At 39.2% G+C, this 144,179-nt stretch overlaps 1 protein-coding gene across 4 annotated transcripts; it reads right to left on the reverse strand.

The window, feature by feature from the left end:
* Positions 1-23,517: 23,517 nt before the first annotated feature.
* On the reverse strand, positions 23,518-104,319 carry STK33 (serine/threonine kinase 33). Of its 4 annotated transcripts, XM_059931065.1 has the most exons (12): positions 104,087-104,319; positions 102,903-103,016; positions 99,022-99,135; positions 96,241-96,345; positions 92,248-92,386; positions 89,901-89,989; positions 87,935-88,019; positions 76,926-77,001; positions 72,742-72,854; positions 72,202-72,287; positions 45,223-45,417; positions 23,518-24,328 (listed from the first exon to the last, which is right to left on the reverse strand). In XM_059931065.1, exons 1-12 carry the CDS (start codon positions 104,309-104,311, stop codon positions 24,119-24,121), a joined length of 1,551 nt encoding a protein of 516 aa, XP_059787048.1. In that variant the 5' UTR covers positions 104,312-104,319; the 3' UTR covers positions 23,518-24,118. The 4 variants fall into 4 exon arrangements, with proteins under 4 accessions (XP_059787048.1, XP_059787049.1, XP_059787050.1 ...); XM_059931066.1 differs by lacking the exon at positions 99,022-99,135; XM_059931067.1 differs by lacking the exon at positions 45,223-45,417.
* Positions 104,320-144,179: the final 39,860 nt, after the last annotated feature.

Raw genomic sequence — 144,179 nt, forward strand, 5'->3', positions numbered from 1 at the left:
TCCCTTCCTTCCTCCTCCCTCCCTTCCCCCCTCCCTCTGGGGAGAGGGTGAGGAGGAAGGGTGGCAGGGTCAAACCACTGGCCATCTGGACAGAGTGAGGGCAGGGAGGGTTCTGGGTGTGCTTGGGCTCCAAGGTGGAGGGTGGTGCCCCCCAGCTGGGCAGCACAGCGGACGAAGAACAACACCCACAGCCAGGTAGTGGCGGACAAGGAGTGCCCAGAGGAAGGAGGAACACCAGGAGAGCTGGATCACACGAGTCAAGCAAGGGAAGAGTTTGAAGGAGGAGAAAAAGACCAGTCATGTCAAATACTGTCAAATTCTAGAAGATGGAGACACATAAAACTCCAAGGCATTCACAGAATTTCTCCAATCAAAAAAATTTTAAATTACGACTGTCTTACAGCAAAGTACATAAATATGAAGTGTGCAGCTCGATGAGAGTTTTAGAAATTTATATATGCCTGTAACCACCACCCAGATGGACATATGGAATACAGTTGGCCCTCCGTATCCATGGCTTCTGCATCCGCAGATTCAGGATATTTGTGCATTGACAATATTTGGAAAAAATAATTCCAGAAAGTTTCAAAGAGCAAAATTTGAATTTGCCACATGCTGACAACTATTTATATAACATTTACATTGTATTTGCAACTACTTACATAGCATTTACATTGTATTAGGTATTATAAGTAATCTAGAGACAATTTAAAGTATACGGGAGAATGTACATAGGTTTTATACAAATACTGCACCATTTTATATAAGGGACTTGAGCACCCTTGGATTTTGGTATCCAAGGGAGGGGCCTGGAACAAATCCCCCACGGATACCAAAGGACGACCGTATTTCTAGCACCCCAGTGGCCTTCCTCATGATTCCTCAAAATTAATAACCCGGCATCCCCCTAGGTAAACACTATTCTGGCTTCTATCCCCATACGTTAGTTTTGCCTGCCTTTGCACTTCTTATAAATGGAATCATAAAGTATGTACTTTTCTGCAACTGGCTTCTTTCCTTCAACATTGTATCTGTGAGATTCATCCATGCTGTATGTACCAGCAGTCCTTGCTTTGCACAGCAGGACTGTGAAATGAATATGCAGGCTGAAACCATGCAAAGCAATCTTGATAATCAATGGAGAATATTATGATTGTTCTGTGACTTTTAAAATTTTTAATCAAAACATTAAAAACTCTCTTCCTGTTGGTTATAAATGTATAGGGAAATGAAAAAATAGGAACACTAATATTTAGTACCCTGTCGTTTAAAGCATTAAAAATTAAAGTGTTGTATTTCTTTGTAAAAAAACTTATCAAGAGCCGTTTGAACAGTCCTTGCCTCCTGCTCATGTTATGTAACTTACAATACAGAGCGAGTGTCTTTTCTGTGCCTTGGCAGACTGTCCTGCTGTTTTCTAAGTCTGGATCAGCTTCCGACGTTGTGCCTTTGTGCTTTCAGTGTGGTGAAATATCTCTGAAAGTTCCTTTAATTCGAAGTTTTGTGTGAGCTTCACTTTCTCTGGGCCGTCTTCATCCTTTCAGTCACCATCAGGTTCAAACAGTGGCTATGTCAGCATTCTCATGATCAGCTATTTCTTCTGTAGCTCCACTTAACATCTGATTCAAATTTCAATTCCATCATTATCGATTTTCATTTCTTTGTTGCACTTTCATCTTTGTGACTAATTCCTTCTTTCACTTAACGAGTTTTGTAAAGTGTTGCGTGTATTTATAACTTGGAGACGAGGAGGCAACACAATGGCACACTTTGCTGTCTGTTCGTGAAATAAACAGCAGATGCCCAGTGGCTAGTCACCCACAGACTCCCAAAGAAGTGACATGGTTGGTCACAGATCGTGATGTGCATCTGCTATTTACGTAGTGATTTGCAGACTGAAGACCAGGTAGGGAAGTTTGTATTCTATGCAGTTACAGTTAATATACCATGGTAACTAAAATTTGAACTGTGTTATTGGGAAACTGGTATTATCTAACTAAACTGTGGTAACTGAAATTTGTGCATATTGGAACCGTATAAAATGAAGCCTGCTTGTATAAATAGTTGGTTCTTTTTCACTGCCGTGTACTACTCCATTGTATGACTATGTCCCAATTTATTTGTTCCTCTCTCTGTTGATGGACACTTGGGTTGTTTCCAGTTTGCCTCTATTATGAATAAAGCTGCTATGAATATCCTTGCACCTGTCTCTGTCAACATATGAACTCATTTTGGTTGGTTAAAGATTTTTCTACCCAATTATTACATGTGTCCCCAGGCAAGTCCCCATCCCCACAGAGCTGGGGCATCTGAGCAACGTCTGTAAAGAAAGAGGAATCACAGGGTCATAACTGCACTGAAATGGAAGGTCCTTTCCCTCTTCCAGACCCATTTTACAGATAGGAAGATAGACTCTAGATCCAGAGGGACTTGCTTGAGGTCACACAGAGTCAGATCTCTGGGGCCCCTTTCAACCTGCCCTCCAGGAGGCCTGCCTGCCCTGCCGAGGGCTGCCCTTGAGGTCAGCCCTCCCAGCTGTGGAGCTAGAGTTTGCCTTATTCTAGGGCTAGTGGGACTCTCTCTCTCTCTCTCTCAATGGGAAAATACCTTCACCCCATTCGCATGGGGCTGAGGTCAAACCAGGTGTATGGGGCCGGGAGGCCCAAAACGGGAACCTTCCCTTCTCCTGATACCCCAGAAGCTCTCAGTAAAAGCTCAGCCGGCCTGGCTGCCCCATTTAATTTTCATAATTAGCTGACAGCTCATTAGCAGCTCATTAGAAGCCCTGAATACAGTGACAGTAACAAATTCGGTGCGACCAAGCAGTCTGGGGGTGTCCCCAGGGGAGTGACCCAGGCTGGGCTTCAGAGTGGGGGGCTACTGGGAATGAGCTCAGCTTCTGTGCCCACGTCTGAATCCTCAGAGTCTGAATCCTCGTCCTTGGATACCATTAAAGTGTCCCCTCCCCCAACCACCTGCCCACTGACACTTTCCAGCCCTGCCCCCAGCTTCAGGACCCGTAGCTACCCTCCCCTGTGCTCCTCTCCTGGGAGGACCACATAGGAGAAGGCAGTCTGGCTCCAAGATAGGAAGGGAGACCCCAAAGCCTCGAGGGGCCCCAGAGAGCCCAGACTCTCTGCCCAACACTGGGCACCAGGCCAAGCCTGGGAGTCCTGAGTGCCCCCCGTCCACTCACTGAGTCCTGAGGCGCATGCTCTCTAAACCCTTCTCCACTCGTCCCTCCAGCTCCGGTAGCAGCTCTGTCTGTCTGTCTGTCTCAGTCTATCTCCATTCATTCAACATTCACTAGGCACCTATGATTTGCCTGTTCTGGGCTAAGTCTGAAGTAGCTACAAAGCTAGGTTACGTCAAGTCCCTAAGTAAAGGACTCATGACACCGCGGGAAGGAGAAGAGTAAACAGACATTACAATCCTGCGAGGTAAAGGCTGGATAAAGGCTGGAGTGAAAACTGCAGACGCATCAGAAGAGGGGACTCCAGGACCCCAGGGGTTGGACCTGTCAGGGGAGGCTTCCTGGAGGAGGCAGCATCTGAAGGAGGAGCAGGAGTTTGCTGCTTGTTCTTCAGACCACCGCCTCTGTGCCTTCATCCTTCTCGCTGCAGCCCAGGCCTCCCCTCCTTACAGCTGAGCCCCTCCACCGCAGGGTCTCGGACCCACTGAAGGCTCCAGGGGCAGAGGCCAGAGACTGGGGATGGAGCCAGCCCCATGGGAGACAGCTAGAGCCTGGAGGGGGCAAGGGGAGACAGAGTGACTTTTCCTACGGAGGGCATGGGAGAAAGAGAGAAGAGGAAACGGGGCGGGAGGGGGTGGGAGGGGACGGGAGGGGGGAGGAAAGTCAGAGGGGAAGGGCCCAGGCGGTCCCAGGCTCCTACAGCCCTGTGACCTTGGGCAAGTCGCTTCTCTCCCCTGGATTTCAGTTCTGTCTCCCCACTGCACTCCAAGGCAACCTTGCAAGGTAGGGCCTCACCATGGCCTGGGTGAGGAGCAGGGCTGCCTGGTGTGGCCACCAAAGGTCAGGGCTCTGCACGGCCGGCCTGGCTCCTAGTCCTGAGTCCCCAACTCCACCTCGGGGTGGCCATACGTCTGCCACTGGGATCAATGGGAAGCCATTATCATCGCCACATTTTAATGACACCAATTAATTCCCCATCTGTGGGTCCCCTGCAGCCTTCAGTGCTGAAGGTTAAAGGGAGGGGCACTGGCTCAGGGTGGCTCTTCCCCAGGATGACAGTTACAGGCTGGTCTGTGTGGCATGTGTGTAGAAGCATGTGTGTTCATTATCTTTGCATTGCCTGTGTATAAAGGCAATGTTCATCCTTTACTGGTTTACATGTGTACACGTGTGCACTCTGTATGTGTGCATTGTATGTATACAAAATGTTTATGTGTACAAAGTGTAAATCTTTATATATGTCAAAGTACTTTATGTTGTTATGTGTACAAAGTATGTGCATATAAATTATGCCTCTATATTATGTTTGTACATAATGTAAGGTTTATCTGTGTGCATTGTGTGTGTGTGAAGTTCCTGTGTGTGAGTCCTATGTTGGTGAACACCAAGAACACAAAGGATTTGCACCTCTGTATCCACTCGGATTGTGTGTAAGGGTACATTCTGTGTCTGCCTGCATCACTGTACACGTGCCTGTGAATGTGTGCTTGTACATCCGTGTGCTGACTGTGAGGAGCCCTGGCCAGCAGATCCCCCCTCTGCTGCATGGGCGTGGGGTAGGGGGCAGAGGCTCCTCTCTGCTTCTTTGGGGACTGGGGTTCTGCCCTTGAGCCCAGGGTTCTCAAGGGTAGATCTTCTTGCACTCTGACATGGACCTGATGCTGCCTGAGCTTCGTCTGTGTTTTGAAGGATGAATAGGAGTTCACCAAGCAAATGGAGTAGTAGAGGAGGGAAGGGGGTTCCAGGCTAAATGTTCTAAGTGTGTTACACACACATTCATATAATCGTCACAGCACCCCTATGGAGTGAGCACTATCATTATTTCCATTTTACAGATGTGGAAAATGAGGCAAAGAGATGTTTAGTAGCTTGCCCCAAGACACATAGCTTAAAAGTGGGACAATCAGGATTCGCACAGACACACACTCACACCCACATTGGCACATATACACAATGCACATGTAGACAAGACAATGGACACACACTCATGATCACACACACATGCTGGGCACACACTTATGCACCTACACACGTTGCACACGCCCACACCCAGGCTGTGTCCAGTGCCCCCAGTTGTCCAGAGTGACCCAGACCAGAGCTCTAGCTCCGCCCTGGCTTTGCTGGGGTGGGCATCTGGGGGGAGGAAGGCGGCGAGCATGAGATGAAGGAGGACCAGAGGGAGGCACCTGGGGGTTTTCTCTGCCTTGTAACCCTACCCCTGCAGCCCAGGAATGGAGGGCAGGGTCCTCCCCACGTAGCACACCCGAACAAACACGCCTGCTTTGCAGATCTCAGCACGGCCTCACTTTCTCCAGCAGCCACGGGGGAAGAACACTGCCCACCCTGTCCCTGCCCAAGCCTGTGGAAAGGACTCCCTGGGAAATGGGAACCCGCATCCCCCCACCCAAGCCTCACATGTCCCCAGTCCCCTCAAGGGCCAGCAGTCACCTAGGTTCAAAAAGATAAAAACTAAAGCTGCTGCCTGCCTCGTGCACGATGCTTTCTCTGGCCCAAGGAGGCTCCCTGAGGGCCAGGCTGTCCCTAGCCTGTGCCCTCAAGGTCAAGCAGTGCCCCGGCCGCACCCTCACACCCAGAAGGCCCCGGACAGCTTGCCCTGCCTGCCTGTGCCAGAAAGCCAGCTTGCCATCCCTCCCCTGGGCTCTCTCTCTTCTTAATTAACAGGAAGCCATTGTGAATACTAAAGAAGAAATTAGCACCTGTCACTCTTTTCTGGGTGTTTTTTAGATTTCTCAAGCCCTCTTTAATTAACCCCTCCAGTTCCAAAGCCCTGCCTCCCCTTGGGTGGGAGCCTGGCCCCTGCCCTCAAGGACCCCAGGCTAGCTGGTCTTGACTCACTGTTTAACAGCAGCTTCCCATTCATCTCAGGCCCCCAGGGGGGGCCTGAGCCACCCCCAGATGCCGGGCAGTCAGATCAAGACATGAAATATACATGACCTTTCACCTTCCACTCCACATCCGGGAATTTATGGAAAGGAGCTGATCACACAAATGAGCAACATGTAGAAGGAGCTCCATCACAGAGCTGATTGTCACAACCAAAAGTCACAACTGCGACCATGGGTATGGGATGGCTTCTTATGGGGCAAACAGTCCTAGTGGACAGCGACACAATAACAGTGACATAAATCTGTAGTTACTGCCATGGAAACTGTCCTTTATACACTGTTTTGGCAAAGCTGTAGGTTACTAAAGTGCGTTTATAATATGATATTTACATAAAATCTTATTCTTTGAGAGAGAGTGAGAGAAAGGAAGAAGGCTCAAGAGACGGATGTTTTGAAGTTCCCAAAATGTTAACAGATATTATCTCTCAGTGATGAAATCAGGTTTTTTTTTTTTAATTTCCTTTTTTTCCATTTCTTTGTGGTGAAATATATATTTGAATATGTCTATTTCTGTATATATATTCAAATCATAAAGTCCCGCAGAGGTGCACTGATTTGATGGAGGGCGCTGACTGAAAGGCTGCAGACAGGCGGGCACTCGGTGCCCCAGGGGCGGCTGGTGGGATCTTCTAACTGAAGAGGGCCCGGGAGGAGCCTCCAGAGGGCAGGGGAGCTGAGCAAGTCCTGCCAGAAGAAACTTCTTCATTTGCGTGGAAAGCAAGACTATTTGGGACAGAGGGTGGGGTGGGGGATGGGAGGGGCCTGGAGGAGAGGTCTGGAGCTGGCAAACAGGCCCAGCCTCTCTTTTCCTGTCTCTCCTCTCCCGCCCCTCCAGCAGGGGAGAGAGTACGGCTGGCTTGTGTGGGGAGGGAAAGCCCCGGGGCTGGAGCTCGCAGGCCTTGGTTCCCATTCTGTTGACCTCAGTTTCTTAATTGGAAAATTCTGAACTCTCAGAGCGTGGAGACTCCTTAGAGGCTGGCCTAGCAAGGCCCCAGGACTTGGGGAGAAGCAGATGGCCCCCTGGACAGCTGAGGGTTCGGGTCAAGCCTGGTCCGCCTTGCTCTGGAGGCCTCAAGGATCATTTAGGCCTGAGAGGCTGGAGCTTTAACCCCAGGGCCAAGCCCGAGGAATGCCATGGGCAGACTTGCAGACCAAGCACTCAATCCTGTGTGTCTGTTTTCTTCAATGAGGACTCAGAGCCCCGGGTGGGGGACCCCAAGCAGAGGCAGGTGTCTGTTATCTCTGAATTTCTGACTCGGGGCCCTTCAGCTTTAGGAACAGAATAGCCCACGGGCTCCAGCTGCAGCTGTGGCCAGTGAAGGCAGGAGGAGGCCAGCCCAGGCCACCTGCCCCTCCCACAGGCCAGGTCTGAGTTTGGAGCTGGCTTGGGGATGCCTGGAGCAGAGTTAAGGGTCGGGAGGGGAGAAAAAACAGCCTATTCAGGCCCAAGGCATGAAAAGCTGAGCGTTTAGACAACTCTCCTCAGTGCTTTCCCCAAGCGAGGCCTTAAGGGAGAAGCACAGGGCAACACCAGGCCAAAATTCTCCATTCTTGAGGCCAAAGTACCACATCCAGACCTTCAAGATGGGACCTCACAGGGGCAAATGCAACATCCTGAATTTCTGGTCAAAAAATTAACTGCTGGAGGCACATGAAAAGATCCTCAACATCGCTAATCATCAGGGAAATGCAAATCAAAGCCACAATGAGATATATCACCTCACACCGGTCAGAATGGCTATCATCAAAAAGAACACAAATAAAAAATGTTGGCGAGGATGTGGAGAAAAGGGAAACCCAGTACACTGTTGGTAGACATGTAAACTGGTGCAGCCACTGTGGAAAACAGTATGGAAGTTCCTCAAAAAACTAAAAATAGAACTAGCATATGACCCAGCAATTCCACTCCTGGGTATTAAAAAAAAAACAAAAACTAAACACTAATTCCAAAAGATACGTGCACCCCAATGTTCATAGCAGCATTATTTATAATTCCCAAGATATAGAAGAAACCTAAGCATCCATGAACAGATGAATGAATAAAGAAGATATATATACACACACAATGGAATACTCCTCAGCCACAAAAAAGAATGACATTTTGCCATTTGCAGCAACATGGATGGACTTGGAGGGCATTATGCTAAGTGAAATAAGTCAGACAGAGAAAGACAAATACTGTATGATATCACATATGTGGAATCTAAAATATACAACAAACTAATGAATAACTAAAAGGAAGCAGACTCACAGATATAGAGGACAAACTAGTGGTTACCAGTGGGGAGAGGGAAGGAGGGAGGGATAAAATAGGGGGAGGGGATTAAGAGGTACAAACTATTAGGTATAAAATAAGCTACAAGGATATATTGCACAACATGGGGAATGTAGCTGATATTTTATAATAACTATAAATGAAGTATAACCTTTAAAAATTGTGAATCACTATATTGTATACCTGTAACTCATAATACTGTGGAGCAACTATACTTCAATAAAAAAAATGAACTGCTGGAGTTGAAGACGGAGGAGACCAGGCAGCTCACGTGAAAAACGGGGCTGGAGAAAGACCCTAGAAGCCCCGGGCAAGTGTGCCGTGACCACAGGCATCCAGTGCCAGAGTGCGCCCAGCCACGAGTGGCCGGGAGGTTTGCTTCGGTCCCACTGTTCAGCCATGGCTTCAATGATGGGCTCAGTTTCAAGGACCATATTTTCAGAGGCTTTGACACCCTGGGTGGTCCAGAGTGGGATGAACAGGAGAGCGATGGGTCTGGAGACCATGAACTGGGATGAGGAGAGGAGACAGTGAGAGAAGCAGTGGGGCAGCTTGTTGTGAAACAAAGCCTGGGGCATGGCTGATGCTGTCAGATCTCTTTTGGGCTGACAGGGGCAGAGGATGGACCACGGGGGAGTGTAGTGGGTTGAACTGTGTCCCCTGCACCCCTGAAATTCATGTCCACCTGGAACCTCAGAATGTGACCACATTTGGAAATAGGGAGGTCTTTGCGATGTAATTAGTGAAGGCTCTCTAGATTAAACCATAGCCCTAAATCCTATAAGAAGAGGAGAGGACACACAGAGCCTCAGGGAGGAGGCCAAGTGAAGAGGGAGGCAGAGATGGGAGTGATGCTGTCACAAGCCAAGGAGCACCAGGAGCCACCAAAAGCTGGAGGGAGCAAGGAAGCATCCTCCTCTAGAGACAGCGTGGCCCTACCAACACCTTGATTTGGACTCCTGGCCTCCTGAACTGTGAGAATTCTGTCATTTTAAGCTACCGACTTTGTGGTCATTTGCTTCGGCTGCCCTAGGAAACTGATACAAGGAGAAAGGATGGGAGGAAGATTTTAGCGTAATAAGAAGTCTTTTCTGCCCTGCAAACAGGTTCATCTGTACCATTTTTCTAGGTTCCACATATATGTGTTAATATACGATATTTGTTTTTCTCTTTCTGACTTACTTCACTCTGTATGACAGTCTCTAGAAATAGAGACACAGATGTAGAGAACAAATGTACGGACACCAGGGGTGGGAAAGTGGCAGGGGAGGTGGTGGTGGTGGGATGAATCGGGAGATTGGGATTGACATGTATACACCAATATGTATAAAATAGATAACTAATAAGAACCTGCCGTATAAAAAAAATAAATTAAATTAAATTAAAAAAAAAGTCTTTTCTAACAGCTGGAATCACACATAAGAGCAGATTGTCCTGTAAGGTAATGAGCTCCCTGTTGCCGTAAGGGCTCAGGCCATTGTAGGGGTGGAGGAGCCCACTCTGGAAAGGGGAGGGCTTCTGGTGACCCACATAGGTTATTTAGATCAAGATCTGGTATTTCTGACCTGGGCTGATGCCTGGCCTGAGAAGAAGTGGGTGGGAGCTGGGCGGGGGAAGCTTGCCCCATACTTTGCATTCTCACCACGCCTGGGCTCCAACACGAGCAGCAGACACCACAGTCTGTCAGGAAGACCCTTGCCACCTTGCCTCACAGTTAGAAACTAGTAGAAATGCAGGCAATCGGAAGAGGGTTCTGGAGACAGTGTGCCTTTGGTGCCAGGCATTGGGGTTTGAGGCCTGCACCTCACGCAGCCTGGTCGCTGGCAGCCCCACAGGCCTGGGCGAAGGTCAGCCGGCCTTGCGCCCACGGTCTGCACGACTCAGACAGGCGCCATCTCCCCCACTGCCCCAAGCTGCACCCAGGGTCACCCACTGCAGCCTCTTACGATGGCCTCTCACAGCCAAGAGCGCATCTTCACTTTTAAAACCTTCCTCTGGAAAAGACGCACCAAGATCACATCTAACTGAGCTTGCTCTGGTAACTGCAGAGAGCGTGCAGCCCAAGCGGCCAGAGAGGCGGAGACCGTGCTGGCCCAGCCTGGGTGCCAGCCCCTCCACGCGCTCTGGGACCCTCTCACTGGCCAGTCACTCTGGGAAGCCCTGCACGGCCCTCGGGAAGATGAGGGCCGGCATGGAGGCAGCCAGGAGGGCTCATCAGGAGCCTGAAGGTCAGCGGGAAAGATGGCCCCAGAGCAGGGGGTTTGCACAACAAGTGCTTCTGACAGCGGCTGAGTCCGTGTGCCACCCCCCCGCCAAGAGCCCCGTAGGCAGCCCCAAGTCTGAGGGCCTCCACTGACCTTGACTGGGCCCTCGGCTTAGATGACTGGGTTCCATGCCGCGTGGTCTCTCATCCTCCAGGAGGCTGATCTGGGCTCGTTCTGATGGGAAGGCAGGGGAGCAAGAGTGTGAATGGAAGCACATGAGGCCTCAGGAAGCTTCAGCTCAGAAATGACATGAGTCACTTCCAGCCACATGCGACTGGCTGAAGCACGTCACAGGCCAGCCCGGGCTCAGGGGCGGGGAGATAGACGGTAAAGCCACGCTGCGAGGGTGCGGCTACTCATGGAGAGCCCAGCCACACATGGATGCTGAGAAAGCTTCCCAGGTGATGTTGGTAAGACATCCCTACTGCTACCCTACTGGGAACCCCGGGGATAAAGGCACAGGGATGGAGGAGGGGCAGTGCCTGGCAGAGGATGGCAGTGACAGTGTGAGGGCCGGGCTGAGGCCAGGCATGGTTGGGAAGAATATGAGGCAAGAAAGGTAGGGAACGGGCAGGGGGTGGGCTTGCCACGGGGAGCCTAGAATGGTCTCAGGTACGATGGCTCAAAGCATCACCAGGTCACACTGGCTCCACTGCCACTGGGACAGACCCTCTTCGCAGGTGGCTTATCCCAGCGGCAGAGGCCCAGGCAGCAGGAAGTGGGGCCTGGAGCCCAGGGAAAAGCACAACTGTCCTGAGCTGAAAGAGCTCAAGCTGCTTCCCTCCTAGGTACACCCTGGGACTCCTACCTTCCAGCAGTGGTTGTCAAGAGGGGCTGTGACTGCAGCCTCGGGAGTCTTGCCACCAGTCCAAGCGTGCAGGCCCTTTCCTGGCTCTTAGCCACGAATCACATACATTCCCGTCCTCCCTGTCTTCCTTCATCCCGGGCTTCTTTACCAATGCGAAGCGATGTAAGTCTTCGAGGTTGCTAATGCTAATACTTATGTGTGCCTCCTGGCTCTCACCTGAGCTCCCAGCTGCCTCACATTTCAGTTACATGGCCTGTGGGAGGGATTCCAGAGCCCTCTCCAAGTTCCCGTGCCTCTCTCTGCCTCTGGGCTCCCACCATCTCTCACTCTGCTCTTGGATCTACCTGAGCCCACCTCAGGGGCACTCAGAGCACAGAGCCCAGCCCGTCTGGCTCCATCCCCACCCCTTGCACTCAGGCACTTTGCAAGTTGGGAGGAGGGGGAGATCAATAGAGGCAGGGGATTGAATTCGTCTGCTTGGGCTCCCATAATGAAGCAACACAGACCATGTAACCCAAACAACAGAAATCTATTTTCTCGCAGTTCTGGAGGCTGGGAAGTCCAAGATCAAGGCCCAGCAGGGTTGGTTTCCAGTGAGGGCCCTCTTCCTGGCTTGCAGACTGTGCCTTCTCACTGTGGCCTCATACAGCAGGGAGAGAGAGGGATTTCTCCTATGTCTCCTCTTATAAGGACCTTCATCCCATTGGATCAGGGCCCCACCCATATGACCTCATTTAACCTAATTACCTCCCTCCAGACCCCACCTCCAAATACATTCGCATTAGGGATTGGGGCTTCAATATATGAATTGGGAGGGGGGATACAATTCAGTCCATAACAGGGATGTTGACGCAGAGAGGTCACGTTACAAATGGAGGGTTTTGACCATCTCGTGCTCCTCTCACTTCCTCTCCCAGAGCGATGGGCGCGCCTCCCTGACCCCATATCTACCTCAACACTTCCCCCTGATTCAGGCCTGTCGGTCTCTCATCTTCTAGTCAAGGAGCCACCAAGCAGTGTTTTGCAAACAAGTGGAGGACTTTCAGTGAATAACATCTTCCCCATCAGGTAGCCTAAATGAAATTTCTTAGTGTGTTTCCAGAGTCTTTGGAAGATCCTGATGCCCAGCCCCCCTGAGAGTCCGCTGCACCTGAATGCACTTGCAGGGTCCGAGCTTTCCTGAGTGGTTGTGGTTTTAATTAGCTACAGGCTACTATTACTTTAGCTTCATCATTATCCATTCAGTTGCTTGTTGGTTAACCCTACAATGTGTAGGGATACATAGTTGCAACAACAGGGTTTCCGGCATAAAACTTCCCACTGCCTAGGGCTGGAGGTGGGCATTCACGTTGGTGCAAACATGGAACATTTCTGTCCTGTTCCTACCTTGGAGGTACATGTTACTCACCACCCCTCCCCACATTGCTGTACAGAAAGAAACTCATTACTGGTAATGAACCCCTAGAATCTGTATTAGTTGAATAACTAGCAGTGCACCATCAAGGTAAGAATAATAGAACTACTGCATGATTTTCAAGTTCACAGAGAATTGTTTTATTATCTGTTTAAGCTTATATTCATTAATAGTAAATATGCAGTTCATACATGCTGCCAGCAGCCAGCTGTCTGCCACTTACTTACTTGAGAATTCTCTTTGCCTAGAAAATGGAAGCAGGTGGGTGAGTCTTGCGGGGAAATTCAGCTTGGAGAACACAGTCCACTGCCTGGGCACTCGGGCCACTGAGATTTCCAGACTTCCATCAGGACACGTGCACCCCCTTGCTTCCTTCCTGAGCCAGCCACCCATAAAAGTGTCCAGAGAGGCCCCAGGGGAATGAGCAGGGTCAGTGCTGTGGTTCCAACCCAGGCATCACTGAGTGATACCCAGCTGGGGCAGGGCTCTTGGGAGCGGGAGTCTCAGCTGAGTCTTGGGCACCTGGGTCCTGGGCAGGAGGGGCAGACAGTGAATGTGAGTCACCTGTGTCTAAGCCTGTCATGTGAGCAGCTCAAACCCGTTCCCCGAGGCAGTGAGGGTCAGAGATCGCACACGAGTGTGTGTGTGTGTGGGGTGTTATGTAAAACCCTTAGCCCGAGCCAGGAGAAGGCAGGAAGTTGAGGCACAGTTGGGTGCGCCTTTCTCCCACCTGGGTGCTTACGTCATCAGCTGGGATCTCTGCAAGTGGACGAGGTCTGGCCTAACGCCTTGTCTGGCAGCCTTTGCTTTTCATCTCTTTTAAATAAGCCACATCATGTCTTCTGGCTGCCACACACTGGCTCCTACAGTCCTTGAAGTTCCCAACACCCTGCCCGGGTAGGAAAGGCCACTCCGTGGCAGAATCTGAAGCTGTTCTCCTAGCGTCTGTTCTCTCCTCCTTGGTGTCCCATATCCCTCGGAAAGTGGTCCATTCATCAAAATCAGTGACCTGACTGTGCTCTTTCGCACCCTGTAAAATCTTCCATTTTCCTTTAAACATGTCAAAGCCAAAGCAAAACCTGGAAGCTAGAAATGGTGTCCTCGTTAACCTAGAATGACCAGTAAACACCCCACAGCTCTGGATTGATGCAGTTGTCCTGTTGCCAAGGTGGGAGTACTGCAGACCCCTCAATCTTCACAAATCCTCTCTAAAAAACATTCAATCTCATTTTAAATCTCTTAACCCCCAAAGGCAGTGATGGGGCCCGTGCATGACTGATAAAGGGTATTCCAAGAAACCCAGGTCAGCTGAGAGTCTCCTGCTGGCCCCGCCCCCTGAGGGTTAGGCTCCTGCTGCAGCCTCGTAGGGAAGGAGGAGGGAAGCTGCTGGCTGAGGAGATGCTGGAGCCTCTGCCTGCTCTGCCCGCCCTGGATCTGGAAGGTTTGTCTCATGGGAGACATCCTGAATATAGAGTCCTGAGAGACCACCCGGCTCCCAGCTCCCACTTCCAACTGGGACACCTGCCTGGCTTCTAATCCAGTGGCCACGGAGCAGCCCGAGCAGCCCTTTCACTGAGGCTTGCTGTACAGAGAGGGGTTGGACCACATCCTACCCTTTTCACCCCAAAGATGCCTTTTATTATTTCTTCTATGGACTCTGTGTTTTGAAAGATTTTGTCACCCAAAAACTTCAGGTATGAGTGTGGCCAGAGCCGTTCATCACAGACAGAGATGCTCTCTCCATGACGTTCCTTGACATTTGAAAATAGCCTGCAAATCCCATTACCTGCTTTGGGGCCCAGATAGGAAGCGGAGCTGTTGTGTGTCAGGATTACCTGGGGCGCCCCGAGGCCTGGGAGCGGGGCCGGGGAAGGCCTGAGAGGTCTCCGAGAGCCCTCCCACCGCGTCCCTCTGTGCACGTGACCCTCCTCCCACAAACTCCGCCCCCTCCCCACCCAGCAGCTCACATCCCACATCCCAGGCACCTCAGCACTCATCACCACCCACATCCACCCACCACACAAGGCTGAGTCCGCAGCAGGGGCTACATGAGGAGGTGCCCGGGCTGCTCGGTCCCACCATGTCTCGGTGGGACACCTGCGATTTGGGCCTGGCTCTCATCACTTCAGACACATAGCATCTTGCTGGGCAGCTGCTGCCACAGCCCCTGGCTCCCCAGGAGCTGCACAGAAGCTGGGGAAGCGGAAGCCCTGGAGATACAAGTGAGGGGCAAGGGCCTCAGAAGTTATGCCCTGGTTTCGAGGGTCACGTCTGAGCCTCTGCTTCAGGCACAGAGCAGCACGTGAACAAAAACACACGTGAGCAGTCCCAGGAATTTTCACGGAGGTCTGGGGAGGCAATCCTCGGACAAAGACTCAGATTCCTGCTGGTACCATGGGGGGACGGCTCAGAGCCATTTAATTTAGGCGCAGATGTTCCTGTGTCCCTGTGGCCAGGGAGGGTTGGGGACATTCGGTTACGCAGACCCAGAGGACGCCTTGTGCTCGTCCTGTCGGGAGGGCCCGGGACAGGTCCCGTCCGAGGCTGCAAGCCTCTCCTGCCCCTCAGTGCCACCCAGTAGTAGGAAGGCACTAATGCATCCTCGGGCAAGCAGCCTTATGATTCAGTTTGCGCCTTCTCCCCTCTCCGTGTAACTCAGTGGGTAAATAGACACTTGAGGAAAATCAGTCTGTCTTCCCGGCTAATCTCAGGGCTCGGAGCCGTGGACTCAACCCAGGCGCACTCTCTGTCGCTCCCTGCTGGCAGCCCGCTGGGAAGGGGCTCTTTCGTGGTCACCGAGAGTCTGCCACAAGGACATCGATAGGAAAATAAAATGCTTCAGGGACACATCGTCATTAAAGCCTGTCCTAGTAAACTCAAACCAGACTGCCCACAAATCCTTGCTAATAGGAACATGACGGGCCCCAGGGATGGGGGCCCCGTGCCCAGAGGACTGGGGGTGGCAGCCACACTTGGAGGCCTGGGTTCATTTTGGATGAGCTAGAATGAAGGGCCAAGACACATGTCATCTGAGGAGGAGTCCAAGAGAAGTGGAGACATTTAGACTAGAGAAGGCTCACAGGGCTGTGGGGATACCTTCAGTTCCTAAGGGGCCGTTACGTGGCAGAAGGAGCAGACTTTAAATAGTTCCCAGGGGGCAACTAAGGAGCAGGTGTCAGTTAATACGAAGACTCTTCTAGCACTTGTGTGTTTCCACGGTGGAATTCATCTGCCTTGAGACATAGGGAACCCGTCCGTCCCAGGGAGCGTGTCCTCTGAGGCTGCAGGTGGGGATCCCTCCCCTGGGGGAGAGTTGGGCAGAAGAAATAGTGCAGATAGTCCATGATTCTGCAAATTTGGGCTTCAGGAAAGTATCTGGTCCATCATTTTCCCATTTACTGCTGATGGGAGCCTATCGAATGATGATTTAGCTATTGAGGGTGTTACCTATCACTATCCAGATTCGCTTAATCAAGCTATAAGGAGGTTTGGCCACATCTCCTAGGGATACTTCTCCAAATGGCATTCATGTTATCCCACTCCATTCTCATCCTTGTTCTTGCCAAGGCACAGTCACTGCCCAGTTCTTGAGTGAGGGACACAGGCTGCTGTGTAACCAAGATGGTGCCTTGATGCCTGGGTTTCCCTTGGGCCCTGGGTTCTTTGACCCCTGCCCAGTGTCCAGGAGCCCTTGTGCAAAACTCACGATTAACTCTGGGTCTCTCTTCACATGCTTTCTCTCCTCTAGGCCACTTTCCTCTCTCTCCATCCACCTTGATCCACTCCAGACTTTAAGTCCATCTCAAGCAGCCATCTTCACTTCAAGGTCTGATGGCATCTCAACTTAGCCCTCTTCGGTCCACTGCCACCCGACTTGGTCTTCCTCAGTGAGTGAAACCACCATCAGTCTGGTTACTGAAGCCAGAAGTCATTCTTGACCCCCTGTCCCCTTTTCTTCACACTTCACATCTACTCATCATTTGATCCCATCAATTCTATCTCCAAAACAGATTTCATATCCACCTACTTCTCTCCATCTTCTCTGCCACCATCTTACTCGTCCTCTAACCAATCTCCCACCTCTTGCTCCACTTGAGTCATTTGTTACAGAGAAGGCACAGAGATCCTTTAATCAGATGCCATTCCCCAGCTGAAAACTTGTTGATGGTTTTCTGCTGTGTTGAGAATAAACAGGTTCCTTCCCGTGGCCCCTGAAGTCCTGCAGCACCTGGCCCCTGCCTCTCCCTCACCCCTGTTGTTCTGGCCTTTGGACCAAGTCCTAGAACCCAACAGGCTCTTTCCCCTTTCCTTCTGCCTAAAGCATTCTTCCCTTTAGCCTTCCAGCATCCTCAGAATTGCTCTCAGATAAGGTTTCTATTCTGTTATTCTCTATTACATTACTCTTTCCTTTATTGCTCTAATCACAATACATAACTATTCTACTATTTGTATAGGTCTCAGTCATCTTTCCCTCCCTCCTCCAAGACTGCAAGCTCCTTAAGGGTAATGACCTTGACAGTCTTTTACATCATTTTCTGTCCAGTGCCTGTCACAGTGCCCGGCACATAGTAGATGGTCAATAAATACTTCTTGGATGAAGGATTGAGTCTCTCAATCCAATTCTACTGAGTTCTTTGTGCAACTCCTGGTCCTTCATGTTGGTGCTGCAGAGTGTGGTGCTGGTCACCCTGGAGGATAAAGGAGACGTGGGCAGTGGTCAGACTGCTCTTCCCCTCCAGGCAAGCAGAGTGTACTGAGGGCAAGACATCCCTGCTGAGATTGAATATGGGGGTGGGGGACCCAACAATGGTTCATGTTCAGGGACTGTATTAAAAAAACAGTCAGCTGAAAGTTGCTATAAAATTCAAGGGGCTGAACGACTAAGTTCTCTACTGATGGGAGGAAAGATGTCAAGCTACAACCAGGTAACTGCTTCTGGAGGGAAAACAACTCTTGTAAAAAATTACCCATTTCAATGGGCTTTGGGATCTTTTCCATTAGCAGCCCTTTCTATCAAAGTTCCAAAACAGCAATGAGGATCCTGTGTAAGAACTCCCTCGCTCCTCCGGGGACCAGCCGCAGGCAGCAGACTCAGAGATGGGCGGTGGCTGGCCGGTGGCACCACCCTTAGCTGCGGGGCTTCATTCCAGAGCAGATGTTTGCCTCATCCTGTACCCCAGAAGGGGTCCGAGCCTTCAGAAACAGTCTGTGCTCCCTGAAGCAGGGAGCTGTCCATATGACGAGGAAAATCATCACTCCACCTCGCATTATCTTAAAGTGGTAAGTGATGGCAAATGCTAGAGATACTGGAGAAGGGCGAGGTGGAGAAATGGTTCAGCAGCTGACTTCTGAACTCCATATTTTCAGCTGCACAGCTACACATACTACCTGATGAAGAAATATGGGAAATCAAAACATTTATAGTGATTCTTAACCCCCACTGCCCTGCGATGGGAATTACAGCACTTGGCTCCTGGTAAGCATCAATCTGTCATGTTTGCACAGACAGGGCGGCTTGCGTGAATTCCTGAGGAGGCAAAGGAGCCCCTTTTCTTTCTTCTGTCAAAAACATATTCAAAGGCTTCTAAAGACTGTTCCTGACAATGACCTGTTAGAGCATTTAGAACTTATTTTTATTATGCAAAGTCCTGCAGAATGCAGCTCTCCCTGGGTGTGGTTGGGTCTTACTCAAATCTATTAGCATGCAAAATAATCCTACTCTGTTCCAAAATCTCAAGGCCCAAACTTCACAAAATTACCTCGACTTTTGCTGGAAGACAGAGTGTTCATGAACCACTTGGCCTTTTGGAACTCTGAGATTGAACTTTACAGCAGTCTCAGGCCTGAACTACAAATGCCTGGAGACACACTTGAGCCTGCTGCCTACGTTCAAATCTTGGTTCTGCTACTTCTTAGCTGTGTGACCTTGGACAAATTTCTCAACCTCTCTGTGCCTTAATTTATTCCTCTTTAGAGATAAAAGAACCAATTTCAGGCTGTTATAAGGATTAAAAGAATACATGTAAAGGGCTCAGGATGGTGTCTGGCATGGGGCAAGTGCTCTGTAGATGTTGCTGCTATTATTACATTATGACCCTGAAGAGGGGCTTTAGTTAAGAGACAGTGATTGCTTCCACTAATACAGCTCAAAGTCCAGCTAACAAGGCGATGCTGATCTCTAGTAAACTCAGTGTGAACCAGTGCCTGGACCAGGAAATACTGGCTGCCACCTCCACACAAGAGCTTCCCCCTCAGGGGCCAGGGAGGGTGTCAGCTGCTCATCTTCCACCTGCCTTGCCCCTGGTCAGACTGGAAATGCTGACTCCTGGGACGGTACAGTTGCCCCGGGGATGGAGACAGCTTTCTGTGCTGATGAGAAGAGTCTCTCCTAAACAACAGGGTGATGTCAGGATCTTGTCTGCAGACCCGGCCGTGGGTGAGAGGGTCAAAGCTGTCTCAGTCCCCGGAGGGCAGGGAGATTTATGTAACCTCTGTATCAATGCCAAGGATATGTCTGGTCTGGAGATGCTGCAGAGTCCACTTAGGAGAAGTTCATACTGGGGGGAGGGGTCCGCACTGCATCTGTGGGTCTGTCCTCTGTGCCAGGCCAGGAACCACTGCATGTTTTGCGGAGAAGGTCCTCTGAGGTCTTCACCCTGAGTCCCTCAAAGATGTCTGGGGTGGCACCAGGCAACCAGGAGGGGAAGGCTCTAAGAGAGCCAGTGGTGACACTGCCATGGCCCTATTAATCTTCCCAGTGTTCCACTGTCCCTTGTGTGTTGCTGCTTGAAGTGAGGCCACTGGGGCAGTGATGGGAATCCCCATGGCTCCGGCTGAGGGCTGCTCCGGATAATTTAGGGAACAGAGAGAGAACAGAGAGAGCTGATTATACCAGCAACTGAGGAAGGCAGCCACAAAAAAGCAAGACAGACACTGCATATGGTCTTCCTTTGAAGAACAAAAGCAAAGAAAATTGGCTCACCAATGAGAATGAAGTGAGAACCATGTACCGAGCAGAAATCACAAGCCTAAGCCTGCTCACTCAGGAAAGTACAGGATCCTGAAGAATAAAACTGAACTATGTGAGACCTCTGAATAGTGAAAATTTTTACTTTAAAATGCTTTGTAAAGTGATGTTAGCACTTGTAGAGAAGAAACAAATGCACAGCCCAGGGAGACGTCTTGTCTTCAGGCTGCCTGTGCTTGCCCTGGAAGCCTCTGCCGAGCCCTGAGTCCACAGCCAGGAGACAGAAAGGGTGGCTCCCGTCCCAGCCTGTAGGTCCTCTTGTCTGTTACAAGTCAAGTGTGGCTTTCTTTTAGGCTCCCAGAGGCCATGGTTGGAATTTAAGACCTAAATTTCAGCCTTCTGCATCCACACAATCTCAGATCCAGCTGGGCAATGCTAGATTTATCTCACTGGGTCTAGGTTCCAACCTCAGGAATATCTCCCTTGCCACCCCCTCGCTCAAGCCCCGGTGACCACCCAAGGGCATCAGTCTGTTTCAGGAAGAACCCATTTACGCTCTGTGCTCTTCACTTTACTGTCATTTGGTAGGAGATTGGCAACCACAGACAAAGCTGCCCCAGGTCAAAACAATGCAGAGCTCACAAGGGTCTGGATCACCTTGGGTGTCAGGAGGAGACAGATGGTACTCACTCAAATGGGGTAGTTGAGAATCTAACAAAGAGGCTACTTGTAAAGGTACGAGAGAGTTTAGGGAAACCCATGAAGGAAGACACAGTCCCCAGGGCAATAGCCCTGGTCTTTGCCCGAAGGGGCGGGGAACACAGCTGTGAGGGAGCGCTGCCGGCAGGAGCTGAGGCCTATAGAAAGAGAATGCAGTGACTTCCCAGTGGCCCAGCACTAGGGGAATCAAGGCCTAGACCTCTCCCCTCCCTGAGTGCCTGTTGGTGTCCCCCACTGACAGAATCCCAGCGAACCCAGAGGCCAAGGGAGCCTGTTGATTCACTCCTGAAAGATCACTTCTCTGAGTGGAGAGGGCAGAGCAGGGCAGAGTGGTTCTGGAGGGGCAGATGGAAAATCTCCAGCCCAGGGTCATTTCCCAGAGGCCACAGCTTCTTGGTCTCCAGCCAAGTGCAGCCATTATGGAACACAACTTCCCTGGCCAATTTCAAAGCTCTGCTTACTGCTGGGAATGCATGTTTGAACAAAGCCTTTATTCTCTATTCCAACAGCAGGGCTGGAATTTAAAAAGCTTCATTTTCAAGACTGGCTGCTTTCAATTTTTCTAACCTGGAACTTACATTTTGGAGTCAAATAGAATTATTTAAACAAAGCATTTCAGTGATAAGCACAAAGTGTTTTGAATTTTTTCTCCTTTCCCCTCCCTACGCCGCATTAACATTCCTACTCAAAATGTCAGGACTATTCTGTGGCCACCTCTTACAACCGGCCTCTCTCAGCTTCCATTTCCCCAGGTCTTTGTTTCTTCAGCCTGTGTCCTCACCCAGGTGTGCTGTTGTCCAGGCCACGAGAGGCCAGTCCTAATGCAGACTGGCCGAGGACAGGGACCTCTCTAACTACCCCAGGAGCACTTTCGTCCTCTGACTCCTGCTTCCGGGTTTGGCAGAACCGGGTGTTGTTATCCAACCAGTCTTCCTTATTAATTATACTTTGTTATCTTTTTGCTCCCCTGACCCCAACCCATTTTCCTGTCTTCTGCGATTTAAGTCCGTCTCTGACATCCTCTTGTTCTCCTCAGCTGAACTTCTCCCCAGCCCCCGGCTGGCATTTATCTTTTATCATATTCCTACTGCCTTGACCTGTCTGTTATTCAAGTCAGAGTGTTGACTGGCATTTGCATTCCTTGGAAATAACACCTGCTCTGCACTGTCCTGGGCAGACTGTGTCCCTGTGTGTCATAACGAAGCCCAGCCCTCCATGCCGTGGTGCACAGGAGGTGTCAGAGTGATTATCAGTGCCTTGGAGTGGGCCTGTCAGTCACTGAAAACACATCTGAAACAGAAGAGTAACTATTTTCACAGCCATGAAAGTAAATGGAGAAAGCAAGGCCACAGATCCCCAGATAGTAAAGAGGTACACAGTTGGAAAACAAAGCTCAGATATGGCCTGGCCCAAGTGTGTTCCATACAAATAAATAACAAATAGAAATAATACGAAAATTCTCTTTAGAAAGAGTGAGCTAAGTCCCGGTCAAAATGGTTCTATGTAAATCAAGTGAAGTGAGCTAAGTCCCGGTCAAAATGATTCTATGTAAATCAAGTGAAGGTCTGGACAGAGGACAGCTAATAGAACGCATTTTCTGGTAGATGGACAGTTGGCCTGGCCTGGTGCTGGGGTGGGAAAAGGTACAGATGTACTAAAAGGTTATAAAATGACTTCACCTTTCACTTAGTGCTTAGTTCTGGACCTCTGCTCAAGTTTACTGAGCAGAATCACTAATTTAAGACTGAAGAGAATGGTACAGATGAACCAGTTTGCAAGGCAGAAATAGACACAGATGTAGAGAACAAACCTATGGACACCAAGGGGGAAAAGTGGGGGCGGAATGAACTGGGAGATTGGGATTGACATATACACACTAATATAAGAGATAACTTATGTAAAAGAGATAACTAATGAGAACCTGCTGTATAGCACAGGGAACTCCACTTCATTATACAGAAGAAACTAACACAACATTGTAAAACAACTATACCCCAATTAAAAAAAAAAAGACTGAAATATGGATAGAAATTTGGATACTATTCAATTTAACAAGAGTTCTCCAATACATGATACAGAAGAAGGTATCACCATGAAAGTAAGAGCATTTTTGAACACAGGGACTATCCCATTTTCGGGCCCAGGGGAAGGACAGAATCCAAGCCACTGTCTCGGTTGGCTTTTCTGCTGGGAGACCAGTCACCTCACCTCTGCCTCTGGAAGCACCTCTGGGAAAGGTAAATCTCCACTCAGCTGAGACTGGCTTCTCTGCGGGTGAAAAGAATACGCTCCTCAAAGATGGCTCACTAATCCCGGAGAGATGGTTTACGGGCTCCTGGCAGGACTGGAAGTAATAGGAAGGAGAAAGACCTTGAAGAAGCTTCAACTCCAGTTTTAAAGTAAAGCTGGCAGATTCCCCCGGGGAAGCACATTGAAGGCACTGAGAAAATACTGGCCAAACTACTCAGCCAGGGGCAACATACATCAGTGTTACCTCTGACCCATTTGGAGGCTCGACGGTGTCTTCCAAATTTATCACTAGAAGCACGTCTACTACCTTCAGCCATTGAGGGGATTTATATGCAACTAGTACCTGCTCAGCTGGCCAGGTGTGGGGCATTTTGGAGGCCTAAGTGACAATCCCACGAGGAGCTGGAATGAAACTAGGTTACTACTTTATAAAGCAAAAGCAGATGCAAATTGCTTCCTCAGAGTTTGTCTGTGAGGCCAAGGGAAGCATCTCTTCACCCAGTGTGACCTAGAATGACAAAACTATTTGTCCAGCTGCAAAGGAGAGACCTATAATACTAAGAGGAATGATGTACCTTCCCCTGTGTCCAGCCTCATGACCATCCCCAAAGATGTGTGCCTACCTTTGCAGCAGCAGGCCAAGCTCAAAATTTGCTTTTTAGGGCTTACAGGACCTGATTATAGTCACCTCTTGTTCACGTAAAAATTAACGTGCATGGGTAACATCTGGTTTTTTATTGATTCAATCGATACATTGGGAATTTAGCAGCATGTTAATGGCAAACAGTTACAAAATCTATTCTTCTACATTTAAAATAAACTGTCTTAAACAATCTACAGCAACCTAAAATCACAAGAACACACGTGAATGGCTGAAGCACTTCTGCTGTTACGCTTATAAACAAGTTTATTAGTAATTTCCTAACAAATCTTCTAGTGCAAAGTGCACATAATCATTTGGAACCTCCATTACCATATCTGGCTCTCAGTTTCCCCTATAAATAATTGTGCCTAAATGTAAGAATTTGAAGTACAACTGGGCAAGTGTGCCCACAGCCTTGCTTTGAGGGCATCCACTCCTCTGAACAACTCTTGAAAACACCTTGAGTTGATTTCAGCTGCACAAGCCATCAAGCCTGTTGCTGGCTGTCGTTTAACCCCACTTTGGAGTTGACTGCTTCAATTTTAAAACAGGTGCAAACACTTGGCAGGGCTCAGAGCAGCTGAAACGCTAAAAGCTCGGCATACTATTGTCCTTTTCCCCTCCTAAACCCTCATTGCACTAGAAAGAGCAGCTCTGTTTCTGTACTGTTCAGCGTTGTTAGAGTTTCTTTTTGGTTCTAGGCAGGGCAATGGATTTAGCAGTGCCTTTGCTTGCTGTTCCTTGGCTTGAAGTCGCGGGGGGTTTCTCTATTTCTCCCTTGAGTTCAACTGAAGGGAGCCTGCTAGATATGTGACTTGAGTAACTCATGTCCAAGTCGTCCATGTTTTCCTTCTTACTGGGCACAGAAGTCTTTTCATAAGCAGTGGACTAGAAATTTAAAAAAAAAAGGCTTGGATTAATTTTGCAGACACAAAGCAATCCACATCAATTCAAAGAAGCAAGGGGCTACAAAGTTGTCTAGGATGTACAAGTTGGAGCTCTCTTCCCATGTGAGATATAAACTAATCACATTGTGAAACTGTTATTGAATGCCAAAGAAAGCTCCTTTAGCACCTTCAAGAAAACTGAATTGTTTAGTGTCTGGGGTAGAGCAAACTACAGGCACAACTTCAAATCCACTGCCCTGAAAACTGAAAGTAAATACCTGGTACCATTCACACAGGCAAGTCCATCTGGACATAGTTGTAATCATTCATCTTTACGGATTTCTAGATGAGCTTTGACATTTGTATGGATTCCCTGACAAGCACATCATGATTATTCTTTCTAACCTGGGTATAAAGTTACTGCATGTGGCCCACTCCTCACATGCTCACCATTCTCTACATTGATTCCAGGGACTCGCTTCTAACCCCAGTCACACCACTTGGGCAGGTCTGAAGACCTTTTGTAGTCTTGATGCCTCACTGTTAAATGAGGAAAATGGTATTTGCACATTTACTACATGGGCTTATTATGAGAATGAACTAAGGTGGTGGCCACGAAAGTACTCTGTGAGCTTTAAAGCACGAAACAAGTAGAAGGAATTTTAACAGGCAATTGTGTTTTCTCAGGTCACTGCACCCCACAGTAGAGGAAACGGTCTCTAATTCTGCTGTTGTGAGGGAAGCAGAGTCCATTTTGACCTTAGACCCATTTTAAAAATGCTCACTTCCCATTAAATGAAGCTGGGCATAGAGTTCTAAAACAGCAGAGAACGTCTCAGGAGACCTGCACAAGCAGGATGGGGGATGAGACACGGAGCTATAGATGCAGCGAGTTCTCATTTACACAGAATGAGCTGGGAAAGGGCTCGTAAGTTTAATACTCTGGTTAACTGAAAGCATACACATGAGTTAATAATCAGGTTAACAATTTTCAAAGAATGTGAAAAGATTACATGTAACACAAAACAAACAAACCTGGTGTGTGTGTGTGTTGTTGTTTTTTGATCACTCTTGTGATACAAGTGACCATGTTTTATACACAGTAGCAGTACATATTTGTCCAATGAATAAATGAACTCCCAGGGCTGCAGCAAAATCTCAGATCATTTATGGATTTTTGGTACCTATATTTCTAGAAAAGAGATGTTTGCTTACTGCAGACAGTCCTTAAATATGTGCCTCTTCAGACTATCATTCTTGTATGACTTTATAACAGTATATGCTAATTCTTGAGCTGGTAATTTTGCACATTGAAAAATTAATTTGTGTAAATTTGGAAATGTAAAAAGGTCCTTTTCTGTATAGATTCATTTTCTCAGGAAAATTTCTGGGTTGATTCTCTGTGTATTCTTTCAAGAAACAGAAAACAAAATGCGTTAGCCTTCAGTAATACAGGTTGTGTCTTCCCCTTGAAAACTCCTTACGTTTAGCAACAGGGTGAGAGTACAACACCCCTGATGTTCCAGTGTCTGGCTAAAGACAAGCTGCTTTGTTTAGTACAGAACTGGTCCCTAGCTTGGACATTTCAATTCATAAAAATTTAAGTCACTTGACAAACAAATCCTTTTAAAAGGTGAATCTGAGTTTAACCTTCTCTCTTTTGACATTTCCACCTCTTGAGTTATCATCTGAGTAGTTGAGGAAATGCTTTTCGTCATGTCCACTACAACAAATAATCTATAGAATAGGAATAGAGACTCAGTCATTTTCTTTTTAACGTGTTCATATTCATATCTGGTTTAACATTTCCATTCTTCTTCACTGTTCCATTTGCTAATTAATGTACTTGAGTCGTTAAAGTAGACTCAGAAGTTGACGTCATTGGGAAGAAATACTCAGAAAGTCTCTATGGGTAGGATTAGTGATATAGATATTGTCTTCTTTTTTTCAAAAACGCTAAAGGCTCTGATTTCTTCCTGGATAAGATATCTTAAGATAATTTGCAGAATCTTCTGGCAAAGTGGAAGGAAAAAGGAAACTAAACTAAACTGTTTGGTTGCTTCAGTGTAGGAACATGATATTTCTCAGTTTCATTCTAGAGCAAGATGAGAAAATGATATTACTCAGCCACATTTATCTATTTTATTTACTTATATGTAATTTTTAAGTGAATCAGTTTTTAAATAGGTAGTACATCCCCATGATTTAATATTCACAGTGTTCAAAATCTCCTCCTTGCCCCCTAGTTAACTCAGCTCTGCCTCCCATCCAGGACAACGAATACTACCAGTTTACAGTGCACATTTCCGAAGAGATTTTATGTAACTTCAAGCAAATATTAGGTGGAACCAAATGGAAGTGGTCATCATTTTTGCAGGTCAAAACAGCCTAATAATGGCAATTTTATATGGTTCAATCTAATCCATATATTGACACACTTTCCTCTCACTTTTTTACACAAATGGTAGCCCACTGTAAACACTCTTTTACACCTTGATTTTTTTAAACTAACAATTATCTTGAACATCATTCCACGTCAATACATAAAAGAGTTCTCATTCTTCTTTCAGCTATGCAGTGTTCTCTTGTTTGAATGTACCATAATTTATGCAGCCAGTTCCTTGATAATGGACATTCAGGTTGTTTCCAATCTTAACTAGTAAAAATAATGCTGCTGTGAATAACCTTGTACTTGTGTCATCGTGTACATGTGTAAATATATCTACAGGATATATATTTTAGAAGTAGAACTTCTGAGTTAAAAGTTGTATGGATTTGTGATTTTGAAAGACATCACCGTGTTGCCTTCTACTGCAGTTGTACCAACTTATACTCTTACCAGCAACATTATGAGTACCTATTTTCTTATTTCTTTTTCAGTTTGGTATTTAATACATATTAAAACTAATATAGTCAACCATTTTTTTGGTTATCATGAATCTATTTTTTTTTAATTGAAGTATAGTTAATTTACAATGTGTTACTTTCATGTGTACAGCAAAGTGATTCAGTTATATATTCTTTTTCAGATTCTTTTCCATTATAGGTTATTACAAGATATGAGTATGGTTCCTTGTGCTATGTAGTAGGTCCTTGTTGTTTACCTATTTTATACATAGTAGCATGTATATGTTAATCCAAAACTCCTAATTTGTCTCTCCCCCTGCTCCGAGTATCCCCTTTGGTAACCCTAAGTTTGTTTTCTATGTCTGTGAGTCTATTTCTGCTTTGTAAATAAGTTCATTTGTATCATTTTTTTAGATTCCACATATAAGTGATATTACATATTTACCTTTCTCTGTCTGACTTACTTCACTTAATATGATAATCTCTAGGTCCATCCATGTTGCTGCAAATGGCATTATTTCATTCTTTTTTTTTTTTTTTTTTTTTTTTTTTCATTTTTTTTTTTTCATTCTTTTTTTACGGCTGAGTAATATTCCATCGTGTGTGTGTGTGTGTGTGTGTGTGTGTGTGTGTGTGTGTGTACCACATCTTCTTTATCCATTCATCTGCTGATGGACATTTAGGTTGCTTCCACGTCTTGGCTATTTTAAATAGTGCTGCTGTGAACATAGGGGTGCATGCATCTCTTCGAATTATGGTTTTCTCTGGATATATGCCCAGCAGTGGGATTGCTGGATCATATGATAGCTCTATTTTTAGTTTTTTAAGGAATCTCCATACTGTTCTCCATAATGGCTGCACCAATTTACATTCCTACAAACAGTGTGGGAGGGCTCCTTTTTATCCACACCCTCTCCAGCATTTATTATTTGTACACTTTTTAATGATGGCCATTATGACTGGTATGAGGCGATATCTCATTGTGGTTTTGATTTGCATTTCTCTAATAATTATTAGTGATACTGAGTATCTTTTCCTGTGTCTTTGGCCATCTATATGTCTTCTTTGGAGAAATGTCTATTTAGGTCTTCTGCCCATTTTTTTTTTTTTTTAGTAAATTTATTTATTTATTTATGTATTTTTGGCTGTGTTGGGTCTTCGTTTCTGTGTGAGGGCTTTCTCTAGTTGTGGTGAGTGGGGGCCACTCTTCATTGCGGTGCGTGGGCCTCTCACTGTCGCAGCCTCTCTTACTGCAGAGCACAAGCTCCAGACGCGCAGGCTCAGTAGTTGTGGCTCACGGGCCCAGTTGCTCCGCGCCATGTGGGATCTTCCCAGACCAGGGCTCGAACCCGTGTCGCCTGCACTGGCAGGCAGATTCTCAACCACTGCACCACCAGGGAAGCCCCTGCCCATTTTTTGATTGGGTTCTTTGGGGTTTTTTTTTGTATTAAGCTGTATGAGCTGTTTGTATATTTTGGAAATTAATCCCTTGTTGGTAGTATTGTTTGCAAATATTTTTAGTCAACCATATTTTAATTGAGCTTCAAAATCAGCCTAAAACTGGCTGCATGGAAACAAATCACAATGTTCTTTCCTTAACTCCCTGGTAACATCAATGCTAGTCTATTTACCTATATGCAAATATTTATTGCAAATGCTTAAAAGCTTCTGTGTATATGTGTGTACCTTGTAAAATATTATGTGTGTATGTACTTTACCATTTCTCTTTGCTAATTTGCAGTTTCGTTAAGTTTAGGATGCCATTATTTAGGAATCAGAATCCTAAGAGCTCTCCTAAAGACTGAGTCTCCCTTCTTAAATGTCCCCTCACTAAAACTGTTCTCTGATGCTAATAAAACATGGATGCAGGCTGGCCCACACGGTGCCCTTCAGGCCGAGTTACAGCTTTCTTCACCAAGAGCAAGCCTCTCATCTCCTTGGAATATAAACAGCCAAGGCAAATTCCAACTTCTAGGCTTTTCTCTAGGATTTTTAAAAGGATTTCCTCTGTAGGTTATAGGTTACCTAAATTTTAAGTTTCTATTTTTCTTCTCTCATAGTTGATGGGATTCTCCAGGGATCTATGCTGTAACTGATGCAATTTTCCAGTTTTGTAAGTAATAGAACAGAGAAATGGAAAGTGAAATTGCCAAGGCTATAGAAGTTACTAAGATCTTCCAGGTCATGAAAGGCGTATAGAAGGTGATGAGCTCCCATAAGACTGTACAAAGGGGGAGAAAGATGAGAGAGGAATTTCAATATTCAGTTCTAGGGGGAAAGAGTCTATCTAAATGATCATTATGAGACTGTTGGTCATAATTATCGGTCCAAAAGAGGATCTAAAAAACACTGTAGACTGTTTTCCAAGAGAGGATCTAAAAATCATTGTAAACTGTTCTCTAAAGATACTGGTGTAATATACCATTTCACAGTGACCAAGAGAACCTGGCTATCATCAGAAAGCATCTTAGAAATCAAAGAAAAAAATTCTTCTATCCTTATTTATCATGAAGAATTCATATCTGAAATACTGCAACCAGTCTGAACAGATATAAAGGGACCAGAGAAGGTTTACAGACAGGCTACTGATGTGCTAATGGGTGGAGGTTCTTTATGAGAGAGTTCTTCAACCTAAAAATATAAAGAATAAGACGATATATATACATATATATTTATATGTATATATATACACACATACACATATATATATATATATAAAATCACAATTTTAAAATGCAGAAGGGGTAAGATTTCAGCACTGTGAAGCTAGACAGCATCTCTGAGTGCTGCAGTCAGGATGGTTACACCAGGGGCTCCCCCAAGCACCATTTCAGTTGTTCCTCATCTTTGACAGACTCTTACCATTTGGGACTGCTGAAGAATAGTCATTCCTACTAGAGGCACAATGATAGAAAAGATGACCTTACAAGGTTCCCTCTGGTTCCATCTTTTTGTAGTTCAGCACCCTGGGCCTGATTTCTCCAGATGATATTATTAATCTTGAAAAGGGGGCTCCATGTGTGCAAGGGGAGATATAGAACCAGAAAAAATGGGCTAAATACACATATTTCATTATTCACTGGCATAACTTTAACTTGATGAACTCATCTGGTGATAACGGATGCAAAACCTGTAAGCTCTAGGCATATCCCTGCAAGTTAATACCAGTGCACAATTACTAGAAACTGTTACCATTTCTCTGAATTTTGAGTAAAATACATGCTATTTAAGTCAAGTGGTTTATCACCATAGCAACCATTTCTAGAGTCACACATTCAAATTATAGGCCTGCACAAGGTCCAAGTGACAGAATATTCGGATGTAAGTTTTCAGCTATAGTTTTACTTGCAATGGTCACCCACTTTCTCTCACATTCCTGTGGTTTTCGGAAGGAAGAGGAAGGGGGAAAAAAAAGCAAAGGGAAGAAGAGAAATTGACTTCCAAACATAGATTTCTTATATAAGCCTACCCACATAAAGAGCAGGGCCTTCTATGGCGTTAATGAAAATAAAATCTAACTTGTAAATTAGAGAAAGATATAAATATCTCTCTTTTCTTTTTAATTAAAGTATAATTTACATACAGTAGAATGTGCAAATCTCAAAAATATAGTTTGATGAGTTTTGATAATGAATAGAGCTATATAACCAACACCCCAATCAAGAAATAGAACAATTCACCAAGAAGTTCCCTCATGCCACATCCCAGTCAACTCCCTCCCATCCTGGGGCTATAAGTGTTCTGACATTTTTCAACATAAATTACTTTTGTTTTTTCTAAAACTTCATATAAACAAAATAACATACAGTATGTACTCTTTTGTGCCTTGTTTCTTTTGCTTAACATGCTTTTTTTTTTTTTTAATTAATTAATTAATTTATTTATTTTTGGCTGTGTTGGGTATTCGTTTCTGTGCGAGGGCTTTCTCTAGTTGTGGCGAGCGGGGGCCACTCTTCATCGCGGTGCGCGGGCCTCTCGCTATCACGGCCTCTCTTGTTGCAGAGCACAGGCTCCAGACGCGCAGGCTCAGTAGTTGTGGCTCACGGGCCTAGTTGCTCTGTGGCATGTGGGATCTTCCCAGACCAGGGCTTGAACCCGTGTCCCCTGCATTGGCAAGCAGATTCTCAACCACTGCGCCACCAGGGAAGCCCAACATGCTTTTTTTAATTGAAATTTTTATTGAGATAGTTATAGATTCTCATAGTATTATACCATTTTTGAGATTCATCTGTGTATTAGTAGTTCATTCCTTTTTATTGTCAAGCAGTATTCCATTGTATGAATATGTCACTATTTGTTTATCCATTCTTCTATTAACGAATATTTGGGCTGTTCCCAGTTTGGGGCTCTTTTTTTATATAAAGCTGCTATAAACATATTCTACTAATCGTTTTTTGAACTTACATTTGGGATTGCTGGGTAAATGGTAAGTAAATGCTTAACTTTATAAGTAACTGCCCAACTGTATTCCAAAAGGACTGCACCATTTTGTATTCCCACCAGCAATGTAGGAAAATTCCAGTTGCTCCAATATTTGCTAAAATTTCGAGTTGTCAGTCCTTTTAAAATTTGGGCATTCTAGAAAGAGTGTAATGATATGTCATTGTAACTTTTCCTGATATCATTTGCATTTTCCTGATAACTAATGATGTTGCCCTTTTTTTTCATATGCTTATTGACTACTTATATATCTTTCTATCTGAAGTGTCTGTTCAAGTCTTACGGCCATTTAAAAAAATGAGTTGTCTTTTTATTATTGAGTTGTAGGAATTGTCTTTATATTCTGGATACAAGTCCTTTGTCAGATATGTTTATTGCAAATGTTTTTTCCCTGTCTGTGGCTTGCCTATTTCTTTTCTTAATATGCTTTAGATGAGCTAATATGTTTACTTTTGCTGAAGTCTATTTTATCCATTTTTAAAGGGCTTTCTGTGTTTTAAGAAATCTTTGACTACTCTCTGATTGGAAGATATTATCCTATGTTTTCTCATAAGAGCTTTATAGTTTAGCTTTTAAACTAATTTCTGTATACAGTGTAAGCTAGGGGGGTCAAAGTTATTATTTTCCCATATAGATGTACTATTATTCTAGCACCATTTATTGAAAAAACTGTCCTTTCTCCATTGAATGGCTTTGAAATATCTGTAAAAAATCAATTGACCTCATAAGTGTAGGTCTCTTTCTAGACTCTCGATTTTGTTTCATTGATCTATTTATCTACTCTTAAACCAATATCACACTGTATTGATTACTGAAGCTACACAGTAAATGTTGAAATCAGATCATATAAGTTCTCCAACTTTGTTCTTTTCATGTTATTTCGGCTGTTCTAAGTCTTACATATTCCCAAATAAATTTTAGAATCAACTTGTCAATTTCTATCAGAAAAGCAAAAGCCCTAGATTTCACTTGGGGTTGCTTTAAAGTTATAAATCAGTTTGGGGAGACATCTTAATAGTATCAAATCTTCCAATCCATGAACATGGTATATCTCTCCATATATGTCAGCCTTCTTCAATTTTACTCAGCAACATGGTGTGGGGGTTGATATATATATTTCACATATATTTTGTTAGATCTATCACTAATATTTTATGTTTTACAATAATATTTTGGCGTGTTTCTCCTTGGGTTTATCCTGTATGGGACTCTCTGTGCTTCCAGGACTTGATTAACTATTTCCTTTCCCATATTAGGGAAGTTTTCAACTATAATCTCTTCAAATATTTTCTCAGTCCCTTTCTTTTTCTCTTCTTCTTCTGGGACCCCTATAATTCGAATGTTGGTGCGTTTAATGTTGTCCCAGAGGTCTCTGAGACTGTCCTCAGTTCTTTTCATTCTTTTTTCTTTATCCTGCTCTGCAGTATTTATTTCCACCATTTTATCTTCCAGGTCACTTATCCTTTCTTCTGCCTCAGTTATTCTGCTATTGATCCCATCTAGAGTATTTTTAATTTCATTTATTGTGTTTTTCATCGTTGCTTGGTTCCTCTTTAGTTCTTCTACGTCCTTGTTAAATGTTTCTTGCATTTTGTCTATTCTATTTCCAAGATTTTGGATCATCCTTACTATCATTATTCTGAATTCTTTTTCAGGTAGACTACCTATTTCCTCTTCATTTGTTAGGTCTGGTGTGTTTTGACCCTGCTCCTTCATCTGCTGTGTGTTTTTCTGTCGTCTCATTTTGCTTATCTTACTTTTTTTGGGGTCTCCTTTTCACAGGCTGCAGGTTCGTAGTTCCCATTGTTTTTGGTATCTGTCCCCAGTGGGTAAGGTTGGTTCAGTGGGTTGTGTAGGCTTCCTGGTGGAGGGGACTATTGCCTGTGTTCTGGTGGATGAGGTTGAATCTTGTCTTTCTGGTGGGCACGTCCACGTCTGGTGGTGTGTTTTGGGGTGTCTGTGGCCTTATGATTTTAGGCAGCCTCCCTGCTACTGGATGGGGCTGTGTTCCTGTCTTCCTGTCTTGCTAGTTGTTTGGCATAGGGTGTCCAGCCCTGTAGCTTGCTGGTCGTTGAGTGAAGCTGGGTCTTGATGTTGAGATGGAGATCTCTGAGAGATTTTTGCCATTTGGTATTACGTGGAGCTGGGAGGTCTCTTGTGGACCAGTGTCCTGAAGTTGGCTCTCCCACCTCAGAGGCACAGCCCTGATGCCTGGCTGGAGCACCAAGAGCCTTTCATCCACACAGCTCAGAATATAAGGGAGAAAAAAATAGAAAGAAAAAAAGAGGATAAAATAAAATAAAATAAAGCTATTATAATAAAAAATAAGAAAAAAAATTATTAAGAGTAAATGTATTCAGAAAAAAAATTTTTTTGATTTTTAAAAATAGTTTTATTAATTTTTTATAGTAAAAAATAAGAAAAAATTTTTAAGAAAAAAATTTATTAAGAAAAAAAATTTTAATTTTTTAAAATAAAAAATATGAAAAAACTTATTAAAAATTTTTTTAATTTCTAAAAATAGAAAATACGGAAAAAATTATTAAGAAAGCATATATTAGGAAAAAAAAAAAAAAAAATGGACGGACCTAACCCTAGGACTGATGGTGAAAGCAAAGCTATACAGACAAAATCTCACCCAGAAGCATACACATATACACTCACAAAAAAAGGAAAAGGGGAAATTAATATATCCTGCTCCTAAAGTCCACCTTTTGAATTTGGGATGATTCGTTGTCTATTCAGGTATTCAACAGATGCAGACACATCAAGTTGTTTGTGGAGCTTTAATCCGCTGCTTCTGAGGCTGCTGGGGGAGATTTCCCTTTCTCTTCTTTGTTCGTACAGCTCCCAGCGTTCAGCTTTGGATTTGGACCCGCCTCTGCATGTACGTCGCCTGAGGGCGTCCGTTCCCCGCCCAGACAGAACGGGGTTAAAGGAGCAGCTGCTTCGGGGGCTCTGGCTCACTCAGGCCGGGTGAGGGAGCGGTACGGAGGAGGCGGGGCGAGCCTGCGGCGTCCGAGGCGTCGTGACATTGCAGCAGCCTGAGGCGCGCTGTGCGTTCTCCCGCGGAAGTTGTCCCTGGATCACGGGACGCTGGCAGTGGCGGGCTGCACGGGCTCCCGGGAGGGGCGGTGTGGAGAGTGACCTGTGCTCACACACATGCTTCCTGGCGGCGGCAGCAGCAGCCTTAGCGTTTCCTACCAGTCTCTGGGGTCCGCGCTGATGGCCGCGGCTCGCGCCCGTCTCTGGGGTCCGCGCTGTTAGCCGCGGCTCGCGCCCGCCTCTGGAGTTCGTCTAGGCGGCGCTCTGAATCCCCTCTCCTTGCACGCCGCGAAACAAAGAGGCAAGAAAAAGTCTCTTGCCTCTTCGGCGGCTGCAGACCTCCTCTCCGGCTCCCTCCCGGCTCGCCGCGGCACGCCAACCCCTTCAGGCTGTGTTCACGCCGCCAACCACAGTCCTCTCCCTGCGATCCGACCGAAGCCCACGCCTCAGCTCCCAGCCCCGCCTGCCCCAGCGGGTGAGCAGACAAGCCTCTCGGGCTGGTGAGCGCTGCTCGGCGCTGAGCCTCTGTGCGGGAATCTCTCCGTTTTTCCCTCTGCGCCCCTGTTGCTGTGGGATCCGCGCTGATAGCCGCGCGGCTCGCACCCGTCTCTGGATTTCGTTTAGGCAGCGCTCTGAATCCCCTCTCCTTGCGCACCGCGAAACAAAGAGGCAAGAAAAAGTCTCTTGCCTCTTCGGCAGCTGCAGACTTTTTCCCGGACTCCCTCCCGGCTAGCACCAAAGCCCGAGCCTCAGCTCCCAGCCCCCGCCCGCCCCGGCGAGTGAGCAGACAAGCCTCTCGGGCTGGTGAGTGCTGGTTGGCGCCAAGCCTCTGTGCGGGAGTCTCTCCGCTTTGCCCTCCGCACCCCTGTGGCTGCGCTCTCCTCCGCGGCTCCGAAGCTTCCCCCCTCTGCCACCCGCAGTCTCTGCCCGCAAAGGGGCTTCCTAGTGCCTGGAAACCTTTCCTCCTTCACGGCTCCCTCCCACTGGCGCAGGTCCCGTCCCTATTCTTTTGTCTCTGTTATTTCTTTTTTCTTTTACCCTACCCAGGTACATGGGGATTTTCTTGCCTTTTGGGAGGTCTGACGTCTTCTGCCAGCGTTCAGTGGGTGTTCTGTAGGAGCAGTTCCACGTGTAGATGTATTTCTACTGTATCTGTGGGAAGGAAGGTGATCTCCGCGTCTTACTCTTCCGCCATCTTGCCCCTACTCCCTACAATAATATTTTAAATGGTTTAAAAAGCTTTGTTTTCCAATTGTTCATTGCTAGTATATAAAAATACAATTAATTGTTTTGTATACAAATCTTGCATCTTGCACTTTAAGTTCAATTTCTGAAGATTCCTGGGGATTTTCTATGTACACAACCATGGCATTTGCAGGTAGCCACAGTTTTATTCTTCCTTTCCAATCTATATAATTTTATTTCTTTTACTTGCCTTGTTGCATTGGCTAAGACCTGTAGTACAATGTTAAAAAGAAGTAGAAAGGACATCCTTGTCTATCTCCTATCTTCAGTGGACAAGTGTTCAATATTTCACCATTAAGAATTATATTAGCTTTAGAGGGGTTTTCTTTTCTTTTCTTTTCTTTTCTTTTGGTAAAAATCCCTTAGTACGTAAAAAAGAAAGTTCCCATCTGTCCCTAATCTGCTGAGGGTTTTTCTCATGCTTGAGTGTTGTATTTTATCAAATGCTTTTTTCACAATTATTGAGATAACTATATGGCTTTTCTCCTTTACTTATTAATATGGTGAATTACATTGATGGATTTTTGGATGTTAATCCAAACTTACATTCCTGGAATATACTATACACTTGATCATAATGTTATGCCTTCCTTATAAATGAATTGGGAAATAGTCTCAAGAGTTTGTGTCATAAGCTTTCTCCTCTTTCCTTCTTAAATATTTGGAAGAACTACCCAGTGAAACCATTTGGGACTGGAGTTTTCTACACCAGCAAGTTCTTAATTACAAATTCAGTTTTTTAAAAATAAGAATAGAACTATTTAAATTTTCTATTTTTGTGTATTTTAAAGGAATTTGACCATTTCATATAAATTTTCCAATGTATTAGCATTAAATCATTCATAATATGTTCTTTTTAAAATTATTTCCTTCCTACTATTTTTGTTAGGAGGGTGCTTAATTTGATGTTCTTTTTCTAGCTTATTGAGATGAAAGCTTAGTTCTTATTATTATTGCTACTGTTTTAAACAGTCAACATTATTTTATATTTATTCACATATTTACTCTTGCCAATGCCCTTCATATTTTCCTACAGTTACTTTCATCTGGGATCATTTTCTTTCACCTTGAAACTTTTCTTTTAGTATTTCTTATAGTAAGATAGGCTGGTAAAAATTCTCTCATATTTTACATACTTGAAAACCTTTTTATTTTTATCTTTGAAGGAAATTATCACCAGATACAGAATTCCAAGTTGGCAGGTTTTTTGTTTTGTATTGTTTTCCATTTAGCAGTTTAACAATATAATTCCTTTGTCTTCTGGCTTCCATTATTTCTGTTGGGATGTCAAAAGTTGCTTCTTTGATGGCAACGTGCCCCCACCCTCTACCCCAGATGCTTTCACAATTCTCTCTCTCTGATCTAAAGAACTAAAGGATGGAATTCAAAGCAACCACAGACACCAAAGAATAGTGAGGGAATTCCTTAAAGGAGATAGCCAGAAAGGGGGAATCCTAAATTCTGCTCAGCTAAAGATAAATGAACCAACCTAAGATTTGAACTGCTGGCTAAGAGGCAATTTTCAGTTTTTATCCAATCAACTAATTGCCTGCTAAAACAGAAAGGTCAACACTTTTTGGAGGAACATAGTCAAATCAAGAGCCGGTACAACACAACATTCCCAATGTCTAGGATACAATCCAAAATTCCTCAAATTCCTCAACAGAAATAACAATCAATAGAGACAGACCCTGAGATGACCCAGATATTGGAATTAGCAAACAAGGATTTTAAAGCAGTTATGATCACTATTATCAATGATGTAAAGTGAAAATTTATTTGATGAATAAAGCAGCTCTCCATAAAGAAAAATAATAAAAAGAACCAAATGAAAATTTTAGAATAAAATATAATATCTGAAATTAAATATTCACCAGATAGGTTTAACAGGAACATGGAGACAACAGAGCAAAGAGTAAAACTGAAGATAGATCAATAGAATGTATCCAATTTAAAGAACAGATTGAAAAAAATCAATACAGCCTCAGGGACTTATTGAACAATATCAAATGGTCTAACATATGAGTAATTAAGAGTCTCAGGAAAAAATAAGGAAAAAGTAATCACAAGATTTCCCAAACTTAGCAAAAGACAGAGATACAGATTCAAGAAGTTCAGCAAATCCCAAGCAAGATAAATGTGAAATACATTCCTAGCAATATGATTGTCAAACTGCTGAAAACCAAAGATAAAGAGAGAATCTCGAAAACATTCAGAGAAAAGTGACACATTACATATACGAAAAGAACACTTCAAATTATCAGTGACTTCTTATCAGAGAATCTGGATTCCAGAAGGCAGAAGAATAACATCTTTAAAGTGTGGACCAAAATTACCTGTCAAACCAGAACTGTGTAAACAGAGAAAACGTCCTTCAAAAATTAAGACAGGGCTTCCCTGGTGGCGCAGTGGTTGAGAATCTGCCTGCCAATGCAGGGGACACAGGTTCGAGCCCTGGTCTGGGAAGATCCCACATGCCGCGGAGCAACTAGACCTGTGAGCCACAACAACTGAGCCTACGCGTCTGGAGCCTGTGCTCTGCAACAAGAGAGGCTGCGACAGTGAGAGGCCCACGCACCGCAATGAAGAGTGGTCCCCACTCGCCGCAACTAGAGAAAGCCCTCACACAGAAACGAAGACCCAACATGGCCAAAAATAATAAATAAATAAATAAATAAAAATTAAAAAAACATTAAGACAAAATAAAGACATTTTTAGATAAAAGAAAACTGAGAGAATTCATCACTAGCAGACATGCAATACAAGAAATGCAAAGGAAGTTCACCAGGCTGAAGGGAAATGATACAAAATGGAAGCTTAGATTTTCAGAAAGGAAAGAAGAGCATCAGAAATGGTAAATATCTGGGTAAATATAAAAGACAATTTTCCTTTTAATTTCTTGGAAATACAACTATTTAGGGCAAAAATTAAAACATTGTTTTGTAGGGTTTATAATTACATAGATGTAATACATGTGACAATTATAGCATAAAGGCAGGATAAGAGATGAGTGGAACCAAATTAATCCATTTGAAACTGAAGCAATATTTTTTATAACCCAACCCAATGGGTTGGTTCTCCACAGGGGAAAATATACATAGCATATACTAGAAGCTATAATCTCTAAGGGGAGCTGAGCAGAAGCCAGGCTTGGGAGAGTAGGGAAATGATTGGAAAGGATTCACTAATATATCCCTTCAACCATGGACGTCTGGCTAAACCCATGGTGAAACCTAAGCCTTACACAGGAGATTCTACTGGGAATAGAAGTACAGACAAAAGCCTTATTGTTTATGGAAGCCTATGAATCCAAACTAGCAACTGGAACTGCCAATAGCATTAGATCAAACAACAACAGGTCAAAATTCATGTTAGCACAATGAATAACTAGTACCTGTATTAGTCAGCTATTGCTGCAGCTATGCTACTGTGTTTGGGAGGTCCCCAGGTTCCATTATTCACTAGGAGGACTCACAGAACTCAGCATATAGTTGTACTCATTGCTATGATTTATTATAGTGAAAGGATGCAGAGCACAATTAGCAAAGTGAAAAGACACTTGAGGAGAAGTCCAGTGGAAACCATGTTTAAGCTTCTAAGAGTCCTCTCCCAGGAGTCACATAGGATGCACTTAATTACCCCAGCAACAAGTTGTGACAACACATGTGAAATGCTGTCAACCAGGGAAGCTTGAAGAGACTCAGCACCCAGGGTTTTTACTGGGAGCTGGTCATGTAGGCAACCTCTGCCTAGCACCTAGCAAAATCCCAGACTCCCAGAAGGAAAGCAGGTGTTCAGCATAAACCATATTGTTTGCACAGTTTAGGCACAATTAATCATTCTTATCAGTTAATGGTAGCAACTGTCCCAAAATCTAAGTTCCCAAAAGCCAGCCAAGGGCCAACCTGGCAAGCAGGCCTTTTCAAGGATAGCAGTTTAGGCCTGCTATGTTAACTCTTTTCTGTACAACTACCTAACAAAGAACTATAAGAGTCTCAGTATGTTATAACAATAAACATTAATTTTTGCTTGGTGGTGCTAGGCTAGACTTCAGGCTTTGTATTGGGTTCAAGTCTGTCCACAGATCTTCATAATTCCCGGAACTGTGGCTTCTGCAGTCATGTTCTTCTCATGGCAGGTGGCAGAAATACAAGAGAGCAAGCTAAATCATGCAAACATTTTTAAGGTCTCTGCTTACATCACACCTCTTAACATTTCATTTGCTAAAGTCAGTCATATAGCTAAGATCAACATTAGTGAGGTGAGAAAATATACATCTACTCTAATAGGGAGAAAAACCACATGGCAAAGGGTATGAATGTACAGATCCCTTACAGAGTTTTTAAATAATTGGGAAAAATAATCCAATCTACCACAGTGCCCTAGGGATCTCACCAAACTCAGAGGGCAAATGAGGTTGGAAGCATCATCTTCCCACTTTTGAAAATGATATTTCTTTGTTTGTTCATTAGTTTATTCCCACACCTACGCCCAAAGGAGCCTTAAAACAGACAGGAAAGAACATGCAATTTTAGCAATATTCTATGCAAGTTCTTTAGCAATATAATAATAAAATTAATAATAGATAACATTAATGAGTGCTTACTATATGTCAAGAGTGTTACATGCATGATTTCATTTAGTCCTTGGTTGATGTCATTATTTTTCCCATTTTAGATATGAGGAAACAGAGGCCTAGAGACTTGCCCAAGGTCCTAAGGCTTATAAGTGGTGAAGCCAGGATTAGAATCCAGGCAGCCTAGATCTGGAGCTTGTGCTTTTAACCAGTAGGATATTTTAAATGGAATGCTTGGGCATATATGCTAGATTACAATGCTTCAATATTGGAGTATAAAAGTGTGCCATAAACATGGAAGCACCACCAAATTTTCACATGATTCACACGGGCTCAGGGAACTAAGATTTAATATGTTAAGAAAAGAAAATTTTTATCTTACTCAACTAAAATACTAAGAAAACTTGACTTTTTCCTCACAGCAACAGGTCAATATACCACATAGTTCAACCGTTTAATTTCAATCTTATTTAAATTCAAATATTCCTTGACTTTGAAGAACTGCTAATGAATACATTTCATTGATCAAAATAACTTTTCAAAGTTTCTAAGCCAGCTTGCCTTTCTACTTTCTAGACTAGATAAGGTATCTGCTACACGTACCATCTCCTATGATTCTGTAAAGGCCATGTTTTTTCAGTCAAGAAAAATGATCACAAAAATCTTCCATTTTCACTAAACAAGTATATTCAAGACTGTGTTCAATAAACAATTTAACAACTAAGAAGTTTTTCCTTTATGAAGCAAGAATTCTGTAATGCAAATACGCTTCTATCACATCCAGAGTTGCTAGTCCCTCCCTCTATGGTTATGGGGGGGTGCATTTTAATTACAGACATTCATTTCTCTTCAGTTGTTTTCTGAGCTTAATGAACAATGAAAGTACTGTACTACTTATCGGAAATCACTAAGAATCGAACGTCGAAAGGCATGTTCCTGCAATAAGCAATGGTCTGCTAAGTGTCTCATTTGAAGATGAGTAAATGCTGCTGTAGGAATTAAGTCTTGGGTCTGTCTGACAGAATAGATTAAGAACCCATTGTAGGGAATTTAGAGGGTTACCAATAACACAAAACGTTATCTAGATGTACTCAGCCTGTAAAATACAAGATATATAAGAGAGAACACTTCTATCTTCAAAAAACACAATTACCTAAAACAGACTAAAGGTTGAGAATGAAAAGAAAAAAAAAGGACATTAACAAATGTCAACTAGTCAAAAATAAGTTTGAAAAAGTGAAGTGTGATACCTTAGTCCAAACATGAACAATGAGGAGATACACACTGTATTTTTCCATAATGCCCAGGGCATTTGGAACTAAGGAACAGTTACTCAGAGAAAGAGGAAGGTGCTTGGTTCAACTGTTTTTGTTTTTAATAATTCCTCACTTTCTCTGCTGGTTTTCAAGTGCTTTGCCACTTATCTAAAAATTATGATGACACTGGCTGTGAGAAATACAAAATCAGGAGCTCTAAATGGATTTATGAGATTCTTCAGAAGAGAGAACAATGATACAATGGAAAGCAGGGACTGCTGGCAGATTTCCATTTAAAGTAAAGCCAAATGTCAAATATTTTAATGGAAAAAGAATCATATACATCTCTTTAATTTCGTAAGTGTAAATTATTTATCATATCAAATTATCCATATAATCTAATTTTAACAAATAAATTTTTCCCGTGGGAAATATTTCAATATTCATAGAGTGATTTTTTTCTCTTTTTTAAATATTTATTTATTTATTTATTTATTTATTTATTTTTGGCTGTGTTGGGTCTTTGTTGCTGTGCTCGGGCTTTCTCTAGTTGTGGCGAGCGGGGGCTACTCTTCATTGTGGTGAGTCGGCTTCTCATTGCGGTGGCTTCTCTTGTTGTGGAGCATGGGCTCTAGGTGCATGGGCTCAGTAGTTGTGGCTTGCAGGCTCTAGAGTGCAGGCCCAGTAGTTGTGGCACACGGGCTTAGCTGCTCCGCGGCATGTGGGATCTTCCCGGACCAGGGCTCGAACCCATGTCCCCTGCATTGGCAGGTGGATTCTTAACCACTGAGCCACCAGGGAAGCCCTTCATAGAATGATTTTTAATAAAAATAAAATTTCACTCTTAAGAATATTAGTTACTATATGAATCCTGTGTGGACTCAAGACTAAATGGCCTACGCTCTTTTCAGTTATCACGTTAGGCCTTATACTCCACTATTTACTGTTAAGGAAGATTTGAAAAAAATAAAAGAAGTAATTTCTTAACATAAACTCAACTTCAATATAATTAACAAAGTAACATACTTATTCATAAAAATCAGTGGAAAATTTAATATGGATAAGAAGTCTTTCTTTTAAGGGGTAACACTTTTCAGAAAAATTCCCAAATAAGGTAAGGTATTCCTCCCAAGATATCACAGCCAAAACCTAAGCATAGGAAAGTCCCTTAGAGGACATACAGGGCAAACTCCTACCCATCTTGGAGAAATTCCTGCTACAGCATTTATAACAAGTAGCTTTCCAGAGTCTGCATGAATGCTTCCAATGATTGAAAGGTAGGGTTTACTATCCATGGCCCAGCCTGTGCTACTGCAGGTGAGCTCTGATTGTGGAAAGGTTCTTCTTGTTGATGAGTAGAAAACTATATTCTTAAATTTTCAATCCACTGAGTATAGTTCTAGCATCCACAAGAGCCTCAAATTCCAATTCTTCTGTTCCCTAATTGGAAGTAGCTGAGAACAGCATGGCAAGTCCCATCACTCTGTGACTTGCAGGGGTAAGAGGAGGAGGATAGTGGAGACAAGTGACAGAGCAATGAAAAAGGAGATGGAAGACAACCAAACATTTGGTTCACAAGGATATTTTACGTCAGATTCAGTGCCAAAAAGAATCCAAGACTACAAAAGATAATGTGCATATGCATGTGTATGTATGGATTTGTGTTTGTATATATGTGAGTATACAGTAGATGCATGTATGTAACACGTGTAATGTATGTGTATGCATGTGTGAGTATACATACATGTGTATGTATATGTGTGTGAGTATGTGTACGTATGTGTGCGTGTGCACATGTATATGTGTGTATAAAATGCCAAGTCAGCTAACAGGAAAATTTTCAAACTATAAATGAGGAAATGCAAACACTGGGTTTTTAGGATATTTTTAACAAGAATATAAAATACACACATCTGCTAAGCACTGCAGGAGTTGTTAACAGACTAGAGAGGATGAAAGGGAGTCAATAAACTTATGTTTATATTATGGTAAAAATATGGTTACTTCAAAATATCTGAATAATTAAATGTCAAGCTTATTATCTAGACATTTGCTATCAAGTAGACAAAGAAGTTCCCAATGAGTAAATAAAAATCAGCCAGATCACTCTACTGGGTCCCTTTCCGCAAATTTCTGACAGGATTCTTAGCATGACAGGGTGTGGGCCAGCCACGCTGCACCTTCTTTTTTTTTTTTTTTTTTTTTTTTTTTTTTTTTTTTTTTTTTTTTAATTTTTATTTATTTATTTATTTATTTATTATTTATGGCTGTGTTGGGTCTTCGTTTCTGTGCGAGGGCTTTCTCTAGTTGCGGCAAGTGGGGGCCACTCTTCATCGCGGTGCGCGGACCTCTCATTATCGCGGCCTCTCTTGTTGTGGAGCACAGGCTCCAGACGCGCATGCTCAGTAATTGTGGCTCACGGGCCTAGTTGCTCCGCGGCATGTGGGATCTTCCCAGACCAGGGCTCGAACCCGTGTCCTCTGCATTAGCAGGCAGATTCTCAACCACTGCGCCACCAGGGAAGCCCAACGCTGCACCTTCTTGGCTGTGGGTCAGGATTTACCCTCTCTGTTCCTTTCTCCACTTGCCCGTCTCTAGGCCTTGGAGAACTGAAAGGCAGCACCTCCTCACAAGAAGTCTGGGCTCTCCGGAGGTAAATACAGCCCCCACTGGCAGCATGTTCAATCATTAAAGAAGAGCTAAAATATGCTGATTAGATCTCAAGACAAGAAAGAGAACAAACATACAGAAAATTTTTCCTCAAACACAGAAACGAAAGAAAAAAAGGGTTTGGGTAAATTGTCACAATATCAGTTTAGCAGAACACAATCTAGAATTAATCAAAATGTTACTAAATTTTATTCACCCAAAATAATAAAACTATATTCAGATCTAATAAGGTAAAATAATAAAACTATACAAACAGTTTTAGCTACCATAAAATTGGAAACGACTAACTGGATAATTTAGTAAGTCTTTTTCTAAGTAATACATAAACCCATTCCAAATTGTGTAGCCTGGTAAAATACAAAAATTATTCATCGTGACTCATTAGCCAAAACTGGCACACCACCTGTCTTTGTAAATAAAGTTTCATTGGAACATGGCCATACTCATTCATTTGTTGTCTATGCCTATTTTCATGCTATAACATCAGAGTTGAGAAGCTGTGACAGAGACTATTATGGCCCACAAAGCCTAAAATATGTACTATCTGTTCCTTTACAGGAAAAGTTTGCAGACACCTGCCCTATATAATCATGGATCCTAAAATAAGCATGTAGGCCACATTGCTAAATCATGATAGTTTCAAGGGAGGAAAGAACTTTACTGTCTTTATCATGCAGGTCTCCTTTGTTACAAACCATTAAAAACCAACAACAAAAAAGAGTTGCAAAAAAATGTTCCAAGTGTTGTGAAGGTATTTTACAGTTTGAAGAAATGGAACAATTGGTTCTTCCTACTTGTTTTGTTGGTTCTTCCTACCTGTTTTCCTTCCTCTTCATCTGAAGAGTTACTGACATGGATACTTCTGCTGGGTTGGTAACCTTTCAACTTTTCTTGACCGGACCAGTTGTTCTTTTGGTCTGTTGTACTTTCCTCATCACTTCCTGGGTTATTTTTCCATTCTTTCATCATTTCTAACACATTGGTTGGTCTCGCCGAAGAAAGTATATTGCCCTAATATTAACAATGAATTTTTGGTGTTATAAACAGTTTAGAAAACTGAAGGCTCTTACATATTTTAGTAATATAGTCTCACAAATTCAGTAAGTCACATGGAAAAATTATAATGCTGAATAAATAGCAAAACTTTGGATGCCCTTTTGAGCATACTCCTTGTACTGGCATGTCTCAGACCTCTTCACTAATACTTTTACAATATGCCAAAATTTAGGGATGGGAGAATATTCTGGTTTAAAAGAATAATGCAGCGTGCTTGTGTGAAAGAACCACTAGATAGGGCAAGTTCCTGGAATCCAAAGACCCCCTTACAGTGCTGTTCCTAGAAAATTAATAGGGAAGCTGAAAGAATGAAAGAAGTTGCCCAAAGTCTACTGGGTCCAACACTAAGGGTAAGCCTATATAACATCAAAATGGCTAGGTAAAAAAACCTAAATTCAGTTGATTAGTCCGGTGCCGTGTCCAAGAATATAGGTGTTTGACTTGAAAGCTCTTAGTTGACTGGAAGATTTCGATATAATGTGGTCATTTGATTGTAATGGATTCCGTGCACTGTTTTAACCCCAGATGTGGCTATACCATACTAAAACTGACCACTTTATATTAACTATATTTGTCTCAAAGCTAATATTCCATTTAATGCCAAGAAATGCATGAATGCATTCTTAAATGCCTCCTGCTAGACTAGGTATGCCTTAAATAGTTTTGCTCCTAACTCAGACTAGTAGAGAAAGTTTGGACAAGAAGTTTGGATCACATTTAGATTAAAACAGGACGTTTAGGTGTGAGAACAACTATGGAGTGATCTAAGTTAATTTGATATGTGGGTGGATTGAAGCATTAAAGCAACAGTGATACAGAATAGTATGAGGCCAGGCATCTTAAGGGCAGCCATCTGAGTACACTGTTGAGGATTTGTAGAGTTTAATATATTCGTGGTTAAAGACACAGACAAATATTAAGCATGGAATAGTAATAATTAAATTAGGATCATTATGCTATTCGTTCCCTGTGGTTCTTCTACGTCATCCTGTTTTAAGAAGGTCTATATTCTTACTACTTTCATAGCATCCTACTTTTGGTCGCACTTCTGCAGCCTCTACGCATTTACTCCCAGAATGCCCTTACTATGCCTTCTGCCAACCCGTAGCCTACATTTCCGTCAAGGCTCAAGTTGACAGTCATCTCCGTCAAGTATCCCAGAACTTCCAAAGATGTTGTCAACTTAAATGAAGCACAGATGAAGTCTCAGAGAGCAAAAAGGAGTTGAAATTGTTTAGAACGGCAGATAGTCTCAGAGCTCTCATCTGAATGAGTTCTGATCTTCAGGGCTCTGTCAACAGCCCTGCTTGACCCCAGTGATTCATCTAGCCTCTATTACAACTTCCTGGCTTCATCATGACCTTGAACACTAACCCACAGCGTCCAGGCTCCTGGAATACTAGTACACACAACTTTGCCTCAACTTAATTCTTTCATTAGAAAACAGAGACAATCTGACATCTATGTCTGTAATCCCAGTCCTCAATTGCTCTTCCCTGATAAACTCTCTACAAGTTAACTCTTTGGATCTAGAGTCATTTCTTCTAGGCACATAGTAGAATTTTGCTTCTCCACCTCTTTTGGAACATGATGATATGACTTGTTTTGACCAGTGAAATGTGATTTGAAATAGTGTGTATCACTTCTGGGTAGAAACTTGAAGAGAGAGCATGTAATTTACATGTTCTCAATTTCTGCCTTAGTAACTATAGAAGCACAGAGATGGAGCCTCCCTCAGCCTGGGTCCCTGAGTGAAGACAAAGTAAAACAGAGCTTGCTCCCCTCCTCCCAGCCAACGTGCAATGGAAGGCATAAAGAACACTTGTTACCACAGCATAATCTAGCCTGTCCTGATATAGACAGATTAAATATTTACACTCTGTAAGTCACCTCCAAAAAGCCTTATAAAGAGTGAGCCCACTATATAATCAGCATACCCAACAAAATTGTAATTACTACACAGATCATATGCAATCAGTGCCATGTGATAGCCAATTTATTTAGGCAGTCTTTGCTTTGCACAGTCCTGATATGCATGAATTTTAGTCATCATGACTTAAATAATATCAGTCCCTCAGCAACACAGTTCAAATTTCAGTCACCATGGTACATTAACTATAATTGCATAAAGTTCAAACTTCACTGCTAGCTCTTCAATCCACAATCACCAGGTAAGTTACAGATTTGCATCATGATCAGTGACCAATCACGTCACTTTTTTCACAGTCTGTTGGTGATTGGACCCTGTGCAACTGCTATTCAGTTCACACACAGACAGCAATGTGTGCAGTTGTGTTGCCTCCTTGTCTTGCAGGGAATTTGCCAACAAAAATGAAACTGCAACAAAGAAATTAAAAGTGATAATACTGGGAGTAAAATCTGAATCAGATGTAAATGGAGTAATAGAAGAAACAGCTGACTACGGGAATGCTGCCACTGCCACTGTGAGAATCTAGATGCGCAACCAAAGGAACTTAGTGAAGGCAAACTTATCAATATAAATGAGGAAGGATGAAGATGCTTCAGAGAAAATGACACTCACAAAAAACTTGACATTTAAAGAATTTTCAGAGATATTCAAGATATTGAAAAGACAAAGGATACAATGTTGGAAATTGATCCAAACTTGTAAAACAGTACGACAATTCACCAAGGCATAAAAAAGATGCTCCCCTCTGTATGTATGCTAAGAAGAAGGCAAGCACTGTTTAAACTAATCTTGATAAGTTTTTAACCTCAAAATAAGACACTTTAACTCTCAATATTTCTAATGTTTTAAATTACAGTGCAAAAAATTTAGCTTTACTTTTGTTTCATTCTCTCTATATATTTAGAACCAACAGTTAGGGAGTTTTTAATGTTTAACAAAAAATTTTAAAGGGCATGGAAAAAGCACAATTTTTCCCATTGATTATTAAAATCATTTTGCACAGCTTCAATCTGCACTATTTTTATGGTTCTGCACTACTGTGCAAAGCAAGGATTACCTGTACTATCTTGAATCTGCATTTCTAGCCAGCTTTCAAGTGCTTGGTTCACATATATCAATATATACACCCAAAAGCATGGTGACTGACACGCTACAAATGACTCTATTTCTTATTGCAAAGAGACTGGGGAGAAGAGCAAAAGATCTAGAATAGGGTCATTATCCCATCAAAAACACTCTACCATTTATAAATTTTTAACTATATGCTTCCTATATTCCCTTGTGCTATCAAACAGGGCACAAATGTTGGTATAGATTCCAGACTTTCCCTCTTGTCTAAAGTCCAGCCAGTAACTTAACTAGACTAGCCCCTTCTTGCCTGCTAACAGTTGGAGGAGGAATTGCATCAGATACTTGGACTGACCAATGAATAAGTGGCCCAGAGCTGTGTGTCATGAGCCTTCTAGGCTCAAGAGAAATTACACATGAACCAACCAAACAAAAATGGGTGGAATTGTTAGGGCAGACACTGGAGATTGTGGAGACACCTCACCATCAGAACAGTAACCTCTGAACTCCCTTTACCGGCTGTATTAAGAGGGGTCACACCCTGAACTCATCAACCATGAAGCAGCAAATGGCAAGAAGGCAGCAGTAATAGGCTGATAATCTGAGGCTACCATAAGTAGAAAACCAACCTTTTTGTTAATAAATTTCCACTTGTTTAACTAACAGTTTGAGGCTACTTTATTTTGAAAACCTGGAAAAATGAACACTCACAGAGGAGAAGCATTGGTCAAATACTAAGATTTGGATTTAATCTTAGTAGACAGGTCCTGCAAATAGGAACCCAAACATACATCCTCATCTAACAAAATTTGCCTTTTCAAGGACAGTGCCTATCAGTATTGTGTAAACAATAAGTCTTTAACAAGTATTTTTTAATGAACGAATGAATGATATGTATGAGTTGGGATAAGAGAGTATGAAACATAAAATCAGCAAAACGAAAAGGAAACATTCTGGGTCTTTAACTTACGGTCATCATTTTCCACTCTTCGTAAATAGCTAGAACTCTTTATTTTGTAATGTTCCAAGGAATAAATTGCTTTAATTAGAAAAATTTTTTATATCTTTATAAAAAAGATATAAAAGGATGCTCAACTTCACAAAATTAATAAAATCCAAATCAAAAACAATGAGTTGGCAATTTTCACCTAATAGATGGACATAAATTTAAGTTTGATAAAACTCTGTGTTGGTGAGGGTATGGGGAAACAGGCTCTCTCATTTACTTGCTTTTTATGGGAGGATAAATTGGCAATAAACTATCAAAATATGTAATGCACATTCTCACAAACCAGTAATTCAACTTTTAAGAATTTATTTTATAGATATGCTGACACAGTATGCAAACATATACTTACAAGAACATTTGTTGCACCATTGTTTGTAACAGAAAAGACCTGAAACAATTTAAATATTCCATATTCATAGGGGCAAAATAACAGTATATCCATAGTTTTGGATACAATACTGCTTTTTAAAAAAATAAGCATATCTTCCCAAAATACATTAGATGAAAAAGAATAGTCTCCGTAATATAAACCCATTTGTGAAAAGCGAATAATAAAAATGTTCAGAATGATTTGAAAGAATACATAAGAGACTTAACAATGGTTGTCTTTAGTAAGAGGGAATGAGGGAATGGAGGGAGAAAGTTATTTTTCCTGCCTTGTTTTCCATTTAAATCATTTACTAAGGGTAATGGCAACTATTATATGACTAAAAATTAATATAAACTATGTAGGAAAAGAAATAATGTAAGTTGCAGATACTCAAAAAGGACTGATAGCACCCAGTAAGATCACCAAACATGCTCTCATGGGTCTCAGTGAGGCCAAGGCAGCAGCATAGAACGGTAGTAAGGGCTGCTGAAGTAAGCAACTCTGCACCACTTTAAAATTTTTCCTAACAAAGTCATCTCAGTGATTTTGTTTTCACAAGTATAGCAAATAATGAGAGTAGAGAAAGTTGGTGTTGATATTCCTATTCTTTAAGAGGAAACAAACTGAGAAATTTAGTAATTTACCCTTATTCCAGAAGTGCATTTCCAATTGTCTGCTAAGAATTTCTAGGTAGAGGTGTTGCTGAGCCTTCAATACTGTAACGTATATTTGAAAACTGCTCAGAGAGTTTTTCCCACCACAAGAAAAAAAATTTAAACTATGTGAGGTGATGGATATAGTAACTAAATTTATTGTGGTAATCATTTCATAATATATACATATATTAAATCACTATGTTGCACATCTTAAATTTATACAATGTTATATGTCAAATTATGTCTCAATAAAGCTGGAAAAATAAAAACAAAATATATTCCAAACCAACATTCTTCAAACGGTTATGTGTACACCTCGCTGTACACGAAGACTTCCTAAGGGCTGTATGGGCAGGGATGGTTTGCAGGGAGTCAGTTTCAAGACCCTCAATTTCCAATGACCTATTCTTTTTCAAAAGTCACCTGCTTGAGCAAGGATTTGTAGTAATTCTTTCCATGTTCTTTTCTTAAGTCAGCTTCTTACAATGCTTGTTATTGTACATATATTTATTTGTGTGTGTGTGAGAGAGACAGAAGGCTCATATCTAGAATATACAACTTCTACAAATCAATAAATTAAAAAAAAACTAATAGAAAAATGGAGGAAAGACTTGAACAGACATTTCATAAAAGAAGATATCCAAAAGGCCAATAAGGATAAGTAAAGTAAAAGTGACCAATTTCATTTGTCATTCAGGAAACACAGATTAAAACCACAATGAGATACCATTATATATTACCAGAGTATCTAAATTAAAAATATTGATAATAACAAGCACTGGAGAGGATGGGGAGCAAAACTAGAACTCTTACACATTGCTGGTGAGTGGCACAAAGTGAACGGTGGAAAAGGGAACAAAGGAACTTTCTTGTGGGGGGTGGAAATGTTCTGTATTTTGTTCTGGGTGGTGGTTACACAAACGCATAAATTCATAAAAATTCATCAAGCTATACACAAAATCTGTGTATTTTACATTAAGTAAATTATATCTTAACAAAACTATGATTAATTTAAAATTAAATTTCATAGATTTGTACATATTATTACATGTAGCTTAATCATTTTCATGGCTGTATAATATTCCATTGTTAGACGATACCACAATTTATTCGTTGTCTAGTCAGAGGGAATTTGGGTTGATTCTGGGTTTTTGCTCCTATATACACTTCCACAAACATTATTGTGTATATCTCCACGTGTATATGTGCAAGAGTTCCTCGGGTATATTCTTAGAAGTGAAATTTCTTGGTTATAAAGTATGTGAATGGTTAACTTTAAAAGATAATGTCAATCCCTTTTTCCAAAGTAGTTGTACCAATTAATACTCTCACCAGCAATGATTAAACTTAAAAGCTTTTGCACAGCAAAGGAACCATAAACAAAACGAAAAGACAACCCACAGAATGGGAGAAAACATTTGCAAATGAAGCGACCAACAAGGGATTAATCTCCAAAATATACAAACAGCTCATGGAGCTCAATATCAAAAAAACAAACAACCCAATCAAAAAATGGGCAGAAGATCTAAATAGACATTTCTCCAAAGAAGACATACAGACTGCCAAGAGTCACATGAAAAGATGCTCAACATCATTAATTATTAGAGAAATGCAAATCAAAACTATAATGAGATATCACCTCACACTGGTCAGAATGGCCATCATCAAAAAATCTACAAACAATAAATGCTTGAGAGGGTGTGGAGAAAACGGAACCCTCCTACACTGTTGGTGGGAATGTAAATTGGTACGCCCACTGTGGAAAACGGTATGGAGATTCCTTAAAAAATTAAAAATAGAACTACCATATGATCCAGCAATCCCACTCCTGGGCACATATCTGGAGAAAACCATAATTCAAAAGGTACATACACCTCAATGTTCATTGCAGCACAATTTACAATAGTCAAGACCTGGAAGCAACCTAAATGTCCATCAACAGAGGAATGGATAAAGAAGATGTGGTACATATATAGAATGGAATATTACTCAGCCATAAAAAAGAATGAAATAGTGCCATTTGCAGCAACACGGATGGATGTAGAGATTGTCATACTGAGTAAAGTCAGTCAGACAGAGAAAGACAAATATCATATGATAATGCTTATATGTGGAATCTTAAAAAATGGTACAAATGAACTTATTTACAAAACAGAAACAGAGTCACAGATGTAGAAAACAAACTCATGGTTACCAAGGGGGAAATGGGGGGGAGGGATAAATTGGGAGACTGTGATTGACAGTACACACTACTATATATAAAATAGATAACTAATAAGGACCTACTATATAGCACAGGGAACTCTGCTCAACACTCTGTAATGACCTATATTGGAATAGAATCTAAAAAAGAGTGGATATATGTATATGTAAAACTCATTCACTTTGCTGTACAGCAAAAACTAACGCAACACTGTAAATCAACTATACTCCAATAAAAATTAATTTTAAAAAAAGATACTCTTTACCCACATCTATTCCAACACCGGCTACTGTCAGACTTCTTAATTTTTGGTTTATCTCACTGAGGTCTTGGTTTGTATTTCCCCGATCACTAATGCGACTGAACATCTTGTCACGTGTTCATCAGCCAAATGTGGGTCCTCTTCTGTAAAAATGCCTGGCCCTAAAGCAACTATACTCCAATAAAAATTAATTTAAAAAAATGCCTGGCCCGGGGCTTCCCTGGTGGCGCAGTGGTTGAGAGTCTGCCTGCCAGTGCAGGGCACACGGGTTCGAGCCCTGGTCTGGGAAGATCCCGCGTGCCGCGGAGTGGCTGGGCCCGTGGGCCACAATTGCTGGGCCTGCGCGTCTGGAGCCTGTGCTCCGCAACGGGAGAGGCCGCGATGGTGGGAGGCCCGCGCACCGCGGTGAAGAGTGGCCCCCGCTTGCCACGGCTGGAGAGGGCCCTCGCGCAGAGACGAAGACCCAACACAGCCAAAAATAAATAGATAAATAAAAACAAAGTAGACAATGCGTTTAAAAAAATACATTAAAAAAGAAAGATAAAAGTGAAAGGGGATTATATTCCTCCAGTACCATTAACCCTAAAAAAAAAAAAAAAAAAAAAAAATGCCTGGCCCTGTCTCTTTGTACATTTTCTACTAGGTTGTTTGTCCGCTTTGTATTGATTTGTAAGAATTATTGAGATTTCATGATATTAACCCTTTTTTGGTTTTTTGGGTTACAAAAGCCTTCTCCTAGTTTATAACCTATCCCTAAAGTGTTGTTTTATGAACAGAAGTTCTAAAAATTAATATTAAGTCAAGTTTATCCACCATTTCTTTTATGTTAGTGCCTTTGGTATCTTGCTTATAAAATCCTTTTCTACACACTCCAAGGTCCAAAAGATTTTCACCTATATTTTCTACTAAAAGTTAAATATAAATTTTATTATTTAAGTCCTTGATTTGCAGTTGACTCTTGTCTGCAGTGTGAGATAGGAACCCAATTTCTCTCTCTCTTTTTTTTTTCATATGGACAACCATTTATTCCAGCTCCAGTTATTGAATAGTCTCTCCTTTTTCCACTGATCTGCCATACTACCACTGTCATAAAAGTTCCAGATATGCATGGATATGTTTCTGCACCTTCTATTTTATTCTACTGGTCAATTTGCTTATTACTGCAAATGATCACACTATGCTAACTAACACAGCTTCATAAGTCTTAATATCTGGTAGAGCAAAACATTTAGAAATGTCTTGGCTATTTTCGACCCTTTAAGCTTCGATACAAATTTTAGGGTCAGGAAAGCTTGTGGAATTTTGATTGGATTTGCATCGTGTATGTACATCAACATGAGGAAATCAGTTTTTATGATATTAAGTCTCCTGACCTATGATTATGGTATATCTTTACACTTAAGTTTTCGTCAATGTTTTTCAATAAAATTTCATAATTTTCCCCAAATCTTATGCTGAATTTATTTCTAGAAATTATATATTCTTGAATATTATTTTACATCTTCATTTTTTTACATTTTATATTGTTGCTTGCTAGTGAAAAGAAATACAATGTCAATCTTTTTTTTCCAGGTTTACTGAGATATAATTGATATATAACATTGTGTAAGTTTAAAGTGGACAATGTGTTGATTTGATACACTTACATATCGATGAGTATCAACCTTAAATCCAGCTACCTTACTCAGCTCTTTTATTATTTCAAATAGTTTGTCTAATAATTTGTATATTACTGCAAATAATAAAAGTTTTATTTCTGTTTTCCAATTCTCATGACTTTAATTTATTTTCCTTGTCTTAAGTTGACTAAGATCAACAATGTTGGGAAAAACTATTGAAAGCTGATTTCCTTGACTAGCTCTTTATTTTAAAGAAATGCTTCTCACGTTTCCCATTTAAAACGGTATTTGCTGTAAACTTTTATCAGGTTAAGGAAGTTTTCCTCTATTCCTAATTAAATTATGACTGTATACTGAGTCTTATTACAAGTGTTTCCTTTAAATTATCATATGCTTTTTCTCCTTTAATATATTAATGTGTGAATTTATATTTACAGATTTTTTTCCAAAATTAAACTATCATTGTATTTTTAGGGAAAATCCAACTAGATCATGATCTTTTTTATAAATACAGTTGGATCCAACTTGCTAATATGTTGGTTAAGGTTTTACATCTATATTAATAAGTAATATGGATCATTTTCCTTTTTCATAGGTTTGGTTTACAATGGTCTAGTTTTGTTATACTAGAGTATACAGAATTAATACTAGACTCAGAATAAATTAGGAAAATTCTCTCTTTGGGGGCACAGGAGGAGAGTTATAAATTTGACATAAAAGTTTGGTAGAACTAATCTGTAAAATCATCTAGGCTTGGTGTTTTCCTGGTGGAAGATTTTAAACTACTGCTTCAATTTCCTTAGTGATTATATAGGACAATTCAAGTTTTCTATTTATTCTTTTTTTTTTTTTTAGTGTTTTTTTGAGGTGGACCATTTTTTAAAGTCTTTATTGAATTTGTTACAATATTGCTTCTCTTTCATGTTTTGGTTTTTTGGCCGTGAGGCATGTGGGATCTTAGCTCCCCAACCAGGGATTGAACCTGCACCCCCTGCATTGCAAGGCAAAGTCTTAACCACTGGACCGCCAGGGAAGTCCCTCCTATTTATTCTTGAGACAATTTTATGAAGCTGTATTTTTTGAGGAAAATTTTTTTTTTGGGGGAAAATATTTTTTATGAAAAGAAATTTTGTCCATTTTTCCTAAGTTTTCATATTTATTAGTATACAGTTGGTGGTGGTATTCCCTTACCTTTTTAATATTTATCCTTTTAATTTCTGCTTTATCTGTGCCTGTATTCCCTTTTTCCTATTAATAGTATTTTTGTCTTCTCTATTTCTTTCTTATTTTTGTCAAAAATTTATCTATTTGTTGGTCTTTTCAAAGAATCAAGTGTTGGTCTCATTGATCTTCTCTTTTCTACCTTTCCTTTCCATTTAATTTATTTTCACTCTTAGTTTTATTTTTCCTACTACTTTATTTGGGTATATTCTGTTGGGATTTTTTCCTGAGATTTTAAGTTGGATATGTAGTTCCTTTTTAGCCTTTCTTCTTTCTAATGTGAATATTCCAGGTGATAAATTTCTGCTGAAACACATTCTACTGCATCTCACAGGTTTTGATATGTTGTATTTTTATTACCATTCAGTTCTACAAATTAAAAATTTGTTCTCATTAGTATTTATTCTTTAACCCATGACTTATCTAGAAGCATGTGATTTAATTTCCAAATATATATAGATATTTAATCTTATTGGCATTGACTTTTAACTTAATTGTGTATTGTTAGAGAACATAATCTGTGTGAAATTTATTGAGACTTGCTTTCTTCCTGGCCAGATCAATTTTGGTAAATGTTCCTTCCACATGTGGTTAAGAAAAATGTATATTCTCTAATTGTTGGATGCAGAATTGTATACATGTCCACTAAAATAAGCTTGTTAATTGTGTTGTTAAAATACCCTTGTTTCTGTTTTCATTTGCTTCACATATCAATAATTGAGAGAAGTGCATTAAAATCTCCCACTATGATGGTGAATTTTCCAATTTCTCCTTGTAATTTTGTCATTTTTGATGTATATTTTTGAGGTTATCTTAGTAGTTGCATACATGTTTAAACTTATATATTTTGTTTGGATTGAACTTTTATCATTATAAAGTGACCTTCATTATCTCTAACGATGATTTGTTTGTGGCAAGGTGTATTTAATTGATATTAATTCAGTTACTCAGGCTTTTTTTGGTTAGTGTTTGCCTGGTATGTTCTTTTCCATTCTTTTTCTTTCAATATTTGTGTCCTTATGCTTCAAATGTGCTTCTTGTAAATAGCACTTAGCTAGATTTTTAAAAAGTCAACCTGACCTTATGTCTTTTAACAGGTATTTCTTTTTTTAAAATATTATTTTTTTCATGTTTATTTTTATTTATTTATTATTTTTGGCTGTGTTGGATCTTAGTTGTGGCACGTGGGATCTTTTGTTGTGGCGCGTGGGCTTCTCTCTAGTTGTGGCGCACAGGTTTTCTCTCTCTAGTTGTGGCACACAGGCTCCAGAGCGCGTGGGCTCAGTAGTTGTGGCACGTGGGTTTAGATGCCCTGCAGCATGTGGGATTTTAGTTCCCCAACCAGGGATCAAACCCACATCCCCTGCATTTGAAGGTGGATTCTTTACCACTGCACCACCAGGAAAATCCCTTAACAGGTATTTCTAACCCATTAACTTATTTGAAACTGTTTCTATCATTTAAGTTTATTACTACAACTGTCTCACTCTTTGTATCTTTTTTAATCCTTTACTATTTGAAAATCCATTGTCTACATCTTCCATTTTAACCCCCTCTCGTGTACCCATGTTCTCTCTCCGTTCTCAACGCTTGTCATGTGTATATTATCACACATTTTAAGTCTGGGTTATTATGAATATACTTTCTCCTCTTCTTCTTTGGTTTTTTTCTCTTTTTTTGGACACCAACACACTTTACTAAGGTATTTGAAGACTCTTGGTACACATAGCTCTTGCAGTATCTACTGGATTTCTTTGACCTCCTATTTAATTACTTCTATCAAGTGTTTTAAATCTAGGACTTGTGTGGCAAACCTGAAGCCTTGTATATTTGAAAATATTTTTATCATTCCCTTTCACTTGAATGACAATTTGGATGGATATAAAATTCTAAGTTTAAAGTTGTTTTCCCTTTAACACATTTAGAATTACTACTCCATTTACACTTGCATCCAATGTTGCTGCTGAAAAGTAAGATGTCAATGTGACTCTTGTTCTTTTTTATATGATATTGCTCTTTCTCTCTGGGAACATTTAGAATTTCCTCTTTGTTTTTGATGTTCTTAAATCTCATTATGTCTATTTTGTCAGTTTTTCCTTCTCTCTCCTATTTGGTAGTCTATCATCTATTTAGAGCTGAAGTCTTTCTTCTTTCTTTAACTCTGACAAATTATCTCTATTATTTTTTAAAAGATTTCCTTCTCCCTCTTTTTACTTTTTTTCCTGAGACTCCTATTATATGGATTTTGTAACTTTTACTTTCAATTCCTTATAGCTTAACTTTTCTTTATTTTTTCAATTTGTTTATCTTCACCTGTTCCCTTCTATAAAGTTCTATTAAAGTTCCATAATCTGATCATCTAGTTTTTTAAATTCATTCTTCAGCTTCACCCATTTCACTACTTATCCTATATAACTGCATCTCTATTTTAACTATTATACCTAAATGGTTCTACCTGGTTTTGCTTTATCATTTCATTTCTTGCTTCATATTATTAACATCTTCCCTTATCTCTTGTAGCATGTTTACTTTGTTGACTTCTAAATTCTTGAACTGCCTATTCTAAACTCTCCTAATGGTGTGTGAAATGTGGCCTGTTAGCTCATACTCCACAGGGAGTACTGGCTCCTCAGGAGGACAGACCAGAACCAGGCCTTCAGCCCCAGGAGCTCAAAATCCCTAGGCACCAAAGATCTGCCCCCATCAAGCAACTCCTCAGTTCAGGGTTTCAACCTTATCAAACTTCTCCTCCAAGAAGAAACAACCCAAGGAGGAGGCACTTCTAAAAGTATAACCCACCTGTCCTAGGGTGTGGAGGCCAACAGGTAAGTCAATGCCTAAATCCAATTCCCACCCATTTTCCTTAGCTTCTCACTCATGCAGGGCCTCAGTGCTGCTCTGATTTTATTACTTCCTACTCCTGTGAGAGGACAGGCATCAGTGTCCCGAGGCAAACGGGAACTTGGGTTGTTTTTGTCTTCCTATTTTTACTTCCTTCCCTGGCTGTAACCTTACCCACCATACATGCCAGCTCAGAATATCCCCTTATCTTCCCAGGGGTTTCGCACACTATTCTCTGAATCCTGGTATCATGAGGTTTCTCTCTAAAGTTACTCTAGGTTTAATCTTCAGAGAACATGCAGAAGTCTGTGCTAATTCAGTATCTTGTCAGGAACCAGAGCCTCCTCCAGCTGGCCTTTCACTAGGTGGTTTTTGACATATAACTCAAACAGATTTAAAGAAATGAGTGACACTGCTACATCAAAACTCTTTCTACTTGTTTGTAAGGTTCTCAGTGCTTACATCTATGAAAACTGACAACAATAATACAATTGATGCTGAACACTGTCTCTCTCTAACATTAAGTAACATTCAATCATGGATGGATAGCTATTTGGGGGGAAAATGTAGCCCTATCCATCCACTAAAGAGATATTTTTCCAATATAATTTGACTTATGTTTGATAATTATTAACAATTATAATTACATTCCCTTGATCAATTATAAAAGAATAATTAAAGTCACTCAAACAATTTTAAAAAATTTAGAGCCCTAGGGTCACGAGAAATAAAAACAAAAGTATAAATATATATTTGAGCTTTTTTTTGCAAAATGAGACAAATGATAGGGTGATTAGTAAGAAGTCTTTCATGCAAAAATATATATTACATTGGGATAAATGCGGTAGAAGAAATGCAATACAAAAACAAATTCAAAGAAATGAACAAATAATCTAAAGTTTCTTTTTTTAAAAAATTTTTTAAATTTTATTTATTTCTTTATACAGCAGGTTCTTATTAGTTATTCATTTTATACATATGAGTGTATATGTGTCAATCCCAATCTCCCAATTCATCACACCACCTCCCTCCCTGCCACTTTCCCCCCTTGGTGTCCATACATTTGTTCTCTATGTCTGTGTCTCTATTTCTGCCCTGCAAACTGGTTCATCTATACCATCTTCCTAGGTTCCACATATATGCGTTAATATACGATATTTGTTTTTCTCTTTCTGACTTACTTCACTCTGTATGACGGTCTCTAGATCCATCCACATCGCTACAAATGACCCAATTTCGTTCCTTTTTATGGCTCAGTAATATTCCATTGCATATATGTGCCACATCTTCTTTATCCATTCATCTGTCGATGGGCATTTAGGTTGCTTCCATGACCTGGCTATTGTAAACAGTGCTGCAATGAACATTGGGGTGCATGTGTCTTTTTGAACTATGGTTTTCTCTGGGTATATATGCCCAGTAGTGGGATGGCTGGGTCATATGGTAATTCTATTTTTACTTTTTTAAGAAACCTCCATACTGTTCTCCATAGCGGCTGTATCAATTTACATTCCCACCAATAGTGCAAGAGGGTTCCCTTTTCTCCACACCCTCTTCAGCATTTGCTGTTCGTAGATTTTCTGATGATGCCCATTCTAACTGGTGTGAGGTGATACCTCATTGTAGTTTTGATTTGCATTTCTCTAATAATTAGTGATGTTGAGCAGCTTTTCATGTGCTTCCTGGCCATCTGTAGGTCTTCTTTGGAAAAATGTCTATTTAGGTCTACTGCCCATTTTTTGATTGGGTTGTTTGTTTTTTTGATATTGAGCTGCATGAGCTGTTTATAAATTTTGGAGATTAATCCGTTGTCACTTGCTTCCTTTGCAAATAGTTTCTCCCATTCTGAGGGTTGTTTTTTCATCTTGATTATGGTTTCCTTTACTGTGCAAAAGCTTTTAAGTTTCATTAGGTCCTGTTTGTTTATTTTTGTTTTTATTTCCATTTCTCTAGGAGGTGGGTCAAAAAGGATCTTGCTGTGATTTATGTCATGGAGTGTTCTGCCTATGTTTTCCTCTAAGAGTTTGATAGTGTCTGGCCTTACATTTAGGTCTTCAATCCATTTTGAGTTTTTTTTTTTTTTAATTTATTTATGGCTGTGCTGGGTCTTCGTTTCTGTGAGAGGGCTTTCTCTAGTTGTGGCAAGCGGGGGCCACTCTTCATCGCGGTGCACGGGCCTCTCACTATCGCGGCCTCTCTTGTTGGGAGCACAGGCTCCAGACGTGCAGGCTCAGTAATTGTTGCTCACGGGCTTAGCTGCTCCGTGGCATGTGGGATCTTCCCAGACCAGGGCTTGAACCCGTGTCCCCTGCATTGGCAGACAGATTCTCAACCACTGCGCCACCAGGGAAGCCCTTGAGTTTATTTTTGTGTATGGTGTTAGGGAGTGTTCTAATTTCATTCCTTTACATGTAGCTGTCCAGTTTTCCCAGCACCACTTATTAAAGAGGCTGTCTTTTCTCCATTGTATATTCCTGTCTCCTTTATCAAAGATAAGGTGATCATATGTGCGTGGGTTTATCTCTGGGCTTTCTATCCTGTTCCATTGATGTATATTTCTGTTTTTGTGCCAGTACCATACTGTCTTGATTACTGTAGCTTTGTAGTATAGTCTGAAGTCCGGGAGCCTGATTCCTCCAGCTCCGTTTTGCTTTCTCAAGACTGCTTTGGCTCTTTGGGGTCTTTTGTGTCTCCATACAAATTTTAAGATTTTTTATCCTAGTTCTGTAAAAAATGCCATTGGTAATTTGATAGGGATTACATTGAATCTGTAGATTGCTTTGGGTAGTACAGTCATTTTCACAATATTGATTCTTCCAATCCAAGAACATGGTATATCTCTCCATCTGTTTGTATCGTCTTTAATTTCTTTCATCAGTGTCTTATAGTTTTCTGCATACAGGTCTTTTGTCTCCCTAGGTAGGTTTATTCCCAGGTATTTTATTCTTTTTGTTGCAATGGTAAATGGGAGTGTTTCCTTAATTTCTTTTTCAGATTTTTCATCATTAGTATATAGGAATGCAAGACATTTCTGTGCATTAATTTTGTATCCTGCAACTTTACCAAATTCATTGATTAGCTCTAGTAGTTTTCTGGTAGCATCTTTAGGATCCTCTATGTATAGTATCATGTCATCTGCAAACAGTGACAGTTTTACTTCTTCTTTTCCAATTTGTATTCCTTTTATTTCTTGTTCTTCTCTGATTGCTGTGGTTAGGACGTCCAAAACTATGTTGAATAATAGTGGCGAGAGTGGGCATCCTTGTCTCGTTCCTGATCTTAGAGGAAATGCTTTCAGTTTTTCACCATTGAGAATGATGTTTGCTGTGCGTTTGTCATATATGGCCTTTCTTATGTTTAGGTAGGTTCTCTCTACGCCCACCTTCTGGAGAGTTTTTATCATAAATGGGTGTTGAATTTTGTCAAAAGCTTTTTCTGCATCTGTTGAGATGATCAAGTGTGGTTTTTATTCTTCAATTTGTTAATATGGTGTATCACATTGATTGATTTGCGTATACTGAAGAATCCTTGCATCCCTGGGATAAATCCCACTTGATTATGGTGTATGATCCTTTTAATGTGTTGTTGGATTCTGTTTGCTACTATTTTGTTGAGGATTTTTGCATCTATATTCATCAGTGATATTGGTCTGTAATTTTCTTTTTTTGTAGTATCTTTGTCTGGTTTTGGTATCAGGGTGATGGTGGCCTCATAGAATGAGTTTGGGAGTGTTCCTTCCTCTGCAATTTTTTGGAAGACTTTGAGAAGGATGGGTGTTAGCTCTTCTCTAAATGTGATAGAATTCACCTGTGAAGCCATCTGATCCTGGACTTTGCTTGTTGGAAGATTTTTAATCACAGTTTCAATTTCATTACTTGTGATTGGTCTGTTCATATTTTCTATTTCTTCCCGGTTCAGTCTTGGAAGGTTATACCTTTCTAAGAATTTGTCCATTTCGTCCAGGTTGTCCATTTTATTGGCATAGAGTTGCTTGTAGTAGTCTCTTAGGATGATTCGAATTTCTGCGGTGTCTGTTTTAACTTCTCCTTTTTCATTTCTAATTTTATTGCTTTAAGTACTCTCCCTCTCTTTCTTGATGAGTCTGGCTAATGGTTTATCAATTTTGTTTATCTTCTCAAAGAACCAGCTTTTAGTTTTATTGATCTTTGCTATTGTTTTCTTTGTTTCTATTTCATTTATTTCTGCTCTGATCTTTATGATTTCTTTCCTTCTGCTATCTTTGGGTTTTGTTCGTTCTTCTTTCTCTAGTCCCTTGAGGTGTAAGGTTAGATTGTTTATTTGAGATTTTTATTGTTTCTTGAGGTAGGCTTGTATTGCTATAAACTTCCCTCTTAGAACTGCTTTTGCTGCACACCATAGGTTTGGATTGTTGTGTTTTCGTTGTCATTTGTCTCTAGGTATTTTTTGATTTCCTCTTTGATTTCTTCAGTGATCTCTTGGTTATTTAGTAACGTATTGTTTAGCCTCCATGCGTTTGTCTTTTTTACGTTTTTTTCCCTGTAACTGATTTCTAATCTCATAGCGTTGTGGTCAGAAAAGATGCTTGATATGATTTCGATTTTCTTAAATTTACCGAGGCTTGATTTGTGACCCAAGATGTGATCTATCCTGGAGAATGTTCCATGCGCACTTGAGAAGAAAGTGTAATCTGCTGTTTTGGGATGCAATGTCCTATAAATATCAATTAAATCTATCTGGTCTATTGTGTCATTTAAAGCTAGTGTTTACTTATTAATTTTCTGTTTCGATGATCTGTCCATTGGTATAAGTGAGGTGTTAAAGTCCCCCACTATTACTGTGTTACTGTCGATTTCCTCTTTTATAGCTGTTAGCAGTTGCCTTATGTATTGAGGTGCTCCTATGTTGGATGCATATATATTTATAATTGTTATATCTTCTTCTTGGATTGAGCCCTTGATCATTATGTAGTGTCCTTCCTTGTCTCTTTTAACATTCTTTATTTTAAAGTCTATTTTATCTGATGTGAGTATTGCTACTCCAGCTTTCTTTTGATTTTCATTTTCCTGGAATATCTTTTTCCATCTCCTCACGTTCAGTCTGTATGTGTCCCTAGGTCTGAAGTGGGTCTCTTGTAGACAGCATATATATGGGTCTTGTTTTTGTATCCATTCAGCGAGCCTGTGGTTTTTGGTTGGAGCATTAAATTCATTCACGTTTAAGGTAATTATCCATATGTATGTTCCTGTTACCATTTTCTTAATTGTTATGGGTTTGTTTTTGTTGGCCCTTTTCTTCTCTTGTGTTTCCCACTGAGAGAAGTTCCTCTAGCATTTGTTGTAGAGCTGGTTTGGTGGTGCTGAATTCTCTTACCTTTTGCTTGTCTGTAAAGCTTTTAATTTCTCCATTGAATCTGAATGAGATCCTTGCCGGGTAGAGTAATCTTGGTTGTAGGTTCTTCCCTTTCATCACTTTAAATATATCGTGCCTCTCCCTTCTGGCTTGTAGAGTTTCTGCTGAGAAATCAGCTGTTAACCTTATGGGAGTTCCCTTGTATGTTATTTGTCATTTTTCCCTTGTTGCTTTCAATAATTTTTCTTTGTCTTTAATTTTTGTCAATTTGATTACTATGTGTCTCGGCATGTTTCTCCTTGGGTTTATCCTGCCTGGGACTCTCTGTGCTTCCTGGACTTGGGTGGCTATTTCCTTTCCCATGTTAGGGAAGTTTTCGACTATAATCTCTTCAAATATTTTCTCGGGTCCTTTCTCTCTCTCTTCTCCTTCTGCGACCCCTATAATGCGAATGTTGTTGCGTGTAATGTTGTCCCTGAGGTCTCTTAGGTTGTCTTCATTTCTTTTCATTCTTTTTTCTTTATTCTGTTCCACAGCAGTGAATTCCACCATTCTGTCTTCCAGGTCACTTATCTGTTCTTCTGCCTCAGTTATTCTGCTATTGATTCCTTCTAGTGTATTTTTCATTTCAGTTCTTGTATTGGTCATCTCTGTTTGTTCCTTAATTCTTCTAGGTCTTTGTTAAACATTTCTTGCATCTTCTCGATCTTTGCCTCCATTCTTTTTACGAGGTCCTGGATCATCTTCACTATCATGATTCTGAATTCTTTTTCTGAAAGGTTGCCTATCTCCACTTCATTTAGTTGTTTTTCTGGGGTTTTATGTTGTTCCTTCATCTGGTACATAGCCCTCTGCATTTTCATCTTGTGTATCTTTCTGTGAATGTGGTTTTTGTTCTACGGGCTGCAGGATTGTAGTTCTTCTTGCTTCTGCTGTCTGCCCTCTGGTGGATGAGGCTATCTAAGAGGCTTGAGCAAGCTTCCTGATGGGAGGGACTGGTGGTGGATAGAGCTGGCTGTTGCTCTGGTGGGCAGAGCTCAGTAAAACTTTAATCTGCTTTTCTGCCCATGAGTGGGGCTGAGTTCCCTCCCTGTTGGTTGTTTGGCCTGAGGTGACCCAGCACTGGAGGTTACAGGCTCTTTGGTGGGGCTAATGGCGGACTCTGGGAGGGCTCACGCCAAGGAGTACTTCCCAGAACTTCTGCTTCCAGTGTCCTTGTCTTCCCGGTGAGCCACAGCCACCCCCCGCCTCTGCAGGAGACCCTCCAACACTAGCAGGTATATCTGGTCAGTCTCCTATGGGGTCACTGCTCCTTCCCCCGGGTCCCGATGTGCACACTACTTTGTGTGTGCCCTCCAAGAGTGGAGTCTCTGTTTCCCCCAGTCCTGTTGAAGCCCTGCAATCAAATCCCACTAGCCTTCAAAGTCTGATTCTCTATGAATTCCTCCTCCCGTTGCTGGGCCCCCAGGTTGGGAAGCCTGACGTAGGGCTCAGAACCTTCACTGCAGCGGGTGGACTTCTGTGGTATAAGTGTTCTCCAGTTTGTGAATCACCCACCCATCAGTTATGGGATTTGATTTTATTGTGATTGCGCCTCGCTTACCGTCTCATTGTGGTTTCTCTTTTGTCTTTGGATGTGGGGTATCTTTTTTGGTGAGTTCCAGTGTCTTCCTGTCGATGATTGTTCAGCAGTTAGTTGTGATTTTGATGCTCTCACAAGAGGGAGTGAGCGCACATCCTTCTACTCCGCCATCTTGAACCAATCTCTCAACTGCATTTCTAAACACTTCAACTCCTGGCTGTGCCTCCCTGGGAGGATCCTGAGCCATCCCAGGTCCTGTCCACATGGATGTAGCCCCAGGTTGTCCTGAAGCCCAAATCCCAGTGAGTCCTATGGAGACTGAACTCCTGTTGCAAGGACGCTGGCCCTTCGAGTCCCAAAGCGGAGGACCTGGCAGTGCTAGAGGAGACAGAACTCTAAAGTTTCTGTTAAAGGAGAATTTGTTCATAAATTTTTAAAATTGGATGAGATGGAGGTGTTATACATGTAAAAAAAGTTATATTTATTTTTAATTACCAACATTTACAATATATAGGAAATTATATCCCTTGTAATTATTTACATTTATGATGAAAACCTTCTAAGCTCAACCTAAAAATATCTGAAGAGATTCATTACTTTTCAGTCTTTCTGAAATTATTCAAGCACAAACATTTGAATATACTGTTCCAAAAAGCACCTCACTCTTCTTCCAATCTACAAAACCAGTAATTCTTCTAGACTTTCATCTTACCCCATTTTCCTAGTCACCTGAAAAATAGTTTTTATTCCTTTTACTCTTTTATCTAACATTTCTACTTAGTTGAAAAATTGTGTTGATTCTCTTTCTAATGTCTATTTCTCCCCTTTCCTCTGTTCCATTCTCACTGCCCTCGTTCCAATCTTTATTATCTCACCTGAGTCCTATTTCAGTTCTCCAACTTTGCTTGCCACTCTGCAAACCATATCACACACACTGTTGCCAGATTATTCTTCCTGAAGTTCTGTCTGCCCTGGCCAGCAATACATCCACCAACCCACTAACTGAGAGAGTTGACCTGTGAAGAATCTTAGACACTTGCTACTTGTTCCCAACCTGCTCCAATGCCTATCCTGTTCTATCTCCCCATTAAGATCCTGCTTCTGCCCTTCAGCCATGATCTGTGCATAAGGATCCCTCAAATTTATTCCTAGGGCTCTTCTGGCTTCACACTATTTCAGCCAGGATACTTCATTAGAAGAGGAGCTCCCCCCTCAGAATAGCCCACAGACCCCATCCAAGTCCACCCAAATCACTCCACAAGGGTTGAAAGGACAAAGCAGAAAACAAAACTCACATAAGTTCAGCTATGATCTGGTACTTCAGTGCCTTTCAGTAGCAATCCATTGTCAAACAAGTCAGATACAAAGTCTTCTCTATGTAGGTCAAGGTCTAGAGCAAAATAGCCCTAATCTGCCTTTACAGCTTAATTTCCCACTACTTCCCTACATGTCTTCTATGATTCTAAAAAAACAGAACTACTAATATACTTCATTTTTTCTTTCTCTATATCTTTGTAAAGTTCTTTCTATCTAGAATCCCCTCCCTTCTTACCATGACTCCAACTTTAATATCTACTTTTACCCATTCATTTAGAGTCAGATCACATATTACCTTCACTTTAAGTGGTTTTTGTAACCCCCTAAAGGGAATAATAGCTCTCTTCTTAAAAACCTAATAGTACTACCACTATACTATATACTATATAAATACATGTTTTATATATTAAATATAATATATATTTAATATACATTAATAAGTACAAATATGATATAAATATATAATACGTATTTTATAGAATATATATTTTATACAGTATATTTTATATATATATATATTATATGTATACACACACACACACACACACACATCATATACTCATTCTCTGCCTGTGTTTTTGTTTTAAACTCTCCACTATGCTGTGGGCAACCTGTAGGAAGGGACTATGCCAGACTCATCCTTGTGTCCTCCATAGCACATAGTAGTTATTCAATAAATATTTGTTTGAATTATTAAGTATATATCAATCACTGAATTTTGAGTAAATGCCCAAGGTTCCTGGTTCATGAGCTTCCAAACATAATTCTTATTTATAAAAAAACCTTCATTAAACAGGGCTTCCAAAGCATATTCATATACGTAAGATAATTCAGAATTTAAGAATAACTAAATATATCAATAGTAAAATAAAGGTAAGAGCCTTAATATATTTAGGAAGAAAATATACAGTAGGAAAAAATTAGTTAGGTATCAGAATAATTACCAATAATTAGTTAGGTATCAGAAAATTTCAATTATTTTACATAGAGTTTACAGGGTAAAGGTTAAAAGCTAATGACCAAAGCCTAAATGACAGTTTGTGAATTAGTGAACAAGGACCCTGTTAACACATAGGAAAGAGTGTTCTGAAATTAGACCCTACAGTTCATTACAAGAGCATTTGTAAAGTGTGACTAAAAAGCAAAGTACACTGTAATTTGTGGTAAATTACTCAATGGGAGAGACTGTGTTTTATTCATCTTTGTACCCATATAGTGCCTGATGAATTAAAATCAAAAGACACTTGTTAAAATCAACATAGACGTTTAAATGACTGTTGTCCCATTTAAAATAAGCCACCCTACAAGACTGACGCACTATAATAATAATTTCCTTCCGTCAAACAGCTTGCAATTGTTCCCCACTATCTATGGCAGGAAGTTAAAACTCTTTAGCCTGGGATTCAAGTGCCCTCACAATTTTCTTTCCTTTTCTAAACGGCTTATTTCCCACTTCTTTCCTTCAGGCATCTTATTCGTCAGTCAAATTGAACTTCCTGATTTCACACTTGCTTGCCTCTGTATCTCTCTGTTCATCTGGCAATTTCTTATGTCATTTATCATTTTCTTCCTTGCTTTGTATCTTATACATAGCTTGTTTTCCTTATTATATTGTAAGTTCCTCATGTCAGAGACTAGGTCCTATATGTCTTTAACTATATTTTATTACCTACCACAGGGCCTGGCACATGGTAGGCACCAAAAAAAAAAATCTGTTGAAGGAATTACTGAATAATACCAGTAGAGCTCAAATCCGGAAACTACTTTTTGACAAGCCGTAAAAGAAAAATGCTTTGTTAATTTATGGCAGAGTTCTTAAATATAAGCAGGCATTAAAAATACTGGGGAAACTTGTTAAATATGCAAATTCTTGGTGTTAGTTGTTACCAGGGGACTTAATACCAAGGGGCAACTGTAACTATCTAATAAGGAATGAAGTCCTGAACCACTGTTGAGAATGAAAAGGGCAAAAAAGAAGAAAAGGATAAAGAGGATAACAGGCACACTCTTGGCAGTGGGAGTCATCATCAAACTCTTCCTTTGTAGTAAAGTCATTATTGGCTGTTTTTCCTTGCATCTGATCTTCGACTTTTTTTTTTTAAATACCTGGTTTTTTGTTTTGTTTTTTATAAATTTATTTATTTATTTATTTATTTATTTATTTTTGGCTGTCTTGGGTCTTCGTTGCTGCACACAGGCTTTCTCTAGTTGCAGCGAGCGGGGGCTACTCTTCGTTGCGGTGCGCAGGCTTCTCACTGCAGTGGCTTCTCTTGTTGCAGAGCACGGGCTCTAGGTGCACAGGCTTCAGTAGTTGTGGTGCACGGGCTCAGTAGTTGTGGCTCGCAGGCTCTAGAGTGCAGTCTCAGTAGTTGTGGCGCACGGGTTTAGTTGCTCCGCAGCATGTGGGATCTTCCTGGACCAGGGATCGAACCTGTGTCCCCTGCATTGGCAGGCGGATTCTCAACCACTGCGCCACCAGGGAAGTCCTGATCTTTGACTTTTTAAATCAGGATGACAATATCTGTTTTAGACCCATTTAGACTTAAATGTACATAGAGAAGCAATGATTATTTTTCTCAGAATACTTTTCAGATATGTACTGTATTTCAAAATGCACAATATATAGGTAAACCATAGAAACTTTTTATCCAATAAAGCTCTTTGAAAAGAATGTTACTATTTGTTCAGTATTGGAAGATCAGCTCTGGTTATAAAGCAGTAAGGCACTGAGAGAACTAACGTGTTCTCTTTAGATTATTTCAAACAGAGGATATGAATTACAGGAAGCAAGACTTCAAGTGGTTAAGAAGAAAAGAGTTTTGCCTTTCAGAAGTTTACAAAATGCCAGTATTCTAAACTTCATACACTGAACTCCTTAGGATAGTCTGATATAGTACACGCTATCTGTCACTTCTCTATCCATTTGGCAAAGACTACATAGAGACAAATGTTACAGAGGCTCAAAAATGGAGACTTCTGGAAAAATGACCAAAGCCAGAAATAAAGTTGTACTAATTAGAAAACAAATAATTAAATGGCCAAACCCGAATGTTGTGTGATGCTGAAAAGAGATAGATTTCTAAAGCATACCATCTGTTTTACAGTTTTTATTTTGCTGTACTGCAAATCTACTCAGTAGTTTTGCAATGATCTAGCTGCTAACTCATTTGCACAATTACTTTAGGCCAGAAATACTTATTGCACAGAATCATTTGAGAGTTCAACACATTCACAGAAGAGGGCAGATATAAACCATTTTTGAGTGAAGACAATTTCTTTAGCCCTTAAAGAAAAAAAAATGTTATTCAAAAAAATGATTAGAAATTGCCAAAAGAAAATCAGAATGCTATCACTATAAATTTATGGTATCTAAACCTATCTAGGCCTTCAGGGTCACCATCAACCCCTCTGTTGGCCATTCTAATGAAAACTCATTCTCATCTCGACCCCTCGGCAGCATTTACCTGGGAGCTGACTGCTCCTGCTTTCTCAAACACTTTTCTCACTTAACTTCCTTGGTACCACCCTCCTGACTTTCCTTCTTCCTCATCAGCTATTCCTTTTCAGCCTCCACTGCTAGCTTCTCCTCTTCTAAATGTTGTAGTGTTTAAGGCAGGGTGCTGAGGCCTCTTGTCCTTTCTATCTGTATTTTCTTCCTAACTTATCTCTTCAGCCCAATGGCTTTACATGGCATCTATATACTCAGGATTCACAGATTTATATCTCCAGCTCATTCTTCTCGAGTTCTAGGCTCATACATTCAATGATCTATTTGAAATCTCCACTTGAATGCTACATAGGCATCTCAAATTTAGCATGTCTCATATGGAACTCTTGACTCACCACTCTTGCCCCAGAAAAAAAAAAATCTATTTCTCCTGCAGTCTTCCACATCTCAGTAAATGGCACTACCATCCAACCAGTTGTTAAAGCAAAATCTAAAAATCATCCTGATTTCTCCCTTATCCTTATCCCTTATCTGATCCATCACCAAGCCCTATCAAATATACCGAAAAAATATATTACATTTATTTCTCTTCAACTGTATTGCTACCACCCTGTCCAAGCCACCATCATCTCTCAACATTACTACTGCATTGTAAGCATATCATGTATCTTCAGTACCTAACACAGTGTCTAGCAAGTCATAGATGTAAAATAACTTTCTGCATAGATAAATATTACTTAGCAATATTCCTATGTCTCTAAGAGAATCTCCAATTTCCATTCTCAGACATTTTCTGACATACCTACAGACATTCATTTACTGAATCATCTACTCATTCAGCAATTATTTATTATTGTATTAATTGGTATTAGGTTTAACTGCATATTTCACAGTATCTCAAAGATGACAGACGTTTGTTTCCTGCTCATATAAAAACGTCTGGAGGTAGGCAGTCAAGGGCTGGCATAGCAGCTCTATATGCTAAGAGCCCTGGTTCCTTGCATCTTGTTGCTCTGCTATCCCGTTTATAAATTCCACTTTATGATCTAATATGGCTACTTAAACTCCACCCATCACAGCTGCATTTCAGTCACCAGGGAAGAAGATGGATGTGAGGAAGGCCATACCCTCTCCATTTAAGGACACTTCCCAGAAATTGCTCCTACCTCCACTTATATCTCATTGACCAGCACCATAACTAGGAACGATGGGGAAGAACTAGCAAGGAAGACTAGATAGCAATGTTACCAGCTAAAAGTCAGGATCCTCATTTCCATAGAAGAAAGAGAAAATAAATATTGAGAGGTAGTAGCATCCTCTTCCAAAGTTCCTGTTGTGACCAGATAATGTTCTGGGTACAGGGATACAAAGATCAGTAGGACATAGGGTCACTGCTCAAGGCGTTAGTCCAATGGGGGAAAGCAATATGTTAATGAATAATTACTCAAGATTTCAAGCCAGGCAACAGACACTGTTAGAAGACCTTGGCTTTTCTGAATCCCTGAAGATTCCTTGCATCCAAAGAGTTGAAAGAGAAGTAGATGGTTCCAGTGCTTTACATCACTAAATTATATAGACTACTTCAATATTCCACAGCTTTAATAATGGACATTTCTCAGCTCTATTTTACTGGATTTGATACAAAAGAAAAGTTCATTTAAACCTCTATAAACATATATAAACAACTGTGGTAGTACTTTTAACAGTTTGAAAATACCCATTTCAGAAATGTGGCAACACTCAATAATTTTTTTAACTTGTCAGAAGATGAAACTAAATGACTGTTTTAAGAAGACCATATATAAACTACAAGGCCAGATGAGAAGAAATAAGCAATGACAGCATGCCAAAAAGAAAAAAAAGAAGTAATACTGTAACTTACTGTTAACCACTGGTTATCTAGTAGTTCCTTAGCTGTGATTCTATGAGCAGGATCTACTTTCATAAGTTGTTTCAAAACACTTTTAGCTGCAAATAAGGGAAAAACCCTGAAAGTCTGATTTATCTCAACTATAATTAGTACCACACATTTTCCAGTTTATTTAGGATTAGGTCTGTATAATATGAAGGAAACTTGTCAGTTATAAAATAAATATCATCAATACAAATGGCTAATATTAAATAAAGTTTAAGGCCTAAAGTGAGGTTTTATTGCCTGGATTACCTGGTTTATGGTCTATAGTAAAAATTAGCTAGATGATCAGCAAATTTCCTCTTCAATTTTTATTACGCATTTTCTGTTTTTGCTGAAAGTTTCAACTATAACAAGCACAGTGAAGATATCACTATTACCACAAGTAAATAGTGTATTTCTACAAGCAAATTTAATGACCAACCAGAGATCTAAAATATCTGAATTACTGGCCGCCTTTCTTATATTATGTATACTTGCTTTAGTAAATAATAACAAATCTATACTTACCAGAATCACTTATGGAATCCCAGACTGAATCTTTAAAATGTAGTTCTCCCTTTCTTATTAACTCAAAAAGCTTCTCTTCTGAGCTTGCCATAAAGGGTGCTTCTCCACATAATCTACAACAAAGACAGTCATTTTGTTAAGATTTTTTTTTAAATAATCAGAATAAGGCTATTAAAAATTAAGTTTCCACAGGACTTGGAAGTAGTGGTGCTTCATATTTAGGTAAAGGAGAGAAAGAGGTGGGAACTTCTCTGGATGTAGAAATGGAAGCGAAGGGTTTTTGCAAGATCTGTGCTAGGCTCTTGTATACATTGGAACTTCCACATTTGCAAATGACCCAAAGCTCTTCCAGGTGGAGAAACACTAAGGGGTTAAAATACAGAAAGGTGTGTGAGTTTAAGTGCACAGTAATAGTGGTGGATAATAGAGGAGAAACACTTCAATGTGAGCAAAGGTAAGGTAACGCCTTAAGGTACATAATTCACATTGGACTTACAGAAAGATATACAGAGTTATCAGAGTCTAACAAGAGTTATCAGACTCTAATGACCATGTAAGAGTTTTATCCGTGGTAAAATGCTACACGAATGTTAGTGATAGTAAGAATAACCCTGGGGTCTACAGGCTCTGAGTCAAAACCAAAAATCCATTAAAATGGCCACAACCCTTCAAAAATGATACATAAAATGAAGAAAATCTGAATGAGGAAAATCAGATGAATTTGACCCTTCAGTCTGGAAGGGTGAAAGCTGAGTACATGTAACGACCAACATCAGTAAAGCCATGTGTATACAGTAAACATGGGCTTATTTGTAAATTCTGTAGTCCAGGGACTATGAGTCTTTAGAGTCTTTTAAAGGAAGTACTGTGCTATACTTTACAAAGAGCATGGCAAGCCTATGCTTCAATAGGTGATCTAGTCCAAAACTACAAGAACATGCTTAAAAGTTGCAAACGTTAGCCATCATCTTTATCATCAACCCCAACATCTGAGGGCAACCCTGCAGACAACAACCAGATTTTCCCAATGACAACCAGAGAGAAGTTGGACCTGGACTCATCACAGAGGCCACTCTAACTCTGTATGTCTATTCTTCAACTCTCAGGATTATACTTTTCCACTTTATTATGGAAACAATAAAACGGCAGAATTCCATTACACTTCCCAAATGCTGGTCTATTATGTACATAAGTATAATGTACAATGATCTCCAGGTCTCTTAACAGATTTTTAATGATTTTTGTTTTTAGTCATATTTTTCTTAAAGTTCTTCAAAAATCTTTCCCATGAATATTTTTTGAATAAGTCTAAATTTGGTAAATATCTTACACGACAATGATTTTCTGGGGGGGGTGTGTGGGAGGGGAGAGCTGTATTCATCCTAGTAATTTATCAAACTAGGCTGGACAACACAGCTTTTCATTTACCAATAGGTTCTTGTTAAGCGATAAACATTTATTAAATTGTTCTGCAAACTCTTATTTTAATACTTTTTATTTCTCCAGCTCATTCTGACCCTCCTCTCTCTGATCTTACTTGCCTTACTACTGTTTAGTTTTAAAATGCAATTTAAAAAAGCCAAAAAAATGGTCTTATGGGCAATTACAATCTATTATATCAAGTACAGGCCAGCAAAAGCCCGGCTCATTGAGTCTGTTAACAACCAGTGATATGCACATTCACCAATTTCTTAGCTGCTCCCGCACTGCCTGACTAGCGTGCAACTATATAGCTCAAGGGCTACATTTTAAAAATTCCACTTTTTTCTGTCCTTTACAATTTTACTCACACAAAATGTATCTAATGGTTGGTCAATCAGCAGCATATGAAATTTTATGACAGCAATTTTCTGCACATCCAGAAAAGGGAATCCAAGACATGAAAAATGCCTTTTAAAGCCTTCCTATTATTTTGCTTCATAGGAATCAAAACAGCAAAAGATAGTGTCCATAAAGAGTATTTATGCTAATTTCACCTTGAGAAAGTATGTTATCATTGTCCAATTAAGTAGCCATGAAACAGGGGTAACTGATAAACAAGAAAATAACCCCCCTGGAGAAGATAATATGTTTGTGCCCTTGTTGAAGGAAATTATCTATAAGACCACTGGGCTCAGGCAGATTAATGAATAGGCACTGATTAGCTAAGTAAGAGTCTCCTGTAAAGAAAAAATATGTCATTATTATGATATGCAGTCATGCTCAGAAGCAGAAAAATTAAAATTACATCTTTAAGTAGGAGAAAAAAATTTAAGGTATGTAATACACTATCACTTCCCTTAACACCAAATTCAAACTAAGAAGGCAGCAAATACCACATGAATGGTGTAATAATAGATCACATATATTATGTTTGACCTGTGTTGTCCAGAAAGTCGTGAGAGTATAAAACACTAATTTTAAATAGTTGTATTTTTAATTTAAAACTAAGGCTCAGAATTTTAATATGATTCTAATCAGCACAGAACAATGATCAAAAACTTTGTGAATACATTTATACTTTATGCAATCTAAGCAGTGATATGTCAGCTATCTGAGTTACAACTACGATCGCAACATCCAATTTCTACTGCCTGTGTATTCCATTTCACAGGACTGTGAAAATGTAACTACTGTGATGTCAATATTTAGAAACGATCTGGAAGAGGTAGTGCACAGTGAAATCTTCAATATGACCATAAAACTAATGTTGCATCAACATAAAAATGTTCATATTCACCAACAGGCAGAACAGTAACCACTAACTTTTCAGAACATCTCTTAGACAATTCACTTTAATTCAATTTAACAAACATATATTGAGCACTGACTACATGTCTACTATTGTACGAGATACCAGGGAAGCAAAGATGAATCATCGCTCTGTCTTTCATGGAACTTAGAGCAAGAAAAACAGGTACAATACATAATACAATAATTATATTCCATTATAATCTAGCTTTTAAAAGTGCAATGAGAACACAGAAAAGTGAACAATTCATTCTATCATATTTACACATGTGCAAACTTTCCTGATTAAATATTCTTATTATTTTGTTTTTCTTTCAACACTACTGTTTTACATGCATCTTTGTCTATTGCCGTAAATTCCAAAAAGTATACACATAATGAATGTAGTAACTCTGCTGGGGTAGAGTAGGACTTAGGGAAATAGAAGTCTTTACTGTGTGAGCTGGACACACCCAGGAAAGAGGTTAGTAGAGAAGAAAAAAGAACATCTAGGCAGAATGAACTGCATGAGCAAAGACCCAGAAGCATGCAATACAGGGTGCCTGAGTCATAAGGAGTGGCCTAGAGTGGCCACCAGCACAGGGTAAGTGAATGGGAACACATATGCAGACCAAGATTAGAAAGGCAGTCTGGAGCCAGGCCGTGGAAGCTTTGTGTCACGCCATGCGGGGATGCTCTGAGATTTTTCTACAGCAAGGAAGAATTACCAGAGGTTGTTAATCAGTAAAGTAGTACAATCAGATTTGTGATTCAGAAAGACAACTCTGACAACTGTGTGAAGGATGAACCTGAGGCAGGAGAACTGACAGAAAGACACTGTAATCTTCTAGAAAGGGATCGTAAGGAGACAAGTGAAGAGAAGTGAAATAATAGGTGAGGACACTTCAAAGGAAAAATACAGGCCATGGGGTTTGACTGAATCTTGAGAGTGAGACAGAAGAGAGATCAAGAAAGGCCAACGTTTTCAGTAGCATGAAGAGAAGTAGAAACAACAGAATACTCCCTGGACCCTGGGCTGAACATTTATCTGGTTACTGCCCGCTCCTCACACGTGCCCTGTCCATCAGGTGGCTCTAATGCCAGGTCCCAGGACCTCCCTCTACCTGATGCTCTATAAGTGAATCTCTTGAGAAAATACAAAGAAGCTTTTGTTTTGTAGCAAAGGATCAGGGAGGTGCTGAGGCAAGTTTTTCATGTTGCTCAGATCATGCAGTGCATTGTAGCATTTATAGATCAATGAAAAGCAAAGCTGAAAGTTATAAATTGATTGTATTAAAAAAATACCTAATGGATGTACCTGACAACTAATAAGACACCTTTTAGAATGACTTCCCAACTGTTTCTTTAGTCGCTTTCTTAAAACTATATTGTTTAGTTTTAATTTAAAGTCTATGTAATTCTACTGTTAGGGATCATCCATTCATTTTAAGTTGTACATTTAGCAGGGTACTTACAAAATGTACATTATGACACCTATGCTCCAGATGTCACACTGCTGGCTATAGTCGTGGGCATTGATAACTTCAGGGGCTGCCAAACAAGCAGAAATAAAATAATATAAATAATACAATAAATGACTTTTAAATGCTTAAACACAAAGCATGAAAAATGTGCTGATGTGCTGTAATTTATTCCCCCACAGGGAAAAAGAGAACCAACAGCAGATGTTAAGTGAATAATGTACAGGCCTTAACAATTGATGTCGCTGTATCCTCACCCCTGTTATTTAGCTTCTAATGGAACAATGGCACACACTGTATAGCTAAATGCACAACTCTTCATCTCTTTCAAATTGTTAAGAAATGATTTTTACAAAGATTGTGTAGTTATAGTAGAAGACAACAATATCTCAGTTCTTTGCCAAAAATAGAATTGAAAACATGCCTTAAGTAGATACAATTTAAAACAAGCCCAATATGTAGAAATCTAGATTTACAGAGAAACTAAGATAAACGGTTCTAAATCACTTCAGTAAAATAACAGTAGTAATAATAACATCATAGCACTCCTATGACAGTATGAATTATCTTCCACATTTTCTAAATGAGAAAACTAAGACAGAGAGCTCCTATAACATAACTTGATCAAAAAGCCAATTAGTCCCAGGGTGATGACTAGGATGCAGGCACTCCTGACTCCCCAGCTCTGGGCTACTTACTTACAATGTGTCCACAATAGGGCTCCTTTAAACAATCTTCTCCAAGTAGAACTTTTTTTTTACTTTGAGGTACCACATTTTTTAATGATTAGATTTTTTTATAATGGCTGGCTTTGTAAAAAGTCACATATGATATTCCAGGAATATGTCTACTATACTTCTACAGCTAGGTAGCACCACACAGGGCCGACTGTAAGTTATACGTGGATTCACCCCTGCGTCGTTCAAGGGTCAATTGCGTGTATTTGAATAGAACTTTAAAATTTACAAAGTACTTTTGTATAGATGATGTTATTTGTATAAATTATGTTAAGAATCATGTGAGACAGGTATGTAGCCATGACTTACTTTGCCAGCGAGGAAATTAAGGTTCAGGTACACATATGAAGCGACTCACCTAAAGTGACACCGTTACACAGCGCCTCCCATGTAAAAGGTGTTTTTACTTTAGAAAACAGTTTCAATCACCCCCCCAACACACACACAGCTTTTATAACTACTAAAGGCAAATGAAATTTCATTTCCTCTGCCTATTGTTAAAGGAACTAAAAAGCAACAACAAAGGAGTTAAAAGGTAAACAGAAGAAAGAGAACAGGCTCAACCGGAGATAATTAACAAACTGAGTAATTCTTCTCCAAATCACTGAAAATTAACTAATTAATATTTTCCTTAAGCAATTACTTGTATTCTTTAACTCTACTTAAACTTTTAAAGTATGCAATCATTAAAGCTCAAGTTGCTCTATGGCTGCATGTCTACGACAAGGGCAGATTCCGTGATCCGATTCCCTGACAGATCTCCATGTAGGTGCATCACACAGCAGGGGCCCAGAATTTGGAGCCCTCACTCCCTCTTTCGGAGCCACCTTAATTATCAAGGGCATTTCTACTTGCACTGGCATCGCAGCTCTCACAGGGAGGCAGAGGCCAGACTGGCTGGGCCAAGAAGCCATTTAGGAAGTCAGCAAAGCTCCACAAACCATCTGCCTTCTCTCTTGTTCTCTCACTTGTCTCACAGTACAGAAAACTAATAAGCAGGCATAAAACTCAGGGTGCTTGGATATATTTTCCCCATGTAACTACAGACCAGATGTCTTTTGCCAACAGGAGGATATGAACAGAATCTAAAGTAGCCTCTTCCCAAATAAGATAAAACAATTTAGAAACTTTATGCATCAAGTAGACAAAAAAACAATGAACTAGGTATACTGCTCAGCCATAAAAATGAATAAACTACTGATATAACAACATGGGTAAGTCTCAAAATCATTACATGGAACAGAAGAAGACAGACACAAAAGAATATATACTTATGATTCAATTTATATAAATTCTAGACAAGCAAAACTAAGCTAAGGTAACAGAAATCATCAGTGGTTGCTGGGGTCTGCATGGGGGATCGACTGAAAGGGACACAAAGGAAATTTCTGGGCTGATGGAAATGTTCTATATATTCACTGGGGTGGTAATTGTACAAGTATATGTATTTGTCAAAACTCATTAAACTTTACACTTAAAATCTGTGCATTTTATTATATGTAAATTATGTTTCAATAAAGTATATTTTTAAGAAATCTACTAAAAGTACAAAAAGAATCTATCAAAGCCCTATGCTGGTGAGTGACTTTAATAACTCTCTTAGAAATCAACAGAGGAAGCAAGCAAGATTAAATAAAAAATATTGACTAGGTGGCCAAGATGGCAGAGCAGGAAGACCGTGAACTTCCACAGACACACCAAAATCACCACCACTTACAGAACAACTGTCTACAAGAATGACCTGAAAACCAGCAGAAAAGAATTTCCACAACTAAAGACATAAGTAGGAACTACAAGAAGATGGATAGGAGGGGCGCAGACACAGTAGAGTTAGGACCTACGTTCTCAGGTCGGTGAGCCACACACAGGAGGAATGTCACGGTCTTGAGGTCCTCCCCAGGGAGTGAGGGCTCTTAGTCCCACATCAGGCTCCCCAGCCCAGGGGGTCCTGCACCAGGAATACAAAGCCCCTAGAACGTCCCCCTCTGAAAACCAGCAGGGCTTATGTCTGGGAGAGCTGGAGCGCTACAGCAAACAAGAGACTCCACTCTTCAAGGGTGCACACAAAATCTCACCCACCCTGAATCCCAGCTCAGAGGCAGTACTTTGAAAATGGGTCAGACCCACTTACTGATCTTGGAAAACCTCCCAGAGAAGGAGGGAGCAACTAGGACTCCCCCTGTGGACTGGCAGCAGCCATTTTGGGGAGTTCATTGTAACACGTGGACACTGGTGCTGGTAAGCACCATTTTGGATGCCTCCCCCTAGCTTATTAGCGCCAGGACCTGCCCCACTCACCAGCAGGCACACACCAGCCCCACACCCCCTGGTAGACAGCTGCCAAGACCTGGCCCGCCCACCAGCAGACTTACACCAGCACTAAGCCCCCCATACCATTCAGACGCCATGTGGGAACCCAGCCTTGCCCACCAGCAGGCCAGCAGCAGCCCCATGCAGTTAACCCTGCAGTAAGCCTACCCCACCTTCTAGCAGGCCCAGAGCCACTGGACGTGACACAGCCTCAAAGCTAACCAGGCTGGGGGCCAGTCCCACCTACCAGTGTGCTCACAGTAGTCAGCCCCACCACAGCAGAAGGGTGCATGCAGCCCACATAGGAGTTGCCCCGAGAACATATAGCTCCAGTGACCAGAGGGGAGCATGCTGCTGGGCCCCACAGGATGTCTCCTATATAAGGCCACTTCTCCAAGATCAGAAAACACAACCAACATACCTAATACATAGAAATAGACACAGAGAATTGGGCAAAATGAAAAAAAAAAAAAAACTGCAAAAAGCACAAACACATGAAGTCTAAATAATATACTACTAAACAACCAGTGGGCCATTGAAGAAGTCAAAGAGGAAATCAAAAATACCTAAAGAGAAATAAAAAAGGGAATACAATGATCTAAAATCTGTGGGACACAGCAAAAGTAGTTCTAAGAGGGAAGTTTATGGAGACACAAGCCTTACCTCAGGAAACAAGAAAAACCTCAAATAAACAATCTAGCCTTACCCCTAAAGGAACTAGAAAAAGAAGAACAAAACCCAAAATTAGTAGAAGGGAAGAAAAAATAAAGATCAGATCGGAAATAAAAGAAATAGAGACTAAAAAGATATAGAAAAGAACAATGAAACTAAGAGCTAGTTCTTCAAAAAGGTAAAATTGATAAGCCTTTAGCAAGACTCATCAAGAAAAAAGATAGAAGACACAAATAAAATCAGAATGAAAGAGAAGTTACAACCAACCCCACAGAAATACAAAGTATCATAAGAGATTACTATGAACAATTATATAACAATAAAATGGACAATTTAGAAGGAACAGATAAAGTCCTTGAAATGTACAATCTCCCAAGACTGAATCAGGAAGAAATAGAAAATATGAAGAGACCAATTACCAGTAATAAAATTGGATCAGTAATTTAAAAACTCCCAACAAACAAAAGTCCAAGACCAGATAGCTTCACAGGTAAATTCTATAAAACACTTAAGAAGAATTAACACCTATCCTTATCAAGGTATTCCAAAAAGTTGAAGAGGAAGGAGGATTTCTAAACTTATTCTACAAGGCCAGTGTCAGCCTGCTATCAAAACCAGGTAAAGATACCACAAGAAAGAAAATTATAGGCCAATATCACCGATGAACACAGATGTAAAAAAACCTCAACAAAATCTTAGCAAACCACATTCAATAATACATTAAAAGAATCATACACCATGAGTAAGTGGGATTTAGTCCAGGAACTCAAGGATGGTTCAATATCTTCAAATGAATCAATGTGATACACCACATTAACAAATTGAAGGGTAAAAACCATATGATCATCCTAATAGATGCAGAAAAAGCTTTTGACAAAATTCAGCATCCATTTATGACAAAAACTCTCCAGATAGTGGGTATAGAGGGAACATACCTCAATATAATAAAGGCCAAAATGACAAACCCACAGTGAACATCATACTCAATGGTAAAAAGCTGAAAGCATATCTTCTAAGAGCAGGAACAAGACAAGGATGTCCACTCTCACCACTTTTATTCAATATAGTATTGGAAGTTCTAGCCATGGCCATCAGATAAGAAAAAAAAATAAAAGGAATCCAAATTGGAAAGGAAGAATTAAAACCATCACTGTTTGCAGATGACATGATACTGTATACAGAAAATACTAAAAATGCCAACAAAGAACTATTAGAATAAATGAATTCAGTAAAGTTGCAGGATACAGAATTAATATTTAGATATTTATTGCATTTCTGTACACTAACAACAAATTATCAGAAAGAGAAATTAAGAAAACAATCCCACATATGGATCAATGGAACAGAATAGTGAGCCCAGAAATAAACCTACACACCTAAAGTCAATTAATCTTTGACAAAGGAGGCAAGAATGTACAATGGAAAGAAGACAGTCTCTTCAACAAGTGGTGTTGGGAAAGCTGGACAGCCACATGTAAATCAGTGAAGTTAGAACACACCCTCACATCACACACAAAAATAAACTCAAAATGGCTTAAAGACTCAAATATAAGACATGACACCATAAAACTCCTAGAAGAGAACATAGGCAAGACATTCTCTAACATAAATCATACCAAACTGTTCTTAAGTCAGTCTGCCAAGGCAATAGAAATAAAAGCAAAAATAAACAAATGGGACCTAATCAAACTTACAAGCTTCTGTACAGCAAAGGAAACCATAAACAAAATGAAAAGATAACCTACAGACTGGGAGAAAATATTTGCAAATGATGCGACCAACAAGGGCAAAATATACAAACAGCTCATACAACACAACAACAAAAAAACAAACAACCCAATCAAAAAATGGACAGAAGACCTAAACAGACATTTCTCCAAAGAAGAGAGACAGATGGCCAACAGGCACATGAAAAGATGCTCAACATCGCTGATTATTAGAGAAATGCAAATCAAAACTACAATGAGGTACCATCTCACACAGGTCAGAATGACCATCATTAAAAAGTCTACAGGGCTTCCCTGGTGGCGTAGTGGTTGAGAGTCTGCCTGCCGATGCAGGGGACGCGGGTTCGAGCCCTGGTCTGGGAAGATCCCACATGCCACGGAGCAATTGGGCCCGTGAGCCACAACTACTGAGCCTGCACGTCTGGAGCCTGTGCTCCGCAACAAGAGAGGCCACGGCAGTAAGAGGCCCGCACACGGCGATGAAGAGTGGCCCCCGCTCACCACAACTGGAGAAAGCCCTCACACAGAAACGAAGACCCAACACAGCCAAAAATAAATAAATTAAAAAAAAAAAAGTCTACAAATAACAAATGCTGGAGAGCGTGTGGAGAAAAAGGAACCCTCCTACACTGTTAATGGGAATGTAAACTGGTGCAGCCACTACGGAAAACAATATGTAGGTTTCTCAAAAAACTAAAAATAGAGCTGCCATATGATCCAGCAATCCTACTGCCAGGCATATATCTGGACAAAACTCTTACTCAAAAGGCTACATGCACCCCTACGTTCATACTAGCACTATTCACAATAGCAAAGACATGGAAACAACCTAAATGTCCATTGACAGATGAATGCATAAAGAAGATGTGATACACATATACAATGGAATACTATGCAGCAGTAAAAAAAAGAATGAAATAATGCCATTTGCAGCAATATGGATGGACTTAGAGACTATCACACTAAGTGAAGTAAGTCAGAAAGAGAAAAACAAATACCATATGATATCACCTATATGTGGAATCTAAAATATGACACAAATGAACCTATCTACAAAACAGAAACAGACTCACAGACATAGAGAAGAGACTTGTGGTTTCCAAGAGGGGAGGGGAGTAGGGGAGGGGTGGATTGGGAGTTTGGGGTTAGCAGATGCAAACTATTATATATAGAATGAATAAACAACAAGGTCCTACTGCATAGCACAGGGAACTATATTCAGTATCCTGTGACAAACTATAAAGGAAACAATATAAAAAAGAATGTATACATATGTATAACTGAATCACTTTGCTGTACAGCAGAAATTAACACAACATTGTAAATCAAATATACAACAATTAAAAAAAAAAGACAACAATCCCATTTACAATTGCATCAAAAAGAATAAAATACCTAGGAATAAATCTAACTAAGGAGGTAAAAGACCTGTGCTCAGAAAACTACAAGACAATGATGAAAGAAATTGAAGATGACACAAATGGAAAGATATACCATGCTCATGGACTGGAAGAATTAATATTATTTAAATGACCATACTGCCCAAGGCAATCTAGAGATTCAGTGCAATCCCTACCAAAATAACAATGGTATTTTTCACAGACTAGAACAAATAATTCTAAAATTTGTATGGAAACACAAAAGACCCTCCTGAATACCCAAAATAATATTGAGAAAGAACAGAGCTGGAGATATCATGCTGCTCAATTTCAAACTATAATACAAAGTGACAGTAATCAAAACAGTATGGTACTGGCACAAAAACAGACACACAGATCAACGGCGCACAACAGAGAGCCAGAAATGAACCCACACTTATATGGTCAATTAATCTATGACAAAGGAGGCGAGAATATACAATGGAGAAATGACAGCCTCTTCAATAAATGATGTTGGGAAAACTGGACAGCTACATGCAAAAGACTCAAAATGGACTAGTTTCTCATACCATATACAATTTAAATAATCTCAAAATTGATAAAAGACTTAAATGTAAGACCTGAAACCATAAACCCCCTAGAAGAAAACATAGGCAGTATGCTCTTTGACACAGGTCTTAGCAATGTTTTTTGGATGTGTCTCCTCAGGCAAGGGAAACAAAAGCAAAAGTAAGCAAATGGGACTACAACAAATTAAAAAGCTTTTGCACAGAGAAGGAAACTATCAACAAAGTGAAAAGGCCACCTGCTAAATGGGAAAAGATATTTGCAAATGATATATCTGATAACGGTTAATAACCAAAATATACCAAGAATCATACAACTCAACATCAAAGAACCAAACAACCCAATTTAAAAATGGGCAGAGGACCTGAATAGACATTTTCCAAAGAAGATATACAGAGGGCCAACAGGCACGTGAAAAGGTGCTCAACATCTCTAACCATCAGGGAAACACAAATTAAAGCTACAATGAGATACCACCTCCTACCTGTCAGAATGCCTACCACCAAAAAGACAACAAGTAGCAGGTGTTGGTGAAGATGTGGAGAAAAGGGAACCCTCATGCACTGGTTGGTAGGAATGGAAATGGGTGCAGCTACTCTGGAAGATAGTATGAAGATTCTTCAAACAGTTAAAAATAAAACTGCCATATGATCCAGCAATTCCACTTCTGGGTATTTTTCTGGAAAAAAACCCCAAAAAACAAAAATACGAATTTGAAAAGATGTCTGCACCCCTATGTTCAATGCAGCATTATTTACAAGAGCCAGGATATGGAAGCAACCTAAGTGCCCATTGATAGATGAATGGATAAAGAAGATGTGGTTTACATATACAATAGAATACTACTCAGCCATAAAAAATTCAATCTTGCCATTTGCAACAACATGGATGGTTCTTGAGGTTATTATGCCAAGTGAAATAAGCTAGAAAGAGAAAGACAAATACTATATGATCTCACTTATATGTGGAACCTAAAAAACAAAACAAACAATATAATACAAAATGGACACAGGTTCATAGATATAGAGAACAAATGGGTGGTTGCCAGGGTAGTGGGAGGGTTAAATTTTCTAGGTGGTTGGGATGTATTTGATGCTCATGTGAATGTGCGTTAATTTATCTAGCCTTTTGGTTTTTCTGTCTGGCTTTCTTCATTATACTAGGTAATTGTGACTTAAAGGTTTCCAACTTTTAGGAATTTTCTCTGTGATTGAACACAGGATTCATTTTTGCAAATGTTACACTGGATATTTTGAAATTTTCTGAAAAACATAAATTATCAAAATGACTCAAGAAAATGTGAAAAACTTGAATAACCTAATATAAATTGATAATAGAAACCTTATCCCCCAAAGGGTATCAGGACCAAAAAATTTTAAGGGGAAATTTCATTAAATAATTAATGAATAGGTAATTTTTATTGCTTAAGTGGTTCATGAGCATACAAAAAGTGAAAATATTTTATTTTTAAAATGAGGATATTATAACCCTAACATCAAAAAAGACAAGGGCAGCTGAAAGAAAGAAAGCTACACTCAAAGTTCCTAAATAAAGTGGTAACAAATTGAATATGGCAGTACATTAAACCAAGTGGGGTTTAATCCAAAAGTACAAGGATGGTTCAACATTTAAAAAATCTATTAATGTAATTATTTCATTAATAAATTTAAAGAGAAAAAATATATGATCATCTCAATAGGTACAGATTTGAATAGACATTTCATCAGAGAAGACATATGAATGACTAATAAGTACATGAAAAGATACTCAACATCATTGGTCTTTAAGGTAATGCAAATTAAAAATCACAATGAGATACTACTTCATAACCACTAGAAGGCTATAATTAAAAAGATAGACAATATAAAGAGTTAGCAAGGATGTGAAGAAACTGGAACTCTCATACATTGCTAGTGCAAAGGTAAAATATTAGAGCCACTTTGGAAAATTGTTTGGCAGTTTCTTACAAAGTATAAACATAAATAATATATGACCCAGCAATTTCACTCCTCGGTAGCTACCCAAGGAAAATGAAACCACATGTCCACATAAAAACTTGTACATGAGGGACTTCCCTGGTGGCGCAGTGGTTAAGAATCCGCCTGCCAATGTAGGGGTCACGGGTTCGAGCCCTGGTCCGGGAAAATCCCACATGCCATGGAGCAACTAAGCCCATGCACCACAACTACCAAGCCTGTTCTCTAGAGCCTGTGAGCCACAACTACTGAGTCCGCGAGCCACAACTACTGAAGCCCGCATGCCTAGAGCCCGTGCTCTGCAACAAGAGAAGACAACGCAATGAGAAGCCTGCGCACCACAACAAAGAGTAGCCCCCGCTCGCTGCAACTAGAGAAAGCCTGCGCACAGCAACAAAGACCCAACATAGCCAAAAATAAATAAAATAAAATAAATAAATTTTTTTAAAAACTTAAAAAAAAAAACAAACTTGTACACAAATGTCCATAGCAGGATTATTCATAATAGCTCCAAACTGGAAACAATCCACATGCCCATCAGCTAATAAATATATCAACAACATACAACGGACAACTGTTCAGCAATATAAAGAAACAGACTGCAACAGGGATGTACCTCAAAAACATCATGCTATGTGAAAGAAGCCAGGCGTATAAGCCTACATATTGCATGATCCTATTTATATGAAATGTCCAGAAACAGCAAATCTAGAGAGATAAGGATTAGTGGTTACCTGGGGTTGGGATGGGAATGAGATTGAGTGCAAACGGGCATGAGGCAACTTTTGGGGGTAGCACTGTTCTAAAACTGGATTGTGGTGATGTTGCACAACTCTGTGAATGTATGAAAAAATCACTGAATGGTACATTTTTATGGTATTTAAATTATACTTCAGGAAAGCTGTTAAAAATCACATTTAGAAAAATGGGTGGGGGCTTCCCTGGTGGCGCAGTGGTTGAGAATCTGCCTGCCAATGCAGGGGACACGGGTTTGAGCCCTGGTCTGGGAGGATCCCACATGTCGCAGAGCGACTAGGCCCGTGAGCCACAATTGCTGAGCCTGCGCATCTGGAGCCTGTGCTCCGCAACAAGAGAGGCCGTGATAGTGAGAGGCCCGCGCACCGTGATGAAGAGTGGTCCCCACTTGCCGCAACTAGAGAAAGCCCTTGCACAGAAACGAAGACCCAACACAGCCATAAATAAATAAATAAATAAATAAAAATTTAGAAAAATGGGCAACTTGGTTTATAAAATATATTTAATCAGTACTCTATGAAAAACCACTGGATGGCAATGAAATTGGATAAAAAATGGAAAGAAGCAAAACATGCTCATGATTTTAGCATGAATTAATAAAACAATAATTAAATTTGGGTGTATGATTACCTAAGAGACAGGTAAACAGCTTATAAACAGCTATAAGAAGAGCCCAGAGAAATAATGAAAACTATAATCTTTGAAGATAAGAACTATGAGAAATCTGCTAAAACAACTAAAATTATTTGACCTAAGAAAAGGTAGCTTGATCAGGGCCATTAAGTCATGACGTGAAATTGAACTGCTCAAGTTTTTAATCCATACTAGTTGTTCTACTTTTTCATATAGAAAAAAATCATTTTAAGTCTACTAACTTACCCATATAGATAGGTGTCCCACATGTGGTCTGCAGCATGGCTTCACTCCTTCCTTGCTTCTTCACTGCTAAACCAAAATCAGTCACCTACAAGAAGAAACTCATACGGAGTCACCTGTGTTCCAGTCCCAGAATTCACTCATTCTGCAAATAGGACTTTCACTGCATTGTATTGCATTTAATTCAGGGATTCTTGAGCACGTAGGGACTTTACTTGTATTACTAATAAGGACCTTGCTTCCCCTCCCTACCCACCCCTCCTTGTGAAGAAGAAACTTGGTAAAGAGAAGCTTGGTTTGTCAAATCTTGAGAAAACACCCATGATGTTGATTGTTCATTCCTTCTAATTAAATTCACCAGTTCAACATAGGAAGTTGTTCTTGCAAGAAGGCATTTAACTTTTTTTCAAATAAAAAAGTTATTTTTATAAAGTTCTTTCACTGTAAAATACATTCTGGCCTTAGTAAGTTTATCATCTATTTTTCTGATGCTCAAGCTATGTTCCAGTTTAAAGCGCTGTTTTAAATGCAAATCATTATCCTTGTCATCACTCAAGGAAACTCCCCCCTTTAATAATTATTTATAAGACATTATCTCTAGTAAATGCTATCTTTTCTTTACTGTTATTTCCTTTGTGTTTCTAGAGTATATTAATTCAAAAAATTATTACACTATTAAAAACTACGAGAAGCAAATTAACAGGAAAAAAACCACAATATAGCTACAAATACACAGGAGGCCTACTGCTGCAACTGCAGGCTTTCTGCTCAGTTCTAAATCTTGGTCATTAAACATCTGGTTATTAAATATTCAGTACGTGCCCTTGGTCTTGTCTCCCAAGTTGGAACAGCCTTGGGCTGAAAGCAGAAAAACAGGCACATTTATTGATCACACAACCAAAGATAGGCTTTTGGTCCACAGACACTGAATGGAAAGTTTCCAGTACCTTATGGAGTAAGAAAATATTCCTATCAACAATGTGATATCACTATTTTTCTAAAGAGATTAATAAATTTCTCCAGGAGTGTTTACAATGATCCTACTTGGAGCATTATGATACATATCTTCCTCCACAGAAAATTTATATAGATATCAAATATATAAAAGCTTTCATGATCCAATTCAGTTCTTTGGAGAGCACTTATTCCTTTATGCACCAAATATTAATTGAGCACATACTATGCTTCAGGCACTACTCCAGGTACTAACAGCGAATAAGACACACAGAATTCCTGCTCTCATAGAGTTTACAGTGGAAATATTTAAGAACATTTACTTTACTTGGGTAAAACAACAATGCTGTTGAACCTATTTAAATGCAACAGAGCAAGTTATTCACAGACAACATTTTATTCCTAAATTAACACATTCATATATTTTGAAAGCAGCCACTTTTAAAGTGCTAAGTAATAAATAATGTATCCTATCATTTATTTGACATTAAGGAACACTTAATTTGAATAAAGTCTTCAAGAATAAATACTTGGCACATTAATTTTTCTTAGGACATAAATATTAATACCCAAATTATTAAATTTGGGTATTTTTAAATGAGAAATACAGACTTTATTTTTAAATGAGAAATACAGACTTTAGCATTAATTTAGTATCAAAGGCACAGCCAAGGTGTACTTTTTCTCTAGATCTGTAACACATTTACATCAAATTACCAGGCATAATTTTGAAATTAATTAGAATTCAGAGCATCTGTTTGTTTGCTATTAACTAATGATTTAGAACTATCCAAATGAATATGTACTTTAGAAAAATTCAATAGCACCACTTAACTTGTAAAATTATTCTTGTCAGTCACAACCTCTTTTGTGAAATTTTAATTTTTTTAGCACAAGCCACTTAGTTTTGGCTGTTTAAAAGCTTTCAAAATGTATCTAAAAAGAGGATGTACTTTGCCACTTCGCTATCAAACTGTTTATAGGCAAAGACTTACCACCATTTCTAATATCTTACCTTTATGTTTAAGTTCATTTCGTCGTTAGCATCAATAAAGCTGCTTTTAACCATTATGTTTTCCAGTTTTAGATCTCTATGTACTATATCTACCAAGAAAATAAACAACGAATCAAATGAAATGGATAATGAAAAAATAATTAGAGAGGACACAAATAGAACAAATAAATATACTTGACCAGTTAACATCCACTGTTGAAAAATTTGAGGAGGGCCAGGTGTAATCCTGCCCTCTTCTATTCCCTGATATTCAAGTCCCTTTTCTCCATGTTTCTAACCTTAAGGAGCCATTTTCTTTGACTCCCTCACCTCTCCCCAATCCCCTGCTGCTCCGACTGGCCGCTCTTCCTGACAAGTGGCCTGGTAAGTGTGGAAGAGGACCCTGTCCAAGGTTAGGTATTCCCTGGAGGAGGGAGACACGTGTAGTTACAAGCCCGGGAAGGTTTCCCATGTCCTTCGCTCTTCAAATAGAGGATTACTTCTTTACTTCTATGCATATGTTATTGCCAGTGTAAACATTTAATATACTGCAACCTGGCAACACGTATACAAACTACACTTATTTCAGTATATTCTTCTACAACATCAGTACCACTTTCCTACTCTTTATGCATCAAAATTAAAAACAAAAACCCCTGAGACACAAAATCTCCAGTTGAACATGTCAGAGCTCAGGTAGGACTTTTATGTACACGCAAATACTCTCATGTACCAAATATTTCCTTTGCAAATAACTGATTCAGTTCATATCCATAGCAATCATTTCCCTAAACTTAAAAAGTTATAGGCATAATTTCTGGAAAAATGAAGCTGAATGAGTCCTGGACTGGCAATTATACCTAATTATTTACAGTTCCCTTACACAGTTCCAGCCTGTGTTGGAATTTTTATTGTTTCTATTGTTCTCCTTAACTCTTCTTACATACATACCACAAAATTTTAATTAATATATCTTTATAATATGTTTTAGTAGTTGGCAGGGCAAGTCTCTCTACTGCCTCCGCTGTTCTTCTTTTTCATTGTTTTCTTTACTATTCTCACCCATTTCAAAATAATTTTATCAAGTTCCATGAAAAATCCTGTTACGATTTAGTTTGAAATTATACTGAATTTACAGCTTAATGTGGGAGAATCGCCATTAGCATAATATTAAGCCTTTGGTTTCCTGCCCTTGCAAAAATTGTTGCCCTCTGCCTGGAAAGCCCTCCCTTTTTCGTCTGAGTTTGTATTCCTCAGCTCAAGTGTTGCTTCCTCTGTGAATTCTTCCCTGACTTTCCAAATCAAATGAGGCACTTAATATACCTATGCTCCTTGCACTTTATATGGCTTTCAGAAATTATCATGTTGCATTACAGTTTGTTTTCTGTACTCCATCTCCCATCTGCCTCTCAATTTCCTTGAGGGGCAGTTGCCTTGTCTTTTAACTTCTGTAACTCTAGAACTAACCACAGTGCTGTAGGTGCTCAAGAAATATCTGCTGAATGAACCCCTGGGTTCCAGTACCAGCTCTGCCACACCTAACCATGTCACTTCACCTCTCTGGAACAAAGCTTTTTCTCATCTATAAAATGAGAAGTTTCTAAAGTCACATGTAAGCCAAACTAACATTGAAGAAAAAAAAGCAGGGGCACGAGGAAAAACAGTAGCAATAACACCAAAGAACAGTAAAGCAGTTAGAAGAATTAGAATAATATTTAAATGTGGATTTTAAAGTAGTGAAACGATTCCCATACGGTACTACACTGGTGGATACGTATCATTATACATTTGTCAAAATCCATAGAATTTTGGATTCTATGGATCCAAACTATGGATTTTGGGTGATCATGATGTGTCAATGTAGGTTCATCAATTGTAGCAAATGTACCACTCTGACGGGGGATGCTGATAACGGGGGAGGATGTGCATGCATGGGCAGAGGTATCTGGGACTCTCTGTAACTTCTCAATTTTGCTGTGGACCTAAAACTGCTCTAATAATTAATCTAAAAATTTTTAAATGCCTAGAATATATAGATTTTTAACATTATTAATATATGTGTTTTTAGAAATTTCACTTTTATTATTGATTGTCTATTTTTGATTTGATAATATTAGCTTTTCAAACTGTTCTGTAGAAACATTCATAATTTCATCTTGTCTGTGTACAATGTAATTGCATACCTGCCTTGCTTCTAATTAAAATATATCTATAAAGTTAAAAAGGAAAATTTTTTTAATTTTTAAAAGAAAATCTTCCGTATTAGTAGGCATTACTTCTGTCACTATGAATCCTGAATACAATTGCCCTTAAACAAAAGTGGTATCTGCGCTCATGGAGTCAGTGAGCTGGATGATCCTCTTCTTACCCTTATTGTGAAGATAGGCTATAGCTGAGGCGAGACTTCGAATGATCCACCTGGTCTCATTCTCTGAGAAATGACCTTTCCTATCCAGAATTTCTTTGAGCTCTCCATCCTCACAAAGCTCCATCACAAGGTACATTTTCTGACATTATAAATTTAAAAAGAGAGACAGAGAGCACAAATTATTTAGTTGAGGATCTTTAAAATGTTATACACTGTATATATATAGCAGAAATATGGTTACAATCGATGTATTCATTCAAAACTATTTGTTATCTATCATGTACAAGATACTATGCAGGATACTAGAGGAAAAAGGAAGCATAAGACACATAGTCTTTACCTTCAAGGAGTTCAGAGTTTAGCTATAATCACAATACCATGGGGTAATGGCTAACAGAAGAGGAATGCCCGAAATGTGATGAGGTTACAGAGGAGGGGAGCCTTTGCCTAAAGAACGCTCACTGAAGAGGTGACATACAGGCACGTCTGGATGACTGAATAGGGATTTATGGGTAGAGAATATGGGCAAGAACAGGCACAGCACATGGCATTTGCAGACTCCAAAGCTCAAAACAGCACTGGTGGGACTTCCCTGGTGGTCCAGTGGTTAAGACTCCGCACTTCCACTGCAGGGGGCGCGGGTTCTATCCCTGGTCGGGAACTAAGATCCCGCATGCCAGCGCCGCAAGGCTAGAAAAACAAGAAAGAAAGAAAGAAAGAAAGAAAGAAAGAAAGAAAGAAAGAAAGAAAGAAAGAAAGAAAGAAAGAAACCAGCGCTGGCAGTTAAAGAATAACAAGTATCTCAGTGTTAATAGCACTGGGAGTTTGGTAAGTCAGAGAAGACTGAGATGGTGAGGGGTGAGGCCAGAAAGAACACGTTGGTGTCAGGCTGTAAGGAGTCTTGGATGTCACACAAAGGAGCTGGGATTTTTTTTTTTTTCCCCATATGCAATAAGGAGCCACTGCAGATTTTTAAGCTGATGTCTGGAGTGGGGGTAAAGGTATGTGCTACTATCAATTCTGCATTTCTAAATGAACAGTAACGAGGAGCAGAGCTCAACAAACTTTTTTCTGTAAAGGCCAGATCCAGGTAGTAAATATTTTCGGCTTTGAGGGACATACAATCTCTTGCAACCACTCAACTCTGCTGTTACAGCATAAAAGCATCCATAAACAATACAACAAAACTTTATTTATGGACTTTGAAATTTAGCTTCATATAATTTTAACATGTCATGAAATATTACTCTTTTACGTTTTTTCCAACCATTTAAAAATGTAAAAAACCTGGCTTATGGGCCATAAAAAAACAGGCCGCATGCCACTGGCTCACATGCTGTGTAAGCTGACCTCTGATTATAAGAGGGTAGATGTGAGGCACAGAATGGAGAAAAGAAGGAAGAAGAAAAAGATGTGAAAATACCTGGAGGGAGAAATAGTGGGACTTAGTGACTAATTGGGTATAAGTCATAAAAAGCCACAAATGAAATGCCTCTTCCATATTTGCTGTTTCTGTGCATACATATTAAGATCACCTTAGGTATTCCAATAGCCAAGTCATCTATTAAGTCAAAAAAGATTCACAGTCAACTAAAATGCATGTCTTTTTCATACCTATGCTATTCAGACACAGACTACCCTCCATGTCTCCATTCTATCCTATAGCACATTTTCATTGCTGTTTTTAAGATTCTGGGATCTGATCGTATTCTATTACCACTACTAGTGCAACTTCTGTGTTCAGTCAGCAAGCACGAATACAGGAGGAGAAGGCTAACAACCTTTCTTCCTAGAGTCAAAATTCTGACTCACTCAACCTCAAGATGTTTAGAATTTCAAAAGTAACTACAGAATTCTGCAAAGTCTAACACATAAATAAGATTTTGAACTAGGCCATATTTTTTCCACTGACAGCACCGTAGGGATCATGAAATGAAATGGAAAGTGAACTATCTGGAAGGCAAAGTTATGTTAGCAGTGCTTACAATATAAACTGATGTCATTTTAAAATATGTACGTTGATAAAAGTTATATCAACAGAAGTTTTTTACAACTCTTTCTATAATTATTAAAAGTAATTGTGTAGACCTGGAGAACATGTGGACTCACAAGAAACCATACATAGTCAAACTGCATGATCAGCATTACTCCCTTAGCCTAACCCTTCAGGTAGCAATTTCCATTCATCCTTAAGATGGCTTCAACGGAAGGTCTAGGCATTTGTGTGAGTTGGGAAGATGGGGAGTCAGATGTGACCTGTGTGAATCAAGGGCAAACAATACATTAAAAAGACCATCACAGATGATGGTTTCTTTGGCCTTCAAATTATTCTAGATTTGGACTCCCACTTGTGCCCAAGATGAAGTAACAGATCAGACTTACCTTCCCTCCTGAAACAACTTAAGAAATGGATGAAATATATAAAATAACAATTTTCAGACATTAGACATCAGACAGCATAGGGCAGTGATCCCTGAGAGAGGGGAAACCTATGAGGCCAGGACATTAAAGGTTATTATAACTATATTTAAGGAGGAGGAAATAGTGAGCATGTTAAGTAAAAACATGGAAGATAGAAAAATGATCCAAATCAAATCTCCATTGGAAGGGATAAACAGCACATATGATGTTACAGAAAAAGAGATTACTGAATCTGAAGATATCACAACAGAAACTCTGCTAAATTAAACAGGGAAAGAAAAAAGATCGGAAAAAAAATGAATAGAGCATCAGTAAGCTTTGGACAATATCAGGCAATCTCATGTGTACTTGAGGTCCTAAAAATAGGAGAAGGCAGAAAAAATATTTGAAGAAATAATGGCCAAGATGTTCCTTAACTTGATAAAAACCATAAGCTCACAGATTCAAGAAGCTCCATGAACCCCAAGCCAAGAAACATGAAGACGACTATACCAAGGCACAACATAATCAAATTGGTTAAAACTGATGATAAAGAGCAAAACTATTCTAAGCAGATTTGAGGATAAAATAAGTCACAGCTCTAAAACTGAAAAGGTAGAGAAGCCTTCTGGCACCACTGCCATATACTGCTCCCATAAAAGGTACCTGTGGTCTCTAACATTTATCAAGCACTCCTAATGAATCAAGCATAATGCATAACGCAAATTGACTATTGCTGGCTTAGAGACTGTCAAAGGAAACAGAACAATAGCTAACAGTCGATGAGATGTCTGCTTTATATTCGCTTTCCCGTTTAATCCTTCAACAACCAAATGAGGTTGATACTATCATTAAACCCATCTTACAGATGAGGAAACTTAAGTATAGAGAGGTTGAGTAACTTGTCCATGGTCTCAGAGCTAATAAGTGGTGGAGCCAGGATTATATTACACAGGCAATCTGATCCCAGAGTCCACATGCCTAACCACTGTATCATACTGCCTCCGAGCAGAGAAATACCCAAGCCCACGGGCATAAACAACTTGAAGGCAGAATGGCAAATAACCCAGGTTTCAGAACAACTTTAAATGAAAATTACAAGCATTGAAAGACAAGAATGAAAACATTTAGGAAAGAAGGAAGATTAAACATATTAGTTTAAGACACAGATGACAAAATATCTTCTACATAGTGCCAAATATGCCCATACCAACTCTACTATGAAGCTAGACTTGCAAAATTATGACAATATTCCAAGAGACTCTAATGGAGAACCAAGGACCAAAGCAAAAGGAAAGACACTTCTAAGGAAGCTCTGGTCACAAATGGGTTATATCCGAGGTTATTTCAATTTTAAACATTTGTTTTCAACATGCCACCAGAAATATCACTAAAGACGTCACTCTAATCAACAGACACCTAACTATACAATCAACAATAAAAAGTCCTCCAGAATGCTCTCATCAATCTCCAGTGACAGACTCATGCCAAGGACATGAGCCACTGTGTCCCAAAAGGATTACTTCCCAAGGGAATGATGTTCATTTTGTAATAATAACAATTTTCAAAATGCAGCACCTGACAAAGCTTTACCTTAGGCGTCTCGAATACTTGTTCTAGATGTATAATGTGTTCATGTTTCACACTTTTTAGGATGGTCACTTCCCGTTCAAGTAACTTCACAGCAGAGCTTCCAGCCTTCAATGATGAGGAAACATAGATTTCACATATGAATTTCATTACTGCATACCTCAATATAAAAGTTAAAGTTATTTAATATTTTTCCTACATTTTCTTTAGAAGCTCCTTTTTCAAAAGATAACATGCAACTTACCTATGTGGTAAGATTAAAGTATGCCCCATCTTATCCTTTGTCCAATTTTAAGAGATATATAATTTGGCCTCAAACCACATCTGTTTCTTGGACTGTTTCTATAAATTAGCTACAACATGGTCTCTGTCATGTCACAAAATTATTGCAATTTTTAATAGGCTCTTTGGAATTTCCTTCAAAATCATATTGATCCTTTGATGTTAGCATAATAAAAACAAAATCTACTTTTCCAGGACATCAATTAGAAAATGGATATAAAGCATCTGTCTCATTAAATGTTAGAATTGTTAAAATAAAATGTTTTTGTTTTATTGTTGTTTTGTTTTGATTATATTTATATACATATCAAAAGAAACAATAGGCAGTGAGATTCTACACTTAGCCCTGCATTATATTACTTCCTAGTCCCCCAGTTTCAAAAATTTGATAGAGAGAGAGAGAAGGAGAGAGAGCATGCTCGATCAAGATGGAGATGGAGATTTTGCCTTCAGACCAACCTAACTCCAATTTATCTCTTACATGTAACCCTTAACCACACCTGACCAGGCCTTCATACAGGGTGTAAGTAACTGACTGTCTACAATGTCATCTAAGAAATTCCAGAAGGGCTTTCTCCACCCTAACCACCACTACCACCATCCCAATCATCACCCCTCTTGATATCTAAATTACCATCATTATTCAAGGATAAACATTGTCCTCATTCACATGAAAATATCCCTGAAAGGGATAATAAAGTTCTTATTCCTCCCTCCTTACCCCTAACCCCTGCCCCCACCAAGTTTGGGAGAGACATAATAGTTCCTGAAGGACTGGAAAGGGATTGATCATAAGGCAAATTTTATCTAGTTAAAATTTTTCCTAGTGTCATCCCTGCTTCCAATTACCTTTACCCTTCAACGATTACCATCTCAGGAGGGATAGGAAACTGCCCACTCTCTGTGCCTCACCCATGGAGGATGAAAGTCACAGTTTAAGGTTATCCTAGAGGGTCAAGAGGAATAGTGATTGTGAGGAGTGAATTCCTGTACAGACCAGATATGGAGAGTTATCACAATATCCATCTCAATCCTCTTCCTACCTCCCTCCACAAATGGTTTGACCTGTATATAATGCAGTAATATACTGTCCAATTCATATACTGACTATATAACTTTATTTTACTATATTAGTGTCCTGAAAACTCTCAGCATCAATAGGTATGTGCAAGATTATGAATTCCTAAAGTTGCAAGCAGGCATCCTGACTATATAACCCTAAAACCTAACCCCTAACCCCTAACCCTATCTGACACCAAAGGAGCAAAGGAAATAACATCCCATTTAGTTTTTTTTTTTTAATAAATGTATTTATTTATTTATTTTTGGCTGGGTTGGGTCTTCGTTGCTGCGCGCAGGCTTTCTCTAGTTGCAGTGAGCGGGAGCTACTCTTCGTTGCGGTGCACGGGCTTCTCATTGTGGTGGCTTCTCTTGTTGTGAAGCACGGGCTCTAGGCACGCGGGCTTCAGTAGTTGCGGCACGTGGGCTCAATAGTCGTGGTTCACAGGCTCTAGAGCGCAGGCTCGGTAGTTGTGGCGCACGGGCTTCGTTGCTCTGAGGCATGTGGGATCTTCCCGGACCAGGGATAGAACCCATGTCCCCTGCATTGGCAGGCAGATTCTCAACCACTGTGCCACCAGGGAAGCCCCGACAATTCATTTAGTTAATTCTAAAGATTTCTAGAAGGGCTCTGGATCTCCCTTTATTAAGATTTAATGTTACTTTATTAAACTTTAGGGGGAAATGGTATGTAATTTCCTATGGCTTGTTTTAAAGAATACATAAAACCTACTATTTCCTTTTGTAAGCGTAATATTTATCATCGCAAATCCAAGGGAAAAACACCTAATGTTGTCTTTTGTTTTTCCTTGGGCATAGAAAGTGTTTTAAAGTTGATGAAACAATCAGATATAAAGCTTGAGGACTTAGATGGACTTAGATTCTCCCTTAAAAAGAAGCCCAGTCATTCTTCACTCCAATGAAATCTAGTGAGACATACAGTGCTTACAAGTAAACAGTACAGAAGATAGTTGGGGGAAAAGTGGTTCAAACTGAAAGAGTAGGTAGGATGAATAAACAGAGTTAGCTACCAATGAGGAAATAGGGAATCAAAGGAAAGGCAAAGATAGGGACAAAGTATATCAGAACCACATCAGGAGAGACTACCGGGACCCACTTCTCACTAAGACATCGCTAGCCCACAGCCCTACATCTACACATACTGATGATCAGCCCTCACCTTCAGCTCACTCTGGTAAACTTTACCTATATTTGGTTGTGCTGGTTATGTTAGTTAATCCTTTCATTTGCTTTTTAGTACCTGCTACTTGAGTTTAAGAACTGTTCCCGTCCCAGAAGGCTAGAGAAATATCCACATTTCTCCAGGGGAACAGCCTAGACCCTGGCCCTCAGGGTCAGCTGTGTTAGTGTGAAAAACTGTACTGCCTACCCCACCTTGCACTGGCACTGTGCCCTCAGTAGGATGCTGCTGATATGCCTTACCTTTTCTTTGCTCACTTTTTTAATTGCCCACTTAGTTTCTGTCTCCTTGTCAATAGCTTCAATGACCATTCCAAAGCTCCCTTGTCCCAATATTCTTCCAAAGGTATAGATTTCCTGGATAAAAAATATGAGTTCCTTTGTCTCTCTCTGCCATTCATCAGGATTACAAATAAACATATAATACTGACAGGTATCCACCCAAGGGAAGAGTGATTCTGCCCCAGGGTAAAATCAAATAGAAGACACCCCATATTTGCTTCATTATTAATAAACACACCTTAATTAAACAAAAATAAGTTTTGATGAATTTTATTAAATATCCTTTAGAGGAAAACCATAAAAATCCTTACAAAGAAATGTAAAAAACTTCAAAAGCATAAAAAATGAACCCTTATAAACTACAATATTAATGAAATGTCTTCATAAGAAAAAGGAGGAATGGAATATTAATACATACATGCAAATATATATGTGTGTGTATAAGATACATTCAACCAAAAAATTATCACCAAACTCTGAGAGCTACACTATAAAATCAACACATATTAACCACTGAACAACTGCTTTCCTGTTTACCAAGTAACCCTTTTTCTTTATCTTCACTGTTTCTATTAAAAAAATCACTTTTGTTGTTTTATTTCCTTTTGTTTTAGGAAAAGGAATATATGACCAAAATACTAATATAAATCAGTACTGTAAAAAAAATAAAAACCATCCACAGTAACACTATCCAGACCAAGGATCCTTCTGCTTATCGTTTTACTTCTGCTTACAAAGACAATGCGTGGGTCTTGACAATACCAGCATTCCACTTCATGTTGTAAAATAACAAGCAGGTAACTCATTTACACTTTCATTTCTTGTGAATTTGGTTGGAGGGAGTCAGTCTCCTTGATCTGAATCAACTCCAGGGCAGTAACAAGAGTTTCTCGACCCATGATGCACAGGGACTAGAACAGGAGAGAACACCTGAGCTAACGCTGCTGGGGGAAGCCTCTGTTGGGTTAGCCAGCCAAAGCCTGCCTTAGAGATGCCACGTTCCCTCTGCGTGACTACTTTCATCTTCATCATGCAACAGGTAAATTACTGCTAGACTTTATGTTTTCTACTGCTTACATTCCTTTCTTACTTTTGTAAAAGAAGATCCGTATCCAACTAATTACTTACCTCCTTATGAAGGGCTTCTCTGCCTAACTCTGCACCGTGGTAATTGTTCCTTTGACTTCCTTCAACATGTATGCATTGGTCCTCAAACACTATTATTACTCTCTTGCTTACAAACAATTTGGCTCATTTTTTCCTTCCAAGATGGTCTAGAAACACCTTATGAAGCTGTTTCTTTTGTATCCTTTAAAAAGCCTGCCTGAAACCTTGTAGGCAAAATATTCATGCTTAGTGCATGGGAGGAAAAGGGAGAAGGAAGAAGGGAAGGGAGGGGAGAGAAGGGGAAGGGAGGGAGGAAGAAAGGAAAGAAAGGAAGGGAAAGAAAAAAGAGACAGAGGGAGGAAAGGGGAGAGACAGAAAGGAAAAGAAAGAAGAGAAGAGAAGAAAAGAAAAGAAAAATGTTCAGCTTCAACATGTTAGATTTTCCTTGGATATTTCCTTGTGATACATACTTTGGGGGTTACAAAGATGAATAAAACATAATTCCTGTTTTCTCATAATTTGTAATCTACTCAAAAGACAAAATTATTACTTAAGTCATAAAATCTTAAGTTAAAAAAAAAATACAAAATGACACTGGGGCCAGAGACCAGAGCTAAAATACTGGGAGAATAAGGGAAAACGTTATGAAAGACATGGCTTCTGAGATAGGCATGTGAGGAAACCAAGGCAAAAAAAAAATAATTGAGAATATTTTTCTATAATCCAATCAAAGCAAGGAAGGCATTTCAAAGGAACAGCAGTGCAAATGTGGAATGAATGAGTGAGCTGATAAATGAACTGAATCAATAAATCAATCTAGTCAGCAAGCCAGTCAGTCAGGAACCTATACATATGCATATTTGAGAGAAGTGAAAGACTGGGTACACGGAGTTGAACCCTGGAGGAGAAGCTCCAGATCTGAGGTCTTGAATGTTGTGAATGGTGACTCCCACTCAGGCAGGGCACATCCTGTCCAGGGGATTGTCCCCAGGACACTGCCTTCTGATGACTTATAATTACTTTGGCTTTTCCCTCTTCCCATTACCACTTGATAGTGAGAATCAAAGTCAAAAAACTAAGATGATTAAAATAAGACAAAACATGTTATTATATGTACCTGCAACTCCCAACTATACACTATGTAAAACGAGTTAAATCTCAACTTAAACCTTTCATTCCCACAGAACAAAATAATCTCAATAGTCCCTAACCACTTCCCCAACTTTTCTTGTCCTTTAAAAATTAACCTCTCATTTTATCTCTAGACATATAGAACCACAATTTGGACACAGTATTTTAATACCGTTTATAGGATTTTTAAAATGAAGAGTGGGTAGAAAAATAGTCCAACTGCCCAACTAGTTGTTTATAAATTAATCTTTTTCTTCAACTAACTGCTTTGGCATCATTACATAGTAATGAAAATAAGGAGAAAATGACTTCTTGTTTGTAATAATTTTAAGAGGATGCTATTACAATGGTAACATAGATCTCTTTTTATTGACATATAAGAAGTCCATGATATAGTATAGAGTGTGAAAGCATGCATGATATGATCCCATTATGAAAAATCTGTATATGTGGAGGTGCTTACATTGATGTCTGGAAAGTTGTTCATCTAAATATTAAGAATAGTTATCATTAAGTAGTAGAACTTTGGATGACTGTAACTTCCTTTTTTATACTCTTCTGAAATGTTTGATATCTTCAAAATGAGCCTGTCTATTTAATGGGGGAAAAGAAACTTCCCCTATACCATTTAATGTTATTTCTTAAAAATATGTGTATATTTGAAATCTTTTACAATTTAAACCAGGAAAAAAACAAAAATAAAAAATAGGGTAAGACTTATACATGCCTAGAAAAATGAAGTAAAGATAACAAATGTTAAAATTGGTTATGCCTGGCTCATGATTTTTATCTTCTTCACTTTTCTATCTATATTTTCCTAATTTTTCAAAACACATACATTTTGCTTTTATAAAAGCTCTTATGGTTAAATTTAAAACTCAGTAAATTTGTGGATTTTTTTAAAATTCAGGTCTTTTGTTTACAGGGGAAGATTTAAACTTTTCAGGTCAGAAGTTCTCAGAAAGTTTTTCTGATCTCGTCAAGTAAATTGCCAAATATTTCTTAAAGCAATTTTTTAAAGTTATTTAACATTAACACAATTTTCTTCTTGTAGTTGTTCTTCTTGCAGTTCCTTTAATCTGGTGTTAAAGGAACACATTTTAATTTCTAAAATGGTACTAAAATTTAAGTCATATTTGTATATAAGAATTAGAATCCTGGGAAGAATAATATTGGTATTCACTCAATCACAGGCTGGAAGAATATGGAGGGGCCCATGAGGGAAATTCTAGCCTCACTACTGGTTATCAAAGAAGTGAACAGCCAAACCATCTAAGTCACCTGGTCTCTGTCTGCATCTTGAATAAGTCTATACAAAGACTCCACAACTGCCCTCAGCAACAGGCAAGACCTGGAGACCAAAATGTTCTCATTTTGTCTAATAAAAATGCTCTCCACTTTAATTATTAAAGTCCATTTGCACCTCTATGAACAGAAAAAATAATTAATCTGCATTTTCTTTAGTAAAGACTTTGACATACTTAAAAATGGTAAGTTTCCTCTTTCCTTTCCTTAGAGACTTACTTTTAAATCATTTTTGCCATTAACACTGACTTAGAAGAAACCGGAAAATTTCTAGTAGCTTCAGTTTGCTCTCTATATACCTGAATAGCAGCTCCATTGTCCATCCTTATGTGAGGAACTTTTCCTTCTGTAAAGTTGCCTCGACCCCACTGTTGTTGAGATGATTTTCTCTCTACATTTGAGGTTTTTGAGGGCTTGGACCAAAAAGAAATTATAATATTAACTTTAAGATATAATAATCTGACAAATCTTTAATGTGTGTCAAGATATTTACTGTGTACAAGATAGTTTACTGTTTTTTTCAAATTCTAAGCCCTATATAATTCATTCACTCATTAGGCTAAAAGAGGCCTTAAGAAGTTATTCAATCTAATCTCCTGAATCCACGCAAGTCTACATGATGACTTGCATAGAAGATAAATCAGGACTTAAAATCTTTAACATCACAAGAGAAGGCAACTTCACAGCTTTCTCAATCACCCTTGTTTCAGGACATAACAATCATCTCAAATAGGTTATACACAAAAAATTACTGGCCAGACATTCACAAAATATGCTTTGAATGAAGATAACATAGCAATAATTCACTCAGAGACACCTATATGGCAAAAACTATACCATAATACAAATCAGAAATAACAGTTTAGGGTGAACATGTGAAAAAGGTACAAATTTGAGGGCTGAGAACCTAACTTTTCTTAAACTTACTGCTCTCTGTCTCCAAAGTTGTGCTATATCAATGACAATCTTCCACAGTGCCTCTTCACTATAAAGGCGAATATACCAAAACCCGTCCAACTGGGTAGTCATAGATTGTAACTAATGCAAGTCAACTTTGTAAGGTATACTTGATATTCCATCTAGATAACCAGGAACTGTCTTAAGTAATAACCACACTGTATTTAACCACAACCATAAATCTCATTCTGCATCAATTGAAGAAAATGCCCCCAAATTCAGATTTAATTCAATTTGAAAACCAATTCATTTCCATATAAACCATTTTTTAAAAAAGAAGCTGGAATAACATTCTGAATTATTCATAATCCTGAGAAATCATTAATTTGGGCAGTGGTTGGAAATAGCGTAAAAGAAATTACCAACCAACTTTTCTCACCTCTTATGTAAGAAAGAAATGTTACTTTAATAGTTAAGAAGGCAATGAATTGGCTGACAAGGGTCCATGGGATATGGATGAATCTAGGGATGGGATCAGGGAATGGGACATCCACTTGTGTTGAGATGTACAATCTTCAATATTTACCAAATCTTTTCCAAAGGTAATATCTTTGCTGGTTTGTCTTTCTTTTTTTCTCTCTGGTGAAAATATAAATTCTGAACTACCAATGCTCGATGTCTGTGACATTTCCACCACTGACACTGGAGAAAGCTTTGTTTTACAAGAACATACACAAAGTACATTTTTCTGAGAAGCAGATGAACAGTTGGGGCATTTTGTGGATTTTTTACCACAGCTGCTATCAGCCATTTGCTTAACTCTTCAACAAAAGCAACTTGAAAGAAAGATGTTTCCACTGTTTGAGGAAAAGAACCAGACCAAAAAGGATAAGGTAAGCTGATGGTGAAAACTGTAACTTCCAAGTGGTGAGGTCCTTAGGTTAATGATGCACTAGACTTCCAGTCACACGTGAGAGCTGCAGGTAGAAAAGAAATCACCATTTAGAAAATTCTTTCTTATCCAATCACCCTCCTAGAAATCAAAGAAAAACTAGCAACTAGCACCAAAAGCATCCTGCCTATACATGAAAGTTAATATTTACAACAAAATTAGAACATATTTCTAAAAACCAATACATTCTCATCTTCCAAAATTGAATTCTTGAACTCCAGACATTTTATTTACTTAAGAGTCAAAAGAATCACCCTCTGTACAGAATCATAAAACTGCTAAAAAAGCATGGTCTAAGGAAATTTGGTGGGTTGATATCAATTTTTTTTAAATGAAGCAGAATAGAATAGATATATATGAGAGTATTTTGCATTGATCCTTGGTAAGTTTTGTGAAACTTAAAAAAAATTATATAGATATGAATGTACAGAATGTGTGTATGTGCGTGTGTGTACACTTGGTCACAGTTTAAATGTATTTCTTTTCTTTTTTTTTTTTTTTTAAATTATTTATTTATTTATTTAATTTATTTATGGCTGTGTTGGGTCTTCGTTTCTGCGCGAGGGCCTTCTCCAGTTGCGGCAAGTGGGGGCCACTCTTCATCACAGCGCGCGGGCCTCTCACTATGGCAGCCTCTCTTGTTGCGGAGCACAGGCTCCAGACGCGCAGGCTCAGTAATTGTGGCTCACGGGCCCAGTTGCTCCGCGGCATGTGGGATCTTCCCGGACCGGGGCTTGAACCCGTGTGCTCTGCATTGGCAGGCAGACTCTCAACCACTGCGCCACCAGGGAAGCCCTAAATGTATTTCTTAATGTGGGTTGTGGTAAAAACAAAAAAGACTTAAAAATACTGATATAAAACGTACACTACTGTGGTTTCAGAAGTTAATAAGCCTTAGTCTACTTATTATCAGAGCAAAGCCATATCACACACTTCACAAAGGAGTAGATAATTTGATTTTATAAAACTATCTAATTCTAAAAGTTCAAAGGCAATATTAGAAGTATCCTCATTTTTATTCTCAAATAGAAAAACAGGAACTAGTGGGTGCTATTTTTCCCTGAGTGAAGAACAGGTACGCCCATCATTCTACCTAACTAGAGTTATTGCAGCTGTATGGTGGCAAGTCAGAGATGTGAGCTGAGGAAGGAGGGGGATGTGTTCTGCAGCACATGAAAGAGAATACTTTGAGAAACTTCCAGAAGTTACTGGGAGTACATCATTATGGTTTTGTGCCATCCTACTACAGGTATTACTTAAAAGTGTATTTTGAAGTCATAGATTGATAAGGCAGGGGTATATGAACTATACCTTTGTTCTTTGTACTGGAATAAACTTGACCACAATAGGAGTTAGATATCTTTATTTCATTAAAGAAATATATTTCTAGTTTTAATTGTCTAAGACTGATTTTCTAATCAGAAACAAGGGCTAACGTTGATCAAATCTTTATCTATTGTGATTACCATATTTTTTCTTATTAGATCTTTTGATATGCTGTATTGTATTAAAAGCTTTCCTAATATTAAAGCATTCTTACATTTATAGTATGAACCCTACATGATCATGATGGATGATTCTTTCAATGTGCTGAAAAGTTGAAATGTTTGTATTTTGACTTTTCACAGTTATATTCATAAGTTAAACTGGTCTATAATTTTCCTTTTCACTCATCTTTGTCAGGTTTTGATACAAGATCCTGGCAGCTTTATAAAATAAATTGGGTATCTTTTCCATCTCGCAATGCTTTGTAACAATCTGTATAGCATGGGAATCTACAGGAAAATCTCCCAGGCCCTAGGATTTTATGAAAGCTATTGCTAGTAGTTTATCCAATATTTATTCCCCCATTCTTCCTTATTAACAGAATCCTGATTTTTGTCTGGGACAGCAGTATGCTAATTAAAATCCTCCATTTCCTAGCGTCCCTTGCAGCTTGGAGATGGCCATGTGACTTTTGACCATGAACCTTACAGAATGAAAGCAAAGTTGTACTTAAAAGAAAACTTTATTAAACTTTATTAAAAACAGAAAAAGAAAGGATAAAAAATATACCACATGAGCAGTCAAATCAAAAAGAGAAAAACATGATTAAGGGACAAAATTTAAGATGAACAGAAATGAAAAAGAAATGTAGGTTCTGTTGAATCTTGCCTTCCCAAATAAACCGAACCCTCCCTCCCTCCCTCTCAGATTTCAAATCTTACCATTCTCTCCTTTGCTCTAGATACACCTGTCTCCTTGCTGTTCCTTGCATATGCCAAGCATGCTCCCTTCTTGTGGCTTTGGCCCTTCCACTTCCTCTGCTAGGATGCTCTTCCCTCAGACATTTGCATGACTTGTTCCCTCACCTCATGCTGATTTCTGCTCATCTGAGAGACCTCTTCTAACCACCTCATCTGAAACAGCAGACCCATTCACTCTATCCCCTTACTTTGCTTTATTTTTATTCATAGCATTTATCATTTCATTCAGGAAGTTCTATGCCAGATTTCTTTCCTACTTTTAGTGAATAGATGATTCCCATATACGTAAATTGTTTCATAGCAATGAAAGCCATCCAATTCATTTCATTCAGTTAGAACAACCAAAATCAGATCATGGCAGTGTTCTAGAAAAGGGAGGAGTTCTTACAGGCCAATCTCATTTGTGAGTAGATACAAAATTCCTAAATGCTGTACTTGTATTTATCCCAGGTAATACATACAGCATATTCTAAGATTATTAGACAGAAATAAATAAAGTCGGCCCAGTAAGTATGACCTTTCATCAAAGTCGTACGAAAAAATTCTCCTGCTGTGATTAAAACTCATAATGGTGAGCACTGGAAAAGGTACATAAGGAGTACCCTCCAGACAGGTAGAGGGAAAAAAGAATGCAATTGATGCCAATGCGTGCAGGTGCGTGCACACACACACACACACACACACACATGCACACTCATCCTTTTTAACAAATGCTTGACCTTGTTTTTCAAGTATATGTAGCAAAACAAAGAAAACTCAGAATGTACCCTTATGCACTATGCAAAACGATTTTACTTTAGGCCTTGGAAAAAAATGCTTTGCATTTCAGGTTAAATATAAAAGCCTGTAACCATCAGTGACTCAGAGCAGTAGAGTAGATTTGCAAATAACAGCCTTTCTGTTTAGGAAAAATAGTGCTTTCTCTCTACAGGTGCAGAAAAGTCCCATGTCAGAAGTGTAAGGCGTCATTTTATACATGCATTGAGAATACTGATTTTAAAGTACTTTTTATAAGAAAATGAAAGAAGTGTTCATAATGTAAAGGTTTATTTAAAATGTAGCTGAGTTCCTTCATTATAAGCAGTACTCCTAAAAGAATGCTTACCATAGCCTTCAAATTTTACTACATATATATATATATATTTATCCACAAACTTGCAAATAATCTTTAATTAAATTTCCCATTTTTAAGACAGATTATTTTGTTGATCAAAAAATAGTTATATTTTTCTTAGCTCTGTTCAGAAAGCATTTCCTTTAGTTTTTCCCTCAATTTCTCAGTAAGTCATATTATCACTGTATCACTGACATTGACACAGACTGCCGAGTACTTTTTTTTTATACTGTCAATTTTATTATTTTTTTTAACATCTTTATTGGAGTATAATTGCTTCACAATGTTGTGCTACTTTCCGCTGCACAACAAAGTGAATCAGCCATAGGTATGTATATATCCCCATATTCCCTCCCTCTTGCATCTCCCTCTTACCCTCCCTATTCCACCCCTCCAGGTGGTCACAAAGCACTGAGCTGATCTCCCTGTGCAATGCAGCTGCTTGCCACTAGCTATCTATTTTACATTTAGTAGTGTGTATATGTCAATGCTACTTTCTCACTTCATCCCAACTTAACCTTCCCCTTCCCTGTGTCCTCAAGTCCATTCTCTACATCAGCATCTTTATTCCTGGCCTGCCCCTGGGTTCATGAGAACCCCCCCTTTTTTTTTTTTTTTGATTCCATATATATGTGTTATCATATGGTATTTGTTTTTCTCTTTCTGACTTGCTTCACTCTGTATGACAGACTCTAGGTCCATCCACCTCACTACAAATAACTCAATTTTGTTTCTTTTTATGGCTGAGTAATATTCCATTGTATATATGTGCCCCATCTTCTTTATCCATTCATCTGTCGATGGACACTTAGGTTGCTTCCATGTCCTGGCTGTTGTAAATAGAGCTGCAATGAACACTGTGGTAAATGACTCTTTGAATTATGCCCAGGGTATATGCCCAGGGTATATGCCCAGTAGTGGGATTGCTAGGTTATATGGTAGTTCTATTTTTAGTTTTTTAAGGAACCTCCATATTGTTCTCCATAGTGGCTGTATCAATTTACATTCCCACAAACACTGCAAGAGGGTTCCTTTTTCTCCACACCCTCTCCATCATTTACTGTTTGTAGATTTTGGGATAATGGCCATTCTGACTGGTGTGAGGTGATACTTCATTGTAGTTTTCATTTGCATTTCTCTAATGATTAGTGATGTTGAGTAACCTTTCATGTGTTTGTTGACAATCTGTATATCTTCTTTAGAGAAACGTCTATTTAGGGCTTCTGCCCATTTTTGGATTGGGTTGTTTGTTTTTTGATACTGAGCTGCATGAGCTGCTTGTATATTTTGGAGATTAATCCTTTGTCAGTTGCTTCATCTGCAAATATTTTCTCCCATTCTGAGGGTTGTCTTTTCGTCTTGTTTATGGCTTCCTTTGCTGTGCAAAAGCTTTTAAGTTCCATTAGATCCCATTTGTTTATTTTTGTTTTTATTTCCATTTCTCTAGGAGGTGGGTCAAAAAGGATCTTGCTGTGATGTATGTCATAGAGTGTTCTACCTATGTTTTCCTCTAAGAGTTTTATAGTGTCTGGCCTTACATTTAGGTCTTTAATCCATTTTGAGTTTATTTATTTTACACTCCCCACCCCCGCCGCTTTCCCCACTTGGTGTCCATACGTTTGTTCTCTACATCTGTGTCTCAATTTCTGCCCTGCAAACCAGTTCATATGTACCATTCTTCTGGGTTCCACATATATGTGTTAATATACGATATTTGTTTTTCTATTTCTGACTTACTTTGCTCTGTATGACAGTCTCTACATTCATCCACGTCTCTACAAATGACGCAATTCCATTCCTTTTTATGGCTGAATAATATTCCATTGTATATATGTGCCACATCTTCTTTATCCATTAGTCTGTCGATGGGCATTTAGGTTGCTTCCATGACCTGGCTATTGTAAATAGTGCTGCAATGAACATTCGGGTGCATGTGTCTTTTTGAATTGTGGTTTTCTCTGGGTATATGCCCAGTAGTGGGATTGCTGGGTCATATGGTAATTCTATTTTTAGTTTTTTAAGGAACATCCATAGTGTTCTCCATAGTGACTGTATCAATTTACATTCCCACCAACAGTGCAAGAGGGTTCCCTTTTCTCCACACCCTCTCCAGCATTTGTTGTTTGTAGATTTTCTGATGATGCCCATTCTAACAGGAGTGAGGTGATACCTCATTGTAGCTTTGATTTGCATTTCTCTAATGATTAGTGATGTTGAGCAGCTTTTCATGTGCTTCTTGGCCATCTGTATGTCTTCTTTGGAGAAATGTCTATTTAGGTCTTCTGCCCATTTTTGGATTGGGTTGTTTGTTTTATTAATATTGAGCTGCATGAGCTGTTTATATATTTTGGAGATTAATCCTTTGTCCGTTGATTCATTTGCAAATATTTTCTCCCATTCTGAGGGTTGTCTTTTCGTCTTGTTTGTAGTTGCCTTTGCTTTGCAAAAGCGTTTAAGTTTCATTAGGTCCCATTTGTTTATTTTTGTTTTTATTTCCATTACTCTAGGAGGTGGATCAAAAAAGATCTTGCTGTGATTTATGTCAAAGAGTGTTCTTACCATATTTTCCTCTAAGAGTTTTATAGTGTCCACTCTTGCATTTAGGTCTCTAATCCATTTTGAGTTATTTTTATGTATGGTGTCAGGGAGTGTTCTAATTTCATTCTTTTACATGTAGCTGTCCAGTTTTCCCAGCACGACTTGAAGAGACTGTCTTTTCTCCATTGTATATCCTTGACTCCTTTATCATAGATTAGTTGACCACAGGTGTGTGGGTTTATCTCTGGGCTTTCTGTCCTGTTCCATTGATCTATATTTATCTTTTTGCACCAGCACCTTGTCTTGATTACTGTAGCTTTGTGGTATAGTCTGAAGTCAGGGAATCTGATTCCTCCAGCTGTTTTTAGCCCTCAAAACTGGTTTGGCTATGTGGGGTCTTTTGTGTCTCCATACAAATTTTAAGATTTTTTGTCCTAGTTCTGTAAAAAATGCCATTGGTAATTTGATAGGGATTACATTGAATCTGTAGATTGCTTTGGGTAGTATAGTCATTTTCACAATATTGATTCTTCCAATCCAAGAACATGGTATATCTCTCCATCTGTTTGTATCATCTTTAATTTCTTTCATCAGTGTCTTATAGTTTTCTGCATACAGGTCTTTTGTCTCCCTAGGTAGGTTAATTCCTAGGCATTTTATTCTTTTTGTTGCAATGGTAAATGAGAGTGTTTCCTTAATTTCTCTTTCAGATTTTTCATCATTAGTATATAGGAATGCAAGAGATTTCTGCACATTAATTTTGTATCCTGCAACTTTACCAAATTCATTGATTAGCTCTAATAGTTTTCTGGTGGCATGTTTAGGATTCTCTATGTATACTATCATGTCATCTGCAAACAGTGACAGTTTTACTTCTTCTTTTCCAATTTGTATTCCTTTTATTTCTTTTTCTTCTCTGATTGCTGTGGCTAGGACTTCCAAAGCTATGTTGAATAATAGTGGTGAGAGTGGATATCCTTGTCCCATTCCTGATCTTAGAGGAAACGCTTTCAGTTTTTCACCATTGAGAATGATGTTTGCTGTGGGTTTGTTGTATATGGCCTTTATTATGTTCAGGTAGGTTCCCTCTATGCCTACTTTCTAGAGAGTTTTTATCATAAATGGGTGTTGAATTTTGCCAAAAGCTTTTTCTGCATCTATTGAGATGATCATACGGTTTTTATCCTTCAATTTGTTAAGCTGGTGTATCACACTGGTTTGCATATATTGAAAAATCCTTGCATTCCTGGGATAAATCCCACTTGATCATGGTGTATGATCCTTTTAATGTGTTGTTGGAGTCTGTTTGCTACTATTTTGTTGAGGATTTTTGCATCTATATTCATCAGTGATGTTGGTCTATAATTTTCTTTTTCTGTAGTATCTTTGTCTGGTTTTGGTATAAGGGTGATAGTGGCCTCATAGAATGAGTTTGGGAGTGTTCCTTCCTCTGCAATTTTTTGGAAGACTTTGAGAAGGATGGGTGTTAGCTCTTCTCTAAATGTGATAGAATTCACCTGTGAAGCCATCTGGTCCTGGACTTTTGTTTGTTGGAAGATTTTTAATCACAGTTTCAATTTCATTACTTGTGATTGGTCTGTTCATATTTTCTATTTCTTCCCGGTTCAGTCTTGGAAGGTTATACCTTTCTAAGAATTTGTCCATTTCTTCCAGGTTGTCCATTTTATTGGCATAGAGTTGCTTGTAGTAGTCTCTTAGGATGATTTGAATTTCTGCGGTGTCTGTTTTAACTTCTCCTTTTTCATTTCTAATTTTATTACTTTAAGTCCTCTCCCTCTTTTTCTTGATGAGTCTGGCTAATGGTTTATCAATTTTGTTTATCTTCTCAAAGAACCAGCTTTTAGTTTTAGTGATCTTTGCTATTGTTTTCTTTGTTTCTATTTCATTTATTTCTGCTCTGATCTTTATGATTTCTTTCCTTCTGCTACCTTTGGGGGTTTTTTGTTCTTCTTTCTCTAATTGCTTGAGGTGTAAAGTTAGGTTGCTTATTTGAGATTTTTCTTGTTTCTTGGTGTAGGATTGTACTGCTATAAAATTCCCTCTTAGAATGGCTTTTGCTGCATCCCACAGGTTTTGGGTTGTCGTGTTTTCATTGTCATTTGTTTCTAGGTATTTTTTGATTTCCTCTTTGATTTCTTCAGTGATCTCTTGGTTATTTAGTAACTTATTGTTTAGCTTCCATGTGTTTGTGTTTTTTATGTTTTTTTCCCTGTAATTGATTTCTAATCTCATAGCATTGTTGTCAGAAAAGATGCTTGATATGATTTCAATTTTCTTAAATTTACTGGGGCTTGATTTGTGACCCAAGATGTGATCTATCCTGGAGAATGTTCCCTGCGCACTTGAGAAGAAAGTGTAATCTGCTGTTTTAGGATGGAATGTCCTATAAATATCAATTAAATCTATCTGGTCTATTGTATCATTTAAAGCTTGTGTTTCCTTATTAATTTTCTGTTTGGATGATCTGTCCATTGGTATAAGTGAGGTGTTAAAGTCTCCCACTATTATTGTGTTACTGTCAATTTCCTCTTTTATCGCTGTTAGCAGTTGCCTTATGTATTGAGGTGCTCCTATGTTGGGTGCATATATATTTATAGTTGTTATATCTTCTTCATGGATTGAGCCCTTGATCATTATGTAGTGTCCTTCCTTGTCTACTGTAACATTCTTTACTTTAAAGTCTATTTTATCTGAGTATTGCTACTCCAGATTTCTTTTGATTTCCATTTACATGGAATATCTTTTTTCATCCCCTCACTTTCAGTCTGTATGTGTCCCTAGGTCTGAAGTGGGTCTCTTGTAGACAGCATATATATGGGTCTTGTTTTTGTATCCATTCAGCGATCTGAGTCTTTTGGTTGGAGCATTTAATCCATTCACGTTTAAGGTAATTATCCATATGTATGTTCCTATTACCATTTTTAAAATTGTTATGGGTTTGTTTTTGTAGGTCCTTTTCTTCTCTTGTGTTTCCCACTTAGAGAAGTTCTTTTAGCGTTTGTTGTAGAGCTGGTTTGGTGGTGCTGAATTCCCTTAGCTTTTGCTTGTCTGTAAAGCTTTTGATTTCTCCATTGAATCTGAATGAGATCTTTGCTGGGTAGAGTAATCTTGGTTGTAGGTCCTTCCCTTTCATCACTTTAAATATGTCCGGCCACTCCCTTCTGTCTTGTAGAGTTTCTGCTGAGAAATCAGCTGTTAACCTTATGGGAGTTCCCTTGTATGTTATTTGTCATTTTTCCCTTGTTGCTTTCAATAATTTTTCTTTGTCTTTAATTTTTGTCAATTTGATTACTATGTGTCTCGGCATGTTTCTCCTTGGGTTTATCCTGCCTGGGACTCTCTGTGCTTCCTGGACTTGGGTGGCTATTTCCTTTCCCATGTTAGGGAAGTTTTCGAGTATAATCTCTTCAAATATTTTCTCGGGTCTTTTCTCTCTCTCTTCTCCTTCTGCGACCCCTATAATGCGAATGTTGTTGTGTTTAATGTTGTCCCTGAGGTCTCAGGCTGTCTTCATTTCTTTTCATTCTTTTTTCTTTATTCTGTTCCACAACAATGAATTCCACCATTCTGTCTTCCAGGTCACTTATCTGTTCTTCTGCGTCAGTTATTCTGCTATTGATTCCTTCTAGTGTATTTTTCATTTCAGTTCTTGTATTGGTCATCTCTGTTTTTTCCTTAATTCTTCTAGGTCTTTGTTAAACATTCCTTGCATCTTCTCGATCTTTGCCTCCATTCTTTTTACGAGGTCCTGGATCATCTTCACTATCATGATTCTGAATTCTTTTTCTGGAAGGTTGCCTATCTCCACTTCATTTACTTGTTTTTCTGGGGTTTTATCTTGTTCCTTCATCTGGTACACAGCCCTCGGCCTTCTCATCTTGTCTATCTTTCTGTGCATGTGGTTTTTGTTCTACAGGCTGCAGGATTGTAGTTCTTCTTGCTTCTGCTGTCTGCCCTCTGGTGGATGAGGCTAAGAGGCTTGTGCAAGCTCCCTGATGGGAGGGACTGGTGGTGGGTAGAGCTGCCTGTTGCTCTGGTGGGCAGAGCTCAGTAAAACTTTAATCCACTTGTCTGCTGATGGCTGGGGCTGGGTTCCCTCCCTGTTGGTTGTTTGGCCTGAGGCGACCCAACACTGGAGCCTACCTGGGCTCTTTGGTGGGGCTAATGGTGGACTCTAGGAGGGCTCACGCCAAGGAGTACTTCCCAGAACTTCTGCTGCCAGTGTCCTTGACCTCATGGTGAGACACAGCCACCCCCCACCTCTGCAGGAGACCCTCCAACACTAGCAGGTAGGTCTGGTTCAGTCTCCTATGGGGTCATTGCTCCTTCCCCTGTGTCCCAATGTGCACACTACTTTGTGTGTGCCCTCCAAGAGTGGAGTCTCTATTTCTCCCACTCCTGTCGAAGTCCAGCAATCAAATCCCCCATTTTGAGTTTATTTTTGTGTATGGTGTTAGGAAGTGTTCTAACTTCATTCTTTTACATGTAGCTGTCCAGTTTTCCCAGCATCACCTATTGAAGAGGCTGTGTTTTCTCAATTGTATACTCTTCCCTCCTTTATCAAAGATAAGGTGAACATATGGGCGTGGGTTTATCTCTGGGCTTTCTAACCTGTTCCATTGATCTATATTTCTGTTTTTGTGCCAGTACAATACTGTCTTGATTACTGTAGCTTTGTAGTATAGTCTGAAGTCAGGAAGCCTGATTCCTCCAGCTCCGTTTTTCTTTCTCAAGAGTCCTTTGGCTATTCGGGGTCTTTTGTGTTTCCAGACAAATTGTGAAATTTTTTGTTCTAGTCCTGTGAAAAATGCCAATGGTAGTTTGATAGGGATTGCCCTGAATCTATAGATTGCTTTGGGTGGTATAGTCTGTTTCGCAATGTTGATTCTTTCAATCCAAGAACATGGTATATCTCTCCATCTGTTTGTATCATCTTTAATTTCTTTCATCAGTGTCTTATAGTTTTCTGCATACAGGTTTTTTGCCTCCTTAAGTAGGTTTGTTCCTAGGTATTTTATTCTTTTTGTTGCAATGGTAAATGGGAGTGTTTCCTTAATTTCTCTTTCAGATTTTTCATCATTAATGTATAGGAATGCAAGAGATTTCGGTACATTAATTTTGTGTCCTGCTACACTACCAAATTCATTGATTAGCTCTAGTAGTTTTCTGGTAGTATCTTTAGGATTCTCTATGTATAGTATCATGTCATCGGCAAACAGTGACAGTTTTACTTCTTCTTTTCCGATTTGGATTCCTTTTATTTCTTTTTCTTCTCTGATTGCTGTAGCTAAAACTTCCAAAACTATGTTGAATAATAGTGGTGAGAGTGGGCAACCTTGTCTTGTTCGTGATCTAAGAAGAAATGGTTTCAGTTTTTCACCATTGAGAACGATGTTGGCTGGGGGTGTGTCGTTTATGGCCTTTAGTATGTTGGGGTAGGTTCCCTCTGTGCGTACTTTCTGGAGAGTTTTTATCATAAATGGGTGTTGAATTTTGTCAAAAGCTTTTTCTGCATCTATTGAGATGATCATATGGTTTTTATCCTTCAATTTGTTAATATGGTGTATCACATTGATTGATATGCATACACTGAAGAATGCTTGCATTCCTGGGATAAACTCCACCTGGTCATGGTGTATGATCCTTTTAATGTGCTGTTGGATTCTGTTTGCTACTATTTTGTTCAGGATTTTCGCATCTATGTTCATCAGTGATATTGGCCTGTAGTTTTCTTTTTTTGTGACATCTTTGTCTGGTTTTGGTATCAGGGTGATGGTGGCCTCATAGAATGTGTTTAGGAGTGTTCTTCCCTCTACTATATTTTGGAAGCATTTGAGAAGGATAGGTGTTAGCTCGTCTCTAAATGTTTGATAGAATTCACCTGTGAAGCCATCTGGTCCTGGGCTTTTGTTTGTTGGAAGATTTTTAATCACAGTTTCAATTTCAGTGCTTGTGATTGGTCTGTTTATATTTTCTATTTCTTCCTGGTTCGGTCTCAGAATGTTGTGCTTTTCTAAGAATTTGTCCATTTCTTCCAGGTTGTCCATTTTATTGGCATATAGCTGCTTGTAGTAATCTCTCATTATCCTTTGTATTTCTGCAGTGTCAGTTGTTACTTTTCCTTTTTCATTTCTAATTCTGTTGATTTGATTCTTCTCCCTTTTTTTCTTGGTGAGTCTGGCTAATGGGTTATCAATTTTCTTTATCTTCTCAAAGAAGCAGCTTTTAGTTTTATTGATCCTTGCTATTGTTTCCTTCATTTCTTTTTCATTTATTTCTGATATGATTTTTATTATTTCTTTCCTTCTGCTAACTTTTGGGGGTTTTTGTTCTACTTTCTCTAATTGCTTTAGGTGTAAGGTTAGGTTGTTTATTTGAGAGTTTTCTTGTTTCTTGAGGTAGGATTGTATTGCTATAAACATCGTTCTTGGAATGTTTTTGTAGGTCCTTTTCTTCTCTTTTGTTTCCCACTTAGAGAAGTTCCTTTAGCATTTGTTGTAGAGCTGGTTTGGTGGTGCTGAATTCTCTTAACTTTTGCTTGTCTGTAAAGGTTTTAATTTCTCCATCGAATCTGAATGAGATCCTTGCTAGGTAGAGTAGTCTTGGTTGTAGGTTTTTCCTTTTCATCACCTTAAATATGTCCTGCCACTCCCTTCTGGCTTGCAGAGTTTCTGCTGAAAAATCAGCTGTTAATCTTATGGGGTTTCCCTTGTATGCTATTTGTTGCTTTTCCCTTGCTGCTTTTAATATTTTTTCTGGTATTTAATTTTTGATAGTTCGATTATATGTGTCTCGGCATGTTTCTCTTTGGGTTTATCCTGTATGGGACTCTCTGCGCTTCCTGGACTTCACTGACTATTTCCTTTCCCATGTTAAGGAAGTTTTCAACTATAATCTCTTCAAATATTTTCTCAGACTCTTTCTTTTTCTCTTCTTCTCCTGGGACCCCTATAATTCGAATTATGGTGTTGTTTTTTTTTTTTTAATTTTTATTTATTTATTTATTTATGGCTGCGTTGGGTCTTCGTTTCTGTGCGAGGGCTTTCTCTTGTTGCGGCAAGCGGGGGCCACTCTTCATCGCGGTGCGCGGGCCTCTCACTATCGCGGCCTCTCTTGTTGCGGAGCACAGGCTCCAGACGTGCAGGCTCAGTAATTGTGGCTCACGGGCCCAGTTGCTCCGCAGCACATGGGATCTTTCCAGACCAGGGCTTGAACCCATGTCCCCTGCATTGGCAGGCAGACTCTCAACCACTGCACCACCAGGGAAGCCCCTATGGTGTGTTTAATGTCATCTCAGAGGTCTCTGAGACTGTCCTCAATTCTTTTCATTCTTTTTGCTTTATTCTGCTCCCTGGCAGTTATTTCCACCATTTTATCTTCCAGCTCACTTATCCGTTCTTCTGCCTCAGTTATTCTGTTATTGATTCCTTCTAGAGTATTTTTAATTTCAGTAATTGTGTTGTTCATCATTGTTTGTTTGCTCTTTGATTCTTCCAGCTCCTTGTTAAATGTTTCTTGTATTTTCTCCATTCTGTTTCCAAGATTTTGGATCATCTTTACTATCATTACTCTGAATTCTTTTTCAGGTAGGTTGCCTATTTCATCTTCATTTATTTGGTCTTGTAGGTTTTTACCTTGCCCCTTTGTCTGTAACATATTTTTTTGTCGTTTCTTTTTTTTTTTTTTTTTTTTTTGATAGATGGTGCTGTATTCCTGTCTTACTGGTTGTTTGGCCTGAGATGTCCAGCCCTGGAGTTTGCAGGCAGTTGGATAGAGCTGGGTCTTGCTGCTGAGATGAGGACCTCCAGGAGGCCTCACTCCAATTGATATTCCCTGGGGTCTGAGGTTCTTTGTTAGTCCAGCAGTTTGGACTTGGAGCTCCCACCACAGGAGCTCAGGCCCAACCTCTGGCCTGGGAACCAAGATCCTGCATGCTTCGTGGAGTGGTAAAGAAAAAAAAAAAGAAAGAAAGAAAGGAGCAGTACAATATTAAAGTATTAAAAAAAACAAAATAAAATTAGAAAGATAAAAAATATATTAGGAAAAATAAAACTATAATTGAAACAACTGCAACAAGGTAAAATAAACCACAGCAGAAAAAAGAAAAAAGTGGGGGGAGGGGCAACAAGCCAAAAGGAGAGATCACTAACAAAGTATAAAGAATAAAATAAAATTAGATCAGTGCTTTGTGACCACCTACAGGGGTGGGATAGGGAGGGTGGGAGGGAGACACAAGAGGGAGGAGATATGGGGATGTATGTATATGTATAGCTGATTCACTTTGTTATACAGCAGAAACTAACACGCCATTGTAAAGCAATTTTACTCCAATAAAGATGTTAAAAAAATAAAATAAAATAAAATTAGAAAAATAAAAGATGTATTAGGAAAAATAAAAATATAAAAGAATCAACAACAGTGAATCAATAAGGTAAAACAAAACCCCAATCTAAAAGAGGAAAAAAGAAAAATAAAATAAAGCCTTGGCTATGGGGGAGGAGTTTAGGCAGGGGTGGAACTCAGGCAGGGGTGGGGTTTAGGGTGGGGTGGGACCTAGGCAGGTGGGGGCTGACATTTGAGGGTGGGGCAGGGCCTAGCCAGGGCGACATTCCAGAGTGGGGCAGGATCTCTGCTTACAACCTGTCTGGAAGGGAGAGGCAGTACTTGTTCCTGAGTTTGGAGGTAGGGCCCTGGTGGTGGTGGGGGGCTTGGGCTCTGCACGGCAGGAGGGAGGCTCCGAGGGCAGAGGATTAGGCCTGGGAGCCCAACAGGCTTCCCGGTGCCTAAGTGGACAGGGAAAGCACTGGCCCGTTCCCTTCTGTTCCTCTGTGCCCCTCCCGCACTGTCTCCCCCTGGGTCTCCCCCTACTCCACTGGGCCCCTAACCGTGGGTGGGTCCTGCTGGCCATAGGAACTCCTCCCCTCCCCCAGCCGCCCCTCAGGGGTGCTGTCCCAGAGGTCCACCCTTTAGTTTTGCTCCCCGTTCACTCCCTCCCACTCCCTCAGGACCCGCATGGCTGGAGGGGGCCTAGGTGGTCAGGGGAAACCTGGCCACGTTCCCTTTTGATCCTCTGCCCTCCCAGTGGTTACCCAATTTCCCCCTTCTGGCGTGGGATCCCTTCCCCTCCCCCAGCCGCCCCTCAGGGGTGCCAGTCCCGTCCCGCCCCCACTTCTCCTCCCCCTTCACTCCCCCCACACCCCACATCCTACCCGGTCACTGGGGTTTCCTCTTGTCCCCTTATGTGTCCGTGGTACCCCACCGGTGCCTGGTAGGTGCCCTAGTTGTGAGGAGACGCGAATTCCACATCCTCCTAATATGCCATCTTGACTCTGCCCTCTGACGAGTACTTTCTTGCTTCAGTTTCTGACATATCCATTGCCCTAGAAGTATTTGGTAGCTATATTCAGAAAGCATAGGAGTTCCTGGTACTCACTGACAAGCTACATTTCTACTGTCCAACTTACCGACTATTATATTTGCCAACATAATGTTCTACTCTCTTACCCCAGCAATTCTAAAACAATAGGTTGAATAGCTGCATGCAAAATTTCTTGACAAGGACTGTATTTCAAATTTAATTTCTTTTTGGCTGGCTGAATTCCAATTATTTTAGCTTAAAAACCAAAATAGAACAAATGTTTACTCACATTTCTTTCTTTTTCATTTATGAATTTATCTGAAAGATTTGTTACTAAAATAAATCTACTGTCTAGCAGGCCAAATGATGTCATTCATATTTTAGGGGCATAAAATGAATCAGTTATTGCAAACCTAGCATATCTTTATGTAAACACAAAGATGAATAGCTCTTCTTCTATAGAATCAAGGAATTACATTTAAACAGGACTTTTGATATAAAAAATATATCAGAAAACCAAAGAAACTTCTAACACAATAGTGTTTCTTTGTGTCTCCAAAGACTGGACATGGATAGGTATTAAACATAATGCAAATAAATAAAATAAGGTCAAATCATGTCAATGCTTAACTAACATGTGAGCTCTCCTTTGGCTAAGGTTTTCATTTTATTTTCAGGAGTAAGACAAGTCAATGGAACAACTCTGATATGGAAACTCTCTGAGCTTTTATTTAAGCATAAAAAGGTCTCTTATGCACTGGCCCTCTAAGATACACTTATACACAGTAATTTCCTCAAGAAAATGAACACAAGAATGGTTTTATGAGATATAAATAGCTACAATTTTCTTCCCCAAAAGCAATTTTTTAGTTTTCTTTGCTAAGACTGTGTCTACAAGGAACCTAACAGTCAGTCAATTCAGTAAAAAATGTGTTCTATTCAAGTGAAGAAAAAAACCTTATGGATTGTCTGACAATGCAGACCAAGCAGAATGACTGTATATTCACTTTTCAACTACTTGTTTTCATAACATGCTTACAGAACCTAAAGAGGGGCCAAATGAGCTTTCTAGAACATAGTGTTGTTAATTTTAAATGAGACCAGCACTTGTTTACTATTTCCATTAAGGTCATGATTAGGGAAACTGGTCTGTGTTGTCTTATAAAAGGATCTACAGTATGTTTAAATTTTACATTATTTCAGACATTTAAAAAATGTTTAACAGCTAATGCATGCTATCAGTTTTTAAATTTTAATTTGCATAATATTCCTCACTGATTAAGCTCTAATCTGAAGGGACAATCTTAAATGTGGTCCCCATGCTGACAGTTTAAGGTAAGAACAGAGATTTTACCAAGAAAGTTTGGCTTAAAGAGGCTGGAGAGACCCTCTCCCTGATTCTTTCCTATTATTATCCAGTGTTTTTTCCCCATGTATTGATACATTATAAGCAACCTGAAGTCAGGGACATTTATGCCAGCACAGAATTATCCTTGTACATAATAGACACTCAACGAAAATTTCTGAGTGTTCATTTTGTGGGGAAGAGCCAGAATCACAAATCACTTAGGTAGAAAAATAGGCAGGTGTACAGAAGAGTTACCAAAGAAAGGAGGGGGTCATGTGGAGGAGGAAAAACTCAAAGGGAATGTCAGGGCTCCCTTCATAGATGTGAAGAGGATTAGGCACAGGAATTAGAGTTCTGCATGATTCAAAGAGCCTGCATGTGAATTTCAAGCTGATACAAAGGGCTTCCTAACATTTAGAACTGTCAAAGATAAAAGGAAAGACTATCTCCATCACTACAAGTGTCCAAGTAGAGGCTGGAAGGTCAGCTAGCAAGAAACCATAGATGATATTTAAGCATAGACTAGGATGTCTTGAGGTTCCTAGTCCTAAAAGTCTAAGAAGATGAATCACTCCCTCTAATGATCAACTGAGGTGGAGCAGACATTTAAAGGAAGCGAAGTGGTAGTTGACCTCACCTCCACTGTGGAGGTTTCAATTTTATAATGGGGATCCCGCTTTCCTACCGCAGAGCAGGCCAAACTGGTTACAGCCCCAAAACTCACCTCGGCCAATCTGAATTTCGCCTTTAACAGAGCAGCGCAGCCAAGATTTACCATGGGGGCAGGGTGATAGTGAGGAGGAGGAAGGCGAAGAGGTGCAAGGCTGGAGGAGTAGTGCTTGGCTAGAAAGGAAAAAGCTAAATAAAGTGTAAAAGAAAAGACACTGTAAGAAAACAGAAGTAAGTCTATCTTCGCACTCATGAAATCAGAGGATAATAGGTGAAGAGTGAGTAAATGCACCCACAGGTAGCTAAGGCAGGCAAAAAACACAACATTGCCAAGAAACTCTAGGAGAGAAGTAGAACCACTCAGAGGACTGTGGCATGAACACTCAGCAGTGCTCCATCCAGGATGCTTAAAAGAAAATACTCCTCTTTTCCCACTTTACTGAGGAATAATTGATAAATAAAATTTTAAGATACTTAAAATACACAACATGATAATTTGATAAATGTATACACTATGAAAGGATTCCCCCTCATCAAATTAATTAACACATTCACCATCTCATGTATTAGATACAAACTTTCAGTTATAAGATGAAAAAGGTCCAAGGATCTAATATATAACATGGTGACTACTGTTAACACTGTATTTATTACATAATTGAAATTTTCTAAAAGACTAGAATTTAAATGTTCTCACACACAAAAGGAATCTTAATCCAATTAGCAACAGATCAATAAGTTTAAGAATTTGATGGCAAATCTGAAAGTTATGCTAGCTTCATTTATCAAGCACCAATTAATAATTTTGGATTAATAAGATCTATTAATGTAAAACCGTGTGGCCAGAGATCTTTCCTGTATGTCAAATATTCCCAGGAGTATTGAAAGAGAGGAACTGTCCAAAGCCAGCAACTTTCCATGAAACTAGTTAGCTAAGCAAAGTGTGATATAATGCTCCAGCCCAGATGTTTCATACCATATGAGAAAAGGCATTCTGACCCTCAAGGTCATTTCAAACACTGGGAACACAATTTAGAGGTATCCAGGCAACCTTCGTCTTGTGGCCAGATGTCTGAAAACTTGACAACTCCAAAGAGTCGGCAACAAAACACCAACAACAGATTCCATGATCCCCGTTTTCAAGTTTCTGTTTAAGTAATAGTAATTTAAGAAAACAGAAAACAAAAAGAAAAAATACTTCTCTTAACTGTGAGCCCCTCCAGGGCAGGAACTATGTTCTATTCACCTTGTCATCTTGTATCCAGTAAAGGCCTCCATTATTAAATAAGGATTACTGATTGAAAATCATTCACTGATTGATGGAGACAGTATTTTCAAACCTACAAACATAATATGCAATATAATTGCCTAGAGTAAGAGAGCCAGTGGCTTATCGTGTAAACAAATAATATCCTTGAGGAAGTCTCCTGGCCAAAAAACTGCACTACAATCCAACCTTCACTCTATCTTGAAGCTCTCATTCTACAGCAAAACACCAAAACCCCCATACCAAGCCTGACCCCAATCCTGTACTCTAAATTTCCACCTACTTCTGAAAGTTTCCCTATCAGACAAGATGTTATAACTACACTCCCAAACTTATGTTCTATTCCAGACTTTTGGTTTTCAGGAATCTCAAAGGATGCACAGACATAAATATTTCAGTGATAAACCATATTGTCAAACTCTAAGGGTTTCTTGCTAAGACCAGTCTCGAACAACTACAGGCCTTGGTCATAAACCTTATTATTACTCAGATCCTCATATTCAACAAAAGGTCACTATTTTTGGCAGATGATGTAACTAGCAATAACTGGTTCATGTTTCTTTCATGTAAAACATGCATGTCATAGCCAAGACCAAAAAAATTCACGGGATATATATGTTAACTTTCTCAGGCTCCCTAGTCAAACCATCTCAAGTAAGGATACTTATTTTTGGTAAGAAGCTGTTTTCTTCACTCCTAATGATGAGCCATTTATCTGCAGCACACAAACCCCAGACTTATGGCCAGAACAAAAGCATTTAGAGTGTCCTATCTCAGGCGTCAGTGTGGCATGCCTGTTAATTTCAGCAAGACACGAAAGACAGGGGAAATAAGACCTAAAAGGCACTTACTGGCAAGAGTTCTGTACGACTGGCCAAGAAGAGTGTCCAGAGGGCAGTAATGAGTTAAGCAAAGAGCACAAGAGGTCGAAGTAGAACAGACCAACTGAGAATCCAGCTATCTAACCGTGTATGTATGTATCTAGCAAACATTTTCTGAATAACTGTTATATACCAAGGATTGTATTGGGTGCTGGGAATAAAGAGATTATCAAGACATGGGCCTTACTAATAATGATTATGATAAAGATAATGATCAGTATATACAAAGTACAAAAGTGATATAAAAGAGGAAGTTACCAGGGAAGTAATATAATCAGGTGGGAAACAAAATTTTAGAATGATAGAGATCAGGATTCAAATCCCACCTCTACTAACTAGCTCTGTACAAATCGGGATATGTAAAGAAGAGTTAATAGTAGTAACTATCTTAAATGATAATTGTGAGGACTAACTACAAAACATTTGTAAAGTGCCTAGAACTTTGTCTGGTACATATTACTGCTTTAAAAATCATTATTACTCACTTGCTGAGGGAACGGTCACAAGTTTCATGGGATAAGTGATATTTAAACTAAGTCTTTTTTTTCTTTCTTTTTTTATTGAGGTATAGTTGATTTACAATTACTATAATTAGTTTTTATAATTATTATATTAGTTTCAGGTGCATAATGCTTCAAAAATTTTTATGGATTACACTCCATTTACACTTAAGATAAAATATTGCCTATATTCCCTGTGCACTACAATATATCCTTGTAGCTTATTTATTTTATACATAGTAGTTTGAACCTCTTAATACCCTCACTATATCTTGTCCCTCCCCTCTTCCTTCTACATCTGTGAGTCTCTTTGTTTTGTTATATTCATTTGTTTTATTTTTTAGATTCCACATATAAGTGATAAAATACTGTATTTGTCTTTCTCTGTCTGACTTTTTTCACTAAGCATAATACCCTCCAGGTCCATCCATGTTGTTGCAAATGGCAAAATTTTCATTTTTTTTATGGCTGAGTAGTATTCCATTGTATATATGTGTCACATCTTCTTTATCCATTCATCTGTTGATGGACACTTAGTTTGCCTCCATACTTTGGCTATTATAAATAATGCTGCTACAAACATTGGGGTACATATATCTTTTCAAATTAGTATTTTTGTTTTCTTTGGATATATACCCAAGAGTGGAATTACTGGATCATATGGTAGCTCTAGATTTAGTTTTTTGAGGAACTTCCATACTGTTTTTCATAGTGGCTGTACCAATTTACATTCCCACCAACAATGGACAAGTGTTTGCTTTTCTCCAAAACCTCGTCAGCATTTATTATTTGTGGCTTTTTTGATGACAGCCATTCTGACAGGTGTAAGGTGATACCTAATTGTAGTTTTGATCTGCATTTCTCTGATGATTAGTGATGTTGAACATCTTTTCATGTGTCTGTTGGTCATCTGTATGTCTTCTTTGGATAACTGTCTATTCAGGCCTTCTGCCCATCTTTTAATCAGATTCTTTCCTTTTTAAAAATATTTATTTATTTATTTTTGGCTGTGTTGGGTCTTCATTGCTGCGCATGGGCTTTCTCTAGTTGCGACGAGCAGGGGCTACTCTTCGCTGCGGTGCTCAGGCTTCTCATTGCGGTGGCTTCTCTTGTTATGGAGCACAGGCTCTAGGCACACGGGCTTCAGTAGTTGTGGCACACAGGTTCAGTAGCTGTGGCTCGTGGGCTCTAGAGTGCAGGCTCAGTAGTTGTGGCACACAGGTCCAGTTGCTCTGTGGCATGTGGGATCTTCCTGGGCCAGGGCTCGAACCCGTGTCCCCTGCATTGGCAGGATTCCTAACCACTGCGCCACCAGCAAAGCCCTGTTTTTTAGATATTGAGTTGTATGAGCTGTTTGTATATTTTGGATATTAACCCATTATTGGTCATATCATTTACAAATATTTTCTCCCATTCAGTAGATTGTCTTTTTGTTTTGTCAATGGTTTCCTCTGCTGTGCAAAAGCTTTTAAATTTAATTAGGTCCCATTTGTTTATTTTTGCTTTTGTTTTCTTTGTTTTAGCAGACAGATTAAAAAGAAATGTTGCTACGATTTATGTCAGAGTGTTCTGCCTATGTTTTCTTCTAGGAGTTTTATGGTTTCCAGTCTTAACATTTAGGTTTTTAATTCATTTTGAATTTATTTTTGTATATGGTGTGAGAAAATGTTCTCATTTCATTATTTTCCATGTAGCTGTCCTGTTTTCCCAGCACCACTTATTGAAGAGACTGTCTTTTCTCTATTGTATATTCTTGCCTCCTTTGTCACAGATTAATTGACCATAGTGTGTGGGTTTATTTCTGGGCTGTTTATTCTGTTCCATTGATCTATGTGTTTGTTTTTGTGCCAGTACCATACTGTTTTGATGACTATAGCTTTGTAGTATAGTCTGAAGTCAGGGAGCATGATACCTCCACCTCTATTCTTCTTTCTCAAGATTATTTTGGCTACTAGGGGTCTTTTTTGTTTCCATATAAATTTTTAAATTATTTGTTTTAGTTCTGTGAAAAATGTCATTGGTATTTTGATAGGGATTGCAATGGATCTCTAGATTGCCTTGGGTAGTATGGTCATTTTAACAAAATTAATTCTTCCAATCCATGAGCATAATATTTCTTTCCATCTATTTCTGTTGTTTTCAATTTTTCATCAGTGTCTCATAGTTTTCCAAGAACAGCTCTTTTACCTCTTTAGATAGGTTGATTCCTAGGTATTTTATTATTTTTGATGTGATGGTAAATGGAACTGTTTTCCTAATTTCTCTTTCTGATAGTTCGTTCTTAGTGTATAGAAATGCAACAGATTTCTATATATTAATTTTGGATCCTACAGCTTTACCAAATTCATTGATGAGCTCTAGTAATTCTTTTGGTGGCATCTTTAGGGTTTTCTGTGTATAGTATCATGACATCTGTAAACAGTGGTAGCTTTACTTCTTCCTTTCCAATTTGGATTCCTTTTATTTCTTTTTCTTGTCTGACTGCTATGACTAGGACTTCCAATACTATGTTGAATAAAAGTAGCAAGAGTAGACATCCTTGCCTTGTTCCTGACCTTACAGGAAATGCTTTCAGGTTTTCACCATTGAGTATGATGTTAGCTGTGGACTTATCCTATATGGCCTTTATTATGTTGAAGTATGTTCCCTCTACACCCACTTTCTGGAGAATTTTTATCATAAATGAATGGTGAATTTTGTCCTTTTTCTGCATCTATTAAACTAAGTCTTAAAGAATGAATTGGAGTTCACTTGGTGAACAAGTCAAGGAAAGGCTCTCTAGACAGGGACACCAGCACATGCAAGGGCCCAGAACCTATGGTTCAAGAGGAGTAGAAGAAGGTGATTTCCATTTGAAGGCAAGAACAATGGGAGAGAGAAAGCCAGGTCTGTGCTAAGATAAGAAGAGGGAAGAAGCACTTCCAGGAAGTATCAGGGTTAACAAGAGTGTCTTCACTGAAGAACAGTGGCTCCACTAGGCACAAAAGACAGATGAAGTAGCGTGGAACGTGAGGTTCGCGTTCTGAGAGAGCTGTCAGAAAGAAAGGGCTGCTGCAAGTAGTTTTAGGTGAGACTTCCAACCCTGACACTAATTAGCCACAGATTTGGAGTGAAGAGAGAGTAGCCACCAAACTGCCAACACTAAGTCCTCCAGCAAGCAGCTTAGGCATGGAAGGGACAGAGGACTTCAACGTATGCTGAAAACATAAACTGTAAAGTTCTAAAGTATGCAGAATAAGTCCTAGACAGTACAATCAATCCAAATCTACTGCCATATGAACAAATTAGAATTTAGTGACAAATTAACTAGAGTCAGTGTTTCAATGTGACGGAAATATATGGCTTATTTCTAATTAGTTCCAGAATAACAAAAAATACCAAGGGAACCTTCCCACTATAACTTCCACAGAAAAAGAAAAATATTAAGTTATTTATTTTATACACACACGCATACATCCCTACTCCAAATTCAGAACTACTGCAAACAAAGCTACATCAGTCCCAAAAAACAGAACAGCAGTGTTCTACCATTTGGGTCTAAAGACCCCAAACTTCTGAACAATTTATGAGCATTTAAATCTCAGAAGTCTTCTCAGACAATGGTTCCATTTTACATGTACAGAATATTTTAAATGAAATTCGTTTGCCCTTGGTAGTCAGAAAGAACCTGAGCTTTACCGTTAGACCAAGGTTCAAATTCCTCATTAGTGACTTAACCTATGTGGTCTCACCTTCCTTATATGCAAAGTATATAGATGGTGTCTATATACCTACACGGCAGAATTGTTATAAGGATAGGATATAATGTATGTAAAACCCTGATACATTGTAAGCTTTTAATAAGTGGAGGTTTTTATGATTATTATGAAACTCTGCCAAAACCCAATAGATGGTAGCATCAGAAAATTATTTTATCAGTCATAATCTCTCAATCTAATGCTCCAAATATTGTTCTACATGGTTTCCAAGATACAAATTGCCATCAAATCAGCTCATAGCTAGCTTAGAATATAACCTTATGGGAGCTTGCTCTAGATATATGCAATTGAGTTGTAGAGGGAATGGCTTGCTGGATTAGCCCACAGGCAGCTTGTTAAATGTTAAATTCTGAATGCTACAGGCACTCAAATATCACATTTATAAGAATTTTATTTTTAAAATATGTAGTGCTGAATATCAAGAACATTTCAGCCTAGCCAAGACCACAGCCTCTCAAAATATTACTACTCTGTGTTATAACTTAGCAACTGATCAAGAAGGAATAATATATAATTGGTTAGGTTTTCAGAGAAAAAAAGAGGTGTCTGTATCCACAGATTTATTTACTTGGTGAGTTTTCCAAACACTGCAATGGAACTGTAAAAACAATGTGATTAAAATCGATAGAGCACATCATTTGCTGATACTGTTGCCCAAGAAAAGGCAATAAGCCTTAGGCATGTTATTACTAGATTACACAATTTCACTGACAGGTTCAAGATTTTTAAAAGCAACTGAGAATAGAGAGGATTTCTTTTTTGGAGTCAAGGGATTTTTTGTCTTTAATTAAAAGGAAATCATCATTTCTCTCTTTTTTTATCATGAAGATTTTAAATGTCCTCTATAACATTTAAAAAATAATATTAATATTAAATTTTCATTTATTTCCTAAAATAAAAATAGATTGATGATCCTGATTAAAATTAAACTGAAAGCTACTTTTGTTTAACAATACCATATCCAACCACACATCCATTTCACAAATATTAGAATAGTTCAGGGAATAGTGGTTATGGGATTATTATTTCTTCAAAGTCCATGCAGAAGAATATGAACGTCCAAATACATGAATTTCCAAACCTCTTCTGCAAAAATGATCAATGACTCTTTTTTCAGGTCTTAGTGATGAAATGACAAACTTTAAAACACGCCTTCAAATTCAAAGAATGCTACATTTCAAAGTATGCTTTTTAATCAGATAGCAAAAGTTAGTCATGTAGACATAAATTCATTTGATAAAAAGTGACCAAAACTGAACCTAAAATCAGTAAGACTTTTATTCTAGTCAGATGTTCTACTATACTACAAACAGAAAATTGCAAAAGTTTTTGATTGCTTTATACTGAAAATTCCAAAGTAGAAACATTCTTCTGTAGCATGGGAAAGCTGATGGTATCAACTATGTAGTTTTATCCTTATGATAAAAAAAAAAAAAAGTTGACCTGAAATGTTGAGATAATTTTAATCATGAATCCTGATAGGAAATACAAGGCTAGGCTCACAGAAATAAATTGACCAGGCATTAGGTCTACATTTACTAGCCTCTACCAAGTGAACAGTAAAGTCTATTCAGGGGAGCTTAGGTCTTAGACTTATACCAGACGTAGATAATTTTACAAAGAAAATCTACAAAACACCACATACTTTCTTGTCACTGAAGTGCACACATACTTACATACATATATAAAAGCTTTATGTTCTAAGGTACATTAAAAGATGCTCAGTATTACTAACTATTAAGAAATGCAAATCAAAACTACAATAAGGTATCACCTCACTCCGGTCCAAATGGCCATCATCAAAAACTCTACAAATAACAAATGCTGGAGAGGGTGTGGAGAAAAGGGAACCCTTGTACACTGCTGGTGGGAATGTAAATTGGTGCAGCCACTATGGAAAACAGTATGGAGGTTCCTTAAAAAATTAAAAATAGAGCTACTATATGATCCAGCTATCCCACTCCTGGGCATATATACAGAAAAGATGAAAACTCTAATTCAAAAAGATATATATACCCCAATATTCATAGCTGCACTAGTTACAATAGCCAAGACATGGAAGCAACCTAATGTCCATCAACAGGTGAATGAGTAAAGAAGATATGGTATATATATAATGGAATATTATTCAGCCATAAAAAGAATGAAATATTGCCATTTGCAGCAACATGGATGGACCTAGAGAATATCATACTGAGTGAAGTCAGACAGAGAAAGACAAATATTATATCACTTAAATGTGGAATCTGAAAAATAATACAAATGAATTTATTTACAAAACAGAATCAGACTCAAAGACATAGAAAACAAACTTATGGTTACTGAAGGGGAAAGAGGGTGGGGAGTAATAAATTAGGAATATGGGATTAACAGACACACACTACCATATTAAGAATTGATAAAAAACAAGGATTTACTGTATAACACAGGGAACTATACTCAGTATCTTGTATTAACCTATTATGGAAAAGAATCTGAAAACATATATATATATATATATATATATATATATATATATATATATATATATATATATATATATTCATATCAGAATCACTTTGCTGTACACCTGAAACTAATACAATATTGTAAGTCAACTATATTTCAATTTTTTAAAAAAGCTCTATGTTCTAAATAGCTATTGGAATAGATAGCTTTATTAACTGAATAATACAATTTTCCTTAGTTCCTCTCTCTCCCTTGGTCTCCACATTCAACAATTCTATTTCCAAAACACTTCTCAAATCGATCCGACTTTCTCCATTCCAAATGTCTACATCAATATTATCTCTTGCCTGGAATACTGCAAGACCTTCCTAACTGGTCACCCTGATTCCAAGTCAACCCTCTCATGCAAAGCATTCTCCATACTCTAGCCAAGGTGCTTTTTCTAATATGTAAAACTCATCATGTTTCTTCCCAATAAAAATCGCTTCAGTATGATACGGCCCCAGTTTACCTCTTCAGGCTTAACTGATTCTACTTCCTCAATGTAAAGTTTTCCAACATACAGAACTTCTTTCATTTCCTGCAATTCTATGCTTTCTCTAGGCCTTCCTACATGCACTCTCAGCCTGGAATACTCTTTCCCATTCTTCCCTTCATTGTTAAAATTTCTGCTCTACCTGCAGATCTCAGCTTAGACATCATCTCCTTTGAAATTTTCTTGATGTCTTGAGTCTCAGTTGAGTGTATGCCTCTCCTTTGTGCACTGTACTTGCTCTAGCACACTCGGAATTTTATGTGTCTGTGTCCCTCCCTATACCCAAAGTTCCCTGAAAGCAGGGATGGTGTCTATATTGCTAGCTATTGTCTCCCCAGTGAAGGAGTGACAAAAAGAAATGCGTTTTTTAGAAAGCATGTTCTACCTGCAGTATAGAAAATGTATGAAAGGCAGAACAAGACTGGAGACATAGAGACAAGAAAGTATTACAATAGTTTAAGCAAGACAGAAATGTGGTCCTAATTAGGAAAGTAGCATCAGGGATGGGGAAAATAGATTCTACAGATATTCAGGAAGTAGAGTGATCGAACTTGGTAACTGATCACCTATGACCATGCTAAGAGACAAAGTCAAAGAGGACACTGAAGTGGAGATGTCTAAGAGGCAGTGGTTACATAAGTCCAAAGATAAAAAGAAATCTAGATTTAAAACTTGGAGTTAAGAGTTATGTCAAAGAAGAGGCAACTGAAATCACAGGTATAGGTGAGATCAACCAGGAAGGATGTGTGGAATGGAAACATAAGAGAGTCAAGGACAGAACTTTCAGAAACATCAAATTCTAAAGGATAATCAGAGGAAGAGAGTCCACTGAACAATGGAAAAGAGTATCCACAGAGGCAGAAAAGAGGGTATTTAATGAAGGAAAGACTGGCAAAAGCCAAGTGGCTCAAAACTTTCAAGGAAGATGAGGGCTGGAAAGTTTTATTTTAAAATTAAGTTATGGGGTATTGTTGGCAAAAATGGTAGATTAGGGACCTCCAAAATTTTGTTCATCCATAAAAGCAATATAAAAGCTGACAAAATTATTAGAATAAACTATTCCAGAGCTCTGGAAATTAACCAAACCTTGCAGCAACACAGGAAACATTTATTTTTAAGTCAATAAATAGTTGTATCTCAGGAAGAACAAGAAGCTTTGTGACATTTTAACTTCCCTTACTCCCATCCCCCATTCTCATCTCTGCAATAGTCTTGAAAAATAATAGCCCACATTCCTGGTACAGCCTAGTAGTCACTGGGTAGAGCAGAATGGAGCTGGAGCCCTTTCAAATCCTCATTCCCAAAGAACTGTCATTATTTGACCTTTCTGATGGTTCCCTGGGAGACCCCACTTATAAGTCAGTCTGTACTTGACCTGACTCAGAACTCACCTAGTATAAAAAAACCTTCTCCCAAGGGGCATTTGTTGAAAACAGTTACAAGCAAGTGTTCTAACTTCACAGCTGCCTGAGGAAGTAGTTACTACTTGGAGCAACAATAGACTAACCAAAAAGCTTAAAAGAAACAGCTGAGAAATATTCACCCATAGGGGCTTTGAAAAGCTCCAACACAGAAGAGGGTGTGGAGAAAAGGGAACCCTCTTGCATCATTGGTGGGAATGTAAATTGATATAGCCACTATGGAGAACAGTATGGAGGTTCCTTAAGAAACTAAAAATAGAACTACCCTATGACCCAGCAATCCCACTACTGAGCATATACCCAGAGAAAACCATAATTCAAAAAGATACATGCACCCCAATGTTCACTGCAGCACTATTTACAATAGCCAGGACATGGAAGCAACCTAAATGTCCATCAACAGAGGAATGGATAAAGAAGATGTGGTACGTATATACAATGGAATATTACTCAGCCATAAAAGGAACAAAATTAGGCCATTTGTAGAGACGTGGATGAACCCAGAGACTGTCATACAGAGTGAAGTAAGTCATAAAGAGAAAAACAAATACCATATATTAACACATATATGTGGAATCTAGAAAAATGGTATAGATGATCCAATCTGCAAAGCAGAAATAGAGACACAGATATTCAAAGGTATGGATACCAAGGGGGAAGGGGAGTGGGATGAATTGGGAGATTGGGATTGACATACATACACACACTACTGATACTATGTGTAAAATAGATAACTAATGAGAACCTACCGTATTAGCACAGGGAACCCTACTCAATGCTCTGTGGTGACCTAAATGGGAAGGAAATCCAAAAAAGAGGGGATATATGTATATGTATAGCTGATTCATTTTGCTGTACAGTAGAAACTAACACAACATTGTAAAGCAACTATACTCCAATAAAAATTAATTTAAAAAAGAGAAAAGAAAAGCTCCAACATAGTCTTGGGAATCTAGGAGACCACACACACACACAGGGCTGTACACATGCAAAAGGAAGACTTGAGAAGCCCCTAAGCTCTCATCTCTGTCTGACCTTGAGGCTCTGCACAAGCAGGAAGTGAAGGTTAAGACAGAGCTGTCATACACCTTGCTAAGTGTTGAAGGTGCACCCCAACATGCACATAGAGCTCCTCAGCAAACACTGGTGATTTGTTGGTCACTCTTCCAATCGCTAGCTCACTACTAAGCTAAACAAATAGAGACATCAGTGGCCACACAAAGCAAACAATACAGACTTCACATAATTAGTTCAGAGAAGTTACTAAACAAACAACTACTACAACAACAACCAATAGAAAAAAAAAAAAAAAACCCTGGGGATGGGAGAGTATCTGATTTCCAAAGTTGCCACATTATTTAAAATGTCCAGTTTTCAACAAAAAATTATGAGCCATGCAAAAACAAACACACAAAAAACCCAAGAAAGTATGGCCATATAGAAGAACAAAAGCACTTAATAGAAACTGGCCCTGAGAGGCCCAGATGTTACTAGACAAAGACTTTAAATTTATTTATTTATTTATTTAATTTATTTATAGCTGTGTTGGGTCTTCATTTCTGTGCGAGGGCTTTCTCTAGTTGCGGCAAGTGGGGGCCACTCTTCATCGCGGTGTGCGGGGCTCTCACTATCGCAGCCTCTCTTGTTGTGGAGCACAGGCTCCAGACACGCAGGCTCAGTAATTGTGGCTCACGGGCCTAGTTGCTCCGCGGCATGTGGGATCTTCCCGGACCAGGGCTCGAACCCGTGTCCCCTGCATTGGCAGGCAGATTCTCAACCACTGCACCACCAGGGAAGCCCTGAACATATTTAAATTAGCTCATTTAAAGTCTTTGTCTAGGACTTCCCTGGTGGTGCAGTGGTTAAGAATCTGCCTGCCAATGCAGGGGACACGGGTTCGAGCCCTGGTCTGGGAAGATCCCACATGCCGCAGGGCAACTAAGTCCGTGTGCCACAACTACTGAGGCTGTGCTCTAGAGCTCAGAAGCCACAACTTCTGAAGCCCAGGTGTCACAACTACTGAAGCCCACGTGCCTAGAGCCCATGCTCCTCAACAAGAGAAGCCCCAGCTCGCTGCAACTAGAGAAAGAGCATGTGCAGCAACGAAGACCCAATGCAGCCAAAAATAAATAAATTAAATAAATAAGTTTAAAATAAATAAATAAATATGTTCAAAGAGCTGCAAGAAACCATGTCTAATGAACTAAAAGAAAGTATGAGGTTATCTCCCCACATAGAGATTATCAATAGAGATATATAAATTATTTTTTTTAAAATCAAATTCTGGAATTGAAAAGTATAATAATTGAAATGAATATTTCATGAGAGATGCTCAATAGCAGATTTGAGCAGACAGAAGAAAGAAACAATGAACTTGAAGATACATGTCAATGAAGATTATCTAGTTTGAGAAACAAAAGTAAAAACAATAAAGAAAAATAAACATAGTCTCAAAAACCTGTGGAGATACCATCAACTGTACCAATATACGCATAACGGGAGTCTCAGAAGAAGGGGAGAAACAGAAATGGGAAGAAAGAATACTTGAGGAAATAATGGCCAAAAACTTCCAATTTGATGAAAAACATTAATCTCCACATCTAGAAGCTCAATAAACTCCAAGTAGGATAAACTCAAAGAGATCCACACCTTGACATATATTAGCCAAACTGTCAAGACAAAGAGAATTTTGAAAGCAGCAAGAGAGAAGTGACTTATCACATTCAAGAAATGTTCAGTAAGATTAACAGCTGTACTCTCATTAGAAACAGAATGAAGGAAATGGAATGACATATTCAAAGTTCTGAAGAAAAAAAAACCCTGTCAATCAAAAATTCTAAATCCAGCAAAAACTACCCTTCAAAAATGAAGTGAGTAGCCTAAGGCCAGAATTATATTGATAACAAAACAGTCAAAGACATCACATAAGTGCACACACACACACAACTAGAGATAAATATTCCTTATGATTGATGATAAATGCAAAAATCCTCAACAGAATACCAGCAGCATGTATCACCAAAATACTGAATCAAGCAGCATATGAAAAGGATTACACAATACTATGAGAGGAGGTTTATCTCAGGAATACAAGGTTGGTTCAACATATAAAGTCAATGTAATACACCATATTTATAAAATCCAGGGAAAATAAACACATGATCATCTCAATGTCTGCAGAAAAAACATTTAACAAAATCCAACACTCTCTCAAGATAAAAACATTCAACAAACTAGGAACAGAAGGGAACTTTTTCAAACTGACAAAGGGCATCTACAAAAAACCCATAGCTAACATCATAGTTACTGGTGAAAGACTGAAAGCTTTTCCCCCAAGATCAGGAACAAGTCAAGGATGCCTACTCTCACCACTTCTATTTAACACTGTACTGGAGGTTCTAGCCTGGAGAGCACTAAACATGAAAATAAAATAAAAAGCATCTAGATTGGAAGGGAAACTGGAAAAAAATACCTCTATTTGCAAATGACATGATCCTGTATATAGAACATTCTAAGGAATACACACACACACACACACACACACACACACACACACACACACAAGCTAATAAACAAGGTTAGCAAGGCTGCAGGATACAAGATCAATATACATAAATCAGTTGTATTTTTATACACTAGAAATGAAAAATCAGAAAATAAAATTAAGAAAATGATTTAATCCAATAATATCAAAAAACAAGAGTAAATAACAAAATGAGTACAAGACCTGTACACTGAAAACATAAAACTCTGTTAAAAGAACTTAAAGAAAAAAATGAAAAGACATTTTGACTTCATGTGTTGGAAAACCTAGTATTGTTAAGATGGCAATACTCCTCAAATTGATCTACCAATTCAATGCAATCACTATCCATTTCCAAGTGTCTTTTTTTTCTGCAGAAATTGACAATCCTAAAATTCATACAGAAATGCAAGGGACCCAGAAGAGCCATAATAAAATTGGAAAAAAGATCCCTTCAATATAAAAGGAAATAACATGGAATATTTACATATAATTTCAGTGCAAGGCAGAAAACAAAGATATAAAGCACAAGATGGAAAGAACAAGCTCTTCCAACTTGGGTAATCAAAAAAACTCTAATTTATCAAAGAAGATATACAAATGCCAGTAAGCACATGAATAGATGCTCAATTTCTTCAGTCATTATTGTAATGCAAGTGAAAACCACAATGAGGGACTTCCCTGGCAGTCCAGTGGTTAAAGCTCCATGCTTCCAATGCAGTGGCCGCAGGTTCAATCCCTGGTTGGGGAACTAAGATCCTGCATGCTGCGTGGCACAGCCAAATAAAAAAAAAAGAGGAAAAAGAAAACCACAGTAAGATACTAACTCACACTCACCAGGATGGCTACAGTTAAACAAATAAACAAAACCAGAAAATAAGTGTTGGAGAGAATGTGGAGTAACTGGAATGCAAAATGGCATCGCTGGTGGGAATGTACAATGGTGTAGCCATGGAAAACAATTTGATAGTTCCTCCAAAATTAAACAAAGGGTTACCATATGACCCAGAAATTCCTAGGTATAGACCCAAGAGAATTGAAAACATATTACACAAAAACGTATACACAACTGAATAAAGCAGCATTATTCACAATACCAAAAAAGTTAGAAACAATCCAAATGTCTATCAACTGATGAACGGATAAACAAAATGTGGTATGTGATACACATACAATTTTTATATATTTATATATATAAAATTCAGCCACTAATACATGTACAATGTGGGTTAACCTTGAAAATATTATGCTAAGTAAAAGAAGCCAGATTCAAAGGCCACATACTGAATGACTCTATTGACATGAAATGTCCAGAATAGGTAAATCCATAGAGACAGAAAGTAGATTAGTGTATGTCAGAGCCTAGGGGGAAAGGAAAGGGTGACGACGCAAAGTGACTGTCAATGGGTCTGAAGTTTCCTTCTTGGGGAGAAGAAAATGTTCTCAAATTAGAAGGTAGTGATGGTTGTACAACCATGGAGTAGTACACTTTAAAGTGGTAAATTTTTTAAAAATTAAGTTGTCCCTGAAAATTTGCCAAGATTAACTTAAGTAAATTGATGGGGGCAGACTAAATATGAATTTTTCTTGAAAGGCAAGGCATTTGGCCACTTATCTCAAGCTTTGTCCACACAGCATCAAAATATTAATTGAAAAGCAGGGGAATTCCCTGGTGGTCCAGTGGTAAAGAATCTGCCTTACAATGCAGGGGACATGGGTTTGATCCCTGGTCAGGGAACTAAGATTCCACATGCCACAGGGCAACTAAGCCCATGCACCACAGCTACTGAGCTCGCCTGCTTCAACTAGAGAGCCTGCATGCCTCAAACTACAGAGCCCATGCGCCCTGGAGCCTGCATGCCACAACTACAGAAGAGAAAACTCTCATGCCACAACTTGAGAAAAGTCTGCATGCCGCAAGGAAGAACCTGCACACCACAAAGAAGATCCCGCATGCCTCAATAAAGATCCTGCGTGCCGCAACTAAGACGCAACGCAGCCAAAAATAATTTAAATAAATAAATAAATAATAAATAAATCTTTAAAAGAAAAAAAAAAGAAAAGCAGGAATTCAGTCTATCTTACAGCTTTACCTAATTTCAGGGCCCAGTCATACCTATGTGAGGTCTTCTGTCTAGCAGCCCTGCCCAAAGAAAGAGCCTTACTGAGCAAAATTCCCTAGGCCAACTAGCCCTCTAGCTTAGCTCTCTGCCCTTGAACAGTGCTGTGTTCTTTCCATTACACCATGGACTGCCTAGGTTCAAGTCCTGGCCACTTATTAAATCTGTGATTTAAATCTACTTAATCTACTTTTGTGCTTTAGTTTCCTCATCAGTAAATTGGGATAATAAAGCATCTTCCATAGGTTATTATGAGGATTAAATGAATTAACCCATGTAAAATGCTTACACTAGTGCCTGATAAATTGTAAGCACTCAAAACACGTTGCAGGGTAATGGAACAGGGAATGAGTCTAAATCATGACCAAACCATTCACGTTATGCCCCAACAAAGATTCTTTGATAAGTACTATGGTAAAGATAAACATAAAGGTAACGGTGAAGAAGGAAAGATAGTATATATCCATGTCAAACTCATTTGACCTGATCCACAATAGTAAATATATTTTTACATTATGACCCAGTACACACACATACACACACACACACGTATATATACGGTGAAATTAATGTTTAATAAAAATACCCTTAGTATTTATAACACTCTACTTGTTATTCTTGTCTATTCTATTCCCAATTTTTAAAAAATCTTGTCACAGCACCCTACTGCCACTCCACTAAATTGATTTTACTACCCAGTAAAATTTGGTCCAAAGTTTGACCAAATCGTTATTGAAAAATATGAATCTGGACATGTGACCAACTAACTTTAACACAAAGAAGAATGAATTAAGTGCCCAGTAAAGGTTGCTATTGTGGGAACACAGAAGAAGTTAATAATTTTGACTGGGCCACCCAGGATTCACTGCATACAACTATGGACACAAATGGAAATTCAAACAATAGGAATTAAGGATTGGTCATAGTTAATCTCCTTTACACTACTATTTTCCCAATCTGGGTGGAAAACAAGCTGTTAAAATATTTGATACACTAACTAATGGCAAAGCTTAGACATAAACTTGAGAGGTGTTATCTGATTTGTCAATTAGATAATGTTGTTGTTTCTCTTGTCCCTTTACTCTCTTCCTCTGGGATGAGCACCCAACCCCGTGGAGTCCCCAGTGCCCAGTCCCTAGTCCACTCACTGTCCAAAGTACCTGCCTTTGCCCCTATCCAGATTTCCAAGGTGCCCAGGTGCTCTCCAGTCCCCAGTTTTGCCTCAAGTCTGCCACACAGTTTCCCCACTTCCCCACCACTATATGGCATTGGTAAGCAGTATCAAAACTTGGCCAAAATCTGTTCTATATGCTTTGGAGAGGCAAAAGGAGAGGTGCTAATTTACCACATATGCAATTTTCATCTGCACTGAATGGGTAAATTACTGCTTAATTCATTGATCTTGCCATATCCAGATGCTGAAAGAACTATCAAGTATCTAAAGATATTGAGTTTCACAGATGAATAGGCTTCCCAGAATTCAGCTTTGTATGTACTATATGTACTATGTAGTATATTTTGATTATATCTAGAAAATAATTTTGCTCTAACAGGATAGTCTATATAATTAAAAAAAAAAGTTACCATGGTAAATTTGTAGGACCACTACTAAAATCACTTTACCATTATCACAATGGCAGTTATATCTATTTATTCAATCATTTATTTAATAATATTGGTCAAGTTCTACTATGTGCAAGGAATTATGGGCCCTATAGAGGAAACAAAATAGTGAAGTCCTGGATCCTTTCAGTCTAAAAGGAAATATCAATAATACGGCATATATACAAATAGTTTCAGTGCAAGGCAGAAAACAAAAGTATAAAATACAAGATGGAAAGAGCAAGCTTTTTCAACTTGGGTAATCAAAAACTAATTTATCAATTCCAAATTATGGTTTACCAAAGTTTAGATCACGTTTAACTAGTAACAAATAGTTTCTATACCCTTGAAATAAGAAAACAAAATGTCTCAACAGGGCAATTCAGCAAAAATAAGACTTAAGATGTGGGAAAGCATTTCAGCCCAAGGCAATAGGAAAGAATATCCATTTCACTCCAGAAGAGGGCAGAAGTTTCTACACAGGAGGTCAGGAAATGTGGAGAAAAGATTCCTCCCTAAATAGGAGCTTAAAATGAATGAGCATCAAGATCCTAACCAAGTTTACTATTTACTACAACATATTCAAATATTAAATGGCATGAACTGATCTACATTAAGTATAATTCCTATTTAAAGGATAAGGGTTTAGCTATTAAATCTTATCTTTTGGGGGAAATCTATAAGAAGAGACATTTTTAATGAAAAACTTCCATGTTAACTGTAGTTGATTTCCATTCTTTATATGTGTAGGAATATTTCATTCCAAAATTTTCAATGAAATCAACACTCCAAGCAGAACATTTAAGCCATAAAAATACACACAAATAAAATAGGGGTAGAGTTAAAATAAGCATATTATTTATTAAGCATTTTCCATTAGGTCCTGAGGCTGGTGAAAGTGGGGGCTGAAAAGGTATGCTACATCCCTCCTGCTCCCTAGGATGGAAGAAAGCCTTTGCCTCCAAGGAGACAAGACTGTGGGGAGCATCACAGTACCTTGAAATGGAATGAGAATGTATAATAATCAGCACTAACCAAAGAATAAAAAGCTAATCATAGTCTGAAACAAGTATTACTAAACTATTTTTTTTAAAGCAACTTAGGTTTGAGAAGGTCAGGCCTGAGGAGACAGCAGAAGGAAAAGCATTTAAAGCACTTATGTGGGGAATCAGGAAGTAAAAGCACCCTAAAGTAAAAAGCAAACTTACTGGTAAAGGAAGAAGAGAGGGTCTTGGTGTGGAAAATAGTTAGAATTTTATTTTCTTATAGTAGTAGAGAAATATGTACTTATTATATATGTTGGAAAAATGAAAGACCCTCCCTCCCCACCAAGAAAAAAAACTTAACTATTTGGAAATTTAGAAATATTTTCCAAAATGCTTTGATAAAACGAAAATCAAAACTGAAATACAAACTCTCAAGAAAACTGTGGGGCTTCCCTGGTGGTGCAGTGGTTGAGAATCTGCCTGCTAATGCAGGGGACACGGGTTCGAGCCCTGGTCTGGGAAGATCCCACATGCCGCAGAGCAACTAGGCCCGTGAGCCACAACTACTGAGCCTGGAGCCTGTGCTCCGCAACAAGAGAGGCCATGACAGTGAGAGGCCCGCGCACCGCAATGAAGAGTGGCCCCCACTTGCCGCAACTAGAGGAAGCCCTCGCACAGAAACGAAGACCCAAAACAGCCAAAATAAAATAAAATAAAATAAATAATAATTAAAGGTGCTAATAATTTTTTAAAAATCTTTAAAAAAAAAAAAAAAGAAAGAAAACTGTGAAGAGGAAAATGTTTCCTACCAAACTTACGGGGAACAGTGAAGGTTATACTCAGAAGAAATCTGATGGCTTCAAATGTATTTCTTATACAAGAAGAAAAATGAAAAAGAAAATTAACCTAGTGCTCATGTTTAGCAACTAGGAAAAGAACAATTAAATAAACAGAAAGTAGGAAGAAAAGATGAAAAAGGGTAAAGCTTCAATTAATGAAACAAATATCTCAAAAAGTAGAATGAATAAATCTAAAGACTGATTCTTTGACATGATTAATAGAATAAATTAAAGAAAATTAAATTAAAGAAAATTGAGAGCAAAAATAAATATGTAAGATTCAACTTGATCATGGTGTATGATCCCTTTTATGTGTTGTTGGATTCAGTCTGCTAATATTTTGCTGAGGACTTTTGCATCTATATTCATCAAAAATATTGGCCTGTAATTTTCTTTTTTGGTAGTATCTTTGTCTGGTTTTGGTATCAGGGTGATGGTGGCTTCACAGAATGACTTTGGATGTGTTCCTTCCTCTTCAATCTTTTGGAAGAGTTTGAGAAAGATAGGTATAAGTTCTTCTTTGTATGTTTGGCAGAATTCTCCCGTGAAGCCATCTGGTCCTGGACTCTTGTTTGCAGGGAGTTCTTTTTTATTATTATTACAGATTTTATTTCACTTCTAATGATTGGTCTGTTCAGATTATGTTTCTTCTTGGTTCAGTTTTGGCAGGCTGTATGTTTCCAGAAACTTGTCCATTTCTTCTACATTGTCCATTTTGTTGGTATATAACTGTTTATAATATTTTCTTATGGTATTTTGTATTTCTGTGATATTGGTTGTTATTTCTCCTCTTTCATTTCTTATTTTGTTTATTTGGGTCCTCTCTTCTTCTTGGTGAGCCTGGCCAGAGGTTTGTCAATTTTGCTGATCCTTTCAAAAAAATAGTTCTTGGTTTTATTGAGTTTTTCTATTTTTTAAATCTTTATTTTATTTATTTCCTCTCTGATCTTTATTATTTTCTTCCTTCTGCTGACTTCAGGTTTTGTTTGCTCATCTCAATAGATGCATAAAAAGCTTTTGATAAAATTAACCATCCATTCATGATAAAAACTCTTGCCAAAGTGTGTATAGAGGGAACATATCTCAACATGATAAAAGCCATTTATGACAAACCCACAGCCAATATAACACTCAACAGTGAAAAGCTGAAAGCCTTCCCACTAAATTCTGGAACAAGACAAGGATGCCCACTCTTACAACTTGTATTCAACATGGTATTGGGAGTGCCAGCCACAGCAATCAGACAAGAAAAAGAAATAAAAGGTATCCAAATCGGAATAGAAGAGGTAAAATTGTTCTTATATGCAGATGACATGATACTCTATACAGAAGACCCTAAAGACTCCACACAAAAAGTATTAGAACTGATAAATGAATTCAGCAAGGTAGCAAGATACAAGATTAATATACAGAAATCTGTTGCATTTCTTTATACTAACAATGAAATATCAGAAAGAGAAAGTAAAAAAAACAATCCCACTTAAAATCACATTAAAAAAAATACCTAGGAATAAACCTAACCAAGGAGGTGAAAGACTTATATGCAGAGAACTAAACATTGATAAAGGAAACAAAAGATGATTCAAGGAAATGGAAAGATATCCCATGTTCTTGGATTAGAATAATTAATATAGTTAAAATGGCCATACTACCCAAAGCAATCTACAGATTTAATGTGATCCCTATCAAATGAAAATTTTCACAGAACTAGAACAAATAATCCTACAATTTATACGGAATGATAAAAGACCCAGAATTGCGAGAGCAATCCTGATGAAAAAGAACAAAGCTGGAGGCATAATGCTTCCGGACTTTGGATAATACTACAAAGCTACAGTAATCAAAACAGCATGGTATCAGCACAAAAACAGACATATAGATTAATGGAACAGAATAGAGAGCCCAGAAATAAACCCACACACCTACATCAATTAATCTTCAACAAAGGATGCAAGAATATATAATGGAGATAAGACAGTGGTGTTCAGAAAACTGGACAGCTGCATGTAAATCAATGAAGTTAGAACACTCCCTCACACCATACACAAAAAATAAACTCAAAACGGCTTAAGGACTTAAATATAAGACATGATACCATAAAACTCCTAGAAGAGAACATAGGCAAAACATTCTATGACATAAATAGTAGCAATGTTTTGTTAGGTCAGTCCCTCAAGGCAATAGAAATAAAAGCAAAAATAAACAAATGGGATCTAATCAAACTTATAAACTTGGAAACCATAAACAAAATGAAAAGATAACCTACGGACTGGGAGAAAATATTTGCAAATGATATGACCAACAAGGGCTTAATTTCTAAAATATACAAACAGCTCATACAACACAACAACAAAAAAACAAACAACCCAATCAAAAAATGGACAGAAGACTTAAATAGACATTTCTCCAAAGAAGAGAGACAGATGGCCAACAGGCACATGTAAAGATGCTCAACATCGCTGATTATTAGAGAAATGCAAATCAAAACTACCACGAGGTACCACCTCACTCCAGTCCGAATGGCCATCATCAAAAAGTCTACAAATAACAAAT

This window comes from Balaenoptera ricei, chromosome 8 (genome assembly GCF_028023285.1).
Source record: "Balaenoptera ricei isolate mBalRic1 chromosome 8, mBalRic1.hap2, whole genome shotgun sequence".
Lineage (NCBI taxonomy): Eukaryota > Metazoa > Chordata > Mammalia > Artiodactyla > Balaenopteridae > Balaenoptera > Balaenoptera ricei.

Excerpts from the sequence above, each read along its gene's own strand:
- STK33 (XM_059931065.1), bottom strand. The coding sequence starts at position 104,311 with ATGGCTGATAGCAGCTGTGGTAAAAAATCCACAAAATGCCCCAACTGT. Across the intron at positions 92,387-96,240 it reads AAGTATTCGAGACGCCTAAG|AAAATGTACCTTGTGATGGA; the intron begins GTAAAGCTTTGT and ends TTATAATGTCAG. Across the intron at positions 89,990-92,247 it reads AGCCTATCTTCACAATAAGG|ATATAGTACATAGAGATCTA; the intron begins GTAAGAAGAGGA and ends TTTTCTTGGTAG.